Source organism: Scyliorhinus torazame, chromosome 1 (genome assembly GCF_047496885.1).
Source record: "Scyliorhinus torazame isolate Kashiwa2021f chromosome 1, sScyTor2.1, whole genome shotgun sequence".
Lineage (NCBI taxonomy): Eukaryota > Metazoa > Chordata > Chondrichthyes > Carcharhiniformes > Scyliorhinidae > Scyliorhinus > Scyliorhinus torazame.
In genome coordinates this window covers 176,909,265-177,053,443 of record NC_092707.1, presented here as the reverse complement: position 1 = coordinate 177,053,443, position 144,179 = coordinate 176,909,265, and the positions used below count along the sequence as shown (strand labels likewise).

The following is a 144,179-nucleotide window of genomic DNA, read 5'->3' as shown; positions in this document are numbered from 1 at the left end:
TCTGCCTGACAGCAGCAGAGCATCGCGAGGGCCAATGAATACCGAGTCATACCTGGTAATGATATGTTAATGCATGCAAATGCTGGTTTTGCATACCGACGCCGGCGCGGAGCTAAAGTCGCGTTAATCGCCACCAGCAGGGCCCGGGAGCATGGCATTCGATCCGGCGTTGGGTGCAGACCTCGATTTTGGCCAGGCGCCCGATTCTTTGCCCGACTGCATTTGGCACTTGCAGCATCGTAAGGCAGAGAATCCCGCCCGGTGCCTGAGTTCTGAGTATTTCCAGCATTTGTTTTTATTTCAGATTTCCCACATCTGCAGTGCATTGCCTTTGCAAATATTTTCTTAGTTGGTATCTTAAACTAAAGGGGAAATTTTTACTGAGTGAAAGAAAATACAAAGAAATACCAGCTGCTGCGGTGAGCGCAGGTACTGAGTTGCTGACCCAATTGCGTGAAGGTAGGCGGGATTTTCCCCTATCCGGTGGGGCGGGGGGTCCCGGCGGGACAGAGTGGCATGGAATCCTCCGCACCTTCAGGGGCTAGGCCCGCCCCGGAGTGGTTTGCGCCTCGCCGGCCGGCGGGAAAGGGGCTTGGCGCCATGCCAACTGGCGCCAAAGGGCCTCCGCCGGCTGCCGCGAGTTGGCACATGCGCGGGAGCACCAGCGCATGCTGGCGTCATCCCCGCGCATGTGCAGAGGGCTTCGCTTCCGCACCGGGAATGGCAGACCGGTACAGCCTCCGGTGCGGAAGGATAGAGTGCCCTCAGAGCACAAGCCCGCCCGCGGATCAGTGGGCTCCGATCGCGGGCCAGGCCACAGTGGGGGCACCTCCTGGAGCCAGATTCCCCCCGCGCCACCCCAAGAACCCCGGAGGCCGCCCGCGCCGCCAGGTCCCGCCGGTAAGGGACCTACTCCGATTTACGCCGGCGGGACTGGCAAAAGACGGGCGGGACTTCGGCCCATCGCATGTCGGAGAATTCGGGCAGCCCCGGGGACCATTGAGTCGCGCCGGACCCCGCCATTCTCCGAGGCGGGCGGCGCGACTCACGCCAGGGCGATTTTCGGGGGCCCGGAGAATTTGGAGGAAGGCGGGGGCGGGATTCACGCCGACCCCCGCCGATTCTCTGACCCGGCGGGGGGTCGGAGAATCCCGCTCAAGGTACAATTGGAATCACGTGTGAAAGGAAATGAGAGTATAAAATAGAGTTCTGCAGAATCGAGATGAGAAACCCACATGGCACAGGATTGATGCAGAGAGAAAACAAATAGTCCATGCACATAATCAGATCTTACTGTCGACACTTACCACAAAAACAGATTTTGTTTTTCTGATTTTTCCTCCTCCTTTCTTGAAAGGGCTTGAGTATTACTGGATGGAGGATGCCATGTTTACTTTGTGCAAGTGGCCCTTCTGTATATTTAAGCTTGCGTATGAGTCTCACCAAGCTATTTGACTGGCATGTCAGAGTGGAACATTCTCATCAGCGCCTTCATTGAGATTTCGGTCATATTAACAGACAGGGAAATAATGCAGGTGTCCAACATAGTTTAGTGTTCAGCTGATTATATAATGCTGGAACCTAAATACCTTATTCCACTCAACATATTTTTTTGTCAATTAATTCCACTTTGTGCCGTTTAAAAAGAGCCATTTTTGTAACCTAAAAAATGCCACGCAGATGGTGACAGTAGCAATGGAGATCTAGCAAAATCATTGGAATAAGTTCTGAGGGAAACCCGAGAATGCTGTCAGTCACAGAGATGGTGCAGGAGGGAAAGGCCAAATTAAAACGCATTTAAGGCACCAGGAATAGCACGCTGTCACTCCCCGGGGTCTCAAGTATGTCTTTCACTTCTGAGAAGCAAGGAAAATCACCATGAGAAGCTTTTTAGTGACATTTATAAGGACATGCATCAAAGCAGACCAATCAACCGTCTATCTCTCTTGCTGTGCCTAAAATTGCCTGAAGCACACAGGGGACCATGTATCAACCGCGCCCTGTCACCAGGCAATGATGTGCTAATGCATTTTAACACAACATCAGCTATATTTATTTTACAATTAGAAGGTTATTGAAATACATGGTTTGCATTGTTCAAGTGAACTTGAGTTGTTCTATTTTCTGTTATCCTATCAGTGATTTGCATTTACTTCGACTTTTCTTGTGAAACAGGGGCTCTTCACTTTCTCATTTGCATGCTGATGCGACCATCAATTCACACGAGACAGAGAGTTGAAGTGAACAGTAGCTTCAATCAACTAGAACAGTGCCTGCCTGCAACTGCTCTGCACTGAGAGCCGCCTACAGGACAGCTGCTCTATATACCTCCCCTCAAGGGGGCAGAGCCAGGGGCGGAGCCCACAAGGGCACCAACATGATACAAGCGGTGTAATACAGTTCAATGGTCCATAGGTGGAGCCCACATGGGCAACAGCATAGTACAATGTAATACAGTGGTGAATGGTTACCATAATACGTTCACCACATTCACCCCTTGTTAAAAAATTGAAGTCCGGCAGGGGAGAAGGGCTCACAGGTTGAGTCTGTCCGGTGCCCTGATCGTGCACTGCGATCGCCTGAGCTCTGGTTTTGCAGCGGGCACGGGTGTCGAACTCGTCGGTGCGGGCATGGGTGTTGAACTCGTCGATGCGGGCACAGGTGTGGACTCTGGGAGCGTGTCATCTGGAGCTTCATCCCTGTAGGTCGGCGAAGGGGGGAGGGGGTGTAGAAGAAGGTGTGGAGGCCATGTAGGGCGGGGGCGCTGTTCGGTGTAGGTTGGGGAGGGTAGGGGGTGGTAGGGGATCCTGCGGGTGCCAGGTCCCGGAGGGAGACCGTATCTTGTCGGCCGTATGTGTAGTGGGGTTTGGTGTGAAGGAGCTGGACCCTCTCGACCAGGGGGTCGGACGCATGGCTCGTCACGTGTTTCCGGAGGAGAACAGGCCCTGGTGTCTTCAGCCAGGACGGAAGCAAGACCCCAGAGGTGGATTTCCTAGGGAAAACAAATAGGTGGTTAAGAGGGGTCTCGTTCGTGGCTGTGCAAAGAAGTGACCTAATGGAGTGGAGCGCATCGGGGAGGGTCTCCTGCCAGTGGGAAGCTGGGAGATTCCTAGACCGTATGGCCAGGAGGACGGCCTTCCATACCGTCGCGTTCTCCCTCTCCACCTGCCCGTTTCCCCAGGGGTTGTAACTGGTAGTCCTGCTCGAGGTGATGCCCTTACCGAGCAGGTACTGACGCAGCTCGTCGCTCATAAACGAGGAGCCCCGGTCACTGTGGACGTAAGTGGGGAAACCAAACAGGGTGAAGACACTATGTAGTGCCTTGATGACAGTGGCCGCGGTCATGTCGGGGCAAGGGATTGCAAAGGGGAAGCGGGAGTACTCGTCAACGACGTTGAGGAAATACGTGTTGCAGTTGGTAGAGGGGAGGGGCCCCTTGAAGTCGATACTGAGGCGCTCGAAGGGCTGGGAAGCCTTCACCGGGTGGGCCTTATCCGGTCGACAGAAGTGCGGCTTACACTCCGCGCAGATTTGGCAGTCCCTGGTCATGGCCCTGACCTCCCTCGGTGGAGTAGGGCAGGTTGCGGGCCTTGATGTCGTGGATAAGCCGGGTGACCCCTGGGTGACAGAGGTCGTTGTGGATGGCCCAGAGTCGGTCATCTTGCGCGCTGGCGCATGTGCCACGGGACAGAGCATCTGGGGGCTCGTTGAGCTTCCCCGGACAATACACAATATTGTAATTATAGGTGGAGAGTTCGATCCTCCACCTCAAGATTTTATCGTTCTTGATCTTGCCCCGCTGTGTATTGTCGAACATGAAGGCTACCGATCGTTGGTCGGTGACAAGGGTAAACCTCCTACCAGCGAGGTAATGCCTCCAGTGCCGTAAAGCTTCCACGATGGCTTGAGCTTCTTTTTCGACTGAGGAGTGTCGAATTTCGGAGGCGTTGAGGGAACGGGAGAAAAATGCTACTGGCCTGCCTGCCTGGTTAAGGGTGGCGGCGAGGGCGACCTCTGATGCGTCGCTCTCTACCTGGAAGGGGACGGACTCGTCCACCGCGCGCATCGCGGCTTTGGCAATATCTGCCTTGATGCGGCTGAAGGCCTGGTGGGCCTCAGCCGCCAGTGGGAAGATGGTAGCTTTGATCAGTGGGCGGGCGGGCTTTGTCCGCATAGTTGGGGACCCACTGGGCATAAGAGGAAAAGAACCCGAGGCACCTTTTCAGGGCCTTGGGGCAGTGGGGAAGGGGGAGTTGCAGGAGGGGGCGCATACAGTTGGGGTCGGGCCCTAGAACTCTGTTTTCCACGACATAGCCGAGTATGGCTAGTCTGGTTGTGCGGAAAACGCATGTCTCCTTGTTGTAAGTGAGGATAAGGGTTCGGGCGGTTTGGAGAAATCTCTGGAGGTTGGCGTCGTGGTCCTGCTGGTCGTGGCCGCAGATGGTGACGTTGTCCAAGTACGGAAATGTGGCCCGCAGCCCGTACTGGTCCACCATTCGGTCCATTGTTCTTTGGAAGACCGAGACCCCGTTGGTGACGCCGAAGGGGACCCGGAGGAAGTGGAAGAGGCAGCCGTCTGCCTCAAAAGCCGTGTAGTGGAGGTCCCCCGGGTGAAATGGGAGCTGGTGGTATGCGGACTTCAGATCCACCGTGGAGAACACCCGGTTGTGTGCAATCTGATTAATCATGTCTGCGATCCGAGGAAGGGGTTACGCATCGAGGTATATGTACCTGTTTATGGTTTGGCTGTAATCTACAACCATCCGGTTCTTTTCCCCGGTCCTGGCGACCACCACTTGGGCTCTCCAGGGGCTGTTACTGGCCTTGATGATTCCCTCCCGCAACAGTCGCTGGACCTCGGACCTGATAAAAGTCCTGTCCTGGATGCTGTACCGCCTGCTTCTGGTGGAGACTGGTTTACAGTCGGCGGTGAGATTTGCGAAGAGCGGGGGAGGGTCGACCTTCAGGGTTGCAAGGCTACATACGGTTGGAGGGGGTAGGGGCCCGCCGAACTTCAGGGTCAGGCTCCTGAGGTTGCACTGGAAGTCCAGTCCCAACAGAAGAGGAGAGCAGAGATCGGGAGTGTCATAATATACAGTGGACCAATCAGCATACACAACACCGCAGCCAATCACCAGTGAGAGCACACACACTATAAAGACAGAGGACAGGAGAGTTTCCGCTCATTCTAGTAGCAGCCAGCTCGGAGCACAGAGCTCACAGCCTGCAACACAGACATTCACCATGAGCTGAGTGCATCACCTTGTTAGGACTAGGCAAGGGTCAACAGTTAAAGCTGGTATTGCATTTACCCACAGTTCAAGTATGTTAATATAGTTAACATTATAATAAAATAGAGTTGCACCACTTCAAGTGTTGGTGACCTGTTTGTGATCCAGAACACCCAACACATCAGGGAGTACATACAGTTTAAAGTTAGCGTATTTGACGCCCTGTATCACGAGGTTCGCGACGGTGTACCCCCGGATCTGCACTGAGTCCGATCCGGAAGCGAGGGAGATTGTTTGGAATGCGGGGCAGATTTGGAGAGAACAGTGCCTAACCGTGTCTGGGTGAACGAAGCTATCCGTGCTCCCGGAGTCAAACAGGCAGGGCGTTTTGTGCCCATTGACCCGGACGGTCATCATAGAGTTCCTGAGGTGCTTTGGGCGTAACTGGTCAAGGGTGACCGCGCTGAGTTGCGGGTAGCTGGCGTGGTCAGAGGTGGTGGGGTGGTCCTAAGATGGCTGCCCCTGTCGGTCGCACGTGTCGGGTGGCATTGAAGATGGCGGCCAAGATGGCGGCCCCCGTCGGTCGCACGTGTCGGGCGGCGGTGAAGATGGCGGCCTCCATGAGTCGCACCATTTCTCATTGTGTTCCACGTGGCATCAGTGCTTGCCCCTTAACAGACACAGCACTGATCCAGGTGTGGCACCAGTTTCGCTGTCGTAGAACTCCGCTAATCCTGCTCTTGCGTCAACACTTAGTCTCAGGAACGGAGAATCCGGCTGCATTTATATAAACCACAAAGAGCAAGGACCCCAACAGTGAACCCTGTGGGACCCCACTGGACACAGGCTTCCAGTCAGAAAAACACCCCCTCGGCAATCACCCTCTGCTTCCTGCCACTCATCCAATTCTGGAACCAATTTGCCAAATTTCCATGGATCCCATGGGCTCTTATCTTCACTATCAGTCTCCCATGTGGGACCTTATCAAAAGCCTTGCTGCAGTCCAAGTAGGCCAGTCAAATCCATTTCCCTCATCTACACACCTGGTCATTTCTTCAAAAACTCAAACAAGTTGGTCAGACATGACTGTTCTTGAGCAATCCCTGCCTCCCCAAATGCAGATTAATTCTGACTCTCAGAATTGCTTCCAATAGTTTCCCCACCACTGCCCTGACTGATCTGTAGTTTCCTGGTTTATCCCTTCCTCCCTTCTTGAATAATGGTGCAACATTGGCTATCCCCCAGTCCTCCGGCACCTCTTCTGTGGCCAGAGTGGAATTCAAAATTGTTGCCAGCGTCCCTGCTATTTCCTCCCAAGCCCCACTCAACAGGCTGGGATATATTTCATCTGACCCTGGAGATTTGTCTACTTTTAAGCCTGCCAGAACACTCAGAACTTCCTCTCTGTCTCTGTTAATTTCTTTAATTTCATCACAGTCCCCCTCCCTGATTTCTATACCTACCCCATCCCTTTCCCGAATGAACACCGACGCAAAGTATTAATTTAGAACCCTATCTACGTCCTCTGTCTCCACACACAATTACCTCTGTGGTCTTTAATCGGCCTCACTCTTTCCCTAGTTATCCTTTTACCCTTAATGTACTTGTAAAACAACTGAGGATTTTCCTTTATTTTACCTGCCAGTGTCCTTTCATGTCCCCTTTTTGCTGTCCGAATTTCCTTTTCAAGTTCCCTTTTGTACATTCCATACTTCTCCAGGGCTTCTGCTGTTTTGAGCCCTTGTTATCTGCCATAATCTCCATTTTGCACCTTAACCGATGCTGCATATCTTCGATATCCAGGGTTCACAAGATTTGCGGGTCCCACCCCTTTTCTTGATTAGATCATGTTGGCCCTATTTCCTTCTTGAATGCGTCCCACTGTTCTGCCACATTTATCTGAAAGTGTCTGCTCCCAGTCCACTCTGGCTAAAACATATCGGATCCCATAAAAATCGACTTTCCCGCCGTTTAGAACTTTGATCTCAGGCCTACCCTTGTCCTTTTCCACAACAATCTGGAATCTTAACGGAGTTATGATCATTGTCTGCAAAATGCTCCCCCCTGATACTTCAACCACTTGCTGGCTTCATTACCTAAAATTAAGTCTCTTGTGGGACCCTCTAAGTACTGGCATGCCATTGAAGACTCCAGCTGAGCAGGGGAACATGCAACATATCTGCCAGATCATGGCACACCTGGCACCGTGGGATTATGGGGAAGAACACCCGCTCCTGGTGGCCGTCAAGGTGATGGTCATCGTGAACTTTCACGCCATGGGATCCTCCCAGGTGCCGAATGGGGACCTGTCCGAGATCTCGGTACACAGCTGCATCCGTGCAGTCATGGAGGCCCTATATGACCGGTCGGCACAATACATAAAATTCAATGTGGACTGAGCCCACAGGATGCCTGGGCAGCGGGGTTCGCCGTCATCGCTGAGATGTCCCAAGTCTAGAGGGTGATCTACGGGATGCATGTCCCCCAAGAGCACCAGCCCATGACAGGCCGGTCTTCACAAACTGAAAGGGGTTCCATTTGAGGAACGTGCAGCTGGTGTGTGACCATGAGATACACATCATCCACGTCTGCACCTGATACCCGGGGGATGTGCATAACGCTTTCATCCTGTCACACTCAACAGTTCCTGACATCTTCGAGGCACGCCCCTGGCTGAGGGGTTGGCTCCTGGGCGACAGGGTCATCTGCTGTGGTCATGGCTTGTGACACCTATCCACAGGCCACAAACCTTTGTGGAGCCCCAATACAACGTCGCCCATGCCACGACCAGGGGCATGATCAAGCGGTGGATTGGCATCCTGAAGATGTCACTCTGGAGGCGCCCTCTAGTATAACACTGGGAGGCTCGCTTGCTGCATCCTCCACAACATCGCGCAGCAGATGGGCAGCATGCTGGAGAAGAGGAATAACGGCAGGCCTCGTCCGATGAGGAGAATTTGGGGGAGGGGGAGGATGGGCAGCACATGGGGCCCAGGCAGGCAGAAGAGGCCGCACGATGTGTACGGGACGCTCTAATAGCCTCCAGGTTCACTGACTGGGGGCCCTGGCCAGCGGATGGACACCCCGTCCTTCCCGACACATCCCCTGGCCGACCACCTCCTCTGATGAACTCCCTCCTTGCACCCCCGCCCCCACCCTCCTCTTGCAACCCCCTCTGAGATTCCACCTACCTCACTACAGGTAGCGGGCCCTGGGTCGGCAGTAACAGAGGGCCTGCCTTACGAAATGGAGGATGATGATCCCGCTCTGCGATGAGCTGTGGTGCTCCGCACTGTTTGACAATGTCTGACTCCTGCCCACGGTAGCACTTTCCACCTGGGTGATCCCTGCATGCGAGCTGGCCTTCCATCTCACCGTCCCACCAAACCCTTAGGGTGGCAGAGGTGGGGACAGTGGGGGTGGAGAGGGAGACGGAGGTGTATGGGATGGAGAGGGGTGCAGGTGGGCACCGGAGAGGTGAGCGCTGGCTGAACTGGAGACCCTGGCCCAAACCCACCCCCAATGTCCGCCCATCTCCCCCACCCTCCAATGCCCCCTCTGCAGCCAGGCCAGACCAGGCCACCCCTCACACACTTCTGACCAAGCACCAAGGCAGGTTGAAACATTGTGAACAGGTGTTTACTGTGAAACGGTGAACATATATGTACAGGTTTGTGCCCTGGCCCCTAACGGTATACTGTGTGCTGCACCCGTGCCAACTTAACTGGTGGAAACTCAGGTGGCACATCAGGAATGGAGGCAGCCCTGCGACCTGGGTCTCCTTTGGTGGCGTCATCTGGGGCGATCGGGCGTGAATGGACCCGGCTGCTGCTCAGGTGCAATGTCCAGGTGGCTTTGCTACATGGTTGCCTGTGACCAATGGTAACTCCCAGGATATTGATTGTTTCTTATATTTTTTATTGTCTTGTATTCTTACTGTGTCTCTGTGAATTTATTTTGGAATACTTTTCCCCGCAGTTAAGTTGCAGTGTAAACTTTTGCTGTAATGAAAGAGTGTCTCCCTTTTAACACGTACATTGATCAGTAGTGCCCATGTAACCAGTTCAATAGTGCAATACCCTCTGATAATCTTATTATATAACAGTTTCATTCATGTCACTTAATAATTTCATTGCTTGCAACTAATCATGTGAAGGATCTAACTGCTCATTGTTTCATTCACTACAAGTCTGCATATTGATTGTACTGAAGACAGGTCATGCTAGGCCATATTGGGTTGGGGATTTGCCCATCTTTAGCATTCCTGTGATAATCAATCCTATTTTTTAAAATAACGGTAAGTCAGTGAAACGGTTTGACTGAGGAATTTTGCATTTATTGGTCCATTGCTTATGTATCCTTAATACATAGAGGTTATACCCTGGGAACATGTTACTCTGTTCAACCAGTTCACGTCAGTGTTTATATTCCATATAAGCTATCATTGTAATGACATTTATCTACTCCATTCCCATATCCCTTAACCATTAACCACCTATCCAATCTAATCTTGCATGTTGACATAGTTCTGCCTCAACTACTAAAGTGAACTCGCCGGCCTTGCAACACTTATACAAGGACACATATCTTGGTTGCCCTCTTAAATTTCTTACATTTAATCTGTGCCACTCATTTTAAGCCCCTTAATTACCAGAAACAATCTGCTTCTACCCACCCGTTCCTACCCTTGAATGAATTTAAACACTTCATTAGCTGCAGAATGCTTTGTGATATCCCGAGGTTGTGATAGCACTATAGAAAAGCAAGTTTGGTTCAAACATTTCTATCATACAACGCAACAATCTCTTGATCTGATTTTTCAATTGAAGCCAGCCTGTAGCCCAGACATCCCTTTCATTTTCTCTAGGATGTAATGACAACATGAATCCTTACACTTGCTGTTCTGATAAAATCTGTCTGCAAACTCCTGTCTTAAATTGGCAAGTGAACATTGACTGCTGTCTCCAATAATTTATTACTTTGAAATATTCCCTTGACACCAGTCGTCTATGTTACATGTTACAATGTAGTGATTGGTTAGATTCAGACTGAAATCAGCAAGAGTTTGTAACATAGCAGTGAACTACTGATGGCTGCTGTACAGGAAACTATTTCAAGCTATATTAAAACTAGTTACTGCAGCTTTATCATTCAATGCTGGGTAATCGGGGACACCTAACAATACTACAATCATAGAATCCCTACAGTGCAGAGGGAGGCCATTCAGCCCATTGCGTCTCCAACGATGCTTTGAAAGAGCATCCCACCCAGGCCCACTTCCCTGCCCTAACCCAATAACCCCTTAACCTAACCTAAAAATCGCTGGACACGAAGGGGCAATTTAGCATGGTCAATCCACCTAACCTGAACATCTTTGGACTCAAGGAGGAAAGTGGAGCACCTGGAGGAAACCCACGCAGACATGGGGAGAACGTGCAAACTCCACACAGACAATATAAATAACATTTCCAAATGGCTGCCAATGGGAGAAATTATATATTTGGACATGACTTTAATGGGCACACAATTAAAAGGCGCATTCTTCATACAATAATGTGTGACAAAACCTTTGGAGGGAGAGGAGATTCAGAAGAACAGTTCATCATGTGGATATTACAACGGACAAGATTTATTTCACATCTGTCGGATTGCATTTGTAAGTAATTGCAAAAGGTTGCCCACACAGTTTTTCATGAAGACAGTGCCCCTTTACAAGTACTGCTCCACTGAGCTCTGCATCACAATAATGCAAGGGGTTTTATTTTCTATCCGGAATGAGGGCGACCATTGTAAAATTAATGAACAATCCAAGTACAGACTATTCCACTTGCTCTTCCTTTCATAATAAATCAAAGGATAGGCTCAGAAATGATTTTATAGAAGCTGTCAAGATCCCAAAAGGATAGACAAGATAAACATCATAGAACATTGAACAGTACAGCACAGTCCAGGCCCTTCGGCCCACGATGTTGTGCCGACCATTTATCCTAATCTAAAGTCAACCTAACCTACACCCCTTCAATTTACTGCTGTCCATGTGCCTATCCAAGAGTCGCTTAAATGTCCCTAATGACTCTGACTCCACCACCTCCGCTGGCAGTGCATTCCACGCACCTACCACTCTCTGTGTAAAGAACCTACCTCTGACATCTCCCCTATACCTTCCTCCAATCACCTTAAAATTATGTCTCCTCGTGACAGCCATTTCCGCCCTGGGGAAAAGTTTCAATGGCCTGGAATTACTGTTCGGTTATGTTGCTTCCTTTGTTCGCAATCAGCTAACCAGCGCAAAAGATTAAGGAGATTCAAGTGAAAGTTACACCCAGCACAATTGAAGAGCTGATACATAAAGACTGGTGGTGGCCCTGTCACCAGCTGGAAAGTCCGGAGTGAGCCCGTCTCTGTGAACCCGGAAAGACACAATGCAATTCTTTAAAGCCATTATTTCACAAAATTGTCCGAGATCTTTGCACCCGTTTGCAGGTCTTCAAAGATACTCTTAAAATGGAGCTAGTTTGTTTTGGTGCAGGTAAGCATGCTCTAATGCTTTTAAATATTTTTATTAAACTGACCACAGTGACCAATTTAACTAACTCGCAAAAGATTCTGCATAGTTTTTTTCTAAGTCATTATCAGCTGGGCCACATGAGAATCAACCACATTGCTGTGAGTCTGGACTCAGATGAAGACCAGACCGGGTATGGATGGCAGATTTCTTTGCATAAAGGGCATCAGTGAAACCAGATAGGTTTTTATCACAAACGTTTCATGGTCAGCATTAGGCTTTTAATTCCAGATTTTTTGTTAAATTCAAATGTCACCACCTGCCAGGGTGGGATTTAAATCCCAGTCACCAGAGTATTACCCTGGGTCTCTGTATTACCAGCGACAATACAATTACATCACTGCCTCTCCAAAAGGTAGCCCTGACAATATTCCAGCAATAATACTGAAGACTTGTGCTCCAGTACCTGCTATGTCCCTAGCCAAGCTGTTCCAGTACAGCTACAACATCGGCATCGACCCAGCAATGTGGAAAATTGCCCAGGTATGTCTTGCACACAAAAAGCAGGAGAAATCCAACCCAATCATTCACCGCCCAATCAGTCTACTCTCCATCATCAGTAAAGTAATGCCAGAGCTGAATGCCAGAAGTGAGACGAGAGTGATTGCCCTTGACATGAAGGCGGAATTTGACTGAGTATGGTAGCAAGGGGCCCAAGCAAAACTGGAGTCAACAGGAATCGAGGGGCATACACTCGACTGTTTAGAGTCATACCTGGCACAAAGGAAGATGACTGTGCTGGTTGGAGGTCAGCCATCTCAGCTCCAGGACATCACTGCAAATGTTCCTCAGAGTAGTGTCTTCGGCCCAAACATCTTTAACTGCTTCATCAATGACCTTCCTTCCATCGTAAGGTCAGAAGCGGGATGTTTGTTGATGATTGAACAATGTTCAGCACCATTCGTGATTCTCCATTTACTGAAGTAACCCATGTAGAAATGCATCAAGGCCTGGATAGTAGCCAGCCTTGACCTGATCAGTGGCAAGTAACATTCACGCCATGTAAGTGGTAGGTATTGACCATCTCCAACAAGAGAGAATATAACCATCGCCGTTGATGTTCAATGGCTTAACCAAGATTGAATCCCCTATGATCAACATCCAGGGGGTTATCATTGACTAGTTACTCAACTGGACTAGCTATATAAATTCTGTGACTACAAGAGCAGGTCAGAGGTTCTGAATCCTGCAGCAAGTAACTCACCTCCTGACTCCCCAAAACCTGTCCACAATCTACAAAGCACATGTCAGGACTCTGATGGAATTCTCCACATACCTGGATGAGTGCAGCTCCAACAACACAAGATGCTTGACACCATCCGGGACAAAGCAGCCACCATGATTGGCACCCCATCCAAACACTGACTCCCTCCACCACCTATGCACGGTGGCAGCTGTGTGCACCATCTACAAGATGCACAGCAGGAACTTGCCAAGGCTCCTTCAATAGCATCTTCCAAACCCATGGACTCTACCATCGAGAAGGACAAGGGCAGCAGAAACATGAGAACACCACCACCTGGGGGTTCCCCTCACCATCCTGACTTAGAAATATATCCTTCGCTGTCGCTGGGTCAAAATCCTGGAACTCCCTCTCTAACAGCACTGTGAGTGCACCGACACCACATGAACTGCAGCGGTTCAAGAAGGCTGCTTTCCAACACCCTCTCAAGGACAATTAGTGAAGGACAATAAATGATGGCCTCGCCAGCAACACCCACACCCCATAAATGAATTAAAATATTCAGCTAATAAATAAAAGTGCACCAAGTTACCGTTCTTAAATATAAGTAAAATATTTAAAGAAAAGCTTTTTTTAATGTTCTGAAAAGGTGTCCAATTGCACTTGTTTGTGGAGGATTTTACCTTTTGTGATATGCAAACGGGTTTGTGCAGACACCTGACTAAAAGGAAATCACTTCTGAAATCTTGTGCAATTTATGCCCAAATTGGGAATATATGTTTAGTATTATTACAAATCTTACACATAGCTTTAAAGTTAAAAGATGATGGGTGGAGCGTCACTTTAAATTTGATTGCAGAGAAGGAAATGAATGAATGGAATGGATTTGAAAATAAGATAAAACTGTATCAACAAATTGAAGAGAGAGTTGGACAGATGCCAAGAGAGTCATTTGGTGGAAAGGCTTCATTTAATTCATGAAATCTTCCAGATATTGAGACCAGCTAGATAGATTGCAATGGATTGTAATGACCTTTTTCATTCTTGTACATCCTGTCCTTACTAAATCCTTACATTTACACTGCAGTTATCTTGAAAAATAAACCCACGAAGAGGTGACAATGCAATGATAAAATATTGCCACTGGAGGGTTTTCTATACATTATATAGTGTTCAATATCATTTACACTATTTACACAATAATTTATACCAAAATATAGGTACAGAGATGATAATGCAATGACAGAATATCACCACTGGAGGGCGATCTCCATATCATTTATACTATTGGTGTATATATCAATGCAGGGACAGATTCAAACCAAACAAAATCCCAGTTCAACATTGTTCTGCAGTAGGCACACTCAGACCTTTAAAAGTTTAAGCCTTACAGCCATCAAGAGCCTCAAAACACGGACATCAGTGCACATAACCTGCTGTCAGTCTTGACTCAGTGGTAGCACACTTGTCTCGGAGACAGTAGATTATGGGTGTAAATACTCCAAAGACTAGTGCACTGATATTTTAATGAGAAGGAGCACTGCACTGTCATTAGTGTTTGAATGAGGTCAAAATTTCCCAAATAGTTTTCTGGTGTGACCCCAGTTTAATGTCCCGGACTTCTCATGACCCCAAAGTGAAAATCTGGGGGTTGGAGAATTGAACCGGGGCTGCAGTGAGCTTCATCTGCTGAGTTGGAGGATTGGGAGAGGGAAGAGAGGTTGGCATGGTAGGAAGTATTTAAACTGTGGGGTTTTAAAAAAAACTAATAACACCTATGTTTTCACAGGTCTTCATTGCCACAGCAAACAGGGCACAAAGATCTGACCATTAGATCACACCCACCAAGAGGAAAAAAAATGCAAGGATTTAAAGGAACCTCACCACTGTTAGCTCTCAGCCCAAACTCTACAGGAGCCACTGCTGCCTCAGAGCTCACAACCCGAAAATCTCAACCTGCATTTTGGGAAACCCTGGATCAGGCATTGAACTAAAATCCAGTCTGTGCTTCCAACTGGATATAAAAGATCTATTCATTAAAAAAAAAACCAAAGCAATTCTCCCGATTTCCTGGCCAACATTCATCCCTACTAATACAGATAATCTGATGTGGAGATGCCGGCATTGGACTGGGGTGAGCACAGTACGAAGTCTTACAACACCAGGTTAAAGTCCAACAGGTTTGTTTCGATGTCACTAGCTTTCGGAGCGCTGCTCCTTCCTCAGGTGAATGAAGAGGTCTGTTCCAGAAACACATATATAGACAAATTCAAAGATGCCAAACAATGCTAGGAAGGCGAGCATTAGCAGGTGATTAAATCTTTACAGATCCAGAGATGGGGTAACCCCAGGTTAAAGAGGTGTGAATTGTCTCAAGCCAGGACAGTTGGTAGGATTTCGCAGGCCAGATGGTGGGGGATGAATGTAATGTGACATGAATCCCAGGTCCTGGTTGAGGCCGCACTCATGTGTGCGGAACTTGGCTATAAGTTTCTGCTCGGCGATTCTGCATTGTCGCGGGTCCTGAAGGCCGCCTTGGAGAACGCTTACCCGGAGATCAGAGGCTGAATGCCCTTGTTCCCTTCCAGTCGGGGAACACTTCAGCAGTCAAGGGCATTCAGCCTCTGATCTCTGGGTAAGCGTTCTCCAAGGCGGCCTTCAGGACCCGCGACAACGCAGAATTGCCAAGCAGAAACTTATAGCCAAGTTCCGCACACATGAGTGCGGCCTCAACCGGGACCTGGGATTCATGTCACATTACATTCATCCCCCACCATCTGGCCTGCGAAATCCTACCAACTGTCCTGGCTTGAGACAATTCACACCTCTTTAACCTGGGGTTACCCCATCTCTGGATCTGTAAAGATTTAATCACCTGCTAATGCTCGCCTTCCTAGCATTGTTTGGCATCTTTGAATTTGTCTATATATGTGTTTCTGGAACAGACCTCTTCATTCACCTGAGGAAGGAGCAGCGCTCCGAAAGCTACTGACATCGAAACAAACCTGTTGGACTTTAACCTGGTGTTGTAAGACTTCGTACAGATAATCTGGTCATTGGGACATTGTTATTTGTGGGAGTTGACTGTGTGCAAATTGGTTGCCATGTTTACATACATTGCAATAGTGGCTGCACTTCCAAAGTGCGTCCATGGCTGTAAGACATTTTGAAATATCCAGAGAATGTTGTGAGCTGAGATGCAAATGGTTAATTATATTTTGCAATAATAATAATCTTTTATTGTCCCAAGTATGAAGTTACTGTGTAAAGCCCCTAGTTGCCACATTCCGGCGCCTGTTCGGGTAAACTGGTATGGGATTTGAACTCGCACTGCTGGCCTTGTTCTGCATTAAAAACCAGCTGTCTAGCCAGTAAGGTGAGCATTTAAAGCAAGTGTTATGACCGAACTTGCGTAGCTCAATCTATCCGATTTATTTGTTATGTTAGAAGGCAAGACAAAAAAAACATAACAGCCCACAAATCTGAGTGGCTTCTCTTGACTTAATCCAGCAACTCCTTATTCTCCATCATTTCACACCTCTTCACTTCAGTGGAAATCTTCCTGTTAAGAATCCTGACTGTCCTTATCGCGTTCCAGGGTGTAAAATTTCTGTCAGTATGTGTCCCCATTATCCTTTTAATTCATCCCACCCCACCCCACCCCGCCAGTCATCATCAGCACAATGGGTAAGGAGGAGTTTTTTTTACTTACCTCGATAAACTAATGAAATGCCCATTGCTCTGACAGCTTCCTTTTAGCACATTCACCAGCTTTTCTCGATTTTTTTAAAGAAAAAATAAATTGTGAGAATATACTTTGCTTTGCAGACAATAGTAACTTTTTTTTCTCCCAAATCCTTCTTCTGGAATACAGCCCAAATCATCTTGAAACATGAGTGGACTCTCTTCACACAAAGAGGTGGCTTTATCCAAGCTCTTGCCACATTTCGTGCTTGATCAAAAAGACTGTGTGAAGCTGGAATGTTTTTCCTGTTGGGTTTGTTTGCGCTTTTAAAAAGAGACAGTAAATCCCATCCATTAGACTTGTTAAAATCTAAAAGGGTCATTAAAAGACTCAGATTTGCACTCCCAGGCCAGGCGCACAGAGATGGGATAATTTCTGGTTCTGTGAACCTTTTATTTTACAAGTTTAAAGTACCCAATTCTTTTTTTATTCCAATTCAGGGGCTGTGGTATTATCATAACTATCAGCACTGCAAGCGTTAATGTAGTGTCGAGAGTAGCCACTAGGGGGAGCTACAGCGGCAACTATAGAAGGCAGTGTTGCTAAGCCTTAGGGGAGGAGTGTTTGCAGGAGATAGCCAGTGAAAGTCAGAAGAGCAGATAGTGTAAGTGAGTGTAGATCATAGTTTAAACCAGTAGTGAGATTAACTATAGATGAGTGTAGTTTAAATGTTATTAATCAAATGTGTATTCTTGAGGAGTGTGTGTCAAATCCAAGTTAGTAGTGTGAATAAATTTATAGCTTTGTTTAAGTTAAAGCTATTTTGTGGTCTTTGTAAACATGCCAACCATCCTGAAATAAGCAACACAAAGAACACCATGGACAATTTAGTATGGCCAATCCACCTATCTTGCACATCTTTGGGTTGTCTGGGAGAGACCCACGCAGATACGGGGTGACAGTGCAAATATCCTCACCTCACCCCCCCCACACATTCTCCTTGCCAAATATATGCCAGCCCTTTCCACCTGATTCCCCCACTAACCCCCATAACCCCTGATACCCTCCATGCTAACCTATTCCACCATTGTAGCCATCTGGGATGGCCACGTCCCGATTACAAAATGGACACCCGCAAAGAATGTACGGAAAATTAGACAATGCTAAGAAACAAGCAGGTGCAAGCTCTGTCTGTGGATTAGAACCTTAAACACTCAGACAGGACAGAAACTACCAAACGATTTGCATACTAATGAGCCATCTCCGGGGACAAAACGGAAACATTTAGATACACAATGTTAGGACAGACTCCCCGGCGCCAGAAGAAGCTAAGACAAAGCAGACTGACAGTCACCAGGACACACCCAGCGATCAGGGAACCACCCCTCTATTGGAGGAAAATCGATACAGGTGATTGGGAAAGACCAAATTAGTTGAGGCCAAGTTCAAGGCCCGCCCAAAAGAGCGCGAAGCCCTTTGAAGTATGAGAGGTATCACCCAAGGGAGAATCTTCCTCCTTTGGCTTTGGCTCTCACCAAAGAGAGAGACCTGCCTAGAAGCTGCATCAGACCAAGTATGTCTCAAGTCAACGCACTCTACGAGATAGACGCTCCTACTTGCTACCCTGTTAACAGCTCAACCCAGCAGCCTCAGAACTGAGCAACGGCCATTGTTCCTCTGACTGAGTGGGCACCCGAAGCTAAGTATGGGCTTTAGTAATAGTGGTAATTTATTTTGTAGAGTTTATGCATGAGCAGATTTGACTGTGTGTAAATAAATGAGCATTGCTTTTGAACTTACTAACTGGTGTATCGAGTCTTTGATCAGTATTTGGTTCTGAACCTTGTGGCGGTGTCGAAAGATACCTGGCGACTCTTGAGAGGGACTGTTTAGCACAGGGCTAAATCGCTGGCTTTGAAAGCAGACCAAGGCAGGCCAGCAGCACGGTTCGATTCCCGTAACAGCCTCCCCAAACGGGCGCCAGAATGTGGCGACTAGGGACTTTTCACAGTAACTTCATTTGAAGCCTACTTGTGATAATAAGCAATTTTCATTTCATTTTTCATTTCATTTTCATTCATTTCATTTAATTTCATTTCATTGAGCAAACGTGATTAAATAGAGCCAAATTAAGAACCAACCAAATGTTAGCAACACCATCAACCCTTGGCCTTTTATAGTCCCTTTGTCAACCTATATCACCCATCCCTTGGCTTTTATAGCCTTATGCCAACCTGCATCCTTCCCTAACACCCATGTCCCTTTATAACCCCTGTGCCAACTTAATCCCAATTGATGCTAATCCATGTGGCCCCACTCACCACCCTTTTCCTTTACACCTACTCATCTATTCAGAATTCAGCAAAGAAGGACGAAGGGAACATAAAGACTGATTAAGAAGGGAAAAGTACAGTACGAAAGGAAGCTTGCAGGGAACATAAAGACTGACACTAAGGGTTTCTACAGATATGTGAAGAGAAAGAGATTGGTAAAGAGAAATGTAGGCCCACTGCAGACAGAAACAGGGGAATGCATAATAAGGGACAAAGAAATGGCTGAGCAATTAAATACATACTTTGATTCTGTCTTCACAAATGAGGATACACATCAGATCCCAGAAATGTTGGAGAATGAAAGGTTTAGTGAGAGGGAAGAACTGAGGGAGATCAACATTAGTAGAGAAATGGTGCTGGGAAACTGATGGGATTGAAGGCGGATAAATCCTCAGGACCAGAGAATCTGCATCCCAGAGTGCTTAAGGAGGTGGCTCTGGAAATAGTGGATGCATTGGTGGTCATCTTCCAAGATTCTATAGACTCTGGAACAGTTCCTGCAGATTGGAGGGTAGCTCACGTCACTCTGATATTCAAAAAGCTGGTAGCGAGAAAGCAGGGAATTATAGACCAGTAAGCCCAACATCGGTAGTGGGGAAAATGCTTGAATCTATTATCAAGGACTTTATAGCGGAACATTTAGAAAGCAGTGACAGGATCAATCAGAGTCAGCATGGATTTATGAAGGGAAAATCATGCTTGAAAAATCTGTTGGAATTCTTTGAAGAGATAGCCAGTACAGTCGACAAGGGGGAGCCAGGCGATGTGGTATATTTGGACTTTCAGAAGGTGTTTGACAAAGTCCAGCATAAGAGATTATTGTGCAAAATTAAAGCATATGGGATTGGGGAAATGTATTGAGGTGGATAGAAAACTGGTTGGGAGGGCGGAAACAAAGAGTAGGGATTAATGGGTTCTTTTCAAATCGGCAGGAAGTAACCAGTGGAGTAACACAAGGATCGGTGCTGGGACCCCAGCTATTCACAATATATATTAATGATTTGGATGAGGGAACAAAATGTATCATCTCAAAGTTTGCAGGTGATACCCAGTTGGGTGGGAGGGTGAATTGTGATGAGGATGCAGAGATCCTACAGCATGATCTGGACAGGTTGGGAGAGTGGGCAAGTCAATGGCAGATGCAGTATAATTTGGATAAGTGTGAGGTAAAAACAGGAAGGCAGATTATAACCTGAATGGTTGTAAATTGGGAGAGGGGAGTGTGCAGCGGGACCTGGGTGTCCTTGTGCACCATTCACTGAAGGTAAGCATGCAGGTGCAGCAGGCGGTAAAGAAGGCTAATGGTATGTTGGTTTTCATTACCAGAGTTTTTGAGTATAGAAGCAGGGATGTGTTGCTGCAATTGTACAGGGCCTTGGTGAGGCCACACTTGGAGTATTGTGTGCAGTTTTGGTCTCCTTCTCTGAGGAAGGATGTTCTTGCTCTCGAGGGAGTGCAGCGAAGGTTTACCAGACTGATTCCAGGGATGGAGGGACTGTCATATGAGGAGACATTGACTAGGTTGGGATTGTTCTCGCTGGAGTTTAGAAGAATGAGGGGGGATCTCATAGAGACTTAAAAAATTCTAACAGGACTAGACAGGGTAGATGAAGGGAAGATGTTACCAATGATAGGTGTGTCCAGAACCAGGGGTCACAGCCTGAGGATTCAGGGTAAACCATTTCGGACAGAGATAAGAGAGACACTTCTTCACACAAAGAGTGGTGAGACTGTGGAATTCATTGCCACAGGAAGTAGTTGATGCTAAAACTTTGTTTATATTCAAGAGGCGGCTGGATACAGCACTTGGGGAGAATGGGACCAAAGGCTATGGAGAGAAAGCAGGATTAGGCTGTTGTTTGGATGATCAGCCATGATCGTGATGAATGGCGGAGCAAGCTCGAAGGGCCAAACGGCCTCCTCCTGCTGCTATCTTCTATGTATCTGTGTATCTATGTATCTAGTACCCACCAACTCATCTAGCAGACCTCAGGATCCATACAGAGATGAGATCAAATGAAGTTCTATCAAACAATGTTCTAAGTACCCATTGCAGACTTCACTATATGGAAAAAGGGCTTACATTCATAAATTTTTAAAAAAATATTTACACTACTTCAATTAAATAATGCCTTGTAATATGAGCTATTTCATTCAAGTGTGCAATCATTTTTAGCGACAAGATTCAGAATTCATAGTCCCACATCAGAGTGTATAATCACCTGTCATTGTCAATCGAAGTGTGGAATAGTGTGATAATGCATGGTTGTGAGAGTAGTCATCAACTCTAATCTAGCAATGAAAACCCTCAGACCTATGTCAACTGAGTGAAGTAGCAAGCAATCATTATTTTAATGCTCCAGGATCTTTTTAAGAATATTTAAAGGGCAGGACTTTTAACATCCTTGACAGCTCCTTTGAAAGATGCTTCTGACAGTTTCGACAGTTGATTTTGATAGGTATATTGACAGTTCCAATGAGCTTGACAGTAATGGGTTTGTACACATTTATGCTTACTTTTAACAATTCCAAAGGGGTTCTGACCTACACAAAAAAGCACCTTACCTCACCAATGGTGTCCCAGGACCAGATCCAAAGGGATACCTTCCCTCTCCAAAGGGATACCTTGGCTATCCAAATGAACCTACAAAGTTCATACCTGGCCTACCTGGGTTAATCTGTACACTTTGGGTTTCACACCCCGGCCCAAAAAAATGCACCTTTAGTGGAGGCAGCTGATGATTTAAATGGCCAGCTGCCTCTGTAAAATGCGTATGCGCGAAGCATGCCAGTCCCCATTCCCATCCTCACAAAACTGGGAAGTGCCATGTTCAGGGATAGGAGTTAAGATCTTCCGTCACTTCCATTTTTTTCATCACAATGGAGAGGTTCTCAGTGATGTCAACAATCTAGGCCTAAATCTGAATCGCATTGCCTTTTGATATATCCCTGGATTAGATTTTGCACTTTTAATTCTTGTCAAGTAAATCATTAATCATTGCATCCATGATACTCCCCCCTTCCAAATTAGTGGAGGAAGCAAAATACACTGGATTTGTTAGCAAGCAAAGAATTGCACTCCAGCAGGAAACATTAGTATTGATCAATCTTCAAAACAGAAAACAGAAAAAGCACAATCTGGCGTACACAAATAAATACTCTTCATACTGACTTACAACTCTGAAAGCAATTTTCTCTTTTAGAACTATAGTTTATCCCATTCCAATTCCTGCACCTTACTATACTTCTATTAGGAATGGGGATCTTACAGGAATGTTTTGCAGTAAAGTGATGATGCATTCATAAAGTGGCCATTAGCTTAATCATTCAATTTGCTTTCAACTTTATAAAATTACAGGTCTAAAAAAAGATGATCTATATAGCCTCCATATATCAATTTGTTGTAATGTGTGTTAAATTAATTAATTTCTGCTCAACTTGAAGTAGCACAAACCTCTGCTTTCTGTTCCAGTTATTTGCAGTCATATATCAGTTCTTGGTGTAGTAAGTTCAACAAATATTAGCCATTACACAAGAACGCAAGAGAATAGACCATATGACCCATTGAGCCTTCTCAACCATTCAGTATGTTCATGGCTGATCTCGAGCATCAACTCCACTTTCCCGCCCGTTCACCATATCTATCGCTTGCTTCCCTGAGAGTCCCAAAATCTGTGTATCCCAGCCTTAGATATATTCAACGATGGAGCATCCACAACCTTGTGGGGTAGAGAATTCCAAAGATTCACACCCCTTTGAGTGAAGGCGTTTCTCCTTACCTCAGTGCTAAATAGTTGACCCCTTACCCAGCCTGCAGAAACAATCTCTCAGTGTCTAACCTTTGAGCCCCAATGAGATCACGCTTCATTCTTCTAGCCGCCAGAGAATATAACCCCAATTTACTCAGTCTCTCATCATAAGACAGCCCTCTCATCCCAGGAACATCCTTAGCGGATCTTTGCTATACTGCCTCCAAGGCAAGTATATTCTTTCTTTACTGTGGAGACAAGAACTGCACACACCGAGCGGAATCTTACCATAATTTTTCAAATTGTCAGGCTCAGACTGAAAGCCAGCATGTAGCTCTCCATCTGCAGAGACCATTTATCACCCCAGATCTCGAGCCTCTCTGTGAGAACAACATCAGTGGGTGTGGTTTGTGCTGTCACTCTGGCAGGGCGGGTCCTGATAGATCCGGCAAGGCCGGCTTCACAGACATCGGAGCACCACCTTTAAAGGGCACTCCGATTATCACAGAAACTGAACCGCCTCCAGCAACACCTGCCCCCCTTCCCCCACACCCATATACACGTTAGGACCCCTTTCACAAGCATTGCCCCCCCCCCCCCCCCCGCACCACCGCAATCTCAGGGGCACTCTCTTCCCTCACACTCATCAGGCCTCCCAAAACACATAAGGGGAACCCCTCTCAAGAGGTTACCTAAGGGACCCACCCCTCACACTGACCCAGGCAGATTGGCACTGCTAGGGGTGCCAACCTGCCCGGGCATGTCCCCCTCCCCTCCGGGGCTATACTTACCTTTGCATCCGGGGGATCCCCTCGATTGATTTACTTTTATAAATTGCTGTTGTAAACCTTGACATACATTGACAAGGTTTAAATATCCAGCGAGGGAGAACCATATGGTGATTGGGCTTGCTAATGACGTTAAAATGTATGCTAAAACATTCTGATTAGGTTCTCGCCCTTTGTAGGCCTGAACCTCGTGATGCCATTGGCGAGGGGCATGGAAAATCAGGAAACACGATCTCGCTGGCAAGAATCGCATTTCCCAATTCTTGCCGCATTTTCCGCTTGCAGCGTTATTCTCTCAGACGGTGACGGTGGGCTGAAAATCGCCCCCATCATTCCAGGAATGGTGTCTCCAAGGCCCTGTACAGCTGGAGCAAGACTACTTGATTCACGTGCTCTAATCCTTTTGCAATAAATGCCAATGTATTTCCATGCTTTATAAAAGAAATGCTTTCCTAATCTCACTATCAACGTGAATAACCTCCCAGTTCCCCATATTATACTTCATCTTCATCTCGTTGTCCATTCACTAAAATATACTAAATACCAGCAGAGACTAAAGCAGATCACATCATTCCCACCCCCCCCTTTCTTCCAACTGCCCCTCATAAATGGTGTGGAATGATGATTATTTTGAGGACGGTATTGTTTCTGTGTAACAAATTATACATTCCTTGACAGACTAGTAGTAATTGCAGCACTATCATTAGTCAGTCACCCTGCAGACACTTTCAGCCATCCATTAAATGGAACACAGTGAACCAAGACAGCTCACACTGACTCCTAAACATGAACAGCATGGAACCACTGGCTTCCACTCAAAATCAAAAGCAGATCAGAGTTGAAAGACACGCAGGAGAGAGAAAAAAAGTTCTTGCTGCCTGTAACAATTATTATTCCTATTTGAAATTAACTGTACCAGTTCAGCTTTTAGTGTAATAATTTATACAGAATGTGCTATTTCCCTGTCATGTGCTGTGAAATAAAACTCTGTTTCACCTGTGGTTAATTTCAGTAGCGGAATATATGACTTCATTCAAATCAAGCAATTCATTCAGCTGAAGCACCTCATCTATCTTTGTCCATCACAATGCTTGCTGCCGGACAATATTAATACATGGAGATGTTCAGATATTACTATTTGTCGCAGAACAGACCCAGTAGCCGGATGAACTGATCGGCTCGGTGAGCTTTGAATAATGGATAGATAAAATGCGACGGATTTGTGGCAGCGCCTTAGCTGCCAGAAGTCTGATTAAACGGAACGTTTGATTAACAAGAAACAATAGTGTCTTCAGAATAATCAATTCAGTCCCACTTTACAGAGAGAGCTGCTCAAATTTAAATGCACAGCAGTAAATACATTCAAAAGGAAGGTTTAGAAATTGGTCACACCAGGTGACCAGGGCAATTAATTCCCCAAAATATGTACATGAGTCTTTCAGCACAGGCTGAAAAGCATTTATCGAGAGGCCATTGCCACAATATTAAATCTGTTCTGTCTGACCACAATTCAGTGTTTTATTAAGTATTCTATTCCAAACTGTGCAGAACTATTTTCATGGCCATTTGGAAATGAAGGAGAAATGAACCATTTGAAGCGACATTGGAGTGCAGGGATTGGAATTCGTAAGGAGCTGTTAATAACAACTTTTAGATGCTTATTTTTAGCTACCTGTACAGAAAGGTGTTGAAAACATCAAATTCACTGATGGAACACATTGGGTCTCCTAGGCAGCAGCATAGCTGGAATAAGTATACAAAACAGAGCTGGCACAGCAGGCGATTTAAAGCACAAGTAAGTCTGTGAAGGAATGACATATTTTATATATATATATTAAAGAATTTCAAATGTGCCACGCAAGAGCAAATAGATTTTCCACTCACCCTTGCCCAAAAATATAAGGAACATAGCCTTTCTGCATTTATTTTGATTGTTTTTAAGTTGCTGTGACATTTGAAACAATAAATTGATACAAATTGTAGAAAAATACACAAGAGTAAAAAATTGTATTTTTCACTTCTCCTTTGTCTTTGGCGAATTGGCTTTATTAAATTGGTAATTCATTGCTGCATTTAGAATGATGTGGAGTCTTACAGCCTGCTTGGCTTTTGGTTGAATACAAAGCCATGTGTATCTGGCATGGTATTATCGTGATATAATTATAACTTACAAGATACCAATCGATCAAAATATATTATCAGATTGTGGGTGCACTTGTTAAAATAAGACACAACAGTTATACATAGGTATAAAGCTTGAAGACATTAGAGCTGTGTGTGTGTGTGCTCTGCTCAAAGCAAAATTGAAACTAAGACAGGATCACATGATACATATCCCTTCCAATGATATCATGTTGATATCCCTTAAAGGCAGAGAACAATTTCCCCTTTTCTTTTTAAATATACTTTCTCTCCCTTTCCAAAGAAGTATCACTACTTACATTACATGTTATTGTTTAGTTGTTATTACATAGGTGCATGACTGCATAGAACTGATGAATCTGTGAGCTTTGTCATGTCTAAAGGTAATCTGATGGTATGCCCAGATATCGTGTTGGTAACCTGGTCTGGAGGTTTCGTTAATTGCTCACAGGGTCTGTGGGGATGTCATTCTTGGATTTTGGTCCTAGATGCAACAGTTCTGGTTGAGGAACTGGAATGTGTCTGATTTGTCCTCAGTTATGCCTCATCTATCTTTGTATATGATTACTTCATGCGACCTTGGTTCCGAATAAATCCTTTCCACCATGGCTGGTTACTGCACATCTTCTGTGGGATCCTGGATGAGAACATGCTGCGTTAACGTAAACATGACAATTCTGTACCTGCATTTTTATCATGCACATTGGTCGTCTTCTCTTGTGGTTTTTAAAGTTGCTCTCTAGTTTCTGAGAGAGGAGAATGGATAAGAGTAGGGAAATTGGTAACCAAACCCACACCCTCCTGGTGGTGGAATAGTTGTACTTAAAACTCATTTAAGGACCTGTCAGATCCAGCATGCCACTGAAGATTCCGGCTGAGCAAGGAGACAGTGTGACATATCTGCCAGATTATGGCACACCTGGCACGGCGGGGGTAGAGCCCAGGCCACCCACAATGTCCACCCATTCCCGCTCCCCTGTGGTCAGCCAGGCCAGCTCACACCCATCTGACAGAGTACCGAGTCAGGTTGTAACAGTGTGAACAAGTGTTTAATGTGTCAATGTGTATACAGATCTGTGCCCTCTCCCCTATAATGAAACGATGCCCTGCACACTTGGCAACTTAAAAAAAAAAATTTAGTGTACTTGTGGTGATATGTATTAGGGGTAATACGGTACACCATGAATGCCGAGGAGCTATTGGAGGACAGATGCTGGATCCCGATTGGATCTGCCGCCTACTGGGCTCCACCTAGATAGGCGGGGTATAAGAACCCGGTTTACTCCCCGCAGCTGCATTCTGTGACTGAGCTGCTGGGGAACAAGTCTGAACAAGTCTGCTCAATAAAGCCTCGATTGAAGTTCTCTACGTCTCGCCTCGTGTGTGATCGATGGTGCTACAATTTATTGAGCAAACTTAAAAAGGAATATGGAGCTTCGGATCGCCCCGGAGTGCCTGCGAATCGGCCCCCAAGCAGCTAACGCAACATCGGCGTTTAAACACTGGCTGGCGTGCTTTGAGGGGTACCTCCGAATGGCCCCCGGCAGACCAACTGAAGACCAGAAGATACAGGTCCTGCGTTCCAGATGAGTCCCGAAACCTATGCACTCATCGAGGACGCGGAAGAATTCCCAGCTGCGATCAACTTGCTGAAACAGACTGACATTAGGCCCGTCAACCAGGTCTACGCATGCTACCAGCTCGCGACGAGACGACAAATCCCTGGGGAATCGCTGGACGAATTCTTCAATGCGCTGACGATCCTGGGAAGAAACTGCGACTGCCCAGCGGTAACGGTGAATGAACATACGGACCTCCTGATCAGAGACGCTTACTTAGCAGGTTTGGCATCGTCGCAAATTCGCCAGAGACTTTTAGAGAAAGACTCTCTCGGACTCACAGAGGCACGGGCCCTTGCAGCCTCCCTCGACGTGGCCTCCCAAAACGCCCGCGCCTATGCCCCCGACCGTACTACAGCCCCTTGGGCTCCGTGGACCCCCGCCGCGACCGACCCCCCGGCACCCCCCACCCTTCCGCAAGCATGCGCGACCAGAATCCCAGACCACCCGGGGGGGCCCCGCTACTACTTTTGCGGGCAGCCAAAACACCCCCGCCACGCTGCCCGGCCTGCTCGGCCACCTGTAAAAGCTGCGGCAAAAAGGGGCACTACGCAGCGGTGTGCCAGTCCTGTGGGGTCGCCGCTATCTCCGGGGAACAAACGGGACCACGGGCTCAACCCCCCCAGCGACCCACGGGCGGCCAACGGACGCCGCCATTTTGGACCCTGGACACCACGAGGGGGGGACGGGCGCCACCATCATCCTACCCACAGGACGCATGCGATCCATGGGAGCGGCCATTTTGTCCACCCCCGGCAGCATGCGATCCATGGATGCCGCCATCTTGGCTGACAGGCAAGGACCCCAGCGTGGATGGCTCCACACTGCCTGAAGACAACGATTTGATGCACCAACCACGTTTGGCATCGGTGATCCTCGACCAGTCGCGGCCCCGGACGCTCCAGACGACAACGACAAAGGTGCTGGTGAACGGGCACGAGACGCCGTGTTTGATCGACTCGGGGAGCACGGAGAGTTTTATTCATCCGGACATGGTAAGACGCTGTTCCCTGGTAATTCGGCCAAGCACCCAAAAGGTTTTCCTGGCGGCTGGGTCCCACTCCGTTGCAATCAAAGGGTCCTGCATCGCAAACCTTATGGTGCAGGGGAGAGAGTTCAAAAATTACCGGCTGTATGTCCTCCCCCATCTCTGCGCTCCCACTCTCCTGGGGTTGGACTTCCAATGCAACCTCCAGAGCTTAACATTTAAATTTGGTGGCCCTATACCCCCACTGACTATCTGCGGCCTCGCGACACTCAAGGTCGAACCGCCCTCCTTGTTTGCGAACCTCACCCCGGATTGCAAACCCGTCGCCACTAGGAGCAGACGGTACAGCACCCAGGACCGGACGTTTATCAGGTCCGAAGTCCAGCGGCTGCTGAAGGAAGGCATAATCCAGGCCAGCAATAGTCCCTGGAGAGCTCAGGTGGTAGTAGTGAAGACAGGGGAGAAGCAGAGGAAGGTCGTAGACTACAGTCAGACCATCAACAGGTACACGCAGCTAGATGCGTACCCTCTTCCCCGCATATCCGACATGGTCAATGGGATTGCGGAGTACAAAGTCTTCTCCACCGTGGACCTTAAGTACGCCTACCACCAGCTCCCCATTCGCCCCGGTGACCGCAAGTACACTGCCTTCGAAGCAGACAGGCGGCTATACCACTTCTTAAGGGTTCCATTCGGCATCACGAGCGGAGTCTCGGTCTTCCAACGGGAGATGGACCGAACGGTTGACCAGCATGGTTTACGGGCCACGTTCCCGTACCTCGACAATGTCACCATCTGCGGCCACAACCAGCAGGACCACGACGCCAACCTCCGCAAATTCCTCCAGACCGCTAACGCCCTCAAGCTCACCTACAATGAGGAAAAATGCGTGTTTAGCACCGACCATCTAGCCATCTTGGGCTACGTAGTGCGTAATGGAGTGATAGGCCCCGACCCTGAACGCATGCGCCCCCTCATGGAGTTCCCTCTTCCCCACTGTGCCAAAGCCCTGAAACGCTGCCTGGGCTTCTTTTCTTATTACGCCCAGTGGGTCCCCCAGTACGCAGACAAGGCCCGCCCACTAATCCAGTCCACTACACTTCCCCTGTCGACAGAGGCTCGCCAGGCCTTCAGCCGCATCAAAGCGGATATCGCAAAGGCCACGATGCACGCCATCGACGAGTCCCTCCCCTTCCAAGTCGAGAGCGACGCATCTGACGTAGCTCTGGCGGCCACTCTCAACCAAACGGGCAGACCCATGGCCTTTTTCTCCTGGACCCTCCACGCTTCAGAAATTCGCCACTCCTCAGTAGAAAAGGAGGCCCAAGCCTCGATTGAAGTTCTCTACGTCTCGCCTCGTGTGTGATCGATGATGCTACAATTTATTGAGCAGACTTGTTCAGACTTGTTCCCCAGCAGCTCAGTCATAGAATGCAGCTGCGGGGAGTAAACCGGATTCTTATACCCCGCCTATCTGGGTGGAGCCCAGTAGGCGGCAGATCCAATCAGGACCCAGCATCTGTCCTCCAATAGCTCCTCGGCATTCATGGTGTACCGTTACACAGAAAAAATACCGTCCTCAAAATAATCATCATTCCACACCATTTATGAGGGGCATTTGGAAGCAAGGGGGGGGGGTCGGAAATATTTTAGATTCCTCCCTTTTCTTGTTTTTTCGTTTGTGTTGGCAAAATCCTGTTAAACCAAAATCAATTCAGCATTTCAGTTCCAGCCAGGCATTTGCCATAGCCAATCAATACTAAATAGTTAATTTTCCAATGTATCCCGATCAACATCGGGGAATGTTAGTGCTGTAATCTGAGTCATCAGCTGATGGGAACTACTTCAGCAAACAAATACGGTAGCACAGTGGTTAGCACTGTTGCTTCACTGCGCCAGGATCCCAGGTTCGATTCCCGGCTTGGGTCACTGTGTGTATGGAGTCTGTATGTTCTCCTCGTGCCTGCGTGGATTTCCTCCGGTGCTCCGGTTTCCTCCCATAAGTCCCGAAAGACGTGCTTGTTAGGTGAATTGGACATTCTGAATTCCCCCTCCATGTAGCTGAACAGGCGCCGGAATGTGGCAATTAGGGGATCTTCGCAGTAACTTCATTGATTTGATTTGATTTGATTTGATTTGATTTATTATTGTCACATGTATTAGTATACAGTGAAAAGTATTGTTTCTTGCATTCTATACAGACAATGCATACCGTACATAGGGAAGGAAGGAGAGACTGCAGAATATAATGTTACAGTTATAGCAAGATGTAGAGAAAAGATCAAGACCATTGTTAGAGAGTTTAAAAGAGTTAGAATGAAATTTTAGAAGCATAGAACGAGAGTAAAAGATAGAATTAGAGGGTATGCTGGGCACAACTTGCAAAACGTTGCCTCGCTCCTGCGCCATCTTGGAAAATGTAAGCCTTCCTGTGACACCCCCTCCACCTATTCAGCCCCCTCAGACAAAGGTATAACTTTCTTTTTCAAGAGAATATGCCTTTTCCGAAACCAAATGCATTTAGTTGTTTGAGCTGTGAGCAATGAGGAATCTGTCAAACAAGGTTTTCTTGAGTTGAAGAAAGAGCAGATTTATTAACCATTAAATCTGAGAAAAATACCAAAAATGTGACGTAAAGAATTCAGCCCTTGTGCAGACGTTGGGGCCCACACACAGACAAACATCCCCACAGAGACAAACACACACATCCCCACATGCACACAAACAAGTACACACAGATACGAACACACTTAGGGAAGCACACACATACCCACACACAGAGACAAACATACGCAAACACACATATACGTACACGTACAGGCACATACAGACAAACATATACACACACAGGACGAGTTTGAGCCTGCATTCTCCATTTGTGAGAAAATCGGCATGGGCTCAAAAAACAGACAGAATTGAAAAATGCGATTCTCTCTAGCGAGATTGGGAATGTTGGGAATTGCAATTTTCCTGCCCCGCCCCCCCCGCCCCCTCCACCCCTCCGCCCCCAGCCGCCCGCCCCTGGTGGAGTAGTGTGAATCGTGCTGTGGGATCCTGGGAACCTCATTTTTATCCATTAGAATGTCATTAGTGAGCTCCCTCTCCAGATTTTCCCCCCTCATTGCCGCTCTCTATCCTTTGATTTTAATTCCAATTCAAGCTGTCTCAGTTCTATTTCTTCCTCTTTATCGTTTTGTTGCATTTCTAATTGTTTCATTTGTAATTGAATTTTAGCTAATTCCACTGATTCAGACTGTGGCAAATTTAAATGCTGAGCTATCACTTTACTTATCTCCATCTTCCTCATTGCTTCAGGTAAAGTCAACTGCAGCTTGTCCACCAAATCTAAATGCTTTAACCACTCATCGTAAACCACCATAGAGTGGCCTCTTCGATGGCTAAGAAACTCTTAGCCACTGAGTGAGCCATTTTACCAGTCACTCCCATGCTGGTCTTTAAATTAAATAATCCCAAACAAAACTAGGAATTAAACATTTTAATCCTGGTACAGAGCCCCCAATTTTTCTTAGGATACCAAACAAAACCCCAATGTTTGTTAGAATATCAGATGAGAACCCAAATAATTTTTCAATTTGTAAAACTGTGAGGAAGGGGTACCTCACGCCAGGAATGATGACAGGCGTCTTTTAGGATAAAACAAAATTTAATTTAACACAGAATGAACCACATTAACATCAAATAAATAACTTTGCAATTCAGCGAAACAGTTCTTAAATAAAAGGAAAACCGTGAACGTACTATCTACACCTGCCACTAAATGCAATTAATCAACAAATACAGTTCAAATGTCACTTATAAATGAAGTTAATAAAACATGTTACTAGCATTAACTGTACAGAGACCTTTGGGAGAGTTCCTTTTAAAAGTTGACCCGGTACGCTTCTGCTCAACCTAAAAGCATTTAGAAAATAACTGCAGAGCAGCACGTGGCACACAGGCTAGCACTGCTGCCGACGGCACTGAGGACCCGGGTTCAAATCCCGGCCCCGGATCAGTGTCAGTGTAGAGCTTGCACATTCTCTCCGTGTCTGCGTGGGTCTCACCCCCACAACCCAAAGATGTGCAGGTAAGGTGGATTGGCCGCACTAAATTACCCCTTAATTGGAAAAAATAATAATTTGGTACTCTAAATTTAAAAAAAAAAGAAAAAACTGCTGTACATCTTAAAATGTTATAACAGATGCAAAACTATTGACAGAACTGGCTCCTCCCATCAGTTACATCATCAATCTGTATCCCACTAAATTCCATGACCTGCTCAGCTAGGACTAAATGCAATCCTTCATAAATTATCTACACTCCAGGGAATCTCCAGCAATCAGAACACTATCCCATTAGCCCTTTATCTGTAACCAAATAAGTGGTAAAAAAAAATAATCAATGATGACATCACCTTTTATGACTTCTTAATTGCAGCTTTAGCAGACATACCGCATGTATGTATTTTAAACCAGGGTTTGTTATAATAACACTACTGCAACAGAGTATAAAATATCAGATTTCTACATTCATCACAACATTGTTTAAGGAGCTCAAAATTCTGTGAGAAATCCCATCAATGGCGTGACGGAATTTTAACCATTTTTCTCACCAGAAATATGTTCTCACTTTGTCACTTTCTGATAAGATTCAGCCCTCAGACAGACATAAACACACACAAACACACACACAGACAAACCTACACACCCACAAACACACGCATATGCACATAGACAATCATACACACACACAGATACAAACATACACACACAGATGCAAACATACACACAGATACACAAATATACACACACAGACACACCTACACACCCACAAACACACGCATATATACACACAGACAACCATACACGCACACAAACACATACAGATACAAACATACACACACAAACATACACACCCTCAAATACACACGTACACACACAGACAATCATACACACCCGCAAACGCACACAGATACACACACAGACAAACATACACAACCACCACACACGTGGACAAACATAAACACAAATAAACATACACACAGACACACAGACAATCATACACACAGTCACAAACATACATACACACAAACAAACATACACACACAAAGACAAACATAAGCACACACAAGCATGCACACACACACAATCGTACGGACACATAAACACATACAAACACACACACAGACAAATATACACACATACAGGCAAACATAACCACATACAAACATATATGCACACTGCACATACATAGATATCCGCACAGACAAATCTACACACGAACATGCAAGTATCAGAGATAAATGAAGTTTAAGCCAATAAAAAAAGTTAAAAGAATACATGGTTAATGTTCTTTGATTTACGTTGAGACATAGAATTTAAACATTGTGGTTGTTTTGGGACAGATGTAGAAACTGTTGCAATTCTTACAAGATCTCGGTTCACTGGTATACCGCAAATAAAGCTGGCTTTCAAACCAGTTGAGACACTTGCTCCAAAAGAGATGTAAGGGTAAATTTTCTGGTCCCGCCCGCTGCAGGAATCGTTGCAGGCAGGACAGGAAATTTGACTGAAAACTTAACGATTCATTGCCATCGGGCGGGAATTTCCGGTCTGGAGGTGGGCACAACTGGAAAATTCCGCTCAGACAGAGAGACCTTTTGGCCAGACTACTCTGATGAAGTCTTTCTTGCAATCTCTTTGCAATAGTTGCAGCCTGAACTGTTATACTTCACCCATTGTGTATTTCCAAGAGGTTTTGGGTGAGTCTGTCTGTGGCAACCAATATTTCCATTGCCAGGATTTTATATTTTAATGTCTCTTCCGTAGACAATGGCAAGTTTGGAAAAGTCTTATAATGAAAGGAAATATCTTTCTCCTAAGTGCATCATGTTTGCTCTTTCACTTCACCTTGGAAGGTATGCTTGCATTTTGAAGTCGTTTGTGTTCTTTCATTTCAAATTGCAAAATTTCCAGTCAGTTGAATGTTGAAAAATAATTTTTCAAAATTGAAGGGACATGGCCTCATAACTGGGAGTATCAGTGAAATCGAATGGATGGAGTTACTGTGTGCGAATGTGCTGAGTGACCATATTTTTCTTTCTTACATACTGGGCGCGATTCAGCGGACTCAAGTTAAAGTCCACTGAATGATGTGTCTAACGCTGTTTTGCAACGCAAGAAAGACCCGGATATTCAACGGCATTTTGTTGGGTTTTTTGGCCTCAGCGAGGAACTCCACATCTAGGCCACTCTTTAAGTCATTTCGTCGCTCAGCTCGCCAGTGCAGGAAGGCTATTCGCGGATCGGGCGCCATTTTTAAAGGCAGCCTGGATTTTTTGACCCTCTTACTTCACCCAACTTACCTCTTCCAGGGTCCTCGAGTCCCTACCTCACCCCACCTCTTATAGGCAAGGAACCCCCAGGCCTGACTTCTGGCATGGGTAACTTGGCACCTGGGCACCTTGGCACTGTCAGCTTGGCACCCTGGCAGACAGTGCCAAGGTTATTAGGCCACCTGAACTTAGTGACTCCTCTGCATCACTTTATCCCTGAGAAGCCTGACAAATGTAGAATACCATCTTGCACAAAAGCAGATCATTTGCTAATGATTCGATGTACTGTACTAACACTCAAGGTCTGATGGCCAATGGAAGTTATTTGCTTCAATGCGTATTGCGTAACCATCATCCCATTCTGAGAATTCCAGACTGGCTTATAATTTTTTCCAAGAGTTTTTCTCCCCACAATAACACAAATCTAATTAATAAATCAGTGATGACGGGGGTCATGTGATGTGAACACGGGAGTGGCTGACTTTTCGTAAGCTCTGGCTCTGTTCATCTTTTGATCGTTTCTTTTATCTTAATGCACATGCCATAATTAACTTTTTTGTGGGATACATGGGCGGGATTCTCCGACCCCCCCGGCGTGTCGGAGAATCGCCGGGGGCTGGCGTGAATCCCGCCCCCGCCGGTTGCCGAATTCTCCGGCACCGGATATTCGGCGGGGGCAGGAATCGCGGCGTGCCGGTTGGTGGGCCTCCCTCGGCAATTCTCCGGCCCGGATGGGCCGAAGTCCCGCTGCTGGAATGCCTGTCCCGCTGGCGTGGATTAAACCACCTCTCTTACCGGCGGGACAAGGCGGCGCGGGCGGGCTCCGGGGTCCTGGGGGGGAGGCGCGGGGCGATCTGGCCCTGGGGGGTGCCCCCACAGTGGCCTGGCCCACGATCGGGGCCCACCGATCCGCGGGCGGGCCTGTGCCGTGGGGACACTCTTTTCCTTCCGCCTTCGCCATGGTCTCCACTATGGCGGAGGCGGAAAAGACCCACTCCACTGTGCATGCGCGGGGATGCCGTGAGCGGCCGCTGATGCTCCCGCGCATGCACCGCCCGGCATTGTCATTTCCGCGCCAGCTGGTGGGGCACCAAAGGCCTTTCCCGCCAGCTGGCGGGGCGGAAATCAGTCCAGATTGAGTTTGACAATTGGTTATTATGCTTTAGTAATCTTGATCTAGAGGCTGGGCATATCAGGTTTGATGGAGCAAAATGTATCCGGTATGGGGTTGGTTAAGTCCCCCCAACCACTAGCCTCATATTACCGTTCTCAATGCTCGTCGTGAAGAGTTGGAGGTGGCCGTTGCTTGGGGGTCGAGATGGCAGCATGGTGGAAGTGAATGTGCTTTGTTCATTGGTATCCTTGAGATAGCCTCAAGAGTGTTCGATGATCCTGCCATGCCTTTGGCGCTTTCGCACAGCATAGATGGTGTTATTAACCTGCAGTTTTTCAATAATCCTGGATGTTATTCCCTTGTGATTATGTTATTGATCATTTGTTGCTATCCTTTCTCCTGGCAAGAGTGTGTGAGCATAAAGCTGACTGTCGTCTGTTATCCTGTTCTAGAAACAGACATAATCAGTCGAGCAAATGAAATGTGATCTGTGCACAATCTTACTTCTTTCTTTTATTATGTTCAGAATCCTTGTGGTTATGGGAAGGGAGTGCTTTTTCGACACCTCTTCTCTCGTTTATAATGAAGGTGGGTGGAGGCACCATTGGGGTGATCGGGGTTGGTTGGTGTGGGGTTGAGTGGAGGGTTAGTTTAGTCCTCACTGAGATTGAGCTTCGCCCCTCTCAGTTAAAGCTAATCGTGTTTCATCTATATTTTGTTTTTTGTTGTTTTGAATTTAAGAATCCATGCTTGTCTCCTTTGATGAACCAGGCAGATTATGTATCCTTGGGAGGATTAGGTTCCTTCTGAATTTTCCTTGAGCTTGGAGTGTACATTGGGGTCCTTTTTCTTTAGAGCTATTGGAATAAGAGGAATTGAGGGGCGGCACACACCGAGGTGGGTTTGGTTAATCCTTGTCTGATTTGTTGAAGAGAGAGACTGTTTGCCATTCCTCTACATTGTTGGAGCCCTTCCCTTGTCTGGGGGTAGGTTTGTTAGGGGAGTTAGACATCCTCCGCCAAGTGGTCTTTTATGGTGGTTTCTTGTATGTCTTCCTTGTTGTAGTTGGATTTTCCATGCTGAAGTAGTATTTGTGTCTCTCCCCCCTCTCCCCCCCCAGGCGCCCAATTGTTGCGTGTTGTGACGCTTCTTCTTCCTTCAGTGATGGGGTCTCACTGGCTGGGATTGGCATAATAATTTCTTTTTAGTATTAATTGGGGTGGTGCGCTGCCCTGGGTATGGTTGGTGAAGTACAAGATTGTTTGAGGTGTAGGTTTTGGGGTGTGCTGGGGTATTGATTCTTGAGTGTCAGTATGTGCTGGGCTAGGCTAGGCCCGGTACTGTGGTTGTTATCCTGTTGCCCCTTGGAGCTTGGGATGTCCCTTATTAGGGACAGTCTCCTGAGGGGCTGGGTTTTGTTTCTTCAGCACATGGGACCTGGAGTTGGGCCAAGCCCTGTACTTTGGTCGATATCCTGTTGCCCCCCCATTAATGGCTGATGGGCATGCACCTGGGGAAAACGGACCCGGGGAGGGGGGTGGGGGGGGGGGGGGAGGCGGTTGGGGGAGAGTCCTGATCCTTTGCTATCCTGTGATCCATTCCTGGTAATTCTAGTTCTCCTTCCTTTTTGTTTTTCTTGTAGGGCGTTGACAGCTCTGATCATAACCTGAACAAGTTGCTGCTAGTCCTCTCTGTATGAAGGTGTGGAATGATGTTGGTTCTATGTTAGGCCTGAGTCTGATGTTATGCTGCATTGTGTGATGTAACACCTGAGTGTGGCGACTAGGAGCTTTTCACAATAACTTCATTGCAGTGTTAATGTAAGCCTACTTGTGACAATAATAAAGATTATTATTAACTGGGGATCTCATGGATTTTTGTTGATTTTTTTAAGGCACCTTGGCACTGTCAGCCTGGCATCCTGGCAGTGGCCCCTTACAGCTCAAATTCTTTTATAAAGAATTTGTGATTGAATCCCGCGTGGGCGCAGATGGGTCTGGTATCCAAAGAGAGAAAGAAGGTTGTGGTGTGGTGTTGGTGCCTCTGGTGCTGTTAGAGTTAAGGGATATGCGCATGAACGGTGTGCGCATGAACATGGCGCAAAAATATTATCCTCTTGGCAATTACGAGCAATCGCTGAGTGGGAGGGTGTGGACCATTTTTCCAGATTTACATGGCCTTATCCTGTTTCTCCGTTGTTCTCTGTCTGGGCTTGTAGAGGCAACAAGTTATGTCTAACGATTGTGTCAAGCTGGTTATACTGCTGTTCTCCTGTCCCCTTCTGTATTCATGTTTGTGGAGACTTTTTTTAGTTGCTGTATCATTCTTGTGGTTTTGTTGCAATGTTTGTTAAAATGTAAAACCTCAATAAATATACTTTTTAAAAATTGAGTGATGAATTTTGACCCCAGTTGAAAACAAATCATTACACATGCCTTGCATTTCATTTACAGTTGTAGTGAATTGCACAGACAGATTTATCAACAACAGTCAGCTACCATCATCCCTCGGGCCTGCAATTCAATTTCACTGTCAGTAGTAGAGCAGCCCTCCTAACCCTAACCTCCTGCTAACATGCTGAAACCCATGCAACTATACAGGGACGGAATTGTCTGAGAAAATGGCAAAGTGTCAGATACGGACTGAAATCCAATTTGTTTCTTCCCAGAAGCACAGCCAGGTTTTCAATCCAGATCTTCTGACACTCTGGGCGGATTTACCAGCTGTTCACGCCAGCGAGAAATTCCGGTCCCACGCTGGTGCACGGGTTTCCAACAAGGGGTGCTGTCGACAGGAAATCCCGTTGACAATGGCGGGACCGGTAGGTCTCGCTGGTGGACCACCTCCACCGGCAAAAAACACACGGCGGGATGGTTGGTAAAACTCGCCCTCTGTCAGAAAATAATCACTGGGCGTGTTGAGCACTGTCACCCTGGCAGGGCCGGGCCTCATAAAGCCAATAAGCCGGACTACATAGAAGTCGGGCTCCATCTACGAAGAGCACCCCGATCTGCGTTAAAAATATACTTCTCCCCTCCACCCCCCACAGCCGTGCTGTGATCTGTCACTCCCCACCAGGGAAGTATGGGGAGCACTCTCTCCACATCCCCCGTGTATTCTCTGGCACTACCCCTCTTCCTCCCACTGCACATATGGGGAAGGTAACCTCCCCAATAGAGAAGGGTTTTCCCCCTCTCAGTGCCCCCTGGCACTGCCCCGTGGCAATGTTCCCATTTTCGAGAACCAGTAGTGAATCACGCCAGCGTGACATCCCACTGGTGGGCAGGAAGGTTCAATGAAGTCTGAAGAATCGACTATAACCTCGCTATTGATATTGAAATTGATTCAATTTGATCGCATCTTCGGGGAGGGCCAGGGAACATCGTGATGGAAAATCTCATCGGCAAAAATCCCGTTTTTTGCCTCTCGCAAGAGTTTGCAGCTATTACGGGATTACGCGGCTATCGGCCCAGCAGGATCACACCCATGGTCACTACTATGAACAGCAACAAAATAATCATCAAAGTCTTTGGCATTCAGACATCAAAAATTTCTTTCCAACGGTTAGATGTGAAAATGTAATGGCAGAGTTGTGATAGTAACTGGACTAATGTTCTAAAGCTAATGCTCTGTGACATGGGATCAAATCCCACCATGGCAGCCTGTGGAATTTAAATTCAATTAACAAAATATTGAATTGAAAACTCGTCTCATTAATAGTGAATATGAAACTACCATTGATCGGTGTAAAAACCCATCTGGTTCACTAAGGTCACCACTCTTAGGTGGTTTCTTCTAAATTCGCAATGGATTTCTTGGTGACTATTTTATATTGATGGGCTCTCGTTCTGCTCCTCCCCACAAGAGGAAACATCCTTTCCTGCCTTTCAAGAAATGATCTCCCTATTCTTCCCATCAATACAAATTACCTTACATTAATCTGTACCTTAATTTGCCAATTATTTGTTGATTTTAAAATACTATTAATATCCTCCTGTAATTTATCAAGTTTTCCTATGTATTACCATGGGGGTGCTTTGACTAATCAGAGGTGACATGACTTGTTTGAATTTAAACAGAAACTTGGCAATTAACTTGGCAATCAATTGCCATATTCTCCATGGCAATGTCGCGACCAATAGAGTCCACCTGTCAACCAATCAGTACCCTCTTCTCATGTAGAATAAATTGTTGGAAATTTGTCCTGATGAGTGCAAGATGAAAATCTTTGACAGCATATCCCTTTTTTCCATAATGACTTCCTTGCTTTTATATCCATCAAGCTATTAATAAAGCACAATATACTGGATGCTTTATTAACCATTCTCTCAACCTGTCCTACCATCAACAATGATTTGTGCACATGTCGCAGTGCCGCACATGGTTATTCAACGTGACTCGTGTTGAATAAGGGGTTTGAATGGGGAACTCGCGGTTGAGGCCGCACATAGCCCCACTTTTTACAATGGGGAGCCGGAACACCCAGTTGTAGCAAGAGATCGGGACTCCGAGGACCCCAAAAGAATCCCCGACCTTTCCCCCAGCATGAACGCAATATGGGAGGATCCTCCGCCACCAATTCCAGGCAATGCCGGCCCGATCGTGTGCATAAAATGCCAGGCTGACATCTTGGCAGAGCCCCTGCAGCTGGCAGTGCCAGGCAGGCAGCACAGTAGCACAGTGGTCAGCACTGTTGCTTCACAGCGTCAGGGTCTCTGGTTCAATTCCCGTCTTGGGTCACTGTCTGTGCGGAGTCTGCATGTGCTCCCCGTGTCAGCGTGGGTTTCCTCTGTGTGCTCCTGATTCCTCCCACAAGTCCCGAAAGACATGCTTGTTAGGTGAATTGGCCATTCTGAATTCTCCCTCTGTGTACCCGAACAAGGCGCCATGTGTGGCGACTAGGGGATTTTCACAATAACTTAATTGCAGCGTTAATGTACAGTAAGAAGTCTAGCTTTCCGAGCACTGTTCCTTCCTCAGGTGAATTCTCCGCCTGTGCCTAAGGGATTGGCACCGCGCCAACCGGTGGCGAAGGGCCGGCGCGAGTTGCCGCATGCGCAGAACCACCGGTGTGGTTCCGCGCATGCGCAAACCTCCTGGCGTGTTCCTGCACATGCGCAGGGGGGGGGTTCTTCTCCGCGCCGGCCACGGCGGAGTCCTACAGAGGCTGGTGCGGAAGGAAAGAGTGCCCCCACGGCACAGGCCCGCCCGCAGATCGGTGGGCCCCAATCGCGGGCCAGGCCACTGTGGGAGCCCCCCTGGGGCCGGACCCCCCGCGCCCCCCCGAGGACTCACCTAGCCGGCCTACATGCCAGGTCCAGGCGTGATGGACCATGTCCATTTCATGCTGCCGGGACTGGCCAGGAAACGACGGCCGCTCGGCCCATCGGGGCCCAGAGAAACGCCGGGGGAGGGGGCCACTGCCAACGGCCCCCGACCGGCGCGGCATAAACCCTGCCCCCGCTCGAAAACTGGCGCTGGAAAATACGGCAGCCAGCATCGAAGTGACTGGGCGGGATTCACACCGGCCCCCGGGGATTCTCCGACCCGCCCATGATGTGGAGATGCCGGCGTTGAACTGGGGTGAGCACAGTAAGAAGTCTTATAACATCAGGTTAAAGTCCAACAGGTTTGTTTTGAATCACTAGCTTTCGGAGCACTGCTCCTTCCTCAGGTGAATGAAGAGGTGGGTTCCTAGAAAGACAAGGACATAAGATACCTAGGAACACCGCCACCTGGAAGTTCCCTCCAAACCACTCACCACCCTGACTTGGAAATATATTGCCATTACTTCACTGTTGCTGGGTCAAAATCCAGTGGCTCCCTCCCTAACAGCACTGTGGATGTAACTATACCACAGAGACTGCAGCGGTTCGGGAAGGTAGCTCATCACCACCTTCGCAAGGGCAATCAGGTATGTGCAATGAATGCTACCCTGGCCAGTGAAGCCCACATCCCTTCATTGAATTTAAATAAATGCTGATTCTCTTAAAAACTAAGCAAGTGAAAACCACTCATTATTGCACAATTCTGAAAAGCTACCAATTGGGAAGAGCAGACTCAAAAAAACATATTGGCAGCCATGTTTTCTCACACGTTTCACTAAATATTTAAACAAGTAGATTTGTACCATCCTCAATGCATTCAAGAATTATATAATTCCATCAAAAATAGGAAAAAACCTTAAGTAGTCACATGCTTACCTATTATGTGTTCGCACTCCTTGCATCTACTATTACCAACCTCTTTCTGGGGCTTGAGTTCTACTCTATTTATAGAAACTACTAGGCAATCTAATTAACTTTTGATTTAAATATGCGCTGGTGTGTTTACAATCTTATCCTTCTTCAGTTAGCAAACTCCTGAAGAAAAGCTGGATGGTTATAACCATCTTATTGTAATATTGAGCCAATATGTTACTGTAGCACGGGAAAGGGACTATCTAATCAATGTGCACAAAATAAGTTGTGACATTATTATTCAGCGGTTGGGAGAATTTCTTGAGCTATGCAAGGTGCAGAGAGCATTGGTTTTTCAGTGAAAGAGTTAATGCTTGGTAGCTGTAGTACTTTCACTGATTACCTTATTCACTACAGAAAATCATGCAATCTTGACATTGCCACTCATTCCAAAGACACCTTCATAGGCTTCTGATGAAGAACAGTTTCTGGGCAGCAGGTGACAGTATTCACTTACTGAGGAAGGTCATGCCCTACCATTTTCTTTTCAAAGTGAACACTAATAATACGGCATTTTGCTATTCCTCATCTCTAGCTGCTATCATGAGTCAAAAGCGCGCAATAATTATGGAGATATGTCAATTTAGATTTAATAAAGGCTTGTACCTCAATAAAAAGGAGCAAAGTCCATAATTAGAGGCATTCGAAAGCACTTTGGAGCATTGGATTGACTTCAGGGATAGGACTGGCTGAAAATGTATTTCCTGAAGCGCCGATAGCTCGGTGTATTATAGGTACTACCATGGCAGGAGGAATATATCAGTATTTAATGTTGTGAACATATTTCTTGGGCAGGGTTCTCTGCCGGCGGGATTCTCCGTTGCGTTGGCAGCACACCAACGCCGGTGGGTTTCCTAGCAACATGAGTGGCCACAATGGGAAATCCCATTGGCAGGTGGCAGGAACGGAGAATCCTGCTGTCGGCGAGGGCACGCCACCCAGAAAAGCGCAGCAGATGGACTGGAGAATCCCAGTCCTTATTCTTTCATAGGATGTGAGTGTTTCTGACTAGACCAGCATTTATTGCCCATCCCTAATTGCATGTGGTGTAGGCACACCCACAATGCTGTTACAATGGGAGTTCCAGCATTTTGACCCAGTGAAGGAGCGGCAATATAATTCCAAGTCAGGATAGTGTGTGGCTTGGAAGGACAGTTGGGGATGGTGATTTTCTCATTTGCTGCTGCCTTTAGCCATCCAGGTGGTAGAGGCCGTGGGTTTAGAAGGTGTTGCTGAAGGAACCTTGCTGAGTTACTGCATTGTGTAGATGGTACATATTGCTGCTGGTTTGACTGGGCGTCGGTTTAGCTCAGTTGGCTGGTTTGTGATGCAGAGAAAGGCCAACAGCGTGGGTTCAATTCCCGTACCAGCTGAGATTATTCATGAAAGCTATGCCTTCTCAACCGGTCTCTTGTCTGAGGTGTGGTGATCTTCAGGCATAATCACCACCAGCCAGCTCTTCCCCATCAAAGGGGAAAACAGCCGATGGTCATCTGGGACTACAGCAACTTTACTTTACACATTGTTGCCACTGTGTGTCTGTGGTGGGGGGAGTGAATAGTTAAGGTGGTGGTTAGAGTGCCAATCAAGTGGGCTGCTTTGTCTTGGATGGTGTCAAGCTTCCTGAATGTTGCTGGAACGGCAACACCTGCCCTTGTAGCCGCAGCATTTATATAGCGGGTGGAGTCCAGTTCCTGGTCAATGGAAACCACCCCAAAAATGTTGGTACTGGGAATTCAGCAATGATAATGTTGAATGTCAAGGAGAGATTGTTAAATTATTTCTTGTTGGAGATGGTCATTGCCTGGTACTTGTGTGGTTTGAATATTACTTGCTGCTTATCAGCCGAAGCCTGAATGTCTTGCTGCATATGGACACAGTCTGCTTCAGTGTCAATAATCTCAAATGGTGCTGAACATTGTACAATCAATAGCGAACATCCCCACTTCTGGGGCGAAATTCTCCGGAAACGGCGCGATGTCCGCCGACTGCCGCCCAAAACGGCACCAATCAGACGGGCATCGCGCCGACCCAAAGGTGCAGAATGCTCCGCATCTTTGGGGGCCGAGCCCCAACATTGAGGGGCTAGGCCGGCGCCGGACGAATTTCCGCCCCGCCAGCTGGCAGAAAAGGCCTTTGGTGCCCCGCCAGCTGGCGCGGAAATGACATCTCCGGGCGGCGCATGCGCAGGAGCGTTAGCGGCCGCTGACGGCATTCCCGTGCATGCGCAGTGGAGGGAGTCTCTTCCGCCTCCACCATGGTGGAGACCGTGGCGGAGTCGGAAGGGAAAGAGTGCCCCCATGGCACAGGCCCGCCCGCGGATCGGTGGGCCCCGATCGCGGGCCAGGCCACCGTGGGGGCACCCCCCGGGGCCAGATGGCCCCGCGCCCCCCCCCCCAGGACCCCGGAGCCCGCCCGCGCCGCCTTGTCCCGCCGGTAAGGTAGGTGGTTTAATTTACGCCGGCGGGACAGGCATTTTAGCGCCGGGACTTCGGTCCATCCGAGCCGGAGAATCGCGGGGGGGGGGCCCGCCAACCGGCGCGGTGCGATACCCGCCCCCGCCGAACATCCGGTGCCGGAGACTTCGGCAACCGACGGGGGTGGGATTCACGCCAGCCCCTGGCGATTCTCCGACCCGGCGGGGGGTCGGAGAATCTCGCCCCGGACCTCATGATGGAGGGAAGTTCACTGTTGAAGCAGTTGAAGGTGGTTGGGCATAGGACACTGCCCTGAGGAACTCTTGAAGTGATATCTTGAGATTGAGATGATTGACCTCCAACAGCCACAACCACTTTCTTTGTGCTAGATTTGACTCCGACTCTCCCCATGATTCCCATTGACTTCAGTTTTGTTAGGGCTCCTTGATTCCATATACTTGGTCAAATGCTGCCTTTATGTCAAGGGCAGTCACTCTCACCTCATCTCTTGCGGTCAAGTCTTTAACCATAGATTCATAGAATTTACAGTGCAGAAGGAGGCCATTTGTCCCATCGAGTCTGCACCGGCTCTTAGAAAGAGCACCTTTCCCAACCGCACACCTCCACCTTATCCCCATAACCCAGTAACCCCACCCAACATTAAGGGCAATTTTGGATACTAAGGGCAATTTAGCATGGCCAATCCACCTAACCTGCACATCTTTGGACTGTGGGAGGAAACCGGAGCACCCGGAGGAAACCCACGCAGACACGGGGAGAATGTGCAGACTCCGCACAGACAGTCACCCAAGCCGGGAATCGAACCTGGGACCCTGGAGCTGTGAAGCAATTGTGCTAATCACTATGCTACCGTGTGGCCCACAGTAGCCATGTTTAGACCAAGGCTGTAATTAGGTCAGGAGATGAGTGGCCCTGATGGAACCCAAATTAAACATCAGTGAGCAGAGTATTGTTGAGTAAATGCCATTTGATAGCACCGTCGATGACACCTTTCAGCACTTTGCTGATGATCGAGAGTCGCCTGATGGGGCAATAATTGGTTGGGTTGGAATTGTCCTGCATTTTATGTACAGGACATACCTGGGCACTTTCCCCATGTTGCCTGGTAGATGCCAATGTTGTAGCTGTACAGGAACAGCTTGGCTGGGGAAGGCGCTAGTTCTGGGGCACAAGTCTTCAGTACTATTGTTGGAATGTTGTCAGGGCCCAGAACCTTTGCAGTATCCAGTGCCTTCAGCCGTTTCTTGATATCACAAAGAGTGAATTGGATTGGCTGAAGACTGACATCAGTGATGCTGGGGATCTCAGGAGGAGTCTGAGATGGATCATCCCGTTGGCATGTCTGGCTGACGATTGTTGCAATGCTTCAGTCTTCCTTCTTGCACTGATGTGCTGGGCTCCCCCATCATTGAAGATGATATTGTTCATTGTATTCCATGAAGAGCACCCATAAATTCCATAGGCTGTTTATGTCGTCAGTCAAATATCTTTCCTCTCAGAGATGCCATTCTGGGTATTATTTAATGCCAAGATGTTTCATCAGATTGATCATCATGCATCAAGCTGGAATTTCTTACACTTAATTGCCTGTTTACCTTGGATCTAACTTCATTCAGTCAATAACAGTGAACATCCTGATTTCTTAATTATTCTGTTAGCTGCAAGAAAGGTTCTGTATTTAAACAATTGTGTTTGTAACTACATATAAGGTAATTTTTCTCTATGACTTTCAAGCTACTTTACAAAATTACAAAGAACAAAGAACAAAGAAATGTACAGCACAGGAACAGGCCCTTCGGCCCTCCAAGCCCGTGCCGACCATGCTGCCCATCTAAACTAAAATCTTCTACACTTCCTGGGTCCGTATCCCTCTATTCCCATCCTATTCATGTATTTGTCAAGTTGTCCCTTAAATGTCACTATTGTCCCTGCTTCCACCACCTCCTCCGGCAGCGAGTTCCAGGCACCCACTACCCTCTGTGTAAAAAACTTGGCCTCGTACATCTCCTCTATACCTTGCCCCCCGCACCTTAAACCTATGCCCTCTAGTAATTGACCCCTCTACCCTGGGAAAAAGCCTCTGACTATCCACTCTGTCTATGCCCCTCATAATTTTGTAGACATCTATCAGGTCGCCCCTCAACCTCCGTCGTTCCAGTGAGAACAAACCAAGTTTATTCAACCGCTCATCATAGCTAATGCCCTCCATACCAGGCAACATTCTGGTAAATCTCTTCTGCACCCTCTCTAAAGCCTCCACATCCTTCTGGTAGTGTGGAGACCAGAATTGAACACAGCTGCAACATGATTTGCCAATTCTTATACTCAATGCCCCGGCCAATGAAGGCATTAAAAGAATTAGTGGGAGCCATTGCTGAAGCAATTCATCCACAAAATGGAAGCATAACCTTATCAGAGGGTGTTGGACAGGGAGGGTCCAAGCTACAAATAGACAGTAGGCCCATTAGCCACCCCAATGGTAAAAGACAGATTGGCATCACAAGTGTAGATCTAATCAGTTTTAACAGCAACAAAAACTTACATTTATATAACACCCTTACTGGAGAAAAACATCCTGACCAGAGGCATGAGGAAAAATTAACACCAGGAAAAAGAAGGAGCGACAAAGATGGAGAGATAATAAAGTGTGGCCATAAACAGGAGTTACGCATTCATTATTAGCTTGTCATTTCTTTTTGCAGATGCTAATAAACCTGCCAACATGTTACCTGAATTGTCTGCCTTTATTTCAGTCTGTATTGAGTCCTATGTCTCCAGTATATCTTAGCAATTTTCAGGGCAGCAGAGTGGCGCAGTGGTTAGCACTGCTGCCTCATGGCACTGAGGACTCGGGTTTGATCCCAGCCCCGGGTCACTATCCATTTGGAGTTTGCACATTCACACTGTGCTTGCATGCGTTTCACCCCCACAACCCAAAGATGTGCAGGCTAGATGGATTGGCTACGCTAAATTGCCCCTTAATTAGGACAAAAACAATTGGGTATTCTAAATTTATTTAAAAAAATATCTTAGCAATGTTCTTTTGCTAACGGCATCTTGTCTGCTGCCAATACTGCGAGGACCATCTCACAATCTTCTCTCCTCAATGTTGCCTTTTGCTTGTGTGTCCACCCCACCATTGCTGATCATTCCCACTATGTCACCATTTCCTCCTCCATGTAATGTATCCAGTGGCACGCCAAACCCCGAACCTTGAAAATAAAATCCAATCAGTTCTCTGAAGGGTGGCACAGTAGTTAGCACTGCCGCCTCACACCGCCAGGAATCTGGGTTTGATTCCGACCTTGGGTGACTTCTGTGTGCAGTCTGCATGTTCTCCCTGTGTTTGCTCCAGGTGCTCCGGGTTCCAGACACCAAAGATGTACAGGTTCAATGGATTTGTCAAATTGCCCTTTAGTCTGTCTGGAGATGTGCAGGTTAGTTTGGGTTACTGGGGGAGTGGACCTAGATGGGGTGCTCTTTCGGAGGGTCGTTGCAGACTCCATGGGCCAAATGGCCTCATTCTGCACTGCGGGGATTTTATGGCTTTCATGGATTCGAACAAGTTCATTGACATCTTGGGGAGGCAGTGGCCTATTATTGCTACTAGACTAGTCACCCACATTAATGTTCTGGGGTCCCGGATTGGAATTCCACCAATGGCGGATGGCAAAATTTGAACTGAATAAAAGTCTGGAATTTAAAGTCTGATGATGACCGTGAAACTATTGTCGATTGTTGTAAAAACCCATCTGGATTATAACGTCCTTCAGGGAAGGAAATCTGCTGCCCTGACCCAGTCAAGCCTAAATGTAACTCCAGATCATTGTGGTTGACTGTTACATGCCCTCTAAAAATGGCCTAGCATGCCATTCCGATTGGCAATAAATGCAGATTCACAGCCAGTGATGCCCACATCAAACGATTTGTTGAGGGGAATTTTCTTTAAAAATGGCAAAGTGTTAGGTTCTCCCCAGAAACACAGATCTTCTGACAGTGAGGCATGTTTTGAGGCAGTGGGGCCTGATAGAGCTGGCAAGTCCAGCTCCACGGAGATTGGAGCTGCCCTTTTAAAGGCTACCCCAATCTCAAAGTGAAAGTAAAGCCCCCCCCCACACACACACACCACGGATATTGGGACCCCTGTAAGACAAGGGGAATGCCCCCAACCCTTGAAGAGAGGGTAAACCTCCACCACACCACTCTATATTTGGGTCACCACCCCCCCCCCCCCAACCCCACACCATGCAAGCATCAGGTGACCCCACCCCCCCACCCAAAAATCATCGCCAGCATTGGGGCATCTTCCCTCCACCCTCATCACCACCGACATCGGAGCATCAGTGCTCACTCCCTTCTTATTAACCAGCATCAGGGCATCAATGCCCACCCCCACCCCCCCCCCCCCATCATTGCCGGCATTGGGCATCTGTACCTGCCCCCACCCCATCTTTACTGGGTCTCCCACATAATGGGAACACCCTCAATGGGGTTCCCTAAAGGCCCACCCCTGGAAATGCCAACCTTGCCGGTAGGGAGGAACACCTGCCGACCATGGTGGCAATAGCGCTAAGCTGCTTGGGAGTATTTAAATGTATTTAAAGTCATATTAATCAGGTTTACCCTCAGAGGGCAGGAACCTGATTACATTGCCAGCAGGGAAGATCTCAAACTGAGCTCTTGCGACCGCAGGTCCCGTTATGGCCCTGTCACGAGGGTTAGCGTAGGGAGCAGGCCCACAAAATCACGGCTGCTATTATAATACTCCCAGGTGAGGAGGGATGACCTGGCTCCCTTCTTTAATCAACACGACAAGATTAATTTAAGGTAGATTCCTTCTCATTTGGATACCTTTTCAAAGTCCAAAATATATTTATGTTTTAAAAGGAACCAATTTAGCCAAGATTACATGAGTTAAAGAGTGAGTTAATGCAGGAAGAAAAAAAATGAAATGAAACATATATATCCACAGATTAGAATCATAGAATTTACAGTGCAGAAGGAGGCCATTTGCCCATCGAGTCTGCCCCAGCCCTTGGAAAGAAAACCCTACTCAAGCCCACTCCTCCACCCTATCCACATAAACCAGTAACCCCACTTAACCTTTTTGGACAGTAAGGGCAATTTAGCATGGCCAATCCGCCTAACCTGCACATCTTTGGATTGTGGGAGGAAACCGGAGCACCCGGAGGAAACCCACGTAGACACCGGGAGAACGTGCAGACTCCGTACAGGCAGTGACCCAAACCGGGAATCAAATCTGGATCCCTGGAGCTGTGAAGCAACTGTGCTAACCACTATGCTACTGTGCTGCCTATGTGAGAAGAGAGTCCAAAAATAACAGTTAAAAAGATAAATGAGAGAAGAGAGTCCAAAAATAACAGTTAAAAAGATAAATGAATCAGTCTGTGGCTTTCCCGTGAGGAGCAGATGGTGAAATAGAACATAGAACATTACAGCGCAGTACAGGCCCTTCGGCCCTCGATGTTGCGCCGACCTGTGAAACTACTCTAAAGCCCATCAACACTATTTATTCCCTTATCGTCCACATGTCTATCCAATGACCATTTGAATGCCCTTAGTGTTGGCGACTCCACTACTGTTGCAGGCAGGGCATTCCACGCCCTTACTACTCTCTGAGTAAATAATTTACCTCTGACATCTGTCTTCTATCTATCTTCCATCAATTTAAAGCTAAGTCCCCTCGTGCTAGACATCACCATCTGAGGAAAAAAGCTCTCACTGTCCACCCTATCCAATCCTCTGATCATCTTGTATGCCTCAATTAAGTGACCTCTTAACCTTCTTCTCTCTAATGAAAACAGCCTCAAGTCCCTCAGCTTTTCCTCATCAGATCTTCCCTCCATACCAGGCAACATTCTGGTAAATCTCCTCTGCACCCTTTCCAATGCTTCCACATCCTTCCTATAATGCGGCAACCAGAACTGCACGCAATACTCCAAATGCGGCCGCACCAGAGTTTTGTACAGCTGCAACATGACCTCATGGCTCCGAAACTCAATCCCTCTACCAATAAAAGCTAACACACCGTACGCCTTCTTAACAACCCTCTCAACATGGGTGGCAACTTTCAGGGATCTATGTACATGGACACCAAGATCTCTCTGCTCAACCACACTGCCAAGAATCTTACCATTAGCCCAGTACTCTGTCTTCCTGTTATTCCTTCCAAAATGAATCACCTCACACTTTTCTGCATTAAACTCCATTTGCCACCTCTCAGCCCAGTGCTGCAGCTTATCTATGTCCCTCTGTAACTTGTAACATCCGTCCGCACTGTCCACAACTCCACCGACTTTAGTGTCATCTGCAAATTTACTCACCCATCCTTCTACGCCCTCCTCCAGGTCATTTATAAAAATGACAAACAGCAGTGGCCCCAAAACAGATCCTTGTGGTGCACCACTAGTAATTGGACTCCAGTCTGAACATTTCCCATCAACCACCACCCTTTGTCTTCTTCCAGCTAGCCAATTTCTGATCCAAACTGCTAAATCACCCTGAATCCCATGCCTCCGTATTTTCTGCAGTAGCCTACCGTGGGTAACCTTATCAAACGCTTTACTGAAATCCATATACACCACATCAACTGCTTTATCCTCATCCACCTGTTTGGTCACCTTCTCGAAGAACTCAATAAGGTTTGTGAGGCATGACCTACTCTTCACAAAACCGTGTTGACTATCTCTAATCAAATTATTCCTTTCCAGATGATTATCTCTTGTAAACTTTTCCAAGATTTTGCCCACAACAGAAGTAAGGCTCACTGGTCTATAGTTACCGGGGTTGTCTCTACTCCCCTTCTTGAACAAGGGGACAACATTTGCTATCCTCCAGTCTTCTGGCTCTATTCCTGTAGACAAAGATGACTTGAAGATCAAAGCCAAAGGCTCAGTAATCTCCTCCCTAGCTTCCCAGAGAATCCTAGGATAAATCCCATCCGGCCCCGGGGGACTTATCTATTTTCACATTTTCCAGAATTGCTAACACCTCCTCCTTATGAACCTCAAGCCCTTCTAGTCTAGTAGCCTGAATCTCAGTATTGTCCTCAACAACATTGTCTTTTTCCTATATGAATACTGACTAAAAATATTCATTTAGCAGCTCTCCTATCTCCTCGGACTCCAAGCACAACTTCCCACTACTGTCCTTGACTGGCCCTACTCTTACCCTAGTCATTCGTTTATTCCTGACATATCTATAGAAAGCTTTAGGGTTATCCTTGATCCTACCTGCCAAAGACTTCTCATGTCCCCTCCTGGCTCTTCTTAGCTCTCTCGTTAGGTCCTTCCTAGCTAACTTGTAACTCTCGAGCGCCCTAACTGAACCTTCATGTCTCATCTTTACATAAGCCTCCTTCTTCTTCTTGACAAGTGTTTCGACTGCTTTAGTAAACCACGGTTCCCTTGCTCGACCACTTCCTCCCTGCCTGACAGGTACATACTTATCAAGGACATGCAGTAGCTGTTCCTTGAACAAGCTCCACATTTCCATTGTGTCCATCACCTGCAGTTTTCCTCTCCATCCGATGCATCCTAAGTCTTGCCTCATCGCATCATAATTACATTTCCCCCAGATATAACTCTTGCCCTGCGGTATATACCTATCCCTTTCCATCACTAAAGTAAATGTAATCGAATTGTGGTCACTATCACCAAAGTGCTCACCTACTTCCAAATCTAACACCTGTCCTGGTTCATTACCCAGTACCAAATCCAATATGGCCTCGCCTCTCATTGGCCTATCTACATACTGTGTCAGGAAACCCTCCTGCACACATTGGACAAAAACAGACCCATCTAAAGTACTCAAATGTTATGGATGTTAAGTTGGATGATTCAAGTAGTGTTCACTTAAGACCAGAACACCATAAGAATTAGGAACAGGAGAAGGCCATTCATCCCTACAAGCCTGCATCGCCATTTATTAAGATCATGGCTGATCTAACACTCACTAAGTCAACTTTCCTGCCTTCTCTTTAATTCTCCGACTGATTAAAAACCTTTCGATCTCAGCCTTGAAAATGTGTAAGGACTCGGCCTCCACAATTTCCTGGGATGAAGAATTGCAAAGATTCAACACTCTTTGAACAAAGAAATTCTTCTGCGACTATGCCCTCTGGTCCTGAACTCTTCCACGAGTGGAAACATCCTCCCAACCTTATCTAACCTTATTATTGACCTTATCTAATCCCCTAAGAATCGTATATGTTTCAATCATATCACCTGTCATTCCTCTGAACTCGAAGGACTACAGACCCAACCTGTTTAATCTTTCTTCATTTGACAGTCCCTCCATACCCAGGATCATCTTTTAAACCTCTGCACTGCCTTCAATGATAGTATGGGCGGAGAATCCCCTGGGGGCGGTGCGAATCCCGGGCCGCCGCCTGATGCCGGCTGCCATATTTTCCTGCGCCACTTTTCGGGCGGGGGCGGAATTCACGCTACGCCGGTCGGGGACCGTTGGCTTGGCAGCGGCAATTCTCCAGGCTCCGATGGTCCGAGCGGCCGTCCATTTTTGGCCAGTCCTGCTGGCGTGGGTTACGCATAGTCCCACACGGCGGGACCTGGCAGCTAAGTCGGCGGGGGCAGTCCTCGGGGGGTGGGGATCCGGCCCCATGGCGGGGCTGCCCACGGTGGCCTGGCCCACGATCGGGGCCCACCGATCTGCGGGCGGGCCTGTTCCGTGGGGGCACTTCTTCCCCCGCGCATGCGCCAGAATACGATGGCCGGAGAACCACGCCGGCGGGTCCGCGCATGCGCGAGATCAGGCCGACCCTTCGGCGCATGCGGGAACTCACGCAGTACCTTCGCCTCCGGCTGGAGCAGCACCAACCCCGCACTTTCGGGGGCTGTTGACACCGGAGTGGTTGGCACCGGTTCTCCCGCCGGCGTGGGGACTTAGTCCCCAGAAGGGAAAACCCTGCTGCATATCCTTCCTTAAATAAAGGGACTAAAACTGCACAAAGTATTCTAAATGTGGCCTCACTCGTACCTTGTATCATTGCAGCAACACCTCTTTACTTCTATATTCCAAATATATCCCCTTCAAATAAAAGCCCAAATTCCATTTGCCTTCCCGATTACATTCTGCACCTGTGTGTGAGCTTTCCAGGTTTCATGATCAAGGACACTTAAGTCCCTTTGTGCTGCAGCTTTATTTAGTCACTCACTATTTAAATAATCATCCACCTTCTCATTCTTCTTCCAAAATGAACAATCTCACATTTTCCTACATTGAATTCCATTTTCCAATTTTCTGCTCCCTCATTTAACCTGTCAATATCTCTCTGTAAAATATCCTTCTTGCAACCTTCCCTCCCTCCCACCTTTGTATCATCTGTAACTTTGGGCATCATTAATATATATTGTGAAGAGCTGCGGCCCCAGCACTGATCTCTTTGGCACTCCATTGGTTCCTGCCCTCCAACCTGAGAAAGACCCCTTGTCACTTCTGCCAGGGGCAAGGCCGGCTCCACAGAGATCGGGCACAATCTTTCAAGGCCTACCCAATCTGCATTTAAAATAAGTTTCCCCATCACCACCCCCACAAGTTTTGGGCTGACTCCCCGCACCCCCACCATAGTAGTATCGGGAGACCCCCCCCCCCCCCCCCCCCCCCCGCCCCCCCCCGCCACCCCCACCACCGTGGAAATATCGGGAGGCACTCTTCCCACTGTCGTGTTCGGTGCTCTGCTACACAGACGAACCAACACGATTGCGGAAGGTACAACTCAGTTTTATTACGCTCTAACCTGTGGACCCAGCCCTAACACTATCTTGGAGAGGCACTCAGCACATGGTGGATGTCTGAGTGGCTTGCTGTGAGCTCTGTGCCCTGAGCTGTCTCCTGCTGGAATGAATCGGAAGTGTTGTGTTCCCCGTATTATAGTGTGTCTGCTCTTGCTTGTGATTGGCTATGATGTTGCGTGTGTATTGATTGGTCCGTTTATCTGTCCATCAGTGTGTATGTGTGTTTGCACCATGATGTTTATCTGAATATCATGACATCCCCCTTTTTACAAGAATATGTGCCTATGTGGTAATAAATATAGATGTATACTGAGTGCAGCTGAATGTGTGTGTGCAATATCTACAACATGTACATGAGGCTAAACTATATACATAGGAAGGTGTCAGGTGCAACATAGCAACGAGGTTGTATCATCAACAAAACAAGTGTAAACATCAAGCATCAAAAACGAACTCCTGTAACGACAAAAGAGAAACTTATTAACATAGTGGCATAAAACTTTTAGTGAGTCCAATGTTCAAACAGGCTCATATGTCCAGCCTAGTAAGTGGGCAACGAATTCGGGTTGACCGTTAGGGTGGCACACCATTCATCACCCGGATTGACGCTGTTCACTGGCATCGGCTGGTGGGTCCTGCTTGGAGACATCTGGTTCCTGTCGATGACCGCAACGTGGAAGGCTTCCCAGTCGTCTGTATCGCCAGTCTGAATATCGTCCGGGTATGATTCGGAGTATGGAGGCTGAATGGTCCGCGCGTCCCTGCGAGGCTGTCGGAATTGGGGAGCGTTGGCAGGTTGAGGCTCAGCAGCAGGCAGCGTAGTGGCCACAGCGGAGGCATTGTCGGTTCTTTGCTGGACATTGCCGCTTTAAATGTGCGGCTCCGCAGTCGCCGCATGTCGTGACGTCATGGCGTCCGTTGCGCATGCGCGGTTTGGTCCTGCGTAGAACGCGCCTGAGCGTCACGTCCCTCTGCGTCGACATCTCTTTGGGCGCGTACAAACGCGGGAGGCAGCGAAAAGCGTGCAAAATGGCTGCCCCCGTCCGGGCTGCAGGCCGGGAGGAACTCGATGGACTGGACCCGCTCGGCCTCGTAGGACCCCTGCCCTGCCAATTCGGCCGCGGAGGACCCCTGCCGTGCCGATTCGGCCACTTGGAATTGGGAGTAGCGGCTGGTCGCGTTTTCATAGAGGACGCAGGCTTCGATGGCGGTGGCTCGGGTGAGACTTTTTATCTTGAGGAGCTGCTGGTGTAGGGTGCCCGAGGTGACCCCAAAAACTATCTGGTCCCGAATCATGGAATCGGAGGTGGTGTCGTAACCACAGGACTGCGCAAGGATACGGAGGTGTGTAAGGAAAGATTGAAAAGGCTCATCCTTACCCTGCAGGCGCTGCTGGAAGAGGTACCTCTCGAAACTCTCATTTACCTCGACGCTGAAGTGTTGCTCGAGTTTGAGAAGGACCGTCTTGTACTTCGTCTTGTCCTCCCCTTCCGCAAACACCATGTGGATGGCGTGTTGCCCTGCCGTGGAGAGGAGGAGGGCAATTTTCCTGGTGTCCGAAGCATTCTCTCTTTCTGTGGCTTCTAGGAAGACCTGGAAGCGCTGTTTGAACAGCTTCCAGTTAACGCCGAAGTTTCCAGCGATTTGGAGCGGCTGCGGCGGGCTGATGGTGTCCATGGCGCAGGATGGCGGATTCCTGAGGATGGGTAGGTAGGTCTCACAGGTACTGGGTTCCAATCCTGGTACTATGTCGTGTTGGGTGCTCTGCTACACAGACGAACCAACACGGTTGCAGAAGGTACAACTCAGTTTTATTACTATTAATATTAACATTTGTAAACTGGTTACTGTGGTTCGTTCATTACCCTCTAACCTGTGGACCCAGCCCTAACACTATCTTGGAGAGGCACTCAGCACATGGTGAATATCTGAGTGGCTTGCTGTGAGCTCTGTGCCCTGAGCTGTCTCCTGCTGGAGTGAATCGGAAGTGTCGTGTTCCCCGTTTTATAGTGTGTCTGCTCTTGCTTGTGATTGGCTGTGATGTTGCGTGTGTATTGATTGGTCCGTTGATCTGTCCATCAGTGTGTATGTGTTTTTGCACCATGATGTATATCTGAATATCATGACACCCACCTCCTCTTCATGCCGCAGAAGTAACGGGTGGGGGACTTCCCCCCCCCCCACCCCCACGCTATCATTGGGGCTCACCCTTCTCCCGTTTTCGCCACAAATAAATGGAAACCCCCCCAATGGAGGAGGGTGAACGCTGGGACCTGACCGGGTGGCAAACATGCCTCACCCCGGCAACTCCAAAACCACAACCAGTGCCGGGAATCCTACTAGATGCAACCCGGGAAACGAAACCAGCGCCCCAGCCTCCGCCAGCACCAGCACTCCAGCACTCCAGCGCCCACCAGACGCAACCACCTACCTTCTACAGGGTCAGACTTCTCCCATCGGATCCCGGGACCATCCAGCCGCAGCCACTGACCGAGGAAGTAAGGGAAACAGTCTGCAGGTGAGACTGAAGCAACGCGGTTTCAAGACTCTTCTCCCCAGCATACTCCGGGCAAACGTCCAAGTGATCGAAAACAAGCTGGATGAACTTAACACTAGACTTACCTCTCTGAGGGAAGTAAGAGACTGCGGTGTGCTTTTGTTCATAGAGACATGGCTCACCCCCGCCTCACCGGACTGTGCCATAAAACCTCAAGGCTTCTCAATTCATCGGGCCGACCGCACTGCGTCATCAGGCAAAGCAAAGGATGGAGGGGTTTGCCTCCTCATCAACTCTTCCTGGTGCTTGGATGTGGTGACCCTGACGACCTACTGCTCAACGGACCTGGCATACCTCACCGTGAAGTGCCGCCCATACTACCTTCCATGTGAGTTCACTTCAGCCATCATCACAGCGGTCTACATTCCACCCCAGGCAGAAGTGAGGAAGAAGCTGGACAAATTGTACAGAGTTCTAAACAACAACGAAACAGAACACCCGGAGGCCTTGTTCATTGCGGCCAAGGACCTCAACAAGGCCAACCTCAAGAGTGTACTGCCAAAATTGCACCAGCACATCTCCTATCCCACTAAGCACGACAACACTTTTGACCACTGCTACTCAAAAATCAAGGGCGCCTACCGTTCCATCCCCCGACCGCACTGTGGAAAATCAGACCATAAGACGGTACTCCTTCTCCCGGCATATAAGCAGAAACTCAAGCGGGAGAATCCAGCTAAGAGGGTTGTGCAGTGCTGCTCCAAGGAAACAGAAGAGCTCCTACATGACTGCTTGGAGACAGAGGACTGGTCCATGAAACTATGGCTCAATCGCGAGATTGACTCCCTACTGAAGGACAGGTCTGAGGTGTTCAAGTCAGGTGACCTTGACCTATACAAAAAATTCAGCTACGACCTCCACAAAGCCATCCGGAATGCCAAGAGAGAATATCAGACCAAACTAGAGTCATAGTCTAGCGTTACAGACACTCAACGGTTGTGGCAAGGCTAAACAACATAACGGGCTACAAAGCGAAGCCGAACAGTATCTCCTGCAGCAGTGCACCTCTCCCCGATGACCGCTGTCGAGTGCCCATGCAGCCCAAAACACACCCATGTCCACTATCACAGCTTCTGAAATGAGATTGGCATTCCTGAAAGTGAACCCTCGGAAGGCGACGGGTCCAGCCGAGATCCCTGGTCGTGCACTCAGAGCCTGCACGGACCTGCTGGCAGATGTGCTCGCGGACATCTTTAACCTGTCCCTACTCCGCTCTGAGGTCCCACCTGCTTCTAGAAGACCACCATCATACCAGTGCCAAAGAAGAACCAGGCAATGTGCCTCAATGACTACCGTCCGGTGGCCCTGACATCAGTCGTAATGAAGTGCTTCGAGAGGTTGGTCATGAAGCGCATCACCTCCATACTCCCAGAACGCCTTGATCCACTGCAATTCGCATACCGCCACAACCGGTCCACATCAGACACCATTTCCCTGGCCCTACACTCATCCCTAGAGCATCTCGACAACAAGGACTGTTACATCAGACTCCTATTTATTGACTACAGCTCCGCCTTCAACACCATAATCCCAGCCAAGCTCATATCAAAGCTCCAAAATCTAGGACTTGGCTCCCCACTCTGCAACTGGACCCTCGACTTTCTGACCCACAGACCACAATCAGGAAGAATAAACAACACCTCCTCAACAATAGTCCTCAATACCGGGGCCCCGCAAGGCTGCGTACTTAGCCCCCGACTATGCTCCCTGTGCACACACGATTGCGTGGCAAAATTTGGTTCCACCTCCATCTAGAAGTTTGCTGACGACACAATCATAGTGGGCCGGATCGCGAATAATGACGAGTCAGAATACAGGAGGGAGATAGAGAACCTAGTGGAGTGGTGTAACGACAACAATCTACCCCTCAATGCCAGCAAAACTAAAGAGCTGGTCATTGACTTCAGGAAGCAAAGTACTGTACACACCCCTGTCAGCATCAACGAGGCCGAGATGGTTAATAGCTTCAAATTCCTAGGGGTACACATCACCAAAAATCTATCCTGGTCCACCCACGTCAATGCTACCACCAAGAAAGCACAACAGCGCCTATACTTCCTCAAGAAACTAAGGAAATTCGGCATGTCCACATTAACTCTTATCAACTTTTACAGATACACCATAGAAAGCATCCTATCGGGCTGCATCACAGCCTAGTATGGTAACTGCTCGGCCCAGGACCGCAAGAAACTTCAGAGAGTCGTGAACACCGTCCAGTCCATCACACAAACCTGCCTCCCATCCATTCTTCTCATGTCCTTAACGATCTGTTTGAGCTGCTCGCAGAAAAATACGTTTCACTGTAACTCGGTACACGTGACAATAAACAAATTCAATCCAATACATAGAGGATTGGAACATTCCAAATTTAAGGTTGGGGAAAATATGCCATCATTTGTAAAGGGGGAAAACACAGCTCAAAATGGACGGTAACGGGAGGATACATCAGGGCAGTTTAAATGAATTCCCCATGCACAATATCCCATCCTCAGAAGGAATGTCTGTTACCTGAAAATACAAATCCAACTCCTTGAGTCGATGGATGATCAAAATAACAGGTTTTCAATTTTACAGGGAATGTAATAAAATTGTAGGATGCGATTGCCTTTATCCAGTAATTCCATATAATAAAATTGGAATTGTAAATTTAAAATGAATAGACAGCAAATTATGTAGGCTACAACGTGGACAAGCTGCCCTCAATGTTTCTGACATGTACTCTCGGGGACGATTTTCTGGCTGTGTTGTGCCCAGCGCAAATCCTGCTATGTCAGGAAAATACCAGGAAAGCCATGGAATAGGAACTGCAGCGGACATGAACAATTCACTATGTCCTCGGGCCCATCCTGCAGATGTCAGGGCCCAGCGGAGGTGTAAACCTGATAACCATGCAATTAAATAGAAACACACGCAGACATGGGGAGAAAGTGTAAACTTCACAGTCACCTGAGGCTGGAAATGAACCTGGGTCGCTGGCGCTGTGAGGCAGCAGTGCTGACCACTGTGCAAACATGCCACTTGAGAAATATTCGGGGAAAAGGGTTGGAGATCAGGCCGGTGATCAATCTTCGGTGGTGGGGGGGGGGGGGGAAATCAGGCCGATGATCAATGTTCGGGGGGAGGGGGAGGGGGGGAAATCAGGCCGATGTTCAATGTTTGGGGTGGGGGTCAGGCCGGTGATCAATCTTCGGGGGGGGGGGGGGGATCAGGCTGGTGATCAATCTTCGGGGGGGGAATCAGTCCGGTGATCAATGTTCGGGGGGTGGAGGGGAGATCAGGCCGGTGATCAATGTTCGGGGGGGGGTGATCGGGCCGGTGATCAATCTTCGGGGGTGGAGGGGAGATCAGGCCGGTGATCAATGTTCGGGGGGGGGGGGTGATCGGGCCGGTGATCAATCTTCAGGGGGGGGGAATCAGTCCAGTGGTCAATGTTCGGAGGGGGGAGCTGGGGAATCAGGCCGGTGACCAATGTCCGGGGGGTGGGTGATCAGGCCGGTGACCAATCCTCGGGGGGGCGGGTGATCTGGCCGGTGATCAATCTTCGGGGGGGGGATCAGGCCGGTGATCAATGTTCGGGGGGAGCTGGGGAATCAGGCCGGTGACCAATGTCCGGGGGGTGGGTGATCAGGCCGGTGATCAATCCTCGGGGGGGGGGGGGATCAGGCCGGTGATCAATGTTCGGGGGGAGCTGGGGAATCAGGCCGGTGACCAATGTCCGGGGGGTGGGTGATCAGGCCGGTGACCAATCCTCGGGGGGGCGGGTGATCTGGCCGGTGATCAATCTTCGGGGGGGGGGGGGGGGGGGGATCAGGCCGGTGATCAATGTTCGGCGAGGGGGGGATCAGGCCGGTGATCAATGTTCAGGGGGGCGGGGGAGATCAGGCCGGTGATCAATGTTCGGCGAGGGGGGGGATCAGGCCGGTGATCAATGTTCAGGGGGGCGGGGGAGATCAGGCCGGTGATCAATGTTTGGGGGGTGGGGGGGTGGTGGGGGATGATCAGGCCGGTGATCAATGTTCGGGGGGGGGTGATCTGGCCGGTGATCAATGTTCGGGGGGGGGATCAGGCCGGTGATCAATCTTCGGGGGGGGGGGGGGAAATCAGAACGGTGATCAATGTTCGGGGGGGGGGATCAGGCCGGTGATCAATGTTCGAGGGGTTGGTGATCAGGCCGGTGATCAATCTTCGGGGGGGGGGGGGGATTTAATGGGCAATTTAGCGTGGCCAATCCACCTACCCTGCACATCTTTGGGTTGTGTGTGCAAAACACACGCAAACACGGGGAGAATGTGCAAACTCCACACGGGTCACTGTGACCCAGAGCTGGGATTGAACCTGGGACCTCGGCGCCATGAGGCCGCAGTGCTAACCCACTGCGCCACTGTGCTGCCCCTGCGGAGTATAAGTATATGTGCTCCCCGTACAGCAGCCATTCCGCCAGCTGCTGTAGGAGGCCACACATCTTAGTGTAATAAAGCCTGAGTTGTATTCAACTCTCGTCTTTGTGTAATTGATCGTGCATCAATTTATTGCACTAAAGTTTTCAGAAGATGGACCTCCGCATCAAACCGGATCGCCTGCAGCTGGATCCGCAATCAAGCGACGCCAAAAAGGACTTTGAACATTGGCTAGCTTGTTTCAAAGCTTACATCAGGTCTGCACCAGACCCAATTCCGTAAGCTCAGAAGATCCAGATCCTCTACTCGCGGCTGAGCTCCAACGTTTTTCCGCTTATCCAGGATGCGTCGACCTATGATGAAGCCATGGCGCTACTGAAAGAGAATTACGCCCAGTGGACGAACACGCTCATTGCCAGACACATACTCTCTACTCGTACTCAGCTCCCTGGTGAGTCCGTAGAAGATTTCTAGCATGCTTTAATTCCCCTGGTCAGAGACTGTGACTGTCAGGCCGTCACGGCCACGGGACATTCGAACCTCCTCATGCGGGACGCTTTCGTCACGGGGATAGGGTCAAACCACATCCGCCAGTGACTTTTAGAGGGGGCCAAGCTCAACCTCGCGGAAACCAAAAAGCTGGCGCTATCGATGACAATTGCCTCACGCAATATCCAAGCCTACACCCCCGGCCGCGCAGCCCATTCCTCCTAAGCATCGTGGACTCCACAGACGGCTGCCCCACCGGGGACCCCACTCAGCCAATCCTACGCCTGTGCCACACGCCAGCCAGCCAACCCCGGGGGCCCCAGATGTTACTTCTGTGGGCATCAGAAACACCCCCGCCAACGCTGCCTGGCCCGCAGCGCCCTTTGCAAGGCCTGCGGCAAGAAGGGGCACTTCGCCACGGTGTGCCAGGCCTGCTCGGTCGCCGCAGTCTTGTCTCCCCATGGCACATGGGCGCCACCATCGTACCAGGACCCGTGCCCCCCAGCCACCCCATTGTCCGACACCAGCAAAGACCAGCCGCAACTCGCCTCGGTCACAATTGACCAGTCTCACCCGCACAATCTAGCCACCGCCTCGACACGTGTGAAGATCGATGGGCACGAGATCTCCTGCCTGCTGGACTCCGGGAGCACCGAAAGCTTCATCCATCCTGAAACGATAAGGCGCTGCTCCCTCGCGGTGCACCCCGCCAATCAGAGAATCTCCCTGGCCTCCGGGTCCCATTCCATGGTGATCTATGGGTACTGTATAGCCACGCTCACGATCCAGGGCGTAGAATTCAGTGGCTTCCGCCTCTACGTCCTCCCCAACCTCTGCGCTGCCCTGCTACTCGGCCTGAACTTCCAGTGTAACCTCCTGAGCCTAACATTGAAATTCGGCGGGCCCCTACCACCCCTTACTGTGTGCGGCCTCGCGACCCTAATGGGCAGCCCACCTTCCTTATTCGCAAACCTAAACCCGGATTGCAAACCCATCGCCACCAGGAGCAGACGGTACAGCACCAAGGACAGGACCTTCATCAGGTCCAAGGTCCAGCGGCTGCTTCAGGAAGGCATCATCGAGGCCAGCAACAGCCCCTGGAGAGCCCAAGTGGTAGTGGTGAAAACGGGGGGAGAAAAAGAGGATGGTCATTGACGACAGTCAGACCATCAATAGGTACACGCAGCTCGACGCGTACCCCCTCCCATGCATACCTGATATGGTCAATCAGATTGCACAGTACCGGGTCTTCTCGACAGTGGACCTGAAATCTGCCTACCGCCAGCTCCCCATTCGCAAGGCGGACCACCCATACACCGCGTTTGAAGCGGACGGCTGCCTTTGCCATTTCCTTAGGGTTCCCTTCGGCGTCACTAACGGGGTCTCGGTCTTCCAACGGGAGATGGACCGAATGGTTGACCAGTACGGGCTGCGGGCCACCTTCTCATCCTGGATAACGTCACCATCTGCGGCCACGACCAGCAGGACCACGACGCTAACCTTTCCAAATTTCTCCACACCACCAAACTCCTCAACCTAACCTACAACAAGAAGTGTGTGTTCAGCACGAACCAATTAGCCATCTGATGCACGATCAATGACCACTAAAGCGAGGTTGTAGTCCAACTGAAGGCTTTAATAAGCTAGATGTTTCCCCCAGCAGCTCAGGTACAGAATGAAGGCTGCTGGGGCGGCACGTGTTCTTATAGCCTGCCTAGCAGGGCGGAGCTATCGTACATTCTAACCAATAGAAAGCATACAGTTTCCACCAATGATGTTTTAGCCGATCAGGTACCGTAATACCTATAATACCACATTCACCCCCTGTTAAAAAAAGAGTCCTGCGGGGGTGGTGGTCTGAAACTACAAAACATGGCAACGTGGTATAATTAGTTATGGAGGTACCGTAATACCTCCGTACAGTGTATAGTAACTATTTACAATTCTGATAGCTATGTACATTTGACGGTTTATATTTACAGTTTACAATTAAAATGAAGCAATCAGTCGATCGGGGACCCTGGTCGTCCTCTGTGATTGTCGGAGCTTCGGTGGAGGCTCGGGCGTCTGTGACTCCGGGAGCATGGCTTCGATCTCCATGGCAGCTTCGGCACCCCTAGACCGCGCTGGTGGGGAAAACGGTTGACCTGGGAAGGGAGCGCCTGCGGGGGGCGTCGTTGGGTGGGGGGGCCTAGATGGGGCCGGCGGAAGGACCGATCCTCCTGTAAGGTGCTGTGGTGGAGGGGAAGGTGGGACTGGTGGCTGGAATGTGCGTGGGGTTCTGGCGGGCGCCAGGCCCCATAGGGAGACCGTATCTTGTCGGCCGTCGGGGTACGCCACGTAGGCGTACTGGGGGTTAGCGTGGAGAAGATGGACCCTCTCGACCAACAGGTCTGACTTGTGCGCCCGCACATGTTTTCAGAGCAGGATAGGTCCGGGTGCTGCCAGCCAGGTCGGGAGCAAGGTCCCAGAGGAGGACTTCCTAGGGAAGACAAAGAGACGTTCGTGGGGTGCCTGATTGGTGGTCATACAAAGCAGTGACCGGGTGGAGTGGAGGGCATCCGGGAGGACTTCTTGCCAGCGGGAGACTGGGAGATTCCTGGATCGTAGGGCCAGTAGGACAGTCTTCCAGACCGTTCCCTTCTCCCTCTCTACCTATCCGTTACCCCGGGGGCTTGTAACTGGTCGTCCTGCTCGAGGCGATGCCCCTGCTGAGCAGGAATTGACGCAGTTCGTCGCTTATAAAGGAGGACCCCCTATCACGGTGTAAGCGGGGAACCCGAACAGTGCAAAGCTGCTATGGAGGGCCTTGATGACGGTGGTTGCGGTCATGTCGGGGCAGGGGATGGCAAATGGGAACCGGGAGTACTCGTCAATCACGTTCAGAAAGTACATGTTGCGGTATGTGGAGGGGAGGGAGCCTTCGAAGTCCTTGCTGAGGCGTTCAAAGGGACGGGAAGCCTTTATCAGGTGTGCTTTCTCAAGTTGGTAGAAGTGCGGTTTGCACTCCGCGCAGATTTGGCAGTCCCTGGTGACTGTCCTGACCTCCTCAATGGAATAGGGCAGGTTGCGGGTCTTGACAAAATGGAAAAAACGAGTGACCCCCGGGTGGCAGAGGTCCTCGTGGAGAGCTTGGAGGCGGTCCACTTGTGCGGTGGCACATGTGCTGCGGGACAGGGCGTCAGGAGGCTTGTTTAGCTTCCCGGGACGATACAAGATCTCGTAGTTGTAGGTGGAGAGTTCGATCCTCCATCGCAAGATCTTGTCGTTTTTTAATCTTGCCCCGCTGTACATTATCAAACATGAAATGGTCCGTGTGGAGAGTGAATCTCCTGCCGGCCAGGTAATGCCTAAAATGTCGCACAGCTTCTACTATGGCCTGGGCCTCCTTTTCGACTGAGGAGTGGCGGATTTCGGAAGAATGGAGGGTACGAGTGAAGAAGGCCAAGGGTCTGCCCGTTTGCCGGGGGGGGGGGGGGGGGGGGGGGGGGGGGGAAGAGACAAGAGAGAGAGAGGCCTCCTGCCAGGGGCCCATCCCCACCCAAAAACACTCTAGCAATGGTGGTAGCTACACTCCAGACCTGGAACCAACAGCGGCAGCAATTCGGACTGACCGAAATGTCGGACAAAACCCTCATCAGCAATAACCACAGATTCACACCAGCACTCACTGACGCCACCTTTAACAGATGGAGACAGGACGGGGAGACATTGACAGTCAGGGATCTCTCTATACACTGACGGCAGGGTAACAACACTGGACAAACTGACGGAGAGATTTCAGCTAGCAGGGGGCAGCAAACTCAGATACCTGCAGCTTAAAAAGGAGACAAGGACGTACCCACGACCATCGTGACAGACGCTATTAGAAGAACGACTGGACACAGAGGGCACTGTAGCGATATATACCAACTGATAGAGAGGGCCAACACCGAACTGGATGCGACAAAGAGGAAATGGATTAACACCTGGGGTTTGAAATAGGGTGGGGAATCTGGAGCGAAGCACTACATGCGGTCAACTCCACCTCCACATCCTCAAGACTCAACCTAACGCCACTAGAAGTGGTACATAGAGCCCACTTGACCAGAATGAGCAGGTTCTTCGTGGAGGTGGGGGTTAGATGTGAACGGGGCCCAGGAGGCCAGGCCAACCACGCCATATGTTCTGGCCTTGCCCCAGGCATGCTGGGTACTGGACAGCCTTCTTCGAGGCAACGTCCAAAGTGGTGGGCATGAGGGTGGAGCCATGCCCGAAAGTGGTGGTCTTCGGGGTATCAGACCAGCCAGATCTCTTCATGGGGAGAAGTGCTGGGAAACAATAGAGGGGAACCAGAGGGAGAAAAGAGAAGGGAACACAAATGGGGGGGAAGCATAGGGGAGGACAATGGCCACAGCAAACACAGCAAGGTGATAAGAGAAAGAAAGAAGGGGAAGAAGGAACAACCCATGGCCGAAGCGTTTGCAACTGAACAATAATAAAAAGCTAACCAAAATGTAAATAGCATTACGGGCACCACCCCACTGTACAATGTCTAGACCCAATAACCCCTGAAGTGACAGTAGGATGTGTAAAAAAACTTTGGAAAAAAGTGATTCATTGATAACTTTCCCCTTTGCTGACAAAATATATTTTTGCTCCAAGCTGATAAAAGCATCTGTCCTCCAGACCCTTTATCAACAAGCGTAATAGTTCCCTCAGCTCTCAGCAGAGCAGGCGTCATGAGGCTCAATTTTAAACAGCCACTGTGGCTGCCTCCAAACATCTTCCCGGGCTAGCTGGCCCGGCTCCAGCCCACACACATCTGCTGGAATGAAGATCCAGCCTTCGCGGGCAATTCCTCCCGAGGTGGGCGTGCCAAACCCAGAATTTTCCAGATTCCCGCTACCCGCCTCAAGGATGAAAAAGGCAGCACGGTGGCGCAGTGAGTAGCCCTGCTGCCTCACGGCGCCAAGGTACCAGGTTTGATCCCTGCTCTGGGTCATTGTCCGTGTGGCGTTTGCACATTCTCCCCGTGTTTGCGTGTGTTTCGCCCCCACAACCCAAAAGATCTGAAGGGTAGGTGAATGAATTGGGTATGCTAAATTTAAAAAAAGGATGGAAATTCAGGCCTTATTCGGTCATTATTCATTTCCCAGCCCTCTCTGATTTTCTTCCATGTGAAGATTCTTACTTTTTGCTTTGTGATTGGTCCATTTAGATAACTATTGCTCACCTGGTTAGCAGGAACCAATCAAATTTAAAATAACTCCAGGCATTGAAAAAGTGCAGCTAACCACAGATATTTACATGTTGGAATCATAGAATTTACAGCGCAGAAGGAGACCATTCGTCCCATCAAGTCTGCACCGACCCTTGGAAAGAACATCCTACTTAAGCCCACGTCTCCACCCTATTCCTGTAACCCAACCTAACCTTTCTGGACACGAAGGGCAATTTATATTTGCCAATCCACCTAATATGCACATCTTTGGACTGTGGGAGGAAACCAGAGCACCCGGAGGAAACCCACGCACACACGAGGAGAACGTGCAGACTCCACACAGACAGTGACCCAAGCCGGGAATCGAACCTGGGACCCTGGAGCTGTGAAGCAAAAGTGCTGCCCACTGTGCTACTGTGCTGCCCACAATTCTAACTCAGGCTTTTGCTAAGAAATAGCTACAAGAATCTTGGGGAAGACTGAAAATTCATTGGATGTTTAAGTTGCACCATAAAAATCATATGCAAGATGAAGGTTATAGTCGGAGGTGTCGTCTGCCAAAGTCCAAAAGAGTCAAGTGTGTTTCTATCCATGAATAGCACTGTTGGACGTCAACAAATAATCTGAAATGATCAATTGACTGATCACTTCACATCCTTGCACTTGAACCTCATCTTCATTTTTCTGAACTGCAAAGCTATTCAGAACTTTCTCACTGCTACTTGCTCCCAGGCTTAAACAAATACTGCATTTTTATCTCTGCGACACATGTTTTGGAAAAATATGAGACGAGAAAGCAGAGAATAACTGCTACATAACATCCACTGCTGTGCCACTCATAAAATGATTGCAGATCTTGAGTTTAGAAACTTGGTCTATTCTTCAGTGATAGGTTACTCTCAGCATAACGTCATTCTCAGCATTACATGTAATACACCGGTGATGTACCATGGTTGCAGTGTGTAGTATCCACAGGGTGCGCTTCTTCATCTGCTGCACCTCCTGCAACTTCCAACATCTGGAAGGTCAGGTGCCTGGAAAAAACACTGCCTCCCTTTCCCTTTCCATCTGGATTACGACATCTGTTCATTCATTGTGGCTGGGTCAAAGTCCTAGATTGCCAATCGAACAGCACCATGGAAGCGTCTTTGCCACATTGACAGCAGCAGTTGAAGAAGAAGGTTTGTCACCACCTTCTGAAGGACTACGTTGGACCAACAATAAAATGCTGACGATGCCACTTATTGAGAATGAACAAAAGTCACAATTTCATTCATGGAATCATTCATATAAATCCAGGCTTTGTTTTTCCTCCTGTTTTTCTTTCTTGATGTTTATATATTACCAATATCAGAACGATAATTGCTGCAAATGCCAGTATGCAGCAGCCGAGAATAATACACCATCTCTTGTCAGTGTTATCTTCCTGAATGCCTTATTTTGAAAGTGAAAAAGAGAAAAATATGAAATATTCATTAGATATATTAAATTACTTTTTCAAAACATGTGTGTAGAAGTGCTTAGTTCTAATGACGGACGACCAAAGACTTACAACAACAACAATTTATTCAGTACGCTGAGCAGATCTGCCCGCCCTCCCAGGAAGAACTCCCACACTCGACATGTGACCCTTTAAATAGCTGTGTCATCACGGCATCATGTGACCACTTGTTCTATGCATCTGGAATTTCCCAGGGGTGTCTCCTATTTTCACACCTCAACTTCATTTACACCACTTTAAGGTTTCTGCTGAAGTTACAGTGGGAGACCAGGAGAAACCACTGTCAAAATTCTGCCCATGATCTCAAGTCTTTGAATGATGCAGCTTCAGTGAATGTGTCCCAAAAATGATTCATGTTTTATTCAGAGATAAAAGTTACAATGTTCTTTTTTGCAATTGACGTGACAACTCTATGAAAGTATGTCCCCAGCACAGAATCAGGGCTATGGGAAATACAGATCAGGAGCAAATATTTTTTTAAATAGGTCACAGTCAATATGATTTTACATCCATTGAAAGTTGTGGATAGGAAACTGTGCTATGTTTATAAGTTTGTTTATCTTTGTTTATAAATCACTGCTCTGATAATATATATTGGGAAGGTTGACCTCCTATATGAATTTCTACAGGAAAATAAAATCTTGGAAACGAAATATGCCTAAGTCATAAGTCCCAGTGTGTTCATGCTCAGGAAACCCACTAAAATAAGAACTTACGAGGTAAAAGCAGGTTGAACTTCCTGGTAACAGTCTGGTTAACAAGGTTGTTGTGAATTTCAACTGTATGGTTACAATTTGTCTTTGCATGATCAACTTCAAGAACACTCCGGAGTAAGTAGAGACCATCTTCACTTGTAACAAATGAAGTATTAGGCTTGAGGAGCACATTTTTATCTTCTGCACAGTACCAGAGGACGGATGCCTCAGGATAACCTTGAGATTCTAGAATGAAGGTCGAACTAGATGGCTGGAGTTTGATCAGCAGTTGTGTGTCCTTGTAGTAAGCTGTGGATTATAAAGTAGAATAGCTTGGATTACTCAGAAGTAACAGAAATTTGCATTTGCTGATACTAAATAATTTGTGAATCGTATCAAGATATAATCTAGATATAGATACACGTCGTAAAATCAGCCATGCAACAAAGCAAAGTCCCGTCTGTTCACACAGAACTACACATTACAAGTAATAATGCAACATTATAAATCTCCACATACATTTTGCAGTCATATCCTGCCAATCAGGTTGCACTCCCTTTATCCCCACTATTTGTCTCCTACCTCCCAATCAATTTCCAAGTCAAGTCAGAAGGCTATCTAAATTCTGTACACGTTCACTTTCTTCTGTTAATCTCTTTGGTTGAACCTCATTGGGTGCATAGACACTCCAAAGACATTTTATCAACTGCATTAGTGGCCTCTTCAAAAAACTCAGTCAGGTTAACCAGACCTGACCGTGTCGGCTTTCTGATCAGTTCATATTTGTTGCATTTCTCACCCTACCCCTAATGATAGCTTTGGGTAGCTTCTCCACATCTAATTTTAACTGAGATCAGTGAAGGACAGCTGATGCCATAGGAAGTGGGATGGCAAGGTGTGATGAGATGTGCGTGGCGAGCAATACAAGAGAGTGGTTGGAGATGACCTTGTCTGTGATTGAGACCACAAGACTGGAGAGGCCATGTGAGATGGCAAGGTCAAGAGGGTGGCTGTGTAATAAAAGTAGAAAGTGCTGGAAAAGCCCAGCAGGTCTGGTAGATTCTGTGGAGAGAGATAACTTTTTGAGTTGAAAATAGCTCCTATTCAGAGATCGGGAACTTGTGGGGAGAGATTCTCCGTTTCTGAGACTGAGTGTTGACGTCAACATAGAATTTGTGGACTTCCATGACAGCAAAACTGGCACCGAACCTGGATCGATTCAGCAACTGTGGAGGGGCTAGCATTGGTTCCACATGGAACACAATCGATTCCAATGAAAGACGGTGCGGGATTCGCCGGGTCGGTGATTGACACTCAGGAGGCTGACAAGCTGCATCTGCATATAAACACTTCACTCCCCACACACCCTCATCCCAGTCAACAAGATGGCACTGGTTGTGCTGGATTGAGCCCATACAGCTGATGAGTTGGCTGGGGCCAGAGGGTACCTATACGACCCATGGCTGTAAGTTCACAGTGGGCTTTTAGCGGCATGTGCAGCTGCATGGCTGCCTTGCCGGCTGCAGCAATGGTGTTCCATGCTTATCCATCCCAATCCCACAGCCCACATCCTGGCCACCCCTGCTACTCCCCCCTGGTCCTGGCAGAAGCCCCTAGCCAGCGTCACAACTGTCATCAAACTATGGTGATGTTGGACACTTTCCGTACCTCCTCTCTCTCCCTCAGCTGCCATGACGCCGGTTTCATGATTTTTAAAAGCACAAGTGAACTGCGCCGCTGGGAACTTGCCCCATCAGAGGCGGAGCACTGCAGAGGCTCCGGTAAATACCATGTCGGGCCCGCTAATGACATGCAAACAGTGTTTACCGTACATGCATTCCGGAACGCATTGACGCCGCTGTCGAAGTGACGGAGAATTGCAATTTGCCGTCAAATTGGTGCCCGTCACGATTTTAGCATCGGAACCTATTCGTCATCCAATCGCGCTTCATGATTTTGGCATCAGCCAACGGAAACTCCCGCCCATGAACTGGGGGTTGTACACCAGTATATCATGGTGCACACACACACACACTGATGGACACACAGCAAGACCAATCAACACACACAAAACCGCAGCCAATCACCAGTTAGAGCACATTCACTATAAAGACAGAGGGCATCAGTTTTCCCGCTCATTCGGGATTCAGCCTCTCAGAAGGACAGAGCTTACAGCTTACAGCACAGATCGTCACCATCTGGTTAGGATAGGCATAGGTCTTTAGTTTAATCTAACATCGTGTTCACCCACAGTGAAAGTATGTTCAACAGTTTCTAGCTTAATAAAATAATGTTGTTCTATTTTAAGTGTTGGTAGCCTGTATGTGTTCCACGGATCCAGAGCACCCAACACACCAGGGGTGGCTTTGTGTATGGGTAGAAAAGTTTCTAAGGAATGAGAAGTTATTACAGGACAAATGGCAGTGAAATCAAATGGAATAGGGCAAGGGGAATGGAGATGAAAATTGCCAGGTATAAGGAGTTGCTTACCATAGGAGCTGAGGAAGAAAAGGTGTGAGGATCCTCGGTGAGAACCCAGCATGGAGTTCGGGGTGCGGTGATGTAGAACAAGGACAGGTACTTGGGGAAGGAGAAAGCTTCAGATGCATAAGGGGAGAAACCAAAGACACCTGGCAACTTGGTGATGAAGGTCACACACCACTGTGACAGTCTGAGAAGGGCAGATGGTGGGATGTATTCGTCTGCTGGGGAGCCTTTGGTATGGGCAAGGATTTGACATGAGAACCGACAAAGACATGTCAGTGCAATTGTTTGTGATAAAGTTTTGGACACCAAGGGCATTGTTCATGAGTGAACAAATATTCTGGAAGGAAAGGAAGCTTCAAAATTCCGCAGCCTGTTACCCTTCCCCTACAAAGGGTTTATGTTAGATCATTAAAAAATGCCCACAATCCTGATCAGTCTTTGTAACATTCAAACTATTTTCCATTTATATCTGGACTTTTAATTCCCCACATTAACTGCATTATGTTTGATTTATAACAATTTTAGATACATTCATTTCAATTTGTTGTGTTCATTGCAACACAAATATTCTCCACATAGGCTTTTAAATGTATTATCACATGATGTTTGGTCACAATAAAATCATGTTTCCACAAATCTACTTAGCATTTATCCACAATTAGGAAAATATAAAGCCGTAAAGCCTATTTACCTGCAAACTTTAATAAAACTGTCTCTTTGACACTTCCAGATATAGTGCTGACAAAACATATGTACTGTCCAGCATCCTCAGCTCTCACTCCTTCCAGTTTCAGTGACGCATTGCCATGTTTAAATTCCTCTGGTAATAGACTCGTTCTGCCTGAATATTGTTCACTCTGATGACTGGTTTGGTCCTTGCCATAGTAATAACTGTGCACCACCTCATTGTGCTCAACACGTTGCCAGGTGATTACAAGACTTTCCAATAGGAAATCATCGTGAGTAGTAAAACGGCATCCGAGGACAATACTTTGATGGTGGATGCCTATTAATGTTGTCTCCAGCTCAGTGTCATCAATTGCACCTGGAAAACCGGTAAAATAACATTTTAACTTTGTCATACACTATTGTTTGAGACAGCTGATCTGTTAGTTAAAGTATCTGATCAGATCATAAATCAGCTTTCTAAATACAGTAGGACAGTAGCTAAATACGATAAGTAACCAGCCACATCGAAGCAAAACCTGCAGTAGCACTGGGGGGTGGAGTTGTCAATCTTTTGTTGCATCCAATTCAAGCAAATGGTATTTGACCTCCTCGGACAGGTGACCATGTTCTCTTCAGGCTTCACAGTAGTAGTTGGCATAAAGCCAACTTTCTAAACTTTATAATATAAAGTATGGCTGTTTAACCATGTGTGCGCATCTTCACTTAAATGAGTACAAGATACTGAAGAACCAGCAATATATAACTCAATGCTGGTGTGTTGTACCATTCTAAATGGAACTATGGCAAAAGCAGAAATAGATCCTTGAAATCTAAAAGAATCATTAGACTAACCCAGATCAGACAGCATTTAAAGTTGAACATGAGCTTTGACGACAACTACCATCAGTTATAATAAACAGTCAGAATATTCCCCAGGATTGATATTAATCACATTGACTTGCTATGTTTTACTCCAGACATGTGTTTCTGTGCTCTCTCTAAACTACATAATTCAGGAGATTAATGGGCAAGTGATAGTCCCGCAAAACCTCCCAACTTTAACATGATTATTGAAAAGCAACCCTGCCACAATGTTCAAGAATGGGAAGATTACACACCTATCAACATTTTGTCTGGAAAGCTAACACCATATAAGTAGTGATCAGTTGAAGGATACTAAAATTAGTGATAACAATGCAAGTTCACCAACATTTTACAGTAACCACTTTGAGCATTTCTGAACATTACACTGTTCTCCCAGTTTCAATGGGCATGATTCTCAGGCTCGTTGCACTCACGCTCGAGCGAAACGAGGCCGGTGAATAGCGGGAGAGGCCGAAAACGAGAACCGCGCCAGGCTCCAAACGGCCCACACCCGTAGGCGAAATCAGGATCTCGTCACAGCATGGCGAGAAACCAATTATCACCACTTGAGCCATATTTCCATACAATTAACAAAAGCCACCCCATATCCAACGTCCTCCCGTCATTCAGCAGCCTCCCCAGCAAGAGGTCACGCTGGCACCGATTAGTATTCCTTTTGAAAAACATGAACCTGACAGAAAGGCTTCTGCGTGAGCCGAGAGGTGAGTAGCCAGTTTTGCTTACAGGGAAAGAGCCTAAGGGTGCTGGACATGCCGCCCCAGTGCTCGCCGTGTGGTGGGGGACGCTAGGCTGGGGCTGAGGGGGAGGAGACCCCTGGCTGAGTGGGGGGGAGGGGAGGACCCTCTGCAGGGATAGGCCATAATGGAGTGTGTGGGGGGGGGGGGGGGGACTGGTGGGGTAACCATGCCAACCCCTGGATCGTGTGTATCCATTCTGGGGAAACTCTTTCCCTTCCAGTCTGTTGCACCGACCACCCATAACCCCCACTGACTGCCGAGGCCTCTGGCCGTGCGGCTGAAGGCTATCACTAATAGGAAATTGAGCACTTCACACAACCCAAGTGGGTTCCCGTAGGTGGGTGGGCCATGTAACATATGGGAGTCATTGCCTAGCATCCTAATCAGACCGTGATGCTTGGACACTGTGCCTGAACACTGCGGGAGGCGACACCACACACACAGCAGTCAACAATCCAGACACCCAGGCGATGGGACACAGCTGGAGGGTATATGAGTGCATCGAGGAGGGGACCAGCGCCCGGTCTAGGTGACGTTGTGAGCGGGTGCCTGGGATACAGGGTCTGGGGTTCAGTGAGTGGAGCCCACTACGGCTGGGAGTGCGTGGCAGGGCATTCCGGGTGGAAGGGAATCAATGGGGGAATGGAGAGTTCCCGGGGTGGGAGGCACCGCTGTTGTCAGTCTAACACACTCTCCCACCCTGTATGCCATACAGATATTGAACGGTATGGATGGCATTTTGGACCCTACAGAACTTGCCCTAGTGGTGCTGTTGCTAGGCCGGGCGGCCAGACACCAGAGACAGTGGAACCAGCAGCGTCAGGAGATGCTCGAGGTGTCGGTCCTCGTGCTGCCTCACATCCTGAGGGCCCAGCCGCCCGTCAGGCGAGGGAGGGACCCAGAGGGGGTGGCCCGGGGTGGCCCAAGGTGTACAGGCATCGCTGGTCATTTGAACAAATGTCGGACAGCATGTGCCGCAGGAGGCTCTGCCTCAACAAGGTGATGGTGTCCTTGCAGACTTGGCACCACGTGGAGAAGGAGGACACCCTTTCCTGATGACCGTCAAGGTTATCGCAGCCCTGAACCTTTATGCCTCAGGACCCTTCCAGGGTTTGAGCGGGACCTGTGTGGCATCTCGCAGGCCACAGCCCACAGGTGCATCCGACAGGTCACGGATGCCCTGTTTGCCCGAGTGGAAAACTATATCAACTTTGACATAGACCAAACCCAACAGGATGCCCGGGCAGCAGGATTCTCCACCATCGCCAGGATGCCCCAGGTCCAGTGACTGATAGACTCCACACAAATCTCCTTGTGCTCACCAGGCCATCTGGGAATGCTCTAATTTAATAGGAAGGGGTTCCACTCCCTGACCATAGAGCTCATATGCGACCACCATATGAAAATCATGCACGTGTGTGCATGCTTCCCAGAGAGTGTCCATGACAGTTACATCCTGGGGCAGTCAGACATCTCCAGCCTCTTCGAGGACGACCCCAGGATGGGGGGCTGGCTCTTGGGGGATATAGGGTATCCGCTGAAGATCTGACTAATGATGCCAGTATGGAGCTTGGTGACCGAAATGGAGATCCGGTGCAACGAGGTCCATGAGGCCGCCCAGGCTGTCATTGAGTGGTGCATCGATCTGCTCAAAATGCAGTTCCGATGCCTCAACCACTTCGGTGATGCTCTGCAGTACACCCCCGGGAGGGTTACCCACTTTGTGGTGGACTGCTATGTCCTCCACAACCTGGCACAGCAGCGGGTGACAAGCTGGAGGTTGGGGATGAGGAGCATGTGCCCACCTCCGAGGAGGAGAAGGACCAGGATGATGAGGTGGTGGCGGACCAGCAGGGGCTAGAGGCCTTCATACCCGCCCACTGCAACTAGGACGTGGCCTAGTCCATCGCAGCTTCATCAGAGGGGTGGAACTCGGGGGGGGTTGGTGGCCACCATCCCCAATCCATGGGGCGGGTCCAGGTTGGCTCCCAGTGCCCCCTCCTCCCACTCAGTACCCATATGGCCCCAGGGTTCACCTCGGGATAGAGGGACAGCTGGTTCAGCCCTGGCTGTCCCTGCGTCATCTGGCTCTGCCAGCCCTGGCCACTCCCCGACATCTGCACCATGGTGTCAACGCCCTCGGCAATGCTCCTCAGTGACTGGAACAAGCTCTGCAGCGCCTCGGCTATTCCCATCTGAGAGCGGGACATGCCCCACAGAACCCCATCAAGGTCGGCCTGGTACTGGGTGACATCCTCCGGCAAGTCGGACATTCTGCCGAGACCCTCAGCCATGGCCGTCACCGACTGCTCGATGCCTTAGACACCTTCACTCTTGGTGCTGACGTTGTGCACCAGGCTCTCCACAGCGGTCACCACCCCAGCAGTGTTGGCCTCGGTGCCACTCATTGCCAGTAACAGCCTCTGAGACTCCTCCAAGCAGATATGGATCTGCTGGAGTGTTGCTGATATCTCCCTCTGAATGTCCCCGCTGCTCCCTATTCTCTCCATCAGCTCCGGGTAACTCTGTTCCGGAGGCTCAGCAGCAGGCTGGGACCCAGCTGGGTCCTGGGAGCCAGCAGACCTCCGACTGCTGTTTCGCCTGAGGGTTCCTGCCTCCACCTGATGTACATCAGCAGCTGTGTGGTGCTCACCAGATTGTGCCCCAGATGCCTGACCACAAACATTGCCCACAGAGGTGTGTGTATCCGCGATGGTGAAGGGTGGGGACGACAGCTGTGACGTGTCAATCGTGGCTCCTTCGGAGCTCACCTCTGAGATCTTCTCCTGGGAAGCTGGAGAGGGAGCGACCCAGGCTGAGACTGCACTGTCGGCTGGAGAATGCTCCATATCATCTCCATCAGGACGTGTGGTCAGTGGGAGGGATGGGTCAGTCAGTATGGCAATAACAATTGACAGGTCCACCGGGTGGGGCCCGGTGGATCCTCACCTCTGCGTCTTCCGCCAACCTCTGCATTGGTGACCGCTTTGTCCTCAGCCATCCCAGTCACCTCCAGGGCCCGTTCCTCAAAGGTGGTGAGGATCTGTATGTCTGGCAAGCCCTCCGCCAGTCTGGGTCTTCTCCCGGAGTTTGTGGGAGAGCTTCTCCTGCGGAGACACAGAGAGGGAGGGGGGTGTGAAGGGAGAGTTGGGGAGGTGAAGAGAGAGGGGGGGGGTGAAAGGAGGGTTGGGGGCCACATGGAATGTGGGGGCCGCATGGAGGGTTGGTGGGGTGGATGCTCTCATGGGGACGGAAAGGTCTCGGGGGGTGAGGGGGTTGGGGGCATTAGTGTCAACTCACCCGTGCTCCCCGGGGTAGGTCATTGACCTTCTTACGACACTGAATGCCAGTCACACTCCCCGAACATACAGCCGCCACCTTATCCCAAGAAGCAGTGGCTGCCCTGTGGCAGGTAGCCTCGGGGGAGCAGGACAACCCTCCCAGCCTCCACTGCATCGAGGTACCTCCCCAAGCCAACGTCCCTGAACCATGGTGCCGGTGTTCTCGGCGCCATGGCTGTGAGCTGACTCGGGTTTTCTGTGCAAGTGCTCTTTAAGTGCTGCTCGACCTTTTTAGCGGGGGGCTGGCAAGCGCAGTTCCGACGAATTGGCTGGCGAGCCTTCATTTGCAGCAAGAAGCCCGTGAAGCCTTGTTTAGTGGGCCAATTAACGTCAAATAGTGTTGTTTACAAAAAATGCAAGCAGAATTTTACTAGGGTTACTGATGAAAAGTGTTGCTGTACATTAGATGTGACCTACCGGAAAGAAGGAGCTGTCCCCATACAATTAGAGCAGGAAGCAAATATCTCATTCTGTTGTGGCCTCTCTGCAAGTCAGTATTCTGGAAAGTGAATAAATATGGAGTTGGTTAGTAATAAACAGAAAACAAATATTCATAACAGTAGCTAAGCAGTTTAGTGCCATCACTGTTAACGGCTTTCTGCTCACTGTCCATTTCTTTACTCAATCAGAGATCCGCTTTGATATTGAGATGCGGCCCACTATCTTAAGGGATGGACTCCATGAGTGAGCTCATCTGAAGGTCCAGAATTATTCCATGTTAAAACATCACACTGCGATGCGCAAACTCCTCAGTGCAGGAGGGGGGCCCGGGGATGCCTTGCCCTTATGTGGTGGGGTGTGAGGGGCTTGTGGACCCCCTAATTGGTTGGGGAAGGGGATGTCTGGGGACCGCAGTGGGGTTCCAGGAATCGGGGCACCATTAGAATTATGACCCATTTATTTCTTGCTGAGGCCCAAAAATGAAGCAGAGTCCCGTTCAATAGCAGGATCGTTCTCGGCACGGCAAGTGCCAGGAAACACCCCGCTAAACATGGCCCAAAATGGGACTCTGTTTCATTTCCATTAAATAGCACCCCTGGCCTCGGAATTAGAATATTTTGTGCATCTTGTTCTAAGAGTCCGGTGAAAACTTTCCTGGGATTTCACGTGTCATTCATCAATCAAAACTCCTGACTTGAAGACTATGGGTTGTTTATTAAGTAGCTCTAATGCAGAACACGTCTGATCCAGTATCTGCGCCTAGCAACACCCATATTAACTGCAGTGCTAACAAATATTGTCTTGGTTACAAGATTAGAGAATTGGCAGATTTTGAATTATTTGTTTTAAATGTGCACACTTAAATTGTAACTTCGATGTCTCTGGATATAAAATGCTCCTTAATTAAATGGAGGAATTAGAGAATTGAACATTCATTATTTTAATTAATACAGCTTTCAACGAGAAAGTTAGTGAGAATCAACTCATAACCGTTGGTTTTCCAGGGCGGGATTCTCCATAGCCTGACGGCGAAATCGGGAATTGCGATCGGGCGGAGATTCTCCATAGCGCGACGCCGGAATCGGGGCAGGCACCGGTTTGACACCGCGTTGCGACGCTCCGACCCCCTCCAAATTGCCGTCACCGGGTGCGCGCCACACGCAGCCACAAACACCGTTGGTACGTCATCAGCAGCCCACCCATGATGCTCTGCCTCTAAATGGGCCGCGTTCCCAACGGTGCGGGCCATATGTAGTCCCTGCAGTCGGGAGCCAGGCATGCGGGTTGAGGAGAGAGCGGGCGTGCGGAGAGCGTCCAGCCCCGCCGCACTCGGCCAAGATCCGGACCACTGGCCAGGGGGGCTTCTGCCAGGGCTGGGGGGAGTGGTGGGGGCTGGCCAGGAGGAGGGCTGTGGGGTCGGGGTGGGCGGCTATGCAGTCCAGCGCGACCGCGCCATTTTTCCCGGTGCGGGTGTAGGCATGCGCAGCTGCAGCTTGTCAGCCCTGCGCATATGTAGCATGGGACCCGGCGATTCTCCGACCATTTTCCACACGTTCCACGGGTGTTTCACGCAGCGCCGATGCTAGCCCCTCACCGGTACCAGAATCGGTGAGGGTTTTGCGCTAATTTCCCATCATGAAACACCACGGATCCTCTATTGCCGTCAGCACTGAGCCTCAGGAACGGAGAATCCAGTCCCCTATCCGAAGTCACATGGAGTCATAGATTTCATAGAATTTACAGTGCAGAAGGAGGCCATTCGGCCCATCGAGTCTGCACCGGCTCTTAGAAAGAGCACCCTACCCAAGATCAACACCTCCACCCTATTCCCATAGCCCAGTAACCCCACCCAACACTAAGGGCAATTTATCATGGCCAATCCACCTAACCTGCACATCTTTGGACTGTGGGAGGAAACCGGAGCACCGGGAGGAAACCCACGCACACACGGGGAGGATGTGCAGACTCCGCACAGACAGTGACCCAAGTCAGAATCGAACCTGGGACCTTGGAGCTGTGAAGCAATTGTGCTATCCACAATGCTACCGTGCTGCCCCTGTCATATGTCCCACCTCATTCCCTGCCCCATCCCAGAACTGAACATATGGGTCGGGTCACAGCTTTGACAGAATTTACAGGACATGTTATCCTCTCTTCTCAGAGACAATTTCATCCCGAGTCCGGAAAGCAGAGATAAGTGCTCAGATCTCCAAATGCTGAGGTTAACCTCCAGGATGGTGCCCATGTCTAATGGGAATGGAGCCGGTCACCACCTCACTCCCCTCCACATCACCCCCCAACTCCCCAACAATCTTTCACATCTAGCTGGTTCCCCTGGGAGGGAGTTGGGATTCGGATTAACATCTATCTGTGTAAAAACCTTCTTCTACACAGAAACAACCCTGAACATGAGCTGCTGGATGTAATGCAGTGATAGAAATGGGTTGCTTCATGTGGCATTGAAGAGGAAAAGGATAATAAGTAATTTCCCATACAGAATTCACATTGAAGAGTCACCCATTCCTCCAACTACACACCTACATCACTCTGCACACACTACAAACATAAAACGTACACACAGCACACCCAGCGCACATCAACATTTAATTTACACACCATCCATCACCAACACATTATAGAAATGCAAACTACACACACACCATACATATACGACATATACTATGCATCAGCACCTTAAAACACAGACTACCACACACCACACACACATTAACAACACACCGTATAAATACTACATTCAGCAAAAGCCAACATATCTACACGATACAGCAAATCATGTCAACACGGCATACACAACATACCTCTCAAAATCCAATTGCTCCTCTACCAGCCACTTGTACCATACAACACACTGTACCAATACATCAATGAATAGATACCACCACAACACACCATACAAACACCACAATACATGCCAATACGGCATGTTTATGGGCAGCACAGTAGCACAAGTGGCTAGCACTGTGGCTTCACAGCGCCAGGGTCCCAGGATCGATTCCCCACTGGGTCACTGTCTGTGCGGAGTCTGCACGTTCTCCCAGTGTCTGCGTGGGTTTCCTCCGGGTGCTCTGGTTTCCTTGCACAGTCCAAAGACGTGCAGATTAGGTGGATTGGCCACGCCAAATTGCCCTTAGTGTCCAAAAAGGTTAGGAGGGGTTATTAGGTTATGGGGATAAGGTGGAAGTGACGGCTTAAGTGGGTCAGTGCAGAGTCGATGGGCCCAATGGTCTCCTTCTGCACTGTGTGTTCTATGTTCTAACATCATGCAGCAAACACACCACACACACACACCACACAAAACACAAACCGCACACAGGCCACACACACATACTCACAGACACACAAAAACGCATGGGAATGAAATTATCATCGCTCATGCACTTGCCTTTTGTCAGAGGAAATCATTTCCAGGATTATCACACCTTCTTAAAAGCAGTTTTTAAAATGTGAAATAGTCTGAAATATAAAGTCATGATCAGTAAGGAACGCTTACCATTTTGTGTTATCCTTCAGCACACTTACGATTCCTCTGCTGTGTACTGACGGAAGATTCCTAAACTCATGCCTCTTTATTCGCCCTGTAATTCGTTGCTATGATGGTAGTGGCGTAAGAGAAAAAATAAGCTGATCATTAAGGATGGGCAAGTTCCAGTGACGCCCAGGTCCCGAGTTAACTTTTAAAATTTGCATCCGGAAATACCTGCATTCTAGTAGTAATCACGGAGAATCACGCAGGATTATTTGAGAACAAGTTATGCCTGCTATGCAGCACAAGCAAGTCTGTACAGTAACCAAATCTCTGCAAACAATAATGGGCACTCTCCACCTTCCAAATATAAGCGTTCTCCAATTACACTTGATTAGAATATCTTTCCATAGTGACCAGATTGTTAGATGCAGCAGGGGACAATGCTATATTTTCTGGTCTTTTAATTGCAATTTTATGAGTTGAAAATTGTATTAAAATTCAAAGATGAAATATACTGGTGTGGCATAAAAACGGGCAGGAAGAGTTTCAATAAATATTTTTAAAAGAAACGAGTTAACAAAGTGAGCGTTGGCCCAAAGAAAATGAGTCTGGAGAATTGATCATGGAAAATAAGGAGATGGCAGAAAATTGAGCACATCTTTTGCGCTAGTTTTCACGACAGAGGGTACAAATAACATCCCAGACGCAACGATAAATAAGGAAATGGAAAGGAGGGAAGAACTCAGGAAAATTACAATCACCAGAGAAATGATACTTAGTAAATTGTTGGAACTGCGGGGCCAACAAGTACCTGGGTCCTGATGGACTTCATCCTCAGGTCTTGAAGTGGTTAGTGAAATATTCGATGCATTTTTAACTTTCTAAAATTCCCTGGATTGGGAAAAGTTCCCAATAGATTGGAAGATAGCAAATGCAACTCTATTATTCAAAAAGGGAGGGAGACAGAAAATGGAATCTGCAGGTTAGCTATTGTTGTCGGGAAAATGTTAGAAGCCATTATTAAAGAGGTTATAGCAGGGCACTTGGGTAAGTTCAAGGTATTCAGGCAGAATCATCATGGTTCTGTGAAAGAGAAATAATGTGTGTGGTCTGCGGCCGTTCACACCAGCAGGACATACTGATCCCATCAACAATGCACTCCAGCTGTGGGTTTCCCAGTGGAAATCCCATTGACAGAGGCAGAACCTGTAGATCACGCCACCGGCCAGTGGTGGGTTGCCTCCTGCTAGCGAGCAACATGTCGCAGGGGGGGCCTGATTTGAGTGACTTGTAGGGGAACCTCCAGGTTGCGGGGTTCCAAGGTCTCTGCTGTTCTTGTCCTTCTAGATGGTAGTGGCTGTGGGTTTGGAAGGTGCTGTCTAAGGAACCTTGGCGAGTTCCTGCAGTGCATCTTGTGGATGGTACACACGGCTGCCACTGTTCGTCGGTGGTAGAAGGTTTGAATGTTTGTGGAAGCGGGAGCAACCAAGCGGATTGCTTTGACTTGGATGGTATCAAACTTCTTGAGTTGGAGCTGCACTCATCCAGGCAAGTGGAGAATATTCCATAAAACTCCTGACTTGGTCCTTGTAGATGATGGACAGGCTTTCTGGGAGGTGAGTTACTCACTAGGATTCCTAGCCCTGGTAGCCACAGTATTAATATGGCTAGTTAGTCCCGTTCAGTTTCGGATCAATGGCAACCCCCAGGATGTTGATTGTGGGGGGATTCAGCGATGGTAATACCATTGAATGTCAAGAGATGGTGGTTAGATCCTCTCTTGTAGGAGATGGTCATTGCCTGGAACTTATGTGGTGCAAATGTAACCTGTCACTTGTCAGCCCAGGCCTGGATATTGTCCAGCTCTTGCTGCATTTGGACATGGGCTGCTCTATTAGTGTGTGTGAGACTGAGTGAGCAGGAATGAAAGAGTGTGCAAGAAGCTAAGTGAGTGTGTGTGTAAGTTAATTATTGAATGTGTTTGAGAAGGTGAGTGTGACAGAGTTAGTGTGATTAGGTGTATGTGTGTGGGAGTGAGTGTGTGTGTGGGAGTGAGTGTGTGTGTGGGAGTGAGTGAGTGTGAGATACCGTGTGTGTGGGCGAGACTGGGTGAGTGAACGAAGAACTGAGCGAGTGTTTGGGGGTGAGTGCGCGCGTGGGAGTGATTGCGCGTGTGGGGGTGAGTGCGCGCGTGGGGGTGAGTGCGCGCGTGGGGGTGAGTGCGCGCGTGGGGGTGAGTGCGCGCGTGGGGGTGAGTGCGCGCGTGGGGGTGAGTGCGCGTGTGGGGGTGAGTGTGCGCGAGGGGGGTGAGTGCGTGCGAGGGGTTTTGTGCGCGCATGGCAGTGAGTGAATGAGTGGAAGCGACTGAATGAGTGGAGCAAGCGAGTGCAAGAGAACAAAGAACAATACAGCACAGGGACAGGCCCTTTGGCCCTCCAATCCTGCACCGACCATGGTACCTGCCTAAACTAAAACAATATGCACTCTCCTCTGGTCCAATGTTACTTCACCTTTTGTACCAGTCTACCATGAGGTACCTGGTCAAAGACTTTACTGAAATCCATGTATACAACATAGACTACCTTTCCTTCATCTATCATCTTTGTCACTTCCTCGAAAAACTCGATCAAATTAGTGAGGCACGACCTCCCCTTCACAAAACCATGCTGTCCATCAATAATAAGTCCATTTGTTTCCAAATATGAGTAAATGCTGTCTCTAAGAATCTTTTCCAATAATTTCTCTACCACTGATGTAAGGCTCACCAGCCTATAATTTCCTGGATTATCCCTGCTGCCCTTCATAAACAATGGAGCAACATTGGCTACTCTCCAGTCGTCTGGAACTTCACCCGTAGCCAATGAGGTACAAAGATTACAGTCAAGACACCAGCAATTTTCTCCCTTGCCTTCCTCAGTATTCTGGGGTAGATCCCATCAAGCCCTGGGGACTTATCTACTTCAATGCTTTTTAAGATGCCCAACACCTCCTCTTCATAAATATCAACATGACTCAGAATATCTACACACTCTACCCTATGCTCCTCATCTACCAAGTCCTTCTCTTTGGTGAATACTGAGGCAAAGTATTCATTTAGTACCTCGCCCATTTCCGTTGGTTCCATACATAGATTCCCTCCAATATCCTTGAATGGACCAACCTTTTCTCTGGCTATCCTCTTGCTCTTTCCAAATACATAAAACGCCTTAGGATTTTCCTTAATCCGGTTTGCCAATGACATTTCATGATCCCTTTTAGCCTTCCTAACTCCTACCTTAAATTCCTTCCTACTTGCTTTATATTCTTCAAGGGCTTCATCTGTCCTAAGACTTTTAGACCTTACAAATGCTTCCTTTTTCTTTTTGACAAGGTTCATAATATCCCTCATTATCCTGGGTTCCCTCTACTTGCCACCCTTATCTTTTGTCCTCACAGGTGCATGCCGGTCCTGAATTCTAATCAACTGGCATTTGAATGCCTCCCACATGCCGGATGTTGATTTTCCCTCAGCCTCACCCAGTCAACACTCTCCCGATCCTGCCTAATGCTGTTGTAATTAACCTTCCCCCAGTCTAACACCTTCACCTGAGAACCACTCTTGGCCTTATTTAGAAGCAACTTACAACGTACCTGAAATACTCCTCGCATTGAAACTAATGCACTTCAGCCCACCAGCCCCGCTGCGTTGAGCAACCACTCCCTGCCTGCTCTTCCTCTTAATCTTACTGGTCTTAGTCTGCAGCTCTTGCTCAGTTATTTCACCCGCTGACCTACTGCTCTGGTTCCCACCCCCGTGCCATACTAAGCAGTTCAATCTGTTTCTCTGCCTTCCACTTTTCTTCATACTAACTTTTGTTTCTATCCCCTCTTTGCTACCTTCTGACTCCCTGCATTGGTTCTCATCCCCCTGCCACATTAGTTTAAACCCTCCCCAACAGCACTAGCAAACAACCCCCTTGGACATCGGTTCCAGTCCTGCCCAGGTGTAGACCGTCCAATTTGTAATGATCTCACCTCTTCCAGAACCGGTTCCAATGTACCAAAAATCTGAATCCCTCCCTCCTGCACCATCTCTCAAGCCACATATTCATCCTGTCTATCCTGTCATTCCTACTCTGACTAGCACGTGGCACTGGTAGCAATCCCGAGATTACCACCTTTGAGGTCCTACTTTTTAGTTTATCTCCTTAGTCCCTATATTCAGCATGTAGGACTTCATCCCATTTTTTACTTATATCGTTGGTGCCTATATGCACCACGACAGCTGGCTGTTCACCCTCCTCCTTTAGAATGATCTGCAGCCACTCTGAGACATCCAAGACCCTTGCACCCAGGAGGAAATATACATTCCTGAATTCTCGTTTGCGTCCGCTCTTTGACGCCAGTTCTTTGGCTACCCACAGTACAATCGAGATGACGGAGTTGACTTCTCCCAGAATCCTCTTCTGCCGCCTCCATTCGACGAGAGAATGAGCGTGTGAGTGAGTGACTGCATGAGTGTATGAGGAAGTGAGTGAATGCATGTGGGAGGATGTGCGTGGGTGTGTGTGAGACTGTGAATGTGTCGGAGTGAACAAATGTGTAAGAGATTGAGTGTGTGTGTGGGAATGAATGACTGAATATGTGTGTGAGAATGAGAGTGTGACAGAGTTTGTTTGATTAGGTGCGTGTGTGGGAGTGAGTGAGATTGAAAGACTGAGTGAGTGTGTGGGAGAGGCTCAGTGAGTGGGCGAGGGGCTGATTGAGTGTGTGGGAGTGTTTGTGGGAGAGTGAGTGAGTTTGTGGGGGTAAGTGTGAATCTGCCTTACATCCAGTCTCAGGTTTCTCATTCACTCTCACGGCCACACATCAACACATACATATGCACCCATTCACACTGTCCCCACCCACGTACACGGACTCTCTAACACCTTGGTCATTTTTAATAGTTGCTCTTTTTTACCTCAACAATTTATTGCTATGGCATTGTGCCTTTCCTTAAAACCTCAACTAAATTCAGCTTATTGTTGTGCCAAACCCCTGCATTTCCAAAATTTGCTCATTAGCCCCTTGAGTGAGCAAAATACACAAATGTGGCCTCTGGAATGAAAATGTTGGACAAGTCTGATCTAGAACTAGGGGTCATTGTTTAAAAATAAGATGTCGCCCATTTAAAACAGAGGTGAAGCAAATCTTTCTCTCTCAGAAAGCTGAGTCCTTGGTGAAGCAGAGTCTTAATGTTTTAAGGCAGAGGTGGATAGATTCTTGGTAAGCGAGGGGATGGTGGATTATCGGGAATAGGCAGGATGCAGATTTGGGCTCTGATGCGCAATCAATTACACTCAAGACGAAGTGATTCATAACTGAAGGCTTTAATCTGCTAGAACTCTTTCCACAGCAGCTTCGATACAGAAAGTGAAGGCTGCTGGGACGGCACCTTTTCTTATACCCCGCCTGTCAGGGCGGAGCTACGTACAACAGCCAATGGTAGACTCCTGGGTCTGACCAATGGTCATCAGCCTCTTGGGTGCCGCAATACCTGGTACTACCACAAGCTCACTATCAAATCAATCATGATATTAAATGTCAGAGCAGACTTGAGGTGTTCAATGGTCCACTGATGCTCCTTGTTTGTATGTTGCCATGTTTCGGCATTTTCTCAAATCGTGTGATATCCGCCCATCTTATCCTCTGGCATACTGTAAAGAGAAAAGGAGAATGATTGGCAACCTTTTAATGTTGTGAACATGCCACTGAGCACATTTCCAGGTTTAATCTCAGGCAAGACAATACACGCCTCACACTTCAGTAAAGTTGCCTGGAGACCAGGAGCAATATAAAAACAATCTGTATTTTTCTGTACTCAGACAATTAACACCAAATTGTAATGTGCTTTTACATATTTACCACATATGTCTACTCGCCTTTTCTTTCTTGTTGCTTTATATTTTCCTCTTGTACTTTTATTTGTTTTTATTTATTTCTAAATCTATCCTATTCTGATTTGTCTTGAAATGTTTCAGCTTCTAATCTCCATTTAGGGAGCGGTGTCCACAGGACTGGGTTTTCACTGCCCTTACCTCTGATCTGTTCCTTTTTAAATGATTTTCATCCGAAATTCTATCCAATCCCAATGAAGGATCTACATGCAAACGTAACCATTCCCTCCATGGGTCGGAGTGGAGAATCTAGCGGGAGTGAAGAATTCGCAAACCTGCTTGTGTAAAACAGTTTGCAACTCTCCCAATGGTCAGTTTCCTGGTGGCATGAATGTCATTTGCATATCATTTGCATCTCACGAATGCTTATTAAAACAGCTGCTCGCCAGAACCGCCCCACGACTTTCAATTTTGCATCACGCATCGGCTTCAAACCTGTTTGAAAAGGGATGGTGTGCACAAGGCAGAGTTCAGTTCGCTGGGCACTTCGAGGTGAGTACGCTATACGTTGCTGGCCTGCCATCGTGCTGCGCCGCTCCTGCTGCGCTCAAGGCCACTCTGCTGGGGAACAGCAGTTCAAGCCCTCCGGCTCCATGCAGATGTTGTCTGTATGGACAGCACTCTGTCACTGGACTCATACAAATTCCACTTGAACCAACTCAAACTTTGACCGGAGTTGGGGTGCGAGGTGAAGAGGGGTTGATGAAGACCAGGTTGGCTGTACAGGGGGGTGGGGGGGCGGGGGGAGCAAAATATGGAAGGCAGAGGTGCAGGAAGATGGAGGAGGATGACAAATAGTGGAAGGCAGAGGGAAGACTAAGAGGTGGGAAACTGGACCCTGGGAAGGGAGCATGAACATCGGAACATAGGAATTAAGAGCAGGAGTAGGCAATTCAGCCCTTTGAGCCTATTCCCCCATTCAATCAGATCATGGCTGATCTCTCCCTGGTCTCAAATCCACCTCCCTGCGTTCTCCATATCCCTTTAACCTGTTTCTTTTAATCAGAAATATATCTATCTCCTTCTTGAAACCAGTTAATGGCTCAGACTCCACTGCACTAGCGAATTCCACAAATACACTACCCTCTGTTAGAAGTATTTCTTTCTCATCTCAGTTTTAAATCTGCCGCCTCTCACCTTATGACTGGATTCTCCGATTCTGCGGATATGTCCGCAGGATACATCTGGTCTTACAACCAGAAAGTCGGCGGCGCCCCCGCACTGATCCTCCCCCTTCTTTACCTGCAGATATGGGCGCAGAATGACTGGGTCCATGGCCGCGCATGCGCACGGCAGTGTCGTGTGGCGGATCCGTCGTACAGCATGGCGCCAGCCGTGCGCTGACCTAGCCTGTCAAAAACTGCCCCCCTGTAACCCACCTGACCACCGCCGGACCACCTCCCACCAGTCCCCCCAGCCCCCGCCGAAGCCCCCCCTGCCAACGGAATGACTCCCCCCGCCCGACTGTGGCGGTGCTGGACACAGTCAGCAGCCGCCATGCAAGGTCCCGGAAAGTTGTGAGGACACGCGCCCCACACGGTCAGGGACTCGGCCCATGGGGAGCGGAGCATCGGGGGGAGGGTCTCAGGTCCTGAGGCCGTCCCGACGGCATGCAACATACTCCTGGAGTATGCCATTTTTGAGGGGGTGGAGCATCGACGCCCCCGATTCCAGCGTAAAAGTGGATTCACCGAATGCAATTTGGGCGTCAGCGATTGGAGAATCTCGCCCTATATCTGTGACCTCTCATTCTAGATTACCCCACAAGGGGAACATTTGGTCTACGTTTACTTTATCAATCTCTCTTAGTATTTTATATCCCTCGATCAGATCCCCCCTCATTCTTCTAAACTCCAGCGAGTATAAGCCCAAACTGTTCAATCTCTCCTCGTACATCAACCCTTTTATCCCCGGAATCAATTTGGTGACCTTCCTCTGAATTTCCTCCAATGCCACCACATTCATCCTCAAATAAGGAGACCAAAACTGCACAAAATACTCCAGATGTGGTCTCACCAACACCCTATACAATTGCAACAACACTTCTCTACTTTTATGCTCCAGTCCTTTTGCAATAAACGCTAAAATTCCATTTGCCTTTTTTATTTACATGCTGTACCTGCATATTGACTTTTTGCAATTAATGAACAAAGACACCCAGATCCCTCTGTCCAGGCACATTTTGAATCTGCTTTTCATGTAGAGAATAATTTGCCTTTCTATTTTTTTTGGCTAAAATGGATAACCTCTCACTAATCCACATGAAACTCCACCTGCCAAATTTTAGCCCATTCTCCTAACCTATCCATATCTATCTGCAAACTCTATCTCCTCTTCACTGCCTACGTTCCCACATATTTTAGTATCATTCACAAGTTTTGCTATGTTACACTCTATCCCTGATTGCAGATCATTTATTTGGATGGTAAACAGTTGAGATCTGAGAACTGACCTCTGTGGAACCCTGCCAGTTACAGTTCACCAGCCAGAGAAGGACTCATTTGTCCTAACTCACTACTTTCCATCAGTCAGCCAATCCTCAATCCAATCTAGTACTCTACCCCCAATCCTCTGCGATCTCACCTTCTGAATCAGTCTTTTATGCGGCACCTTGTCAAATGCCTTCTGGAAGTTTAGCTATACCGCATCCACAGGTCCCCCATTATCCACCTTGCTGGTTACTTCCTCAAAGCACTCAAGCAAGTTTGCCAAGCATGACTTACCCTTCATAAAAGCACGCTAACAACGCTGGATTGAGCTTTGTCTGTCTCAATGTTCAGTCGTCTCCTCTTTAATGAATGGTTCCAGCAACTTCCCCGCCACAGACATCAAACTAACTGGTCTATGGTTTCCTACTTTTTATCTCTCTCCCATTTTGTATAGGAGCGTCACATTACCCTTGGGTAGGATGCTCTTTCCAAGAGCCGGTGAAGACTCGATGGGCCGAATGGCTTCCTTCTGCACTGTAAATTCTATGATTTTATGATTAGAGTGCTTCCGCGCCCGACAAAAGAAACTGAGAATTCCGCTCATAAAATGTGTCATGATATTCAGGTAAACATCATAGCACATACATACATACATACTGACGGACAGATCAACGGACCAATCAACACACACACAAAACGACAGCCAATCACAGGCAAGAGCATACACAGTACAAAACAGGGAACACGACACTTCCTGAGCACTCGAACAAGGAGACAGCTCAGGGCACAGAGCTCACAGCAAGCCACTCAGACATCCACCACGTGGTGAGTGCCGCTACAAGATAGAATTAGGAATAGGTCCACAGATTCAAGGGTCATGATCGAACCTCAGTAAACAGTTTACCAGTGTAAATAGATGTTTGAAATAAAACTGAGTTGTACCATTCGCAACCGTGTTGGTTCGTCGGTGTAGCAGAGTACTCAACACTTCAGAATATATCATGGTCCTCAAATGGGAAAGGTTTTATCCAACATTTCCGTGAATAAAGTTAAATGACTTCCAACCCTTGCCTCACAATTTTAAGATTGATATGTCACACAAAAATCCTGAACCTAGTGGGGCTCTGAGTCACACATTCCAAAGTTCACAGACCATTGGCCTCATTAGATTTGTGTTGGCATGTAACAATGGGAACATATTCTCAAATTATTAATTTGTGTGATGACCTACCTTAAAATGGCAAGGCATATTTAAATGAAGCTGTGGAGATATGTGGTCTAACATTTGCAGTGGTAATGATGATAAACTCAGCATTTGCAGACATTCCTGTCCTGAAACTGGTATGCACCTTGTGAATTTGAACACGCACAGAAACCCACAAGCAATCTCTTGTTGAAAAATATTTTTATTACGGCATCTATATATATACACATATATACACACACACATCAAACACAACCTAAACCAAAAAGAGAACAAACCGGAAATCTCACATGGTCGGCAATCTCTGTTGTAATCATGAACTGATGTGACCTGCCACTCTAATGAATACCTTCGGTTTGTTTGTTTTTCCTGAATGCCTGGCAGCACTAGTCTGGGGTGTGTCAAGACTTGTTTATTTAGTGCGTCAGAAACGAGTCAAATTCACGCCGTCAGGTATTCATGAGAAAAACAGAAGTAACATTAAAAAAGCCGAAGGTAAATATTATCCGGCTTTGCAGATTCCTCGGGTACAATTCAGCGAGAAAACGTTAAGGTGCACTTTTGGACCCATTTGGCGGCTGTTTCTGGGTGGCTGCTGCATCAAGATTCACCCGGCTCTTCACCGGCATCTTTGTTTATTTTGGCCTCGAGAAGTTTCTCCACGTCAGAGCCACACTTTGGGAGCCATCCTGCACTGTAAGCTGATCTCGCCAGCAGGACCGGCTCCTTGCAGATCGGGGCGGTATTTTGGAAGGCTTTCTCAATCTCTAGGCCCCCCTCCTTTCAGACCCTCCACCCCAGCTTGCAGGACCCCCCTCCCCCGTCCGCTTCACTCCCCAACCATTTCTGGGGGCCTCAAAACCAATCCCCTCACCCCCAGTCTTATGAAGAAGCTCCTCCCCTGGGTGCCCAGGTGCCAGGGAGACTGCTAGGGTACAACCCTGCTCTGATCTAGACCAACCGGTGTCTCTGAAGTCCTGATAGACCCTCACCCCCGCATGTTGCCATCACACCTGGTCCAGCCTACCAGCCTAGTCCAGGTTTGTGGAAACCGGTGCCCTGGCAAGGTCTCCCAGATGTGGCCATTAGCTCCGGGCGCCAGGTGCATACAGACCACAATCGGTAAGAATGAACAACAACACCTCCTCCACCATATCCTCAATACCGGGGCCCCGCAAGGCTGCGTACTTAGCCCCCTATTATACTCCCTGTACACACAAGACTGCTGATGCACTATCAATACGATGAGACAAGAGTAGAGAGTAATCGAGGCTTTATTACAGAGATGTGTTGCCTCCTACATCTGCTGCCGAAATGGCTGCAGCTCGGTGAGCACACACATTTGTACTCCGCCTAGTGGGTGGAGCCAGCAGGCAGGGATCTACCCCCATACCTGTAGTACAGGAGCCTTACCGTATTACATCTCATATGTGTAACATATACAAACAGTGGAGACTACCACATTCATCCCCTGTTAAAAAAAGAGTCCAGCGGGGTTGGTGGAAAAACTATCTACATGTATGTGAGCATTTTTAAAGTGTACGGTTCGGGAAAAGTTCACAAATTTAACCGGTCGGGTGCCTTGATCCTCCGCTGTGAGCGCCGCAGTCGCAGTGGCGATGCAGGCGCCGGCTTGGTCGCCGGTGACTCCGGGAGCATGTAGTCCTCATCTTCATCCCCAGGTGGAACCAATGGGAGGACGGATCGCCCTGGAGGGGGGGGGGGCTGTGGTGAGGTGCGCTGGGGGGAGGATGGGTGGCGCCGGGGCAGTTGGGGGGTGGGTGGGGACCCAGCTGGTGCCAGGTCCCTGAGTGAGACGTGTCTTGGCGGCCGTCGGGGTACGCCACGTAGGTGTACTGCGGGTTTGCATGGAGTAGCTGTACCCTCTCCACCAGCGGGTCCGCCTTGTGGAGCCGCAAGTGCTTGCGGAGGAGAACAGGTCCTGGAGCTGCCAGCCACGTTGGGAGCGAAACCCCGGAGGTGGACTTCCTAGGGAAGGCAAGGAGGCGTTCATGGGGGATTACATTAGTCGCAGTGCAAAGTAGCGATCGGGTGGAGTGGGGGGCCTCCTGCCAGCGGGAGATTTTTAGACCGTAGGGCCAGCAGGAAGGCCTTCCAGACCGTCCCGTTCTCCCTCTCCACCTGCCCGTTTCCCCGGGGGTTGTAGCTGGTCATCCTGCTCGAGGCAATGCCCTTGCTGAGCAGGAATTGACACAGCTCATCTCTCATAAAGGAGGATCCCCGATCGCTGTGGACGTAGGTGGGGAAACCGAACGGGGTGAAGATGCTATTGAGGGCTTTGATGACTGTGGCAGACGTCATATCGGGGCATGGAATGGCGAAGGGGAATCTGGAGTATTCGTTGACCACCTTAAGGAAGTACGTGTTTTGGTCGGAGGAGGGAAGGGGCCCTTTGAAGTCCATGCTGAGTCGTTCAAAGGGACAGAAGGCCTTCACCAGGTGCGATCGGTCTGGCCGGTAGAAGTGCGGTTTGCACTCCGCGCAGACCTGGCAGTCTTTGGTGACCGCCCTGACTTCCGCAATGGAGTAGGGTAGGATGCGGGCCTTTGTGAAGTGAAAGAACCGGGTGACCCCTGGGTGACAGAGACCATCGTGTAGGGCCCGGAGTCGGTCCACTTGTGCGCTGGCACATGTACCTCGGGATAGGGCATCGGGGGGCTCGTTGAGCTTCCCGGGGCAATACAAAATCTCGTAATTGTAGATGGAAAGCTCGATCCTCCACCTCAAGGTTTTATCATTTTTGATCTTGCCCCGCTGTGTGTTATTGAACATGAAGGCAACCGACCGTTGGTCAGTGAGGAGAGTGAATCTCCTGCTGGCCAGGTAATGCCTCCAATGCCGCACAGCTTCAACGATGGCTTGGGCCTCCTTTTCGACGGAGGAGTGCCGAATTTTGGAGGCATAGAGGGTGCGGGAAAAGAATGCCACGGGTCTGCCTGCCTTATTGAGGGTGGCGGCTGAGCGACATCTGCTGCATTGCTCTCGACTCGAAAGGGGAGGGTCTCGTGAATCGCGGCCTTGGCGATGTCGGCCTTGATACGGTGAGCCTCGGCCGTCAGGGGAAAACAGTGGAGTGAATGAGTGGGCGGGTCTTGTCCACATAGTTAGGGACCCACTGGGCATTGTATGAGATGAACCCCAGGCATCGTTTGAGGGCCTTGGGGCACATGGGAGTTCCATGAGGGGGCGCATGCGGTCGGGATCGGGCCCTAGAGCTCCATTTTGCACCACATAGCCAAGGATGGCTAAGCGGTTGTTGCTGAACACGCACTTCTCCTTATTATACGTTAGGTTGAGGAGTTTGGCGGTGTGGAGAAATTTGAAAAGGTTAGCGTCATTGTCCTGCTGGTCGTGGCCGCAGATGGTGACGTTATCCAAGTACGGGAAGGTGGCCCGCAGTCTGTACTGGTCAACCATTCGGTCCATCTCCCGTTGGAAGACCGAGACCCCATTAGTGACGCCAAAGGACCTAAAGGCGGCCGTCTGCTTCGAACGCAGTGTATTGGCGGTCCGCCTTTCGGATGGGGAGCTGGTGGTAGGCAGATTTCAGGTCCACTGTAGAGAAGGCCCGGTACTGTGCAATCTGATTGACCATATCAGATATGCGTGGGAGGGGGTACGCGTCGAGCTGTGTGTACCGATTGATGGTCTGACTGTAGTCAATGACCATCCTGTGTTTCTCCCCAGTCTTTACAACTACCACTTGGGCTCTCCAGGGGCTGTTGCTGGCCTTGATGATGCCTTCCCGCAGTAGCCGCTGGGCCTCCGACCTGCTGAAGATCCTGTCCTGGGCACTGTACCGCCTGCTCCTGGGTTTGCAGTCGGGGTGAGATTTGCAAACAGGGAAGGTGGGTCGACCTTAAGGGTCGTGAGGCCGCATACAGTAATGGGTGGTAGGGGCCCGCCGAACTTCAAAGTTAGACTTTGGAGGTTGCACTGGAAGTCCAGGCCGAGTAGCAGGGCAGGGCAGAGGTTGGGGAGGACGTAGAGCCGGAAGCTGATGAACTCTACGCCGGAGGTAAAAACTGCGTTGTACCATCCGCAACCGTGTTGGTTCGTCTGTGTAGCAGAGTACCCAACACATCATAGTACCAGGATTGGAACCCGGTAACTGTGGGACCTACCTACGATTCCTCAGGAAACTGCCTTCCTGCGCCATGGACACCTTCAGCACGCCGCAGCCGCTCCAAATCGCTGGAAACCTCGACGTCAACTGGAAGCTGTTCAAACAGCGCTTCCAGCTCTTCCTGGAAGCCACCGAAAGGGAGAGCGCTTCGCACACCAGAAAAATCGCCATCCTCCTCTCCACGGCAGGGCAACACGCCATCCACGTCTACAACTCCCTGGTGTTCGCGGAAGGTGAGGACAAGACCAAGTACAAGACGTCCTTCTCAAACTCGACCAACACTTCAGTGTCGAGATAAACGAGAGTTTCGAGAGGTATCTCTTCCAGCAGCCCCTGCAGGGTAAGGATGAGCCTTTTCAATCTTTCCTTACGCATCTCCGCATCCTCGTGCAGTCCTGCGGTTTCGACACCACCTCCGATTCAATGATTCGGGACCAGATTGTTTTTGGGGTCACCTCGGGCACCCTACGCCAGCAGCTCCTCAAAATTAAAGGCCTCACCCTAGCCTCCGCAATCGAAGCCTGCGTCCTTCACGAAAACCAGCCGCTACTCCCAATTTCAAGCAGCCGAATCGGCGCGGCAGGGGTCCTACGCGGCCGGATCGGCGAGGCAGGCGTCCTACGAGGCCGAATGGGTCCAGGCAATCGAGTTCCTCCCGGCCCGCTGCCCGGATGAGGGCAGCCATTCCGCGCGCTTTCCACGGCCGCCCGCGTTTGTGCGCGCCAAAAAAGACGTTGACACAGAGGGACGTGATGTGCAGGCGCGTTCGATGCAAGACCGAACTGCGCATGCGCGGTGACATAACGAACGCCATGACATCACGACGTGCGGCAACTGCGGAGCCGCACATTTAATACGGCATTGTCCGGCAAAAAACCGACAATGCCTCCGTTGTGGCAAGATGGGCCACTACGCTGCCTGCTGTCGAGCAGCTCAACCTGCCAATGCTCCCCAATTCCGACAAACGCGCAGGGATGTGCGGACCATTCAGCCTCCTGACTACGAGTCGTGCCCAGACGACATCCAAACCAGTGACACAGACGACCGGGACGCCTTCCGTGTTGCGGTGATTGAGAGGAACCGGATGTCTCCAGGCAGGACCCACCAGCCGTCGCAAGTGAACAGTGTCAATCCAGGTGATCAATGGTGTGCCACCCTTACGGTCAACCGATCACCGATAACATTCCGTCTGGACACTGGCGCCTCCGCCAACCTCATAGCATGGTCAGCCTTCTACGCCATGAAGGTCAGACCAACAATTCGGCCATCCTTTTGCAAGATGGGCGACTACAACGGGAACGTTATCCCGGCCATGGGATCCTGCCAGCTCCAGGTGACACACAACACATACACAGCCACACTGTCATTCGAAATAGTCGGATCATCAAAGGACTCCCTGCTCGGTGCACAGGCGTGCAAGGTTCTCCACCTCGTGCAGCGGGTCCACGCTCTGTCTCCAGAAGGCACATCAGACTTCCCGGATGCAGAATTTAGGGCACAGCTTCAATCGCTCCTCGCCCACAACCAGGAGGCATTCGAGGGCATGGGCACACTGCCCTATACCTACAGAATACGGCTCAAACTGGACGCCACCCCGGTCATTCACGCACCTCGCAGAGTCCCAGCGCCACTCAAAGACCGCCTCAAACAGCAGCTGCAGGATCTCCAGGACCACGGGGTGCTATCCCGGGTCACGGAGACCACGCCATGGGTTAGCTCCATGGTGTGTGTTAAAAAGCCCTCTGGCGAGCCCCGGATCTGCATTGATCCAAAAGATCTCAACAACAACTTAATGAGGGAACACTACCCAATACAAAACGGGAAGAGATCACGAGTGAAATGGCCCGAGCTAAAATCTTTACAAAACTGGATGCGTCGAAGGGTTTTTGGCAGATCCAACTGGACCAGTCCAGCAGGAAGCTGTGCACCTTCAACACTCCTTTCGGCAGGTTCTGCTACAACCGGATGCCATTTGGCATCATCTCGGCATCCGAGGTCTTTCACAGGATCATGGAACAGATGATGGAGGGCATCGAAGGGGTGCGCGTCTACGTGGACGACGTCATCATCTGGTCCACCACACCACAGGAGCACATCAATCGTCTCCAGCTCGTCTTTGCGCGGATACGGGAAAATGACCTGCGCCTCAACCGAGCCAAGTGTTCTTTCGGCCAAACCGAGCTGAAGTTTCTGGAGGACCACATATCCCGGTCCGGGTCCATCCGGATGCAGACAAGGTGAGCGCCATCACAGCCATGCCACAGCTGGCAGACAAGAAAGCAGTACTCCGCTTCCTAGGCATGGTCAACTTCCTGGGGAAGTTCATTCCCAACCTTGCCTCCCACACGACGGCTCTTCGCCACCTAGTCAAGAAGTCCACGGAGTTCCAGTGGCTGCCCGCACACCAGAAGGAATGGGAGGAGCTCAAAATTAAGCTCACCACAGCCCCGGTATTGGCGTTTTTCGACACATCTCGTGACACTAAACTTTCGACTGATGCCAGCCAGTCCGGCATTGGGCGGTACTCCTACAGCGGGATGACACTGCGTCATGGGCCCCGGTTGCCTATGCCTCGCGGGCCATGACCGCCACAGAACAGCGCTACGCGCAGATCGAAAAGGAGTGCCTGGGTTTGCTAACCGGAATAGACAAGTTTCATGACTACGTGTATGGTCTCCCCCAGTTTACCGTTGAGACTGACCATCGCCCCCTGGTCAGCATCATACATAAGGACCTGAACGAAATGACCCCTCGCCTCCAGCGCATCCTACTCAAACTCAGGAGGTACGACTTCCAACTGGTCTACAGCCTGGGTAAGGACCTTATCATTGCGGATGCCCTATCTAGAGCAGTGAGCACACCGCCCGACTCGGAGGGGTTCGTCTGTCAGTCGAAGCGCAGGTGGCCTTCACATCGGCAAACCTGCCAGCTGACGACTCCAGTCTGGCCCGTATTCGGCGAGAGACTGCGGCTGACCCCCTTCTACAACGTGTGATGTGCCACATGACGGGAGGGTGGCTCAAAAGGACAGTGCCCGCAGTTCTACAATGTCCGGGACGACTTGGCCGTCATTGATGGTGTCCTCCTAAAGCTGGACCGGATTGTGATTCCGCACAGCACGCACAAGCTGGTCCTCGACCAACTACACAAAGGCCTCTTGGGGGTCGAGAAGTGCAGGCGGAGGGCCCGAGAGGTGGTATACTGGCCGGGCATCAGTGACGACATCGCCAATATGGTGCTCAACTGCCCCACCTGCCAAAGGTTTCAGCCGGCGCAACCACCTGAGACACTTCAGACACATGAGCTGGTGACGTCCCCCTGGGCGAAGGTGGGTGTGGACCTTTTTCACGCGCTTGGCAGGGACTATGTAATTGTCATTGATTACTTTTCAAACTATCCAGAGGTCATACGCCTGCACGATTTGACATCGTCCGCTGTCATAAGGGCCTGCAAAGACACCTTCGCTCGCCACGGCATTCCGATTACTGTCATGTTGGACAATGGGCCCTGTTTTGCCAGCCAGGAATGGTCATCCTTTGCTGCTTCGTATGGCTTCACACGTGACGTCCAGCCCTCTGCATCCCCAGTCCAATGGAAAGGCGGAGAAGGGCGTTCACATCGTCAAGTGCCTCCTCTGCAAGGCTGCTGCTGCCGGATTGGATTTCTGCCTCGCCCTGCTAGCCTATCGCTCGGCCCCACTAGCCACTGGCCTCTCACCAGCCCAGCTGTTGATGGTTCGCACCCTCAGGACCACTGTGCCATCCATTCTGGTACCCACAACGAACCATGCTCCGGTACTGCACAGGATGCAACAGCAGCGTGTTCGCCAGAAGATGGCATATGACACACGGGCAACTGATCTTCCCGCCCTGGTGCCTGGAGATGAAGCCGCATTCACCTACCAGAAGGTGGCTGGTCAGCACCTGCTGAAGTTCTCTGACCCGTGGCTCCCCGCTCGTTCCTGGTTCCCATGCCTGATGGCTCCATTCGCAGGCGCAATCGGCGGGCTCTTCGCCTACTTCCATGCTCGCTACAGGAACATACACCGGTACCATGCCCTCCTGTTGTTCCTGATGTCGACTTCGTGGAGCTTCCTGCCACATTGCCCATTCCGTCGTCGCCCGTGGCCAGGCCCATTCCTCAGCCGGTGGATCCTGACCCACCCTTGAGGCGGTCAACCCGAATACGTCGCCCACCTACTCAACTGGACTTATGAGCCTGTTTGAACATTGGATTCATAATACCACTGTGTTAATATGTTTCTATTTTTCCTTGTCGTTACAGGAGTTCGTTTTGACGTTCAACATTTCCCCATCTTTTGTTTATGGTATTACCTCGTTGCTATGTCGCACCTGACATCACCCCTTGTATATAGTTTAGCCTCATGTACACGCTGTAGATATTGCACACACACATTCAGCTGCACTCAGTACACATCTCTATTTATAACCACATAGGCACATGTTCTTGTAAAAAAGGGGAGGATGTCATGATATTCAGGTAAACATCATGGTGCAAACATACATACATACATACTGATGGACAGATCAACGGACCAATCAATACTCACACAACACCACAGCCAATCACAGGCAAGAGCATACACATTATAAAACGGGGAACACAACACTTCCCGCTCATTCCAGCAGGAGACAGCTCAGGGCACAGAGCTCACAGCAAGCCACTCAGACATCCACCATGTGCTGAGTGCTCCTCCAAGATAGTGTTAGGAATCACTTATTCTCTGTTGATTGAAAATCTCAAAAATATTCTCATGAAAACACATCACTACCGACAGAATCTTTGTTCTCCAAGTAGGGTGATTTTGATAACACAATAAAATTCTCACATTTGTTCTACATTCCTCTTGAGCATACTTAAAATTTCTACTTTTTTTTTTGTTTTGTTTTTTTAAATTTAGTGTACCCAATTCATTTTTTTTTTCCAATTAAGGGGCAATTTAGTGTGGCCAATCCACCTAACTTGCTCATCTTTTGGGTTGTGGGGGTGAAACCCACGCAAACACGGAGAGAATGTGCAAACTCCACACGCACAGTGAGCCAGGGCCGGGATCCAACCTAGGACCTCGGCGTCGTGAGGCAGCAATGCTAACCACTGCACCACCGTGTTGCCCTTAAAATTTCTACTTTTACCTGGTGTCATTGAGTGCCCATAAATCCAAATTTAACTTTATATCAAGTAATTTAGACACATATGTTTCTGGGCAATTTAAAAACAAGTCATTTGCCTGCTGAAATACTTAACTTTTCTGCTCCAATTTCGTTCCCCATATCCTTTTATTTTCCTTCAAAACCAATTTCAATACCGTTATTTAACCGAGTTTAAAAGAAATCTTAACAGTTCACTTTTAATTTGTTTTGAAAAGTTCAAATTGGGTCGCCGTTGAATTGCAAGCTTATGATCTGGCCTTGACTCAGAACTGAATTAAAGAATATTTTAACATAAGCTTGATTTCATCTACAATTTAATTAATTCTGTACTTGATCAATTTTGTTTTGACATTTGGCACTGTTTCGACCCTTCCTTGTCTGGGTATGTTCGCGCAGAGCTTTCACCACCAGTTGAAAAGGGGCTATGTGTACCAAGGGGTAGAGACCGGCTGCCTCTCCCTCAAAGTCATAATCATTGGTATTTCTGGGAGGAATCATTCAGCTGCGGTGACCCCAAGGAGAACTGCATCACTAGATATTCCTGAAAGGGCTTGTTTGTGTTTTCTAGCCCTTTTTTAAAATTGCACAGTAGTGTTTGTCGGAATCCACCCTGTTTTTTAAATTTTATCAATTAGAATGATTTCAGAAAAGGGACAATCGCAGACATAAGTTCTACCTTTCCGGATTTAGCTTTTGCTGACTCTGACATGTCTATTTTTTTTCACTATTCCCAGTCAAAAGACCAAGCAGTATCTAACAGTGATAGAATGATTTATAGAAAAGGAAAGGTTGTGCGCATTTGGGGCTTCCCCTTCACAGGAAACCTCACCACTCTATCTCGTTTCTCTAGGCAGAGCAACTCACTCCCCCCACCACTCTAGAGAGGAGCAGTACGTCGCTCCCTTTGGGGTCTCACTTGTTTCTCTCGGCAGAGCATCTCACTCCTCACAATGTTCTAGGGAGGAACAATGTGTCGCTCCCTTTGGGGTCCCTCGAGATAATGCACTTCTCTCTACACACAGTCCCTTAATCTGGTCTGGTTTACTCTGAGTTTGGATCCACCCATCAGTTAGCAAAGCTACACGCCAGCACCCAGTCAGGAGTCCTGTTGTTACGCATAGTGTGAGTAACCATTCCCTGCTACCAAACTGTTGTGGAGAAAAGTACAGCTATTCGACCCGAGTGACTTCACTCATCCACTCATGAGAAACCAGATGAAGACTCTTGGAGTGAAGGATCCAGTTTATTCTAGCTGTAGCAAAGGCCTCTGGCATTCCAAGTGGGACACCAGAGAAGCTCAGATTTAATGATAGTACAGGCAATTATACTTCAAGATATCAATTCAAGAAATTACATATACCAATCATTTGTTTATAGTTATCGATGCCCAATAAGGATTATTGATAGATTACATCACACATAGTATATGAGAATAATTAACCAATCACATTTAGGGTCCACATACTTAATTATTTAAAAAAAAAAAAAAATTTAGAGTACCCAATTATTTTTCCAATTAAGGGGGAATTTAGCGTGGCCAATCCACCTAACTTGCACAGTGATCCAGGGCCAGGATTCGAACACGGGTCCTCAGCGGCGGAGGCAGCAATGCTAACCACTGTGCCACCGCGCTGCCCCGCATACTTAATTATACTATCCAATCATTATAAAGACATATATGTTGGTTTGTAATTGGTGGTATCGGTGGTCTGATATCTAGGATGTAGCCATCAATCACCTTCCCCATGCCGTTTTAATGTCTCCTCTCTGCCATTCATCTATCCTCACCGTTGTTACCAGCAGACAGATTGGAGTCACAGCAAATGGAACAGTGTCTCACATTGAGAAGCAAACCTCGAGACCTAATACCTGCAAATTCCACCCTGGAAACTGGCCTCTTTGGAGGCAAATTGTGCCCTTGTATTATTACACTTAGCAGTTTGTTTTTAACTGTGTAACTCTGTACCTTCTCCCAGTATATTGCAACTAAAGGTTTTCAACTGGCTTCAGTGTAAGATCTATCATCTAATGCTGCCCAAATAGCCCTCTTCAGGGTCTGTACTTGGAGTTCAGAAGAGTGTCATTGAAATGACAGAATACTGAGAGGCCTAGATCGAGTGAACGTGTAGAGGATGGGTGGGATTCTCCACTCACGCCCACACGGCTACCGGAGTATCCCGCCCGTGGTCAATAAACTTTTCCATTGTCGGCGTCCCGTCCATGGCGATCTTGCAGCAGGCGGGGTGGTAGAATTCAGCCAGCTGTTTCCACTACTAGGAGAAACTAGAACCCGAGGGTACAGCCTCAGACTGAAGGGATGATCGTTTAAAACAGAGAAAAGAAGGTATTTCTTCAATCAGCGGGTGGTGAATCTGTGGAACTCATTGCCGCAGAAGGCTGTGGAGGTAAAGTCACTGAGTGTGTTTAAGACAGCGATTGATAGGTTCTTGATTAATAAGGGGATCAGGGGTTATGGGGAGAGGGCAGGAGATTAAGGATGAGAAACATGTCAGCCATGATTGAATGGCAGAGTAGACTCGATGGGCTGAGTGGCCTAATTCTAATTCTATGTCTTATAGTCTAAATGTGGAAAGTCGAATCATTTTGCTAAATGCTGCAGATGGAAACCACAACAACCTTCCTCTGCCATCAATGGCCACAGCAGCCGGTCAGTCCTCCAGGGGTAGGAGGGTCAGCAAGGTGAATGAACTGGAGACAAAGCAGCAAAACCACAGATCCTCCTACAGCACTCTATTGGAAGAACATAAAATAAGAATTAGGAGCAGGAGTGGGAAATTCAGCCCCTCGAGCCCGTTCCGCCATTCAATACGATCATGGCTGATCTCATCTCGGCTTCAACTCCACTTTCCTGTCCGTGCTCCATAATCCTTCATCCCATTACAAAGTAAAAATCTGTCTATCTCTCTTTACATTTACTCAGTGTCCCAGTATCCACTGCACTCTGGGGTAGTGAATTCCACAAATTCATGACCCTTTGAGAGAAGTAATTTATTATCATCTCTGTTTTAAATCTGCTGCCCCTTATCCTACAACTATGACTTCTTAATCTAGATTGCCGCACAAGAGGAAGCATCTGTTCTAGGTCTACTTTGTCAATACCTTTTATCATCTTACATACCTCAATTAAATCTCCTCTTATTCTTCTAAGCTTGATAGAGTATAGGCCTAAACTGTTCAAGCCTTTTTAAAAGACAAACCCTTCATCTCTGGAATCAATCTAGTGAACCACCTCTGAATGGCCTCTATTGCCACTACATCCTTCCTCAAATAAGGGGACTAAAACTGTACACTGTACTCCAGGTGCAGTCACACCAATGTCGTCTACTGTTGCAACAACACTTCCTTACTTATATACTCTATTCCTTTAGAGTGTCAACACTGTTGTAGAAAGGGTGAGACCTTCACCACTCTCAACATGATTTGTAGCAACACAAGACTGAAGGTATAGATTGACACTGGAGCAAAGGGTAATGTATTGTCCAACCGAATGCCACGGGAACTAGACCGATATGCAGCACCAGACTCTATTAACCAAGTGGACCTCATGGCTTATGGCGGACAAGCAATCCGCAACCAAAGTTATAGCCAGTCTCCACTGCACACAGGGCAACTTCAAGTTTCTATACAATTGACCAGAACGTAAGGTCACCATAAGGTCTTTGTGACAGCATTACATTGGGCTCATTCTACTTGGTCCAGAAATACATGCTTAACAACACCAGGACGCAGAAATGCTAGGATACGAAGACCTCTTCAACTGTGACACCACTGGTAAGCTATCAGTGGTTTACCACATGAGACATGATGATTCGGTACCACCAACAGTTTGTGCTCCGAGCAGAGTATCAGTAGCCATGAAACAGAAAGTCATTAAGGAGCTGCATCGGATGATAACAATAGGTGTCATAATTCCTGTAGATGAGGCCACAGAATGGGTTTCAGCATTGGTGGCCACAGTAAAGAAAGATGGCATGGTCAGGATATGCATTGGAAAGTGCACTTGAACAAGGCACTGCTCAGATCTCATCACCCTTTGAAGACAATGGAACAGGTAATAGCAGACATACCAAATGTTAAGGTGCTCAGCATCCTCGATGCAAAATGCGGGTTCTGCCAGATCCCATTAGATGAAGAATCTTTGAAACTAACCACATTCATACCTTTGGTATCATTTGCTTCATATGCCCGGTGTGATCTCAACTGGCTGCGAGATCTTCCAGCAGTGCATGGAGCAACTCTTTACAGGCTGACCTTGCAAAATCATTGTTGATGACATCCTGGTTTTGGGTTGTACTATGCAAGAACATGATGCACAGCAGAAGCCTCCCAGCATGGTCTTTGCGCAGTCTGCATCCAGAATGACAGACAATATCCTTTTCTTCAAGGCCCTCACTGACACTGAGACTTCTTATGCACAGATTGAAAAGGAATTCTTTGACTTCGTCTTCGCCTATCAGAAATGTTATGACTTTATATATCGCCACCCTACAACTGTTGAAATGGATCATCAGCCACTCATAACTATCTTAAAAACGTCTTTTTACGTTGTGTCTGCATGGCTGCAATGCAAGATGCTACATCTACAATCTCAATATTATCTACAAATGTGGGAAGGACCTATACTTGACTGATGTCCTCTCCAGAGCTTTCCTACCCCCTACAGACGAGGCAGATCTTGAGGAGAGCATAGATATCATGACAATAGAAGTGTTGTCCTCTTGTACAATCCAAGAGCTCAAAGACGCTTTAAAAGCAGACATCATATGTAAACAACTGCATAACATTATCATGAGTGGCTGGTCAGAGTCCTCAAGGGAGCTTCCCCATGAGCCGTGCACATTCTTCACTCTCAGGGATGAACTCACCGCAAAAGATGTACTGATGCCGTATGGCCAGTGAGTCATCATCTCTAATTCTCTTCAGAGGTACGACACCCAACAACTTCATCATGGGCACCCTGGGTTGGAAGTAATCAGATACAGGGTCAAGGAGTCACTGTACTTGCCCTCCAAGTATGCAGGCATGGAAAGGGAAGTTTCCAGATGTGCACAATGTAACGTCATGAAGCCGCATCAAGCAAAAGAACCGCAGTGTTTACATGACTCCCAGATCTCCCATGGTCATTCACAGCAGCTGACATCTTCGAATGGAATGGTAAACAAAGTTTAGTCTTAGTTGATTTGTATTCCAGGTGGTTTGCACTCAACTACCTGCCAAACATGACAAATACCAGTCATCATCAAGCTCATTTGCCACATATGGCACCCCGCAGAGACTCACGACAGACGACATTCACCAATTCATCTCCACAGAAAGTCAAAACTTTACACACACATGGGACTTTGAGCAAATGAGTAGCCCCCTATACCCACAGTCAAACGGTCTGACATAACGGGCAGAATGCCCAGTTAAGCATCTTCTAGAGAAATGTGCACAGGTTCGCACAGGTTACTCTGCTGCACTTCTCAGCTTGTGAAGTCTACAATGACAGGGCCTGCTCTCATCAGCACAATGACTCTTTTCCAGGCGCACCAGGACCACGATCCCTATTGCTAAGGGTCTGCTACTGCCCAAACTTGAAACTAACATAAATGATGTCCTCACGCAAAACTGATTGAGAAGCAAAATGCAATAAGATCAAGATGCCCACAGACATGGCCCTCTAACGGTGGTGGAGGAGACGTGATGAGCTATGCACCAGCTGCAACTGCTTAATCAGTGCCTCACCATATGTAAATATTACGTATTGTTAGCCTGTTTAAATTCCATGTTACGAAATGGTCTGCATACAGTTTTCATGCATGTACACTGTTACATCGCATGCTACTGGTTGTCCAAAATAAACGGGGAAGGTGCAAACTGAGTGGTCACACGATGATGCGGCTACAAATGGGTCACGTGGGCAAGTACAGGAGTTCTCCCTGGGAGCACGGGTAGAGTACAATCATGAAGTAGCTGCTTAGTGAAAAAACTGCTGTTTGTTACAAGTCCTGTTGTCAGTGTTTCGGGAACCCTGCATATTTACAATGATGGTGGGAAATAATATGACAAAGGATAGAATTGCTTAAAAGGGTAAAGTGATGTTTTCAGTGTAACGTACTCTCCATGTAATTTATTTTTCAGAAATTATTTTTCCCAAAGAAAATACACACAAAATGTTGTATCTGTAAAACCTCAAGATACTTCACATCAACTTCGACCAGTATATTAATCAAAGTTTTACCCAGGTGCCCTTAGCTGAGAGATGAGCAAACGACAAAATACATGTATAAATTCAGCAAACTTTGTTAAATAACAATAGTATTAACCCTTAAATTAACCCACAGAAAATGCAAGAGATCCCAAGATTCGGTTATATTATTCGCAAAGATGGCTTGGTTGAACTCTCGGCCTGATTCTCTGAGTCTCTCTGGTCTGTCATCATGAAGGTGAGTCTCACATGCTGTTTCCTCCTTCCTTCCTTCTCTGGTCAGTCATCTTGATTTCCACTGCATGGGGTCTTCACTGCTGACGTGCCTTAGGTGCCTGTTTTTATCCCCCGTCCCTTTGCGCCCTTTTGGCATTTCCTCTGACGTTCTGCCAATGATGCCTCAGCAGGTGGTCTCAGCACCCAATGGTCCAGTTGATGACCAGGTGTTCGATTTCCGTGGTGTGGGCTGCACAGAACCAGTTGTCATATAAGGTAAGGGCAGGAATTCTGGGTGGCAGAAAATCTGGCCCAATCTGGGCTACTGACAACAGACCTGTGCATATCAATAGGGTGCGACGGGGGATAGGTGATTGACGGGGCAGGTCCAGAAATGTACGGGCAGCTTGTCTGTTGGTTGTGTATTTTACTTTGGTCGTGTGTGAATTCCAACAGCCTGCCTGAGATTTGACTGCTGTAGGATTTTAAAATGACCAATTTTAAAATTTAGGATATCCAATTTAATCCGCCTTAAAACTAGGCCCTGTTTGATTACCACAAAAGCTTCCCCACATATTTATCTGTATCACAGTATAGTGTTCACCATGCAAAATCATTTTTTAAAAAAATTTTTGAGTACACAATTCATTTTTTCAAATTAAGGGGCAATTTAGCGTGTTCAATCCACCTACTTTGCACATCTTTGGGTTGTGGGGGAGAAACCCACGCAAACACAGGGAGAATGTGCAAACTCCACATGGACAGTGACCCAGAGCCGGGATCGAACCTGGGACCTCGGCGCCGTGAGACTGCAGTGCTACCACTGCGCCACCATGCGAGATCATAATCAGATATCGTGACTTTGTTGGCAGTTACACTTCTTTGTCATTGTGCATTGAGGAGTTAATGTGCAACAGAATATGGGATCAGGAGTAGGTCAATCAGTCCCCTGAGCCTGCTCCACCTAACAATAAGTTGATGGTTCACGGGAGAACTGCAATCATCTACATTGCTCTAAATCTCAATGTCATAAAGAAAAATCTGCATCATAACCATCATTCCTGAAACAGAAGGTTCCTTCATTGCTGAAGACCAACGCTGGTTTTCCGTTTCTGTGAACGTATTTTTTTACATAATGGCATCAGTAGAAATCACAAGTCAAAAGCCCTCAGTGCTGGGACTGAAATGCAAGAATGATCGGTAGTAAGGGGTGTAGCGCAACATTTACTCACTCAAGTCGAGAAGAGATGAAATCAATCGAGGCTTTATTAAGCAAGACTTGTTCCCCAGCAGTTCAGTTACAGAATGCGGCTGCTGGGAGAACTCGAGCTCTTATACTCCGCCTTCAGGGCGGAGCCAGAAGGCGGCAGATCCAACCAGGACCCAGGACCTGTCAGCCAATAGCCTCTCGGCTTCACAGGTACCGTATTACCCCTAATACGTACCACCACAAGGGGGTAAATGTCTCCGGAGCAGGGTGAAGTTTCTGATAAAATGGGGGGGGGGGGGGGTATGAAGCACACAACATAATTATTTACATCACGCTGAAATCAGCAGGGTGTAACTTAACAGTGATATCATTTATGTTGAGAATATGAGATTCCCCCTCGCCGAGGAAGGCATTACCACTTTAAGGCTAATTTACGTCTGACGATCATAATTCGTTACAAACATTCAACGACGATAACAATCGCCGCCAGAATACTTGCGAGTATGGGGATGGGTGTTACACTCGGAGTTTGCAAATAAACAACGGAAATTCTACTCATTAAAACCGCAACATTTTCTGGAACAAGGGTGGCCTTTAGAGGGTAATAACCCGGCAGACGTTTCCGCATAAGCTCTCACAAGTTGCCGATCATGGGGTGGAGGAGTTTTGTCAGCTGTGTTTGTGTAACTGGGATTTTATGGCCCGGGGTTGCTCCGGATCGCCGTTACCAGCCGGACTGGAAGAGTCTGGACAGCAGACCCCTGCCCTCCTGGTACGACGAGGGTAAATTTGGAATTTTCATCCACTGGGGTGTCTTTTCCGTGCCCAGCTTCGGCAACGAGTGGTTCTGGTGGAACTGGAGAGCCTTGCATCAACTCCAATATGTGGACTTTATGAAAAAGAACTACCCAGCGGGGTTCACCTACAGCGAGTTCGCCCCACAATTTACCGCAGAGTTCTTCGATCCGGATCAGTGGGCAGAGGTGCTCCGGAGATCCGGAGCCAGGTACAAATGCACAACTTCCCAAACCCGGGAAATGTTATACATCTGGGCCAAAGTTAAGATTTACTGAGCGGTGTTGTAAATAGAGCCGATAGACATCAAAATTAGTCACAAATTTAAATCAAAAAGAGTGTTTGTCACTTTATTGACGGTGATGCTCGACATACTGTCAGTGTTTTAATTGTTCTGGATGTGGCTAATAGCCGCATAGACATTTTAATGCCGCTTTCAACACGGCTGCCAAACTGGTTGGTGGGGTATGTTAAGGTTTGATCACGTGATGCTCGGATCACATGACACTTCACAATGTATCCACATGATCACTTGACACAGACCAGGAGATATTACCCCTGCGGTTGATTATCTTTGCTCCTTTCCTGTCAGCTTCCCCTCACTGGTAATCCTCAGTGTGAATAGTGAAGCACATTCCATGAATTATTTCTTCAGACTTGGATCACAGTGGTGACAGAAGAAAAAACTGGACATTTGAATTGTAAGCAGAAAATGTTGAAAAGAGAAAAGCTGTTCTGGCAGAAATCAGTCAGCACTTCTGATCCCTGGTCCCAAAACAAATTTAATCTGAGTTGAAATCCATCCAATCCCTATGGTCAGTTCTCATTAACATAGAACTCCTAAAGTGCACTCGGAGGCCGATCGGGTCTGCACCGACCCTCTGAAAGAGCACCCTTGCTAGGCCCTCTCCCCTGCCCTATCCCCGCAACCCCACCTAACCTGCACATCGTTGGGCACTAAGGGGCCATTTAGCATGTCCAAACAACCTAACCACATTTTAGGAGTATCATTATTGGATTCAAGAGTATAATTTATCGATGGTGGAAGTGTGAGGTACATGAAAGTACTTTGCTAGAACCTAAGATTATTGCATCGGAATCTATTGCAGAGTTTTCAAAAATATAAATTAGAGTACCCAGTTCTTTATTTCCAATAAGGGGCAATTTAGCGTAGGCAATCCACCTACCAGGCACATTATTTTGGGTTGTGGGGGCGAGACCCACGCAGACATGGGGAGAATGTGCAAACACCACACGGACAGTGAGCCGCGTCAGGATCGAACCTGGGTCCTCGGTGCCGTGAGGGAGCAGTGCTAACCACTGCGTCACCATGCAGCCTTGCGGAGTTAAGAGTACTTTTCTTTGTAATCCATTGCATGTACCCATTATTTTTACAAGAACGTAAAAAAAATAGGTGCAGGAGTAGGCCATTCAGTCCTTTGAACAATTATTGATCTCACTCTTGAACATACTCAACCACTGAGCCTCCATAGCTGTTAGGGAACATCGCAGCTATCCAGCTACCATGTATTTCATACCCCAAGAATGACCAGACAACACACTGAATTCTCATTTAAGATCATTATCCAAGCTATAGTAAGGAAGCCTGTCACCATCATGTGGCTCACAGGTTTCCCAAACAGAGGAATACAAGGGCTATGATATTGTTAAGCTCAGTTACAGGTAATTTAGATATACAAATCATTCTGAAGTAATCAATACTTAATTCCAACTCAGTGAATCCCTGACCTGTTATCAGTTAATTCTGGAGTCGGGGTCAATTGTTCCTTGTGGAACAGGATACAACTGGGAGTTCCTGACTATCAGCTAATTATGGAGTTTGGTGTTCTATCACCATTCCTCCTTGTTCATTGTTCTGTGTGTTCCTGCTGGCTGGAATGACTTTAATCCCATCAGTCCTCCATTTTGGCCCTTGGTTTTACCCAAACTGGCCAAGTTGGTGTTGAGAATAGTCAGTCTTCCTAACAGTTTTCCCCCTGTTTCCTGTTTGCGAGGCGCCATCAGTATTTATTGGGGCGCAATTAGGGGAGTGAATTTGGCAGCTCTTCATTGGTGACAACACATCACGGTTACCCATAAAAGCATTAAGCCTGTGCCTGTGGTCATCCCTATTGTAAAAATCTCCAACCAGTTGGTCAGCCGATTCCCTTCGGATCCTGGCATAAAGATATCCCTGATGTGGAGATGCCGGTGTTGGACAGGGGTGAGCACAGTAAGAAGTTTTACAACACGAGGTTAAAGTCCAACAGGTTTGTTTCAAACACCAGCTTTCGGAGCACCTGAGGAAGGAGCACTGCTCCGAAAGCTAGTGTTTGAAACAAACCTATTGGACTTTAACCTGGTGTTGTAAGACTTCTTACTGGATAAAGATATCCCACCAGTGATGAATCCCAGATTGCCTTAATGGTAGATTAGATGGCTCGGTTCACTTCTATATGTCCTTTGTGGGTGTGCTCTTCAGAGATGACATTTTAGAGCGATTTTAGGAGCTTACCTAGCTACCTTTTCTGGGGGTTTCATCAGTAAACAATGAGCCGTCTCACCCAGTGCCAAACAAGTAACACAAGGTTTTCCCCAGCAGATGGAACTCACCCACAGTTAGAGAATCCATTACTTGAAGACAAAAGATATGATTACTAATGCTGATCAGGTCCCCAAAGATTATTTCCCTTTCACACCTGCCTGTACAGCTTTAAATATCCCGGCAATGGCAGGATATAAATGCTATAATTCTTTCGGGGCTCAAGGGTTCCACATACACACAATGTAATGTTCTGATTCTGTGCAGCAACCTCCGGTACTGCCAGATGTTAGGCCTCCTTGGTGGGTCAGGTATCGTCGTGACCCTGTTCAGCAGACCCAGCCTCCCAACTCTACACGCAATGATTCAAAGTTTCTTTAAAAATACCAATGGCGTGATTTTCTTGTGGGACTGCCATTATAAAGTTGCTCAGTCTGCATGAACCTCACAGTGTCGGTCAGTCTTGATGTATATTGAGGAAGTTTGGTTGGTATAGGAAAGTGACTGGTTCCTCACTGTCGGTTTTTAATGTTGGACTTAACCTTTCCCGAGATTTAATGGGCGGAGTATCACAATCTCTTCCCTTTGCCTGCGGCTCAGCTCACATGATTATCCCTTTGACAATTTGGTTAAGCGTCTGCAGAAGCTCCTCACCTCTTGTAAATCTAAAGTGGTTAAAGTATATTCTGTCCCATAAGCCCCATATTGTAGCCCTTTCCAACTTCTGTGGCTACCCAAGAGGAATAACTAACTATTCAACTCGGCTAGCGGCACCGAATTGTAATAATTACTTTGTATGACTTGTGCCACCACGGTTGGAGATGGCTACACTCACGACGACTTGGGGTACCTTTTGACTTTTAAAATTACTGATCTCGCTCCAAATCTGAATTGCCTATTGGTCCCTGACTTCCTTCCTGATCATGTGTCGCTGCTTGCTTAATTCTCTCACATATTCTCAGATCCTACTTCTGAGGTACCTCACATTGATCCCTCCGGAAATTACTCCTTCAGGCAATTGTACAACTCAAATGGTGTAAATCTGGTGCTCTGTTTTCGTGTGGCTACCCTGGTTTCCTCAATTACTTTTGCTATAATGTGCAGCAATGACAGATTGAAATATTCTATTGAATAGCACCACTATCCCAATCCCAATTCCACCCGCACGCGATTCTCCCCCCCCCCCCCCCCCCCCCTCTCCAACCGGCGCGGCGAGAATCACGGCGGGGCGCTGGGAGAATCGCCACTTGCAACGGGCGAGCGGCGATTCTCCGGCCCGGATGGGCCGAGCGGCCTGCCGAACACAACGGGTTCTCGCCGGCGCCGGCCACACCTGGTCGCTGCCGGCGGGAACAGCGCGGGAATGCTGGGGGGAGGGGAGGGGGGTTCCTGCACCGGGGGGAGGGGGGCCTCAAAAGGGGTCTGGCCCGTGATCGGTGCTCACTATTTTTCGTCGGAGTGAGTAACTCGAATAATAATGGGCGGGATTCTCCAACCCCCTGCCGGGTCGGAGAATCGCCGGGGGCTGGCGTGAATCCCGCCCCGCCGGTTGCTGAATTCTCCGGCACCGAATATTCGGCGGGGGTGGGAATCACGTCGCGCCGGTTGGCGGGTTACCCCCGGCGATTCTCCGGCCCGCGATGGGCCGAAGTCCAGCTGCTGGAATGCCTGTCCCGCCGGCGAGAATCAAACCACCTCTCTTACCGGCGGGACAAGGCGGCGCGGGCGGGCTCCGGGGTCCTGGGGGGGGCGCGGGGCGATCTGGCCCCGGGGGGTGCCCCACAGTGGCCTGGCCCACGATCGGGGCCCACCGATCCGCGGGCGGGCCTGTGCCGTGGGGGCACTCTTTTCCTTCCGCCTTCGCCATGGTCTCCACTATGGCGGAGGCGAAAGAGACCCCCTCCACTGCGCATGCGTGGGGATGCCGTGAGCGGCCGTCGAATCTCCCGCGCATGCGCCACACGGCAAAGTCATTTCCGCGCCAGCTGGCGGGGCACCAAAGGCCTTTCCAGCCGGCGGGGCGTAAATCACTCCGGCGTGGGCCTAGCCCCTTAAGGTGAGGGCTCGGCCCCTCAAGATGCGAAGAATTCCGCACCTTTGGGGCGGCGCGATGCCGGACTGATTCACGCCGTTTTTGGCGCTGGTTGGCGGACAGTGCGCCGATTGCGGAGAATCCCGCCCAATATGTCTCTCTGCAGTAGTCAAAGGCACTGTTACAATGTCCCTTATCTGGGTCCTGTTGCGCTGTGCTTTCACTGCTGTCTGTTGAGGCTATCCATACTAAGGGTGGGGGAGTAGTGGGTCCATTATATGGAGGTGGATGCCCCCCTTTTATTTTCAATTCGCCTTTTGTTCTTCGTACTCTGCTAAATCTCAATCAGTGTTAGTTTTTTCTGGGAAGAATCCGTCAGCTGTGGTAACCTGCATCACAGCTAGGGGAGCTGTTCCCATATACCTTTTAAAAAAACTTTTCGGGCAATTTAGTGTGGCCAATCCACCTACCCTGCACATCTTTGGGTTGTGGTGTGAGACCCATACAGTCACAGGGAGAATGTGCAAACTCCACACGGACAGTGATCTGGGGCAAGGATTGAATGCAGGTCTTCAGTGCCGTGAGACAGCAGTGATAACCACTGCTCTTCTGTGCTGCCCTGTCCCCAAATTCTTCTAAATAACCTTTGCTTATCTTGAGCTTGTACGACAGCACAGTGACTTACTGTGCAGAGGGCTGTCTGTTGGAGACCACCATGTTTTTGCATTTTCCCAAATATTTTATGTCCCTCCAACTCGCCCTTCTGTAGTGAACTCTAGTTCCACCTTTTTGGCAAGCACCTGATCGTCAATTAATGGCATGGCTACCGCTTTCTCTGGCCACTCTCGGGGTGTGCCCCTTGAGGGAAACATCACAGCTATCCAGCTACTATGTCCTTTGTTTCCCTCATTTTGCCTTTGTCTAGTCGACTCTCGGCTTGCATCCACCCTTTTCAATCAGTCGCTGGTCTATAACCCAGTACCCTGTCGAGAGTATAATCAAAGAAGACCATGCTCACCCAATTGTAGTTCGGCCCTTCCAGCCAGCCTGATCCCATCCTCATCGCCATTTGTTGGGGCATTTCACAGCTATCCAGCTACTATGTAGTTCATTCCCCATGAGTGGCCAGACGGCACACTGCGTTCTCGTTTAAGACATTTATCCAAGCTACAGCAGGGAAGCTTGTCACCATCATGTGGCTCACGGACTCCCTGAACAAAGGAACACTGAGTTTGTTGTACTGTTAAGCTCTGTTACAGGTCGTTGCATATACCAATCATTCTGAAGTAATCGATACTCAATTGCAAATAAGTGAATCCCTGACCTATTATCACTTAATTATGAGGTCTGGGAGTCACTTGTTCCTTGTATTTCTGCAGGTAACTGACATAAACAGGATACAACTGGGTTCCTGATCAGTTATTAGCTAATTGTGGAATCTGTTGGTATATGAACACTCCGCTTTGCCCATAGTTCCTTGTGTTTCTGTTGCTCCAGTAATTCCGTTGGACTCTGTGCTGCAATGATTTTAACCCCTTCAATCAACCCCTTCAATAGCCCTCCGGGGCAGTGAATGCCAAGATTCACCACCCTCGGAGTGATGAAATTCCTCCTCGTCTCTGTGCTAAATGACCTCTTATTCGGACACAACCTCTTCTTCTGACACAAGTGTGCCCTGGTTCTAGAACCCCCAGCTCCGGGAACTATTCTTTCTGCTCCTACCCTGTTGAGCCCTGTAAGAAATTTGTATGTTTTGAATGAGTTTGCCTCTCATTCTTCCAAACTCCAGGGAATAAATGCCCAGTGTATTTAACCTTTGCTCATAGGACAATGTCTCAATTCCAGGAATTAATTTGGTGAAAGTTGCACTCCTTCTTTGGCAAACATATCTTTCCTTTGGTAAGGAGAAGAAAACTGCACACAAAATACTCCAGTGTGGTATCACCAAGACTGTATATAATTGCAATGAGACATGTTTACTCCTATGCTCTAATCCCCTTGTAATAAAATTGTTAAAACCTATTGTAAGAGCTAAAGTCTGTCTGACTGATATGTAGAAGATCATCTCTCTTCATTTCTCCCCATGATAGCTTGAATGTAATGTTAATGTTCTGACAGAAACATTTTATTTGTGGCAGTCACTGCAAGATTGATTTTATACTGCAGTGGCTTATAAGCAAATAGCATTGCAGTCTTTGAGGTGAGAATTTACTGTTGTTATAACCCCAGTGATGGACTGCATATTCCTTATTATGGTTATTTCTAAATTCGATTCAGTTACCAAAATGCATCCAAAAATCACATAAAATTTGTTTGTTTGCTATATACTTCCAGCTGATTTGTTGCTCTGCATTGAAAATACTCCTAACTCCACCATGGATTTCAATGCATTACTCTAATTTATAATACCAGAACCGCTTTGGAGGTATTCCACTTTTTGTTTCTTGGTGGAGTGCAGCTTTGTACTACATTTGAGTGCTTAAATTGGAGTTTGGTGACCGATGGAGTTTGGTGAAGAGTTAGGGTTAGAATAAAGAAGTGTGGCACCCTTAGCAAGTGGGGCCAGGTGAGTATTTCTCCTGTCCTTAATATTCTCTAAATAGAGGAAGTAAATGTAAAGGGTGTAATGTAAGGATAATGCACTGCAGAGCAGCTTGGCCACGTGGAATGCTCCTCCTGTATGATGTGGGATGTTAGGGACACTTCAAGTGTCCAGGCTAACCACCACGTGTCCTGGAATTGTCTCCAATTGCAGCTAATTGAAATCTGCATTTTGGAGTTGGAACTGCTGCTGGATTGTGGGTATTTGTGGGTAGCACATACAGTGAAGTACTCTCATCGTAGGTAAAATGTGCACAAGCAGCAAGAAAATGGGTGACCACTGGACATGCCAAAATCATGAGTCAGGTCGTGCAGGAGTCCCCTAGGTCCATGTCCCTTTCACTGCTGGGGGAGAGGGTTTCTCAGGGGAATGCAGCAAGAGTCAAGTCCGTGACATCACAATTCGCTCAGCTGCATAGGGGTGGGATTGTGGATAGCACAATTGCTTCACAGCTCCAGGGTCCCAGGTTCGATTCCGGCTTGAGTCACTGTCTGTGCAGAGTCTGCACATCCTCCCCGTGTGTGCGTGGGTTTCCTCCGGGTGCTCCGGTTTCCTCCCACAGTCCAAAGACGTGCAGATTAGGTGGATTGGCCATGATAAATTGCCCCTAGTGTCCAAAATTGCCCTTAGTGTTGGGTGGGGTTATTGGGTTATGGGGATAAAGTGGAGGTGTTGACCTTGGGTATGGTGCTCTTTCCAAGAGCCGGTGCAGACTCGATGGGCCGAATGGCCTCCTTCTGCACTGTAAATCCTATGACAAAAAGGAGTGGGAGGGCAATAGTGATCGTAAAGGGCACAGATACGTTTCTGCGGCCGCAGGTGTGACAGCAGGATGGTATGTTGCTTCATTGGTGCCAGGGTCAAGGATGTCACTGAGTGACTACAGGACGTTCCAAAGGAGGAGAGTGAACAGCTAGAGGTCGTTGTCCATATCGGTACCAACATCACAGGTAAAAAGGGACCAGGTTTGTGAAGCTAGGAAGTAAATTAAAAGCAGGATTTCAAAGGTCGTAATCTCAGGATTACTCCCAGTGCCACGTGCTAGTGAGAACAGGGATAGGAAAGTAGACCAGTTAAATGCATGGCTGGAGAGATGATGTAAGAGGGAGCGATTTGCATTCCTGAGGCATTGGAACCGATTCTGGGGAAGGTGGGACTTGTACAAGCTGGGTGGGTTGCACCCTAGCCGACTGGGACCAATATCCTCGCAGGTGTATTTGCTGATACTCTGAGGAAAGGGTTTAAACTAGGGTGGTAGGGGGATGGGAACCTGAGTGGGGAGATTAAGAGAAGGAAACAGATAGAAATGAAAGACAGAAAAGTAGAAAGCAAAACTGAAAAGCCACGGAAACGAGGGCTTGCAGCAAATAGGGTACAAACAAAATGTGTGAAAATGTTAAAAAGACAAGTCTAAATGCACTGTATCTGAATGCAAGGAGCATTTACAATAAGATAGACAAATTAACAGATGTAAACGGCGATGATATAGAACATAGAACATAGAACAATACAGCGCAGTACAGGCCCTTCGGCCCACGATGTTGCACCGAAACAAAAGCCATCTAACCTACACTATACCATTATCATCCATATGTTTATCCAATAAACTTTTAAATGCCCTTAATGTTGGCGAGTTCACTACTGTAGCAGGTAGGGCATTCCACGGCCTCACTACTCTTTGCGTAAAGAACCTACCCCTGACCTCTGTCCTATATCTATTACCCCTCAGTTTAAGGCTATGTCCCCTCGTGCTAGCCATTTCCATCCGCGGGAGAAGGCTCTCACTGTCCACCCTATCTAACCCTCTGATCATTTTGTATGCCTCTATTAAGTCTCCTCTTAACCTTCTTCTCTCTAACGAAAACAACCTCAAGTCCATCAGCCTTTCCTCATAAGATTTTCCCTCCATACCAGGCAACATCCTGGTAAATCTCCTCTGCACCCGCTCCAAAGCCTCCACGTCCTTCCTATAATGCGGTGACCAGAACTGTACGCAATACTCCAAATGCGGCCGTACCAGAGTTCTGTACAGCTGCAACATGACCTCCTGACTCCGGAACTCAATCCCTCTACCAATAAAGGCCAACACTCCATAGGCCTTCTTCACCACCCTATCAACCTGGGTGGCAACTTTCAGGGATCTATGTACATGGACACCTAGATCCCTCTGCTCATCCACACTTTCAAGAACTTTTCCATTAGCCAAATATTCCACATTCCTGTTTTTCCTTCCAAAGTGAATCACCTCACACTTCTCTACATTAAACTCCATTTGCCACCTCTCAGCCCAGCACTGCAGCTTATCTATATCCCTCTGTAACCTGCTACTTCCTTCCTCACTATCGACAACACCACCGACTTTAGTATCGTCTGCAAATTTACTCACCCACCCTTCTGCGCCTTCCTCTAGGTCATTGATAAAAATGACAAACAGCAACGGCCCCAGAACAGATCCTTGTGGTACTCCACTTGTGACAGAACTCCATTCTGAACATTTCCCATCAACCACCACCCTCTGTCTTCTTTCAGCTAGCCAATTTCTGATCCACATCTCTAAATCACCCTCAATCCCCAGCCTCCGTATTTTCTGCAATAGCCTACCGTGGGGAACCTTATCAAACGCTTTGCTGAAATCCATATACACCACATCAACTGCTCTACCCTCGTCTACCTGTTCAGTCACCTTCTCAAAGAACTCGATAAGGTTTGTGAGGCATGACCTACCCTTCACAAAGCCATGCTGACTATCCCTGATCATATTATTCCTATCTAGATGATTATAAATCTTGTCTCTTATAATGCCCTCCAAGACTTTACCCACTACAGACGTGAGGCTCACCGGTCTATAGTTGCCGGGGTTGTCTCTGCTCCCCTTTTTGAACAAAGGGACCACTAATATGATTGCGATTACGAGAATATGGCTGCAAGATGACCACGGCTGGGAACTGGGGTATTTGATATTTTGGAAGGGCAGCAAAAAAAGGGCAAGGAGGTGGGATGGCTTTATTAGTTAAGGATGAACTCCAGGCAATAGGGAGAGAGGATATTGGCTCAGAAAATCTCGATGTAGAATCAGTCTGGGTGGAGCTAAGGAGCAACAAGGGGTGGAAAGAGTTAGTGGGAGTTGTCTACAGGCTTCCAAAGGTAGGGCATTTAAACAGGAAATTAACAAGGGTGCTGTAGTAATCATGGGTGACCGAGAGATTTAAGGGCGAAAACAGAGAGTATGAGAGTAAACTTGCAAGGAACATAAAAGCGGGGCTGTAAAATATTTTATAAGTGTGTAAAAAGAAAAACAATTACCAACAGAAATGCTGGGAACCAAGGGTCTAGAGAAGGAGGAATTGAAGAAAACTAGTATTACAAAATAAATGCTGAAGAAATGAATGGGATTGCAAGCCGCTAAATCCCCAGGGTAATCTACATCCCAGGGGACTAAATGAGGTGGCCAGGGAAATGGTGAATGCATTGGTTGTCATCTCCAAGAGAATTCTGAGGCTTCTTGTACAGCCCCAGCACATTGAGGAGTACAAAATGGCCCAGCAAGCCACTCGGTTCAAAGGCAATGAGGGATGGGTAATAAATGCCCAGCAAACGGCATGACACCCACATCCCATGAATTTTTTTAAAGCGGGAACACAGCTTAGTTTTACCAGACTGATTTCTGGGATGACCGGGTATGATCAGAGATTAGGCCAACTAGGGAGTTTAAAAGAATGAGAGGGGATCTCATTAAAAGGTATCACATTCTGACGGGACCAGACGGATGATGTTTCATCTGGTTAGAACAAGGGGTCACCGTCTCAGGATATGGGGTAGGTCATTTAAGACTGAGTTGAGGAAAAACGTTTTCACTCCGAGGTGGTAAACCTGTGGAATTCTCTTACAGAGAAGGCTGTGGAGGCCAATATCTGAATTTGTTTAAGTAGGAAATAGAGAAAGGTGTCATGGGGTATGAGGAGAGTACGGGAGCATGTCGTTGATATAGAGGATTTGCCATGATCATATTGAATGTTTGAGCAGGCTTGACCTGCTCCTGCTTCAAGCTTCTATTTTCTATGTTTTTAAAGTCACTTGTGCGCACTGAGAAAATATATTATAATAATCTTTATTATTGTCACAAGGAGGCTTATTGGTAAGAAGAAAAGCTTTACAATACTTGCCAAAAGCCAATTCAGAAAATCTCGATGGAAGAGCAAATGCAGTAGTTTTTGTTTGAATCTTTTGCTTCTTCTAGAGCTGACCTTTCTTTGAAATGATCTAGAATATCCAGAAGTGTTGGGGACAGTGGTATTGATTCTCAAACGGCTTTCTTGTGGTTTGTGATTTCAGGTATGTGGTTCTGACAGCCAAACACCATGAAGGATTCACAAACTGGGGATCACCTGTGTCATGGAACTGGAACTCTGTTGACACGGGTCCTCATCGAGATTTGGTGGGTGACCTGGGAACCGCTGTTCGAAAACGGTTTGTATTTGATTCTATGTATTTGGGGAAATTGCAATGTATTTACAATCACATGATGCATATTGACAACTAAACCCATGTTAAGCCCACAGAATACAGGCAGAGTGGTACCAAAATGTACCATTATGAGTCAAGTCAGGATTTGTTCGATAATGCCTTCACAATAGTTTAATTCCGAACCGGAAACGCATTGGGAATAATTCCCAATTTACATAGACTTCCCTGTGTAGGGAATCCCGCCAACTGTTCAACTGTCCTAAAGCAAGTTTTGTGATGATGTGATTTTGTTTTTATCTCTTGTATTTACAGAAATGTTAAATAAAGTTAAAGCAATGTCATCTAAGCATTATTTTATTTTCTGTGACATTTTCTAAATTCAACAGGAATATCCCATAGTGATGTTGGGAATTGAGGTGACACTTCCTGATGAAGATTGCCAAAAGTTGTAGCATTTCTGTTTTTCAGCTTTTGAAACTTCAGATGGCAAATGTATGCCAAAACAAATGCTTATCATTTAGTTATGGGAAAAAGGAGAAGGCTGTGTTAAGAGAAACTGCTAACGTTTAGCTGAGGTTTCTATTCTCAACGAATGAGGATTATTTGGTGAGCCATTGAAATGCACTGCTACAGATGAATAGTGGCAAGTCCCATAAAAAGCCCATTCACCTATCCTTCTCAATGTTTACCTCCTTCCTCAATAAAGTCTCGGCCAGTGCATTTGAGGCATTCATTCCCTCATTGCTGCATCTTTTGTTGTTTTGCACCTTTACTTGTTGCAATCTTGTGTATTCTCAAATGCTCTGTGACCTCCAGCTTTTCTTCATGAAGTGTCTTACTGATGCACTATCAATTATTACAAAGACGAGAATAGTGAATAATCGAGGCTTTATTGAGCAAAGATGTGTGGCCTCCTGTAGCTGCTACCAGAATGGGAGCAGCCCCGGCGAGCACACCCATTTATACGCCGCCTACTGGGCGGAGCCAGCAGGCAGGGATTTACTTATGTACCTCTAAAACAGGAGTCTTATCGTACTGCATCTAATATACATCTAATACAGTTAGTGGTGACTACCACACTTACCTATCTGGTAAAAAGAATAAGAATTTTGCACCTGAGGTTATTTATACCTACAATAGTTATTTCACTTTAATCTTGCGCCGTTTGGTGTTTTAGTTCTAATATCTGAATGTTGTGAAAGTGAACGGTCCATTTTGAAATTTAACATATCAAACATGTTCTTCTGTTGCAACAGGAATTTAACTTATGGAGTGTATCATTCCCTCTTTGAGTGGTTTCATCCTCTCTACTTGTATGACAAAAAGAACCATTTCAAGACACAGAAATTTGTTGTGGAGAAAACGTTACCAGAGCTGTATGATTTGGTCACGAGGTAATGGAATATGCACTTCTACAATTTTGTCTGTGAGCTCACCTCATTACTGAATCACAGTGACTGTGATTTTCCACTCCTCGTCAGTCTGGTGGATTGAGTGACAGGAGGGGAAAATATTGCAAGAAGGCCAAAGTTGCATTTCATGACGACGTCAAACCAGGAAGCAATTGTCCCCTCCCCCATCAGCAACGGGCCGCATTTACCTCACTAATAAATAAACATATTTATCAGGCCATATGCCAGAATCGTTTCCCGTCCGTTCAAGCTTCACCTTCCATGCACACTCTAAGGTACTCAGCTGTGCCAACAGAATTCTGCTGCTTCACTCTCCCATAGTAACGTGTCACCGACCTTTGGTTGTCTCCTCAGATTCTTCTGGCTTCCTGCAAGCCCACTTTTTCTTGATTCTGCTCCCCGCAGTTTTCTCTCTTTAATTTTTCCAAGGCTCCTTCAATTTCACTGAACAGGGACCTTGTTCAGATTCCTGTCTTTGTTCCTTGATTTAAATGTCATCTTGGGCCATTCTCTTTGTCCCATTTCTGGAACTTGCTCATGTTCTTTTGGGAAATCTACTTCCTGCAGTCAGCTCCTTCTGGCACCTGCTTCCAACTCAACTAAAACTACTAAAATAAAAGTAAATTACTGCGGATGCTGTACTCTGAAACGAAAGAGAAAATGCTGGAAAATCTCAGCAGGTCTGGCAGCATCTGTAGGGAGAGAAAAGAAGCAAACTTTGACAAAGAGTCATCGGACTCGAAACATTAGCTCTTTTCTGAGATTTTCCAGCTTTTTCTCTTTCGTTTCAACTAAAACTACTTTCTTGTTTCTCCCCGTCACTTTGGGACTTCTGTTTCGAGGCAACAGCGCAGTTTTTCTCTACTTTTGTGTGTGTTCTAACTTCTCCAAACATAACATAGCTTGTCACTTCAAAGGCCATAAAACATCATTAAAATACAGGCATATAAACCAACCCCCAGACTTCTCGGCAGCTCTTCAATTGGCGCCGGAATGTGGCGACGAGGGGCTTTTCACAGTAACTTCATTGAAGCCTACTTGTGACAATAAGCGATTATTATTTGAATAACTTGAAACCAAAAGTCATGCTCCTTTTTTTTACACAAATGCTGAATTAAAAATTAAACTTTGGTATAAGATAGAACATAGAACAATACAGCGCAGTACAGGCCCTTCGGCCCACGATGTTGCACCGAAACAAAAGCCATCTAACCTACACTATACCATTATCATCCATATGTTTATCCAATAAACTTTTAAATGCCCTCTATGTTGGCGAGTTCACTACTGTAGCAGGTAGGGCATTCCACGGCCTCACTACTCTTTGCGTAAAGAACCTACCTCTGACCTCTGTCCTATATCTATTACCCCTCAGTTTAAAGCTATGTCCCCTCGTGCCAGCCATTTCCATCCGCGGGAGAAGGCTCTCACTGTCCACCCTATCCAACCCCCTAAGATATAGCTTTAAGTTTAACACTGGCAACACCAATATAACTTGCTTAAAATCATCTCTATTTCCTAACACGTGAATTATTTTTTTTTTCTTTTGTTCCCCAATAGGTATAAACCAGATATAATCTGGTCAGATGGAGACTGGGAAGCACCAGATACGTACTGGAATTCGACTGGATTTTTGGCCTGGCTTTACAATGATAGCCCTGTCAAGGTACTTCTTAACAATATTCACAAGATCATTTCGGAGGATTATAATTAACTCACTTTTAATTTGTTAACCTATTAGATCTGTTGCACTGTTCCTTTGTACCCTGCATATTCAGCATTATATCTAAAAGTTGTTCCACTTCCCGTGTGGAACAACGGCCCTTCCACCATCTACGTGCTTTATTTGTTCCCTCATTTCATTGAATTTAGCTGGGTTAAAATTAGGGACAGGAGTTAACTAACTGGGAACAAAGTCCCATAGCGAGCACGTTTAACCTCGTGTTTCCTGGCACTTGCAGCACCGATAAACACAATGCTATAAAACTGCACCCGGGTTAGATAGGGGCCTCAGTGGTGAACGCGCGACTTCGGCCACACATAGCCCCATTTTGTGCACTGAGGAGCTACACTCGCCAGAACTCCTCAGTGTAGTGAGAGATCAAAATGGCGTCCTGATCTCTGCAGCCCCCAAAGCGACCCCAAGCACCAATGCAGTATGAGAGGATCCCATACCGACCCCCCAACACCCGCACAGGGCGCCCCAGCTCGATCACCACTGAGCACAAAAATGCCATCTGGGCACCTTGGCAATTCCAGGCTGGCATCCAAGTGGCACTGTCAGGGTGCCCGGGTAGCACCAGCAGTCCCATTGTACCACCCTGCCCAAAGGGCATGCACCGGAGGGCCTCCAATCCCCTGGGAGACCCACACGAGTGCTGTTCCGTCTGGTCCCCGTTTGTGGAGACCAGTACTGAACGGCACTTGCCCGAGTTCCCCGACGCAAAGGGGATAGATCCCAATGCCTAGGGTACCTCGGGAAACTGCATATTAAACTGAGACTAGTTGTCTCGCTGTAATATGTAGATTTGCCAAAATGAGATCCTGCCCATAATGGGATGGATTTAACCACAATATCTCTTGAGATCGCATTAGACCTCGTGAGGTGTTGTAAGCCGGGTAGTCTCCTGGCTTCTTTCGTCCACGATGCTTTTTGGGGCACAACATGGGCGTTCGATCACGCCCTACGTATTTGTCTTTTGTCCCTGTGTGTTCCTGTCTGCAGCTCATGGCCACTGTCTCCCTCCCCACCCCCAGGGATGGTATAACCTCCACCTTCTACACATTTTGTAGAGTCATTATGGCAGACAAGTATCCCATTCTGCCTACTGAGTTGATGCTGCAATTCTGGATCATTGACAAATACCAGTTGTTGCGATCCCAGTTGATGTTATAACTGAACGGGAAGATACCAGAATGGAACCCTGGCTCAAAAGACCATAACATTTACTTTTTGAAAGGGAATGTGGATGAACAGAGTCACAGGGCTACTAATTAGCTTTTAACAACAAAGAAAACATTTATTAGACATGAAAAAGTTTGACTAGAATACAATACTCCTTCACTCCCACTTATCTTTGCAAATGTACACAGATTTTAAGTATAACACGGGGTACAAAATATGTCTTGTTCTATGATGCACTCTGAAACCAAGTGGCAGATAGATGACTTCCATGGATTTCTCCTCAAATTCCCTCCCCCCAGACAAGTGTTTCCAAATTCCATTCTCAAAAAGACCCATGTTAAAATCTTCTTCCATGCCAATGCTTCTCTCATCTGTTCTAGCAAGGTTCCACCTCCAGGTTTTCCAAATCTCCTTTCATTATTCTTTTGTCTTGAATTGCACATGCATCAAAGCTTCTACAGAAAATCTCCCAAGTCCTCAGTCCCCAACAGAATACTTTGTTTTCAAAGGCTGGAAATAAGGTCACAAACCTGCAATTGCTTCAGATATGTGGCATTTCTACAGCCAGTCTCTTTGGTTCTTCTTTTCCCAGATCTCACTTTAACTTCAATGAACAGCACCCTGTTCCAATGGCAGTTGCTCTTTGTTCCTTTTTACTTAAATATTCCAGAGTTTCTTTTCCATTCCCTGGTTTTTAGAACAAACTGTCCTTTAGTTCCTCTGGAGCTGTTTTGTTCACTTTACTCCATTATATGGCTATCCTGTTTCTCGCAAAGCAGTGAACTGTTTACTTTACCTGTCGTAAACTCTTTCAGCAAAATTGAAATGCAGTCTGAACTGAAAGCAAGACCCCCATACATGCAAACACTTTAGTTTGACATGACTCTAACTAGAGTTGTATCCTTTCTTATGCAAAAACACTAAATTAAATCTATACCTTATTTCTAATATTTAACAATACAAATAGAGATCACTTAACCCACAGCATAAGGTGACTGTCTCTTGTGATTGCCTCAGTGAACCGGATTATGAACTGCTTGAATTTTCCAGAGTTTGTATTAAGGTGATAGAAATGTCCCATTAAAATAGCATTCCAGTTCTAAATGCCCTTCCTATTTCTTTCGCTTGCTTCTATACTTCTATTCACCTGATTGTGTATTACAACACTCTTTGTGTTAGCTTGAGGTTTTCTCCACATTAGAAATGTTCACTTTATAGCTTCCTACTGTTAGCAGGATCCACTGATTTTCCTTTTTCCAAGGTGTCCCTCGTATATCGAGACCTAAAGCTGGCTGCGTTTTGTCCACTTCATCCTTTCTTTTGGAGTGCTGTGTAACCTCCTCTTCATTCCCCTCTTCCTCTTTGTTCCTCTTCCTCTTCGGTCCCCCCCCCCCCCCCCCCATCTCTCTCTCTCTCTCCCTTCTCCACCCCCCTCCCCCCCCCCCCCCCCCCCCCCCCCCCCACCCTCCCCTCCAAAGGGATGAGGGTGCAAAGTGAAGGTGATGGTAATGGGAGAAGTAAAGAAACAAAAAATGTGTCTGGAAGAGGTGTAGGTGGGAATGATAGAATCATTACTAACTGCAATGCTCCAATAATAATGGGCAGACATCATGATCAAAATTGTTAAACTAGATCTTGCAACCAACATCACGCAAGTAGAAAAAAGCCAGATTATCTGGTTATTATCACATTTCTGTTTTGGGATCTTGCTGTACAGAAATTATCTGCCATGTTTCCTACATTTCAACAGTGACTACACTGTGTTGCATATAAAAGGCTTGGTGATGTCATAAGGTTGTGAAATACACTATATAAATGTCTGTTCCTTTATATTTCTGTTGCTAGGACACTGTGGTAACCAATGATCGTTGGGGAGCTGGTTGTGCCTGTAAACATGGCGGGTTCTTCAACTGTGCAGACAAATACAGCCCGAGCAAGATGCCACACCACAAATGGGAGAAGTGCACCACAGTCGACACACACTCATGGGGATATCGCAGAAACATGCATTTGATTGACGTGGTGGATGTGCAATCCATTATCCGTGTATGTACTCCTAATTAATCAATAGTGAACAGCACCAGAATGATAAATTCAAGTGAAGGTGCCTTGGAGCTTGGTGCGTGCTTTGTGTGCTGCCAAGTGAATCAGAGTTTATCTAAAGGTTGCTGAACCATTCCGAGCAGGAAGATTCCCAGGTTGATACACAGTCTATGCTGAGATATTATAATTGGCCTGAATCTCGTTGAATTTGGGAATGGTGCTTTTGATTACTAGTAAGCATCCTATGTTGAAAGTGCATGGATGTTGGGTGCAGCAATGGTGCCTCTGTAGTAAATAGCCTTTTGACATGGCATGGTAGGACAGTGGGTAGCACAGTTACTTCACAGCTCCAGGGTCCCAGGTTTGATTCCTTGCTTGGGACACTGTCTGTGCAGAGTCTGCACATTCTCCCTGTGGCTGCGTGGGTTTCCTCCGGGTGCTCCGGTTTCCTCCCACAGTCCTAAAGATGAGCAGGCTAGGTGGTTTGGCCATGCTAAATTGCCTTTTCAGTGTTCAAAAAAGGTTAGGAGGAGTTACTGGTTTACGGGGATAGGGTGGAGGTGTGGGCTTGAGTAGGGTGCTCTTTCCAAGGGCTGGTGCAGACTCGATGGGCCTTTCTGCACTGTAAATACAATGATTCTATGATGCTCCATATCGCCACTCGCACATAAATTTAAGGCTTTTGAAGTTCCTATCAATCCAACTTGTGCAAGGATCTGACATCTTAGAGGGGAGAAAATTAAGGAGCTGTAATAATTCGCAGCAAAAAGTAATTCTGTATATTTAAATGAGGATTATTTGAATAGGGAAAAATATCGGCAAACCATTTATTTTTTATTTGTGGCGAGAAAAGAGCTGTAAGAGATGAAAGAGCATTTTGGTCACTTGTGTTTTGACGTGATTTATATCAGTGATAACAAAATGTGGCAAATGTTTTTCCAATGTTAATCATAAGAAATTAGGGATATTTATTCAGTCAAAAATGAAAGGGTGTAGATAATGGTAACACAGTAAATTCTCTGTGTTGGATACTGTAAAACTGCCAAAAACATGTATGTTCCATTACTGTGATGAGGCCAAAATTTAAAACCGGACCACAGACAATATGGACCGTAGTTTATCTCATTGACTTTTCTTCCTTTTGTAGAATTTGATGGATGCCGTGTCTTTTGGAGGCAACTTGCTGCTTAATATTGGTCCAACCAAAGAAGGCACGATCCCTGTCATTTTCCAAGAAAGGTTGGAGGCCATGGGACAATGGTTAAATGTTAATGGTGAAGCAATATACGCATCAAAACCATGGCGAGTTCAGAAGGAGAACTCTACGAACATCTGGTAAAGTCTGTCAGGGTTAAATATAGCACAGCTGTTTCTCTTCACTTTATTGCACCATTCTTCATTGTTCCGTTTAGTTGAACGTCCTGCTTGAAAACAAAGCGCGAAACATAGAACAACTTTGATACTGCTGATATTCAGGGATGGTGATGGACAAAGAGTAGATACTAAGCAGAATGGGGGAAAGGGAAGCTTTGGGAGTGAAAGAGGTGAGAGGTCAGAGGGATGGGAGCTCCAGAGGCCAGGTGCACAGTGACTGAAGGAGTGGAGAGTGTGGGGATACGGGGTGATTTCAGAGTGGCGGACGGATGTAGCTGGCTGCAATCATTTGAGGTAGGTTCAGATGGAGGGGTTTGAACCAAGGACAAGAACCATGGTCAACAAAAGCACAAAAACAACAAATATTGGACAAAGAAATGTTCACAGCCCCACCCATTCCCCACACCAGCACCGTGGACGAACACAACAGGAACTGCAGCAGCTCAAGAAGGCAACTTACCACCACTTTCTCTTTTTTTTAATGTATAAATTTAGAGTACCCAATTCATTTTTCCCAATTAAGGGGCAATTTAGCGTGTTCAATCCACCCACCCTGCGCATCTTTGTGTTGTGGGGGCGAAACCCACGCAAACACGGGGAGAAATTGCAAATTCCACACGGACAGTGACCCAGAGCCGGAATCGAACCTGGGACCTCGGCGCCATGAGGCAGCAGTGCTACCCACTGCGCCACCGTGCTGCCTTCAACCACCACCACCTTCTCAAGGGCAAATAGGGATGGAAAATAAATGCTGACCTAGCCAGTGATGATCACACCTTGTAAGTGGGGAAAAAAAACTTTGTCAATATCAAAATGAAATTCAATTCTAATATTGTGGCTTAGTATAGCAATTGAATATCAATATTTGGATTTTAATGGGCTTATGGGCTTTCACATCATGCAATATAGTTACTAAACAGCCAGCAAGAGAGCTCACATGCAGCTTTTCATACAATTGCTGTATGTGTAGCAGCAGGTTCTGTGATGGATTGGATTGAATTTTGTTTATTGTCAAGTGTACCGAGGTACAGTGAAAAGTATTTTTCTGTGAGCAGCTTAACAGATCATTAAGTACATGAAAAGGAAATCAAAGAAAATACATAATAGGGCAACACAAAGTATACAATGTAACTAGATAACATCGGCATTGGGTGAAGCATACAGGGGTGTGGTGCTAATGAGGTCAGTCCATAAGAGGGTCGTTTAGGAGTCTGGTAACAGTGGGGAAGAAGCTGTTTTTGAGTCTGTTCGTGTGTGTTCTGAGACTTTTGTATATCCTGGCCGATGGAAAAAGTTGGAAGAGTGAGTAAGTCCGGGGGGGAGGGGTCTTTGATTATGCTGCCCGCTTTCCCCAGGCAGCAGGAGGTGTAGATGGGGTCAATGGATGGGAGGCAGGTTCGTGTGATGGACTGGGCGGTGTTCACGACTCTCTGAAGTTTCTTGTGGTCCTGGGCCGAGCAGTTGCCATACCAGGCTGTGATGCAGCCAGATAGGATGCTTTCTATGGTGCATCTGTAAAGGTTGGTAAGTGTTAGATCATAGAATTTACAGTGCAGAAGGAGGCCATTCGGCCCATTGAGTCTGCACCGGCTCTTGGAAAGAGCACCCTACCCAAGGTCCACACCTCCACCCTATCCCCATAACCCAGTGACATGCAATATTTCTTTAGTTTCCTGAGGAAGTAGAGGTGCTGTTGTGCTTTCTTGGTGGTAGCAACGACGTGGGTGGACCAGGACAGGTTTTTCGAGCTGTGTACCCCTAGGAATTTGAAACTGCTAACCATCTCCACCTCGGCCCCGTTGATGCTGACAGGGATGTGTACAGTACTTTGCTTCCTGAAGTCAAAGACCAGCTCTTTAGTTTTTCTGGCATGGAGGAATAGATTGTTGTCGCTGCACCACTCCACTAGGTTCTCTATCTCCCGCCTGTATTTTGACTCATCATTATTCGAGATCCAGCCCACTATGGTCGTATCGTCAGCAAACGTGTAGATGGAGATGGAACCAAATTTTGCTACGCAGTCGTGTGTGTACAGGGAGTAGAGTAGGGGGCTAAGTACGCAGCCTTGCGGGGCCCTGGTATTGAGGACTATTGTGGAGGAGGTATTGTTGTTCATTCTTACTGATTGTGGTCTGTGGGTCAGAAAGTTGAGGATCCAGTTGCAGAGTGGGGAGCCAAGTCCTAGGTTTTGGAGCTTTGATATGACCTTGGCTGGGATTATGGTGTTGAAGGTGGAGCTGTAGTCAATAAATAGGAGTCTGATGTAGGAGTCCTTGTTATCGAGATGCTCTAGGGATGAGTGTAGGACCATGGAGATGGCGTCTGCTGTGGACCGGTTGTGGCGGTATGCAAATTGCAGTGGATCAAGGCGTTTTGGGAGTATGGAGGTGATGCGCTTCATGACCAACCTCTCAAAGCACTTCATTACGACTGATGTCAAGGCCACCGGACGGTAGTCATTGAGGCATGTTGCCTGGTTCTTCTTTGGCGCCAGTATGATGGTGGTCATCTTGAAGCTGGTGGGGATCTCGGAGCGCAGTAGTGACAGGTTAAAGTTGTCTGTGAACACCTCTGCCAGCTGGTGTGCGCAGGCCCTGAGTGCACGACCAGGGATCCCATCCGGACCCGTCGCCTTCCGAGGGCTCACTTTCGGGCAGGCCGATCTGACTTCAGAAGCTGTGACGGTGGGTATGGGTGTGTTATGGGCTGCTGGGGCACTCGACAACGGATCATTGGTTTCCTGCTCGAACCGAGTATAGAATGCATTGAGCTCATTAGGGAGGGGTGCACTGCTGCTGGAGATACTGTTAGGCTTCGCTTTGTAGCCCGTTATGTTGTTTCGGCCTTGCCACAACTGCCGAAAGTCTGTAACGCTAGTCTATGACTCTATCTGTTTCCAAATTATCTGATGCTGATGCTACCTGTTTCCAAATTATCGGTTCTTTTGAAGGGAATTTTCCAATAGTAATTTAAAGATCATAGAACATAGAACATAGAACGATACAGTGCAGTACAGGCCCTTCGGCCCACGATGTTGCACCGACATGGGAAGTAAAAAAAAAACAAAAGCCATCTAACCTACACTATGCCATTATCATTATGCTTATCCAATAAACTTTTAAATGCCCTCAATGTTGGCGAGTTCACTACTGTTGCAGGTAGGGCATTCCACGGCCTCACCACTCTTTGCGTAAAGAACCTACCTCTGACCTCTGTCCTATATCTATTACCCCTCAGTTTAAGGCTATATCCCCTCGTGCTAGACATTGCCTCCTTCTCTGAGCTTACTAAAACACCTAAACCCCGGAACCTGCAACAACCATTCCTGTTGGGTTCATTACCCAAAACCAGGGCCACCCTATCTAACCCCCTGATCATTTTGTATGCCTCTATTAAGTCTCCTCTTAACCTTCTTCTCTCTAACGAAAACAACCTCCAGTCCATCAGCCTTTCCTCAAAAGATTTTCCCTCCATACCAGGCAACATCCTGGTAAATCTCCTCCGTTCCAAAGCTTCCACTTCCTTCCTATAATGAGGTGACCAGAACTGTACGCAATACTCCAGATGCGGCCGTACCAGAGTTTTGTACAACTGCAACATGACCTCATGACTCCGGAACTCAATCTCTCTACCAATAAAGGCCAACACTCCATAGGCCTTCTTCACAACCCTATCAACCTGGGTGGCAACTTTCAGGGATCTATGTACATGGACACCGAGATCTCTCTGCTCATCCACACTTCCAAGAATTTTACCATTAGCCAAATATTCCGCATTCCTGTTATTCCTTCCAAAGTGAATCACCTCACACTTCTCTACGTTAAACTCCATTTGCCACCTCTCAGCCCAGCTCTGCAGCTTATCTATGTCCCTCTGTAACCTGCAACATCCTTCCGCACTGTCGACAACACCACCGACTTTAGTGTCGTCTGCAAATTTACTCACCCACCCTTCTGCGCCCTCCTGTAGGTCATTTATAAAAATGACAAACAGCAACGGCCCCAGAACAGAGCCTTGTGGTACGCCACTTGTAACTGAACTCCATTCTGAACATTTCCCATCAACCACCACCCTCTGTCTTCTTTCAGCTAGCCAATTTCTGATCCACATCTCTAAATCACCCTGAATCTCATGCCTCTGTATTTTCTGCAATAGCCTACCGTGGGGAACCTTATCAAACGCTTTACTGAAATCCATATACACCACATCAACTGCTCTACCCTCGTCTACCTGTTCAGTCACCTTCTCAAAGAACTCGATAAGGTTTGTGAGGCATGACCTACCCTTCACAAAGCCATGCTGACTATCCCTAATCATATTATTCCTATCTAGATGATTATAAATCTTGTCTCTTATAATCCCCTCCAAGACTTTACCCACAACAGACGTGAGACTCACCGGTCTATAGTTGCCGGGGTTGTCTCTACTCCCCTTCTTGAACAAAGGAACTACATTTGCTATCCTCCAGTCCTCTGGCACTATTCCTGTAGCCAATGGTGACATAAAAATCAAAGCCAAAGGCTCAGCAATCTCTTCCCTGGCTTCCCAGAGAATCCTAGGATAAATCCCATCAGGCCCCGGGGACTTATCTATTTTCAGCCTGTCCAGAATTGCCAACACCTCTTCCCTACGTACCTCAATGCCATCTATTCGAATAGCCTGGGTCTCAGCATTCTCCTCCACAACATTCTCTTTTTCCTGAGTGAATACTGACGAAAAATATTCATTTAGTATCTCGCCTATCTCTTTAGACTCCACACACAACTTCCCATCCCTGTCCTTGACTGGCCCTACTCTTACCCTAGTCATTCTTTTATTCCTGACATACCAATAGAAAGCTTTTGGGTTTTCCTTGATCCTACCTGCCAAATACTTCTCATGTCCCCTCCTTGCTTGTCTTAGCTCTCTCTTTAGATCCTTCCTCGCTACCTTGTAACTATCAAGCGCCCCAACTGAAACTTCACACCTCAACTTCACATAGGCCTCCTTCTTCCTCTTAACAAGAGATTCCACTTCTTTGGTAAACCACGGTTCCCTCGTTCGACGCCTTCCTCCCTGTCTGACCGGTACGTACTTATCAAGAACATGCAGTAGCTGTTCCTTGAGCAAGCTCCACATATCCAGTGTGCCCAACACTTGCAGCCTACTTCTCCAACCTACCCCTCCCAAGTCATGTCTAATGGCATCATAATTGCCCTTCCCCCAGCTATAACTCTTGCCCTGCGGGGTATACTTATCCCTTTCCATCACTAACGTAAACGTCACCAAATTGTGGTCACTGTCCCCAAAGTGCTCACCTACCTCCAAATCTAACACCTGGCCTGGTTCATTACCCAAAACCAAATCCAATGTGGCCTCGCCTCTTGTTGGCCTGTCAACATATTGCGTCAGGAAACCCTCCTGCACACACTGTACAAAAAACGACCCATCTAATGTACTCGAACTATATATTTTCCAGTCAATATTTGGAAAGTTAAAGTCTCCCATAATAACTACCCTGTTACTTTCGCTCTTATCCAGAATCATCTTCGCCATCCTTTCCTCTACATCCCTAGAACTATTTGGAGGCCTATAGAAAACTCCCAACAGGGTGACCTCTCCTTTCCTGTTTCTAACCTCAGCCCATACTACCTCGGAAGAAGAGTTCCCATCTAGCATCCTCTCCGCCACCGTAATACTGTTCTTGACTAGCAGCGCCACACCTCCCCCTCTTTTGCCTCCTTCTCTGAGCTTACTAAAACACCTAAACCCCGGAACCTGCAACAACCATTCCTGTCCCTGCTCTATCCATGTCTCCGAAATGGCCACAACATCAAAGTCCCAGGTACCAACCCATGCTGCCAGTTCCCCTACCTTATTTCGTATACTCCTGGCATTGAAGTAGACACACTTCAAACCACCTACGGGAACACTGGCCCCCTCCTGCGAAGTCAAATCTGTGCTCCTGACCTCTATACTCTCAATCTCCCGTACCCTAAAACTACAATCCAGGTTCCCATGCCCCTGCTGCATTAGTTTAAACACCCCCCCCCCCCCCCAAAGAGCACTAACAAATCTCCACCCCAGGATATTTGTGCCCCTCAGGTTCAGATGTAGACCATCCTATCTGTAGAAGTCCCACCTTCCCCAGAAAGAGACCCAGTTATCCAGAAATCTGAATCGCTCCCGCCTGCACCATCCCTGTAGCCACGTGTTTAATTGCTCTCTCTCCCTATTCCTCATCTCACTATCACGTGGCACGGGCAACAACCCAGAGATAACAACTCTGTTTGTTCTCGTTCTGAGCTTCCATCCTAGCTCCCTGAAAGCCTGCCTGACATCCTTGTCCCCTTTCCTACCTATGTCGTTAGTGCCAATGTGGACCACGACTTGGGGCTGCTCCCCCTCCCCCTTAAGGACCCAGAAAACACGATCCGCGACATCACGTACCCTTGCACCATACCAAACGTGAGTCTCTCTCGCTCCCACAAAATCTCCTATCTGTGCCCCTGACTATCGAGTCCCCAATTACTAATGCTCTGCTCCTCTCTCCCCTTCCCTTCTGAGCAACAGGGACAGACTCCGTGCCAGAGGCCCGTACCCCATGGCTTCCCCCTGGTAAGTCGACCCCCCACAAGTATCCAAAGCGGTATACTTGTTACTCAGGGGAACGACCGCAGGGGATCCCTGCACTGGCTGCTTCTTCCCAGTCCCTCTTACCGTTACCCATCTATCTCCAATCTTTGGTGTAACTAATTCCCTGAAGCTGCTATCTATGACCCCCTCTGCCTCCCGAATGATCCGAAGTTCATCCAACTCCAGCTCCAGTTCCCTAACTCGGTCTTGGAGGAGCTGGAGATGGCTGCACTTCCTGCAGGTAAAATCAGCAGGGACACTAACGGCATCCCTCACCTCAAACATCCTGCAGGAGGAACATTGCACTCCCTTCCCTGCCATCCCTCTAACTTCCAACCAAGATCTGGTTAATAAATAAATAAAAATAATAATAATATAATTTGGCACTTACCTCACACCAATGGGTCTTATTATTAGGTTAGAGGAGGCGGGCGGGTAGTAGACACTACAAGTGTAGTGTCTCGGGTTTCCTCTCCACCAGAATTTATTGGTGGGGTGGGGGGGGGCGGGGAACCTTCCCAGGAGTCCGCGGGTCAAACTTCCGGTTCCCGCCTTATCTAAAAAAAAATCAATAAAACAGAAAAGAAGAACAGAAACGGGACCAGGCAAGTGTTTTTAAATCAAATACTCACCTCCCGACAGGCACCTGCACTCTGCTCCCGCCGAAATTCTGAGGACTGCTCCTGCAAGGTAAGTGTTTTTAAATCAAATACTCACCTCCTGACAGGCCCCTGCACTCTGCTCCCACCGAAATTCTGAGCGGCAAGGACCTAATTCCTGCGTGGACCAACAAAATTATAGCCGTGGCTTATATTCTGAATATTGAAAATGCCCTAATGACAGGATTGAATTCTGTAGTTACTGTAGCTGCGTGCAATTGATAAACATTTTTTGAAAGTAATGTTACTTCCTAGCACCCAGTGTCTAATTGTTGCATCAAATGCAGATGTAATTTTGCACAATTTCAACACTCATGTTCTTCGTGAGATTTGAGATTAAAAATGTTCTGTGTTCATGTATGATGGGTATCTAAATCCTAAATCCAGTAGAGATTATGCTGAACAATGAATAATTTTCAATCACATTTCCCACAAGCCTTTGCTTTTAATTCAGTGTTTATCTGTGTGCTGTGTTCTTTCCTCCAGGTACACTAGTAAGGGATCCTCAGTTTATGCAGTGTTCATAAAGTGGCCCACTGATAATATCCTAAAGCTGGAATCTCCAAAGAGCTCACCAGACACCAAAGTGAGTGCCTAGAATTTATTTCCTGCTGTTACTGTTTCTTTGCCTTTATCTGACCTGTTCACTGTTGTCTCCTCTGGAACCTCGGGAGGAGCTGGACATACAAATTTATCCGACATCGCTGTTAATCCTCTGCAGACTGTGAAACTCCAGTGTTGATTTTGTTTCTGGTAGTTATCAAGAAAGTTGCTAACTATGCAACGACGTTACTCTGGTTCTGCAATTATTGTCCTGTGGTTGAATAGAAAAAAAGCTGATATTCCTTCTTCATTTTATCTTTCTTTGTTTCTTTTTGTCTAGTTTAATCCATTTTAAAAATTTTTTTTACATGCTCTACTTAACCTCGTCTATTCCTTTGTCTCACTTTTACATTTTAATCTTTGTCTATGTTCCTCTCTTGCCACTCGAAACATCCCTTATTCTCAAATTCTACTTTCTACAAACTAGATATCATCCAAGACTCTTCTCACCTAGTTCGCACCAAGTTTTCTTCACATATCTCCCACTTTGCTCGCTGATCCACATCACAACTTTGAACATGAAGCGACACGACAACTTTTGTTTTCAAATTCATCCATCTCCTCCCACTTCACAGCCCTCTTTAGATATCTGCACTTCTAGCCTTTGGAATATCCCCAGTGTTAACTGCTCCATCGCTGGGAACTGTGTCTCGAGCGGCAAGGACCTAAACTCTGGCGTTCCCTCCCTTGGTCACCTCTCTTCCTCTCTTTCCTCCTTAAGATGCTCCTTAAAAACTTATCTCTTTTACCAAGCTTTTGATTATCTACCCTAATATTATGTGGCTCAATTAGATTTTGCTTTCTAACGCTCCTGTGAAGCATTTTTGGACCTTTGTATGACATTAAATGTGCAGGATAAATACCAATTCATAGAATCATAGAATTTATAGTGCAGAAGGAGGCCCTTCGGCCCATCAAGTCTGCACCGGCACCAGGCTTCCACCCTATCCCTGTAACTCAGTAAACCAAACTAACCATTTGAACAGGGGCAATTTAGCGGGGCCAATCCACCTAACCTGCACACCTTTGGACTGTGGGAGGAAACCGGAGCACCCGGAAGAAACCCACGCAGACACGGGGGGAAAGTGCGAACTCCACACAGACGGTCACCTGAGGCTGGGGCTCTGGAGCTGTAAGGTAGCAGTGCTAACCACTGTGTCGCCGTGCTGCGCAGTTGCTGCTGTCCCCAGTTGTCTACTGTTCTGTTAATTCTATTCAGTACTGAATATCTTTTGGAATTTGCACATTTATTATAAATGCTTTTAATAATTCGTATTTTACTTTCGGAACTTTACATAATAAGATATTGCATTACTAAGGGCGTCCAGCCTGAAATCGCCCCACTCATTTTCCAAAAAGCTGGGAGATCCCACTCCCAGGATCTACCCGGCTCGCAACACCTCACTTGATCTAACGCGATCTTGCGAGACGTTGCGATGTAAATCCCACCCGTTGAGGGCTTTTTGGAAATTCTGCATATTAAAGACAGCTAGTCTCACTTTAACATGCAGTTTCCCGAGGTACCTGAGGAGTTGGGATCTATCCCCTTCGCCTTGGAGACCTCGGGCGAATGCCGATCAGTCCTGGTCTCCTAAAACAGGGACCAGACAGAACAGCACTCGGGGTCTCCTAGGGATTGCAAGCCCCCAGATGCATGTCCTTTGGGAAGGGTGGTACCCTGGCAAAGCGGTGCAACTTGGGCACCCCGGCAGTGCCATGTGTGTGCCAGCCTGGCACTGGCAGGGTGCCCAAGTGGCATTGCCAGCTGGCAGGGGAACTGCCAGGGTGTCAGTATGTCATTGTTTTGCGCGTTGGCCTAGCGTGGGTGTTGTGAGGGGGTGGGGGACCCTCCCATAGTGCATTGGGGCTGGGGGGCTGGTGTTAGGGATCACTTCAGGGCTCCGGATATCTCGCTACACTGAAGTTCTGGTGAGCAGAGCTCCTCCGTGCAGAAAACAGGGATATATGTGATCTCAGCCCACTGAGGCCCCCTATTTAATAGCATTGCTATTTTATAGCATTGTGTTTCTGGGCGATGCGAGTGCCGGAAAACACACGGCTAAATGCGCTCGCTGTGGGACTTGGTTGCCAATTGGTTAAATCCCTCCCAGTATCTATTTATAAATTCATCAAAACTCAAGTCCAGAAAGCGATGTAAAAAGCTGCATGAAACTTGGATGGCTTCATCAGCCATCGTCATCAACCACCATAATATTGCACTGAGAAATATGGAGCACAGGTTCGAAGGAATATTGCAAGTCCTGGATTTCCTTGTGGGAAATAGGGAAGAGACTGACAAAAGTTTCCTTCGGAAATTAAATAATTTGTGTCAACTGTGTTAAAGTGGGTTAAATCCAGTCCGGGGAATAAATGATCTTTATGTGTTGAATGTTCTTGTGTTCCCTCTCTAGGTGACGATGTTGGGAATTTCCGAGCCTCTGAAATGGAGGAATTATCCTGGACAGGGCATCTTCATCGCCTTGTCCTCTATTTCTCCGTTTACTCTCCCATCGGAAAATGCTTGGACAGTGAAACTCGAAAGAGTTTCATAATCAGGGGAAGCAGCTTGGCCCTTTGAAGCAGCTCTCTGGGTTTAAAGAGGTTTTTCAGGGGCTTTGCTGTTATTTGGCCAAACTATTGGCTTCAAAAGTTTTGATGTAACTCAATATGATTCCATTTGTTCTATTATGATTATAGATGAATGTGATTTTTTTCATAATTTTGATAACTTTATCATAAGTTTGCTTCAATGCTCCCTTTTGAAATGTCAGGCTTAGGATTTCACAGTGCCAAGAACAAAGTGCCAAGAACAAAGAACAAAGGCCATCGAAGCCCATCCAAGAGGATGGGTAAAGACGGTGGTGATAGGCTACAGTGCAGATTGTAGCTTATGTTGCCCGACTAACCATTGCAGGGTAGCGGAATTTGACACTCGGTTTTGGGGCTGTTATTTGGTGTTCAGGGGCCCTTTTTTTAATTCTCACTTACTCATTTATTAAATCATGCAGAAACACAGAAAACCTACCTACTGTATTTGTGTCAATTTTGAAAAAATAAATTTCCTTTGCAAGGATAAAGCAGCACAGATATCAAAGACTGTAGGCACAATCTTCCAGCTTTGTTACACTCGCGCTCAAGCGTAACGAGGCCAGTGAATAGTGGGGAGGCCATAAAACGAGATCCGCGCCGGGAGCCAAACAGTTTGCGATGCAACCGGCCTGCTCCAGTAGCATGGCGAGAAACCAATTATCACCACTTAAGCCCCGTTTCTATACAATCAATGAAAGCCACCCCATACCCACCGTCCTCCCGTCATTCATCGGCCTCCGCAGCAAGTGTTCATGTTGGCGCCGATTAGTACTCCTTAGAAAAATGTGAACCTGGCGAAAGCGCTTCTGTGGGAAGCCGAGGAGGTGAGTAGCCATCTTTGCTGACAGACAAAGAGCCCGGGTGTACTGGGCTTGCCACCCCAGTGCTCGGCGGGGAGTGGGGGACCCTCCGCAGGGGTAGGTCACCATGGGAGGGTGGCGGGGTGCAACTTGGGGGGCAATCACTCGCTGCACCACCATGCCAACCCCTGGATCCCAACCCCATTCCAGGGGCAACCCTTGTTCCTGCCCGTCTGCCCCACCAATCACCCATAACCCCCACCAACTGCTGAGGACTCTGGCTGCGAGGCTGAAGGCTATTGCTAATATGGAATTGGCAATCGTGGTTAAGTGAGCACTTGACACGTGCCAAGTGGATTCCCGTGGGTCGGCGGGCCATGTAGCATGTGGGAGTCATTGCCCAACATTCCAATCACACCTTGATGCCTGGACAATGTACCTAAACATTGTGGGAGACAACATCACACACGCAGAAGCCAACATACACCCAGGGGATGGGGCACCGCTCCGGACACATGACCACAGGCGGAGGAGGGTGGGTGGGTGCCACGGGGAAGGGGTGGGCGGGCGGGGGGAGGGGTTTGCCTGGAGAAATGGACAAAGGGTTTGGGAGTCAGCCTGCCTTTCGGAAGGAAGTGACAGAGGCATCATAATAGTTGTGCAAAAAGTTGTTTAATGTGCTATACAATACCCCATTCCCGATAGAGCCTACCCTCACCCCTAGGCTGGTGCCCTCAGTGATCCTCAACGTGCCTGGCCCTCCTAACTCTACCATTACGTCTTGGTGTTTCCCCAGGTTGCACATCTGAGGTAGAGAAAGCCAACTGCTTACCTCGTCCCAGGATGCCCTTGGGACGGAGGGGCAGCAGGTTTGAGCCCCGGCTGCCCCTGCATCATCTGGCTCTGCCAGCTCAGGCGGTACCCATGACACCCTACGTGATGCTCCTCAGTGACCGGGCCATGCTCTGCAGTTCCTCAGCCATGCCCACTTTGACTGGAACATGCTCCGCAGCGCCTCGGCCTCGCCGTTCTGAGAGCGGGGCATGTCCCGCAGAACCTTATCAAGGTCGGCCTGGTGCTGGGTGTCATCCCCCAGTGAGGCAGACATTCTGACCAGACCCTCAGCCATGGCCGTCACCAACTGCATGACGCCTTGGACACCTTCACTCATGGTGCCGACGTTGTGCACCAGGCTCTCCACTGCGGTCGCCACCCCAGCAGTGTTGGCCTCGGTGCCACTCATTGCCGGTGCCATCTCCTGCACCCGTGGCCTCTGGAACTCCTCCAAGCGGCTATGGATCTGTTGGAGTGATGCTGACATCTCCCTCTGAACGTCCCGGCTGCTTCATATCATCTCCATCAGTTCCGGATACCCTACTTCCGGAGGCTCAGCATCAGGCTGGGATCCGGCTGGGTCCTGGGATCCAGCAGACCTCCGGCTGCTGTCTCCACTGGGAGTGCCTGCCTCCTCCTGATATACATCAGCAGCAGTGTGGTGCTCACCAGATTGTGTCCCCGGTGCCTGGCCATTAACATTTCCCACCAAAGTGTGTATCTGTGCTGGTGAAGGGTGGGGATGACAGGGGTGCCGCGACTATAATGGTTGCATCCTCGGCGCTCTCCTCGAGGTGTTCTCCTCGGAGTCAGGAGAGGGGGCCGCCCGGGATGGGCCGCGCCGTCGGCTGGAGGATTCGCAAGTGTGGCATTCTTCTGGCAGTCTGGGCCCTCTGCCGCAGATTGTGGGAGAGTTTTTCCTGAGGAGGCACAAAGAGCATCATTAGCCACACGTGTAGCTCACAGTGATGGGAGAGGGGATGTGAAGGCGGGTGTGAGGGAGAGGGAGAGCTGGGAGTCACCTGGAGAGTTGGGGATTGGATGCTCCCTTGGGGACGGAGTGGTCGTGGGCGTTGGTGTCTACTCATTCGTGCTGCCCGGTGTAGGTCGTTGACCTTCCTCCACTGCTGGTCAGTCCTCTTGGTCTGTTGGAGCTGACTGCTGCCGCCACCTCATCCCAGGCAGCACTGGCTGCCTGTGGTTCACCCTCCAGGACCCTCGGGGGAACACGACATCCCTCCTGGACATCCGCGTCCAGGAGCCTCCCCAGGTCAGCATCCCCAAATCATGGGGTTGGTCTCCTCAGCGCTATTATTGCGAGCTGGCTGGGGTTGGCCGAGCAAGTGCAGTTTAAATGCAGCTCGACCTTGTTAGCGGGGGGGATGGATAATGCGGTCCCGGCAAATTGGCCGATGAGGCGTTTTTTGTGGTAAGAAGCCCGTGATGCTTCCTTAAGTGAATTAATTAACGCTGAATTGTGTTGCTGGTTTCACTGGGCCGAATGCCGGGAAGATCGCGGCAATTCCCGCTCGCTACAACATTTGAAAGTTTTTACGGAAGATGGCACCCGGTATATGTGTATGTCTGAATATATGTCTGTGTGAATATCTGTGTGTGTGTGTGTGAATATGTGTGTGTAGGGATATATGTGTGTGGGTAGGGATATATATGTGTGTGCATAGGGATATATGTGTGTGTGTAGGGATATATGTGTGTGTGTATAGAGATAGATATGTGTGTGTGTGTGTGTAGGGATATATATGTGTGTGTGTAGGGATATATATATGTGTGTGCGTAGGGATATATGTGTGTGTAGGGATATATATATATGTGTGTGTGTAGGGATATGTGCGTATAGGGATATATGTGTGTGTGTAGGGATATATATGTGTGTGTAGGGATGTGTGTGTGTGTGTAGGGATGTGTGTGTGTGTAGGGATGTGTGTGTGTGTAGGGATGTGTGTGTGTGTAGGGATGTGTGTGTGTGTGTAGGGATATGTGTGTGTGTGTAGGGATATGTGTGTGTGTGTAGGGACATGTGTGTGTGTGTAGGGATATGTGTGTGTAGGGATATGTGTGTGTGTGTAGGGATATGTGTGTGTAGGGATGTGTGTGTGTGTGTAGGGATGTGTGTGTGTGTGGGGATATATCTGTGTGTAGGGATATATCTGTGTGTAGGGATATATCTGTGTGTAGGGATATATCTGTGTGTGTAGGGATATATCTGTGGAAGGATATATGTGTGTGTAGGGATATATGTGTGTAGGGATATGTGTGTGTGTGTAGGGATATATATATGTGTGTATGTGTGTAGGGATATATATATATGTGTGTGTGTATAGGGATATATATATATGTGTGTGTGTATAGGGATATATATATGTGTGTGTGTAGGGATATGTACACGTGTGTGTGTGTAGGGATAGATATATACGTGTGTGTGTAGGGATCTGTATATACATATGAATGTGAAAGGATATATGTGTGTAGGGATATATATGTGAGTGTGTGTTTGTAGAGATATATATGTGTGTGTAGGGATATATATGTGTGTGTGTAGGGATATATGTGTGTGTGTAGGGATATATGTGTGTGTGTGTAGGGATATATGTGTGTGTGTGTAGGGATATATGTGTGTGTGTAGGGATATATGTGTGTGTGTAGGGATATGTGTGTGTGTGCAGGGATATGTGTGTGTGTGTAGGGATGTATATGAGCGTGGGTAGGGATAGATATATATATGTGTGTGAAGGGATATATGTATGTGTGTGTAGGGATATATGTGTTTGTGTGTAGGGATATATGTATGTGTGTGTAGGGATATATGTATGTGTGTGTAGGGATATATGTGTGCGTGTAGGGATATATGTATGTGTGTGTGTGTGTAGTGATATATGTATGTGTGTAGGGATATATCTGTGTGTGTAGGGATATATCTGTGTGTGTAGGGAGATATATGTGTGTAGAGATATATATGTGTAGGGATATGTGTGTGTGTAGGGATACGTGTGTGAATAGAGATATGTGTGTGTGTGTGTGTGTAGGGATATGTGTGTGTGTGTAGGGATATATATGTGTGTAGGGATATTTATGTGTGTGTCTGTAGGGATATATATGTGTGTGTGTGTAGGGATATATGTGTGTGTGTGTGTGTAGGGATATATATATATATGTGTGTGTGTGTAGGGATATATATATATTTGTGTGTGTGTGTAGGGATATATATATGTGTGTGTAGGGATGTGTGTAGGGATATGTGTGTGCGTGTGTAGGGATATGTGTGTGTGTAGGGATATATATATGTCTGTGTATGGGGGGGATATATTTGTGTGTGTGTAGGGATGTGTGTGTGTAGGGATATGTGTGTGTGTGGGGGGGGGATACGTGTGTGTGTGTGTAGGGATGTATATGTATGTGTGTGGGGATAGATATATATGTGTGTATGTTTGTGTGTGTAGGGATATACATATATATAAGTGTCTATGTAGGGATGGAGATATGTGTGTGTAGGGATATATATTGTGTGTGTAAGGTTGTGTGTAAGGATGATTGTGTGTGTAGGGATGTGTGTGTGTAGGGATATATATATGTCTGTGTGTGTATAGGGATATATATATATGTGTGTGTGTGTGTAGGGATATATATATGTGTGTGTGTGGGGATATATATGTGTGTAGGGATTTATATATGTGTGTGTGTGTGTGTAGCGATATATATATATATAAATATATATATATATATATACATGTGTGCAGGGATATATATGTGTGTGTGTGTAGGGATATATATGTGTGTAGGGATATATATGTGTATGTGTGTGTAGGGATATATATATGTGTGTGCGTAGGGATATATATATGTGTGTGTGTGTAGGGATATATGTGTGTGTGTGTGTAGGGATATGTGCGTGTGTGTAGGGATATGTGCGTGTGTGTAGGGATATGTGTGTGTGTGTGTAGGGATATGTGTGTGTGTAGGGATATGTGTGTGTGTGTAGGGATGTATATGGGTGTGTGTAGGGATATATATGTGTGTGTGTACGGATAGATATATATGTGTGTATGTTTGTGTGTGTAGGGATATATATGTATATGTGTGTGTGTGTTTAGGGATATATGTATGTGTGTGTGTGTAGTGATATATGTATGTGTGTGTGTAGGGATGTGTGTGTGTGTCTAGGGATATGTGTGTGTGTAGGGATATATGTGTGTGTGTGTGTGTAGGGATATATGTGTGTGTGTAGGGATATATGTGTGTGTGTAGGGATATATGTGTGTGTGTAGGGATATGTGTGTGTGTGTAGGGATATGTGTGTGTGTGTAGGGATATGT

At 47.9% G+C, this 144,179-nt stretch overlaps 2 protein-coding genes and 1 long non-coding RNA gene across 4 annotated transcripts; 1 reads left to right on the top strand and 2 right to left on the bottom strand.

Moving 5' to 3' along the window:
* Nucleotides 1-65,104: 65,104 nt before the first annotated feature.
* Nucleotides 65,105-81,332, bottom strand: LOC140417736 (CD276 antigen-like). Its single transcript, XM_072501229.1, has 5 exons — nucleotides 81,098-81,332; nucleotides 77,563-77,644; nucleotides 72,205-72,558; nucleotides 69,048-69,335; nucleotides 65,105-68,264 (listed from the first exon to the last, which is right to left on the bottom strand). The coding sequence occupies exons 1-5, from the start codon at nucleotides 81,098-81,100 to the stop codon at nucleotides 68,116-68,118; spliced, it is 876 nt and encodes a 291-aa protein (XP_072357330.1). The 5' UTR covers nucleotides 81,101-81,332; the 3' UTR covers nucleotides 65,105-68,115.
* Nucleotides 81,333-86,405: 5,073 nt separating this feature from the next.
* Nucleotides 86,406-90,490, bottom strand: LOC140429890 (uncharacterized). Its single transcript, XR_011949232.1, has 2 exons — nucleotides 90,363-90,490; nucleotides 86,406-86,751 (listed from the first exon to the last, which is right to left on the bottom strand). It is a non-coding gene; the product is annotated as an uncharacterized lncRNA (long non-coding RNA).
* A 17,620-nt stretch (nucleotides 90,491-108,110) lies between these two features.
* On the top strand, nucleotides 108,111-138,649 carry LOC140417710 (tissue alpha-L-fucosidase-like). 2 transcript variants are annotated; one of them, XM_072501227.1, is made up of 9 exons: nucleotides 108,111-108,585; nucleotides 119,883-120,017; nucleotides 121,271-121,408; nucleotides 122,987-123,092; nucleotides 126,177-126,377; nucleotides 127,522-127,709; nucleotides 135,006-135,053; nucleotides 135,509-135,608; nucleotides 138,037-138,649. In XM_072501227.1, the coding sequence occupies exons 1-9, from the start codon at nucleotides 108,230-108,232 to the stop codon at nucleotides 138,175-138,177; spliced, it is 1,413 nt and encodes a 470-aa protein (XP_072357328.1). In that variant the 5' UTR covers nucleotides 108,111-108,229; the 3' UTR covers nucleotides 138,178-138,649. The 2 variants fall into 2 exon arrangements, with proteins under 2 accessions (XP_072357328.1, XP_072357329.1); XM_072501228.1 differs by lacking the exon at nucleotides 135,006-135,053 and having other exon boundaries at nucleotides 108,124-108,585.
* Nucleotides 138,650-144,179: the final 5,530 nt, after the last annotated feature.

What these genes read in the sequence shown, in the direction of transcription:
- LOC140417736 (XM_072501229.1), bottom strand. An exon ending in GGGACAGCTCCTTCTTTCCG is followed by an intron (nt 72,559 to 77,562) that starts GTAGGTCACATC and finishes CCGGTTTTCCAG; the next exon opens with GTGCAATTGATGACACTGAG. An exon ending in AGTTTTATTAAAGTTTGCAG is followed by an intron (nt 69,336 to 72,204) that starts GTAAATAGGCTT and finishes TATAATCCACAG; the next exon opens with CTTACTACAAGGACACACAA.
- LOC140417710 (XM_072501227.1), top strand. Translation starts at nt 108,230, where the DNA reads ATGGGGTGGAGGAGTTTTGTCAGCTGTGTTTGTGTAACTGGGATTTTA. An exon ending in ACAATGATAGCCCTGTCAAG is followed by an intron (nt 123,093 to 126,176) that starts GTACTTCTTAAC and finishes TTCTGTTGCTAG; the next exon opens with GACACTGTGGTAACCAATGA. An exon ending in CTGAGGACTGCTCCTGCAAG is followed by an intron (nt 135,054 to 135,508) that starts GTAAGTGTTTTT and finishes TCTTTCCTCCAG; the next exon opens with GTACACTAGTAAGGGATCCT.